The sequence below is a fragment of the Microtus oregoni genome, unplaced genomic scaffold (genome assembly GCF_018167655.1).
Source record: "Microtus oregoni isolate MIOR12 unplaced genomic scaffold, Mior012 000009F_ref0000495, whole genome shotgun sequence".
NCBI lineage: Eukaryota > Metazoa > Chordata > Mammalia > Rodentia > Cricetidae > Microtus > Microtus oregoni.
Window position 1 is genome coordinate 26,592,270 of NW_024543068.1, and position 121,896 is coordinate 26,714,165.

The 121,896-nt window shown below is 45.6% G+C and overlaps 1 protein-coding gene across 14 annotated transcripts; it reads left to right on the plus strand.

The window, feature by feature from the left end:
• Nucleotides 1-24,078: 24,078 nt before the first annotated feature.
• Nin (ninein) lies at nucleotides 24,079-121,621 on the plus strand. 14 transcript variants are annotated; one of them, XM_041658097.1, is made up of 32 exons: nucleotides 24,079-24,295; nucleotides 24,679-24,725; nucleotides 33,480-33,683; nucleotides 46,213-46,294; nucleotides 55,717-55,806; nucleotides 57,759-57,925; nucleotides 74,219-74,258; nucleotides 76,406-76,596; nucleotides 80,669-80,815; nucleotides 81,431-81,598; nucleotides 82,250-82,386; nucleotides 82,687-82,827; nucleotides 83,083-83,257; nucleotides 85,358-85,468; nucleotides 85,845-85,934; nucleotides 88,049-88,187; nucleotides 89,765-89,886; nucleotides 91,136-91,641; nucleotides 92,516-94,624; nucleotides 95,870-95,995; nucleotides 96,098-96,167; nucleotides 98,012-98,224; nucleotides 100,478-100,591; nucleotides 102,981-103,103; nucleotides 103,820-103,933; nucleotides 104,662-104,829; nucleotides 106,213-106,377; nucleotides 107,508-107,657; nucleotides 109,775-109,876; nucleotides 114,067-114,264; nucleotides 117,486-117,599; nucleotides 118,681-121,621. In XM_041658097.1, exons 3-32 carry the CDS (start codon nucleotides 33,501-33,503, stop codon nucleotides 118,888-118,890), a joined length of 6,465 nt encoding a protein of 2,154 aa, XP_041514031.1. In that variant the 5' UTR covers nucleotides 24,079-24,295; nucleotides 24,679-24,725; nucleotides 33,480-33,500; the 3' UTR covers nucleotides 118,891-121,621. The 14 variants fall into 14 exon arrangements, with proteins under 14 accessions (XP_041514031.1, XP_041514033.1, XP_041514032.1 ...); XM_041658099.1 differs by lacking the exon at nucleotides 24,679-24,725; XM_041658098.1 differs by lacking the exon at nucleotides 24,079-24,295 and having other exon boundaries at nucleotides 24,516-24,725.
• Nucleotides 121,622-121,896: the final 275 nt, after the last annotated feature.

Here is a 121,896-nt window from a genome sequence, read left to right on the forward strand (position 1 = left end):
TTCATAAATTAGCACCCAACTGCAGGATTGTGTGACCCTCCACCCCCTCCCCAGCAGTATAAAGACCAAGAAATCAGACCAACGACTGGATCCAAGACTGAGAATTTGTTGGTTGAGAAAGGACATAGTCTCTAATGACGAGAGTGTCCCGAGAGACAAGAGCATGTGGGGCTCTGGGACAAGAGCTGATGGCACTTTGGGAAGACTGGAGCCTGGCAAGGTGATGCACGGGAGAGGGGACGGATGTGAAGCTCAGGCCAGGGTGGAATTTCAAAGTTCAAGGTTTCAGAGGTGAGGGAGTTCTGAGCACAGACAATGCATTGTAATAGGATAGGAGAAATGGATAGCAAGTGAGCGGGGTCCAAGATGAGGTCTGGGAAAAGAGAACATTTGATAGCATGTGGTGGCACAGGCTCAATGTGTAGGTAGATCAACTCAAATGCAAACTCAAAGCCTTACCACCAAATGGTGTTTAAATACCCCCTTCTCAGCAGCCCACTTTCGGTCAAAAATGCTTTCTTTATGAAAATTCTAAAATAGTGGACCACTGAAAGCAGCAAACCAGAATATTGGCATCACCTTGGTCCGGGGTTCATAGAGGTCAGAGCTGCCAGTTTTACTTAACGGAGGTTCGACTCTGTTTTGAGAATAGTTTGCAATTAAACACTGTGTTAGTTAGCTTTTGTTTCATTGCTGCGATAGACCAGCTGGCGTAAACAAAGGAATGGAAGATTCATTTAATTCCTGGTTCCAGACTGTCTGTCCACCATGGTAGGGAGGGGAAATCATAGCAAACAGAATGCAGAGAGAATGAGAGACAAGGACTGGGGACCAGGTTTGTCCCTGGGGACCTACTTTCCCCTCCAGGCCCCAAGTCCCCACAGCTGGGGACTGAGTGTCCAGCACATAACCCTGGACATCATCTCACATTCAAAGCATAATCTCCTGCCTCTGGTCCCCGGAGACTCATCGCTGTCTTGCAATGCAAAATGCGTGTAGTCCATTTCCAAAAGACCACAAAATCAACAGTTTGAGCACTGCTTCAAAGTATAAGTCAAAACCTCTCTGAGACTCAAGGCCAAGTCCTCACTGTAAGCCTCTCTTCAAATCATAAAGTCTTGCACTTTTAACACGAAACAATACCAAACAAACATCCCCAGTCTGAGAGGGACACGTAGAGAAAGAAGGGGCTGACCAAGGCAAGGTTGCCAACAAAACCCTACAGCTCCATGTATGGCCTCTGGCCTACATCTGACATGGTGTGAGCTCAGACTAAGGCAGTCTCTCCTCGCTGCTCTCACGCATTGCAGTCCACATGGCCTCCTGCTCGGGCAGCCTTCACTAGGTGATGATAGCCTTTCTGGGCAGGTGTTCCAAGTGTTTGATGTCTCCAGCATCCCAAGATCTCCGTCACAGCCCAAGTTTCGCCTTCACCATTGCACACATCGCCTTATCATGTATTGCCTGATCTTCAGTGTTTCTTTGGAAGTCTGAGCGGAAGCCTCTACTAGCCGTAATTCTTGGCATTCTGCGTGACTGCAAAACCAACCACACACGGGCAATGCTCAGGCTCTGCCAGCTACTGGAGCGGTATCGGGGCTTCCTAGGATCACGGCCGCATTGGCCTCGGAGTGCCTGTACAGCTGAGCGTGGTGAAATGAAACGGGGGTGGAGGGAGTGGCAGGGACAAACAGCTTCCAAGGTGCTCCAGAGACATTCTCTTCTCAAGATAAAGTATGTCAAATTAGTTTACCCTTTCGTACTCTTGAGCCTGCCGTGGATGGGTGTTGGGAGCTAATGGGGGCTGTGGACCCCAGACCCTGATTTCCCTGTGAGCGGCTTGTTTTTCCTTTGTTTGCAGCTGCGCTGAGCACGAGATCTTGATGGCAGGCTGATGAGACCTACAGCTGAAAGATCCCGAGAGCTGGGCGTGGCTAAGGATCCCTATATAAGCTTCCCCTGAGCACAATAAACTGGGCATTGGCACTCTTGTATCAAGGATGAACTGTGTCCTCGTGTCTCTCTCTTTCTGTGTCTCTGTGTTTTTTAAGTCTCAGCTTAGTTCCTGACTCATACCGTCTTGTACTGGCACGGGCGTTGTATAGTCGTAGTAGTGGACCATTTCGGGTTTTTACAGATGGGGTCTGGTCAATTTCTGACATGCTCTGATGGCACCTTTCCTATTGGAATAATACAAAGCACTAAAAAGTGACACCAGTCTCTTCAGAAGCCACGCCTTCCTTAGTCTCAACACTTTTCTTAACAAGGACCAAGCTTCACTCTCAATGGAGAAGTCCACGTGACCTCTTTCCTCCAGCTAGGCCTTACCTCCTGAAGGTCCCGATAGCTTTCCAAATAGCACTACTAGGTGAGGGTCAAGCATTCAAGATGCTGTTGAGGGCATTTTATATTAAAACCATAACAAATGTACAACTTGTAATCCCAGTACCTGGGAGGTGGAGACAGGAGGATTGCAAGCTCAAAGTCTAGGCTACATAGTCAAAGTCTAGGCTACATAGTATGTCACAAAACCACAACAAGGCAGGCAAGATGGCTTAGTAGGCAAAAGCTCTTGCCATGCAAGCCTGACCTGATTCAGTCCCCTGAATCCATGGTGGAAAAAGAGAACCAACTCCTGCAATTTGCCCCGACCTCCGTATGTGCATCTTTGTGTGCGCGCACATAGACACGACACTTCATAGGTCCAGGCTAAAGTCTTTCTTGAGATGATACTAAAGCATCGCTATCCTTCTTCTGTGGTACATTCATTCTAAAAGATCTTTCATCTTTAGAAGTTCATATTCTTTTTTTTTTTTTTTTTTTTTTTTGATTTTTCAAGACAGGGTTTCTCTGTGGCTTTGGAGCCTGTCCTGGAACTAGCTCTGTAGACCAGGCTGGTCTCAGAAGTTCATATTCTAAGGCTACAAATACTCTACAAATACATAAATAAACATTAAACAGCGCTAGAATAGGGGGAAACACTTAGTTCTCCCAGATACCCCATCTATGAAATGGTCCAATTACAAACAGAATCAACAAATATCTCTCCTGGGAATTGTCTGGCAGCTTGAAAGGAAAGGATAACCAGGGCTTGGAACAGGATGTAAGGTCCGGTGTGAGGAGTGCGATTTCAGTTTCTTCCCCGTTGAGGAGCGGAGATAGGGAGAGAAAAACAGTATTTAATGTGCAGTCTTAAGAAAGGTATCAGAAATCCCAGGCTAACTATACCCTGCAGATGAACCGATTGTATTCTCCTTTAAGGAAATTTAGAAGGAAAGCACCCATCTGTGTGCTTCACCTGAAGGGCTAAAAACCAGGAGGTGATTAAGCAGTAACCCCCCCCCCACACACACACACACACACACACACTCCTTTGGAGGCAGGGCAGAAGCCTTCTGGAGCCAATGCAGCTGGCTTGGCAGATTGATAGGCACCTGGGCGGTGTTTGGAAGTCAGAAGTAAAGGAATCCGACCCCTCGATACTACGCATGAATTGATTTTTAGAGGTTTTCTAAATCAACAGAAGTCATCTTGCCCTTTTCATTTCCGCATCTCCGAGACAGATGGTGCACCCGCAACAAAGCCAGCCGAATGCAGAGGATGCAATCTGGGATATTAAAAATAAAATCTCTTCCAAATCTTCACGGGCTCTTTTAAAAACACTTCCACCCAAGTGTTAATGCATCCCGCTGCAGCGTCTAAAAATGGAAAGAGGATGAGGTGCCCTGAGGGCTCTCATTTCAAAAGCAGCCCAAATTAATATGTATTTCTCAGGAAGGGCCTTTTCCACAGTCAACAAATGTGACCAAATTTAGGCGCATATAGACTTGAAAATGAGTATGCCCCCAGAAGGCTTTCTGTTATGAATCTCTAAGTGTAAAAATGTTGACTCGAATCCAGAACTAAAACAAATAGGCGAGTGTTATCAATACTCAAGTTTAATATTAATATATGACTGGACTCCAGAGAAACATCTCATACCATTAAATATTTCAAAGCAATTCGTGAAAAAGGATTTGACATCTTAATCTCTATCCTCACTATTATACACTTTTTACTATAGAAACATTATAGCTTACATTTTATATTTTTATAATATTTAAAGTTTATTCTTTCATCATATTTAAAAATAGGGACCTAGCAATAATGGCTCTTGAGTTTTTAATTTTTCTGTGTGAAACTAATTTATTCTGAACCATATGTAATTTCAGCTTCTCAAGAGGTAGATTAGCCTTATAAGAGTAAGTTCAAATATCACTGTTTGGTTATTAGCATCCAAAGCATACATCAATAGTTGATTAAATGTAAATAAAATAAAAAAAAATTGAAGTATATTACTAAAGGAAATTAAACAGAAATGTCTGCTCTTTCTTCATTATGGATTTTCCTTGATCTGGGAGCTGAGCTGGGTGCAAGGCGCGGCAGGATGAATGAGGCCCATTAAAGGCAGCTAGGTACATTGGCTTTAAACCACAGCTCAGCCAGTGAACAAACAAGACACTTTCATTTTTAGATACTGGCAAGTGAAATGAAATTTGCTACTTGTACTGATGGTGGCCAGGAAGTGGATGGCAGAAGGCCTGGGGTTGAGGTGACAAAGTTAGAAAAGGCAGTATTTTGTTGAGGATCAGAGCCATGAGGATTGTGTAGGAGAGGAAACTCCTAAAACCCCTCCCCACCTCCACCCCCAGCAAAAAGCTCCCAATGATACCCATGGGAGCCTGGTGCATTCGTCCAATACAAAGGCCAGTAGGTGGTGGCACATGCCTTTAATCCCAGCACTTGGGAGGCAGAGGCAGGCGGATCTCTGTGAGTTCGAGACCAGCCTGGTCTACAGAGCTAGTTCCAGGACAGGCTCCAAAGCCACAGAGAAACCTTGTCTCGAAAAACCAAAAAAAAAAAAAAAAAAAAAAAAAGGCCAGTAGGAATCCCAGCACTCGGTAGGCAGAGGCAGGTGAGTCTCTGAGTTTGAGGCCAGCCTGGTCTACAGGGTGAGTTTCAGGACAGCCGAGGCTATACAGAGAAACCCTGTCTCAAATAAACAAAATCAAACCAACCAAACAAATAACAAAAACCGAACAAGACCAGTAGGATCACAGTGTCAGAGAAAGTGGACTGGAGTGTAGTGAGAAACACAACCCAGGAAGTTAGGCTGGACCTGGTTATGTGGTGAAAAGCAGGGGTTTGTCAAAAGAAATAACTGTGTTTTAGAAAAAAAAAATCTCCCTGTCTATATTGAGGGAGGAGATGGGCCATTATAACTTAATTAAAATAATTGTTTTTTTTTTCTGTTTCTGGATCCTAGCATGGGGTATATAGAACCTTTGTCTTTTAGCTTCTTCCTGTTGCTGTGATGAAACACCCTAACAAAAGCAGAGAGAGAGAGAGAGAGAGAGAGAGAGAGAGAGAGAGAATTATGCCAGCTCACACAGTCCAATCATGATGAGAATGAAAGCAGCTGGTCACTTCACATCCATAATCAAGAACAAAGCATAATGAAGGCGCACTGAGTCTAAGTTCCCACACTCTTAATTTAACACAACTCAGGAGCTCAGCTAGGAACAGCGCCACCTGCAGGGAGACAGGCTTCCCAGCTCAATGAACACAGTCAAGACAATCTCCCATAGGTGTGCTCTGAGGCCGTCTTCCAGGTGATCCTAGATTCTGTCAAGCTGAAACACTAATTGCCACAACTTTACCCTTTGTAAACACCCAACCATGTTGCTCTTAAGCCATAACCTTCCACCTCTTGTTCCCATGGGTTCGTGATGGTCTTACAATATAAAAATGCATTCTGTTCAGTTCTGAAAAACCCTATAAAATAAAAAATAAAGTTGCAGACTTCCAACACATAAGGGCAGAAAGTAAGGGCACTCGTAGACCAGAAAGGAAGAATCAGGAAATAGCAGGGAATAGTCAGACCTAAACCTCAGCAGGATGAATCTGAAGTCCCGCAGCTCATGCCCAGTTTCTGTAGCTCATAATATAACCAGCTGGGCACCACTGGGCTTGGTAGTGCCAATCTACCAGCCCTGTTGCCCGCAACACACACAGAGCCTCTCCTGGACAAGCTGCACCCCATGCCTGCAGCTCTCCTAAGTAGATGTTCCAAGATTTATAAATCTCCGATATCCTGACGTCCTCATAGCAATTCAGGTTTCAACTCTACAGCTTCGCTTAGTAGCCTCTCAGAGCCCCCACTTTTCAAAGACTCCACCATTGCCACACATTACCTGGCCTCAGCTGCTCTCTGAAACCATGGAACAAAACTTCATGACTTCCCCAACCTTGAAGCTTTCACGCCTGCAGAGCCAGGATGCCCTGGGAAATGACGCCAAGTTTGCTGCCAGCTCCAAATGGAGCCACAGTTGCATCAGTCTCTATGTGCTGGCCCCAGAGAAGCATTCTCCTAGGTGGTTGCTTTTGGGGGACAATAAGCCACCCTCTAGTTGTATTCTCAGTTAAGGCTGTCTCCCTTTCAAGAGAATTTGCACCTTCAGGAGTTCCAAACTCTTCCACATTCATCCCGCAAACCAGTTCCAAAGGCCTAAGAAGCACATGGTCAGGTTTATCACAGCAACAAATGGCTTCTTGGTAGCAATTCCCCCCCCCCCCCACCGCCCATTGCTGTGATAAAACACCCAAACAAAAGCAACCTAGGAAATGGCATTCTGGATCACAGTTCAAGGGCACAGTCCATCATGGCTGAGGATGTCAGAGCAGCTGGATTTTTGATACATTGTATCCATACATCAGAAGCAGAGGACGATAACTGCACACTGCTGCTCAGCACTCTTTGTCTACTCACACAGTCCAGGATCCCAGCTAGGGAATGGTGCTCCTAATGGGGGACTTCTGACCTCAGTCAACACGTTCAAGATGGTCCTCCGTAGGCATCCCCAGAATGCATTCCACAGGTGATTTTAGACTCTGCCCAGTCGGTAATCAACATGAACCAATATATTTTGTAATTCTAAGAGATGGACTCCAGGAACAGCTTCAGATCTCATATTTCGCCCCGGCCCTGGTCTCTGCAGCAACACCCCAAACCCTTTAGCATTGCTGCATGCAGGGAAGCACTCTGTGTTATAGGAAAGTGACTGAGTAGGCTCCTAGGTAGAGGCTAGTCAATAGAAACACAAAACCACAATCAGAAGCTTGGGCTTTTCAGCCCTAATCCTCCACCCTAAGAAGCAGAGAGGGTGTCGCTTAATCATCCATCGTGACTGTATGATGACCTCCATAAGCATATCTGGGTCATATATAACATGCAGAGAACATGCACAAATCTGCACTTGTACACAGTCTCCAGAGTTCTATGAGCCATGCCAACAAGCAACTGAACTTGAGAAAAAGGTCCCGGGAACCTGTCACATCAGACAGAAGTTGTATGTAAGCTGAGGAGTGCCAATTCGTGATTGATGTCTGAAGTGGAGTCTGGTCTTAAGGGGCTGAGCATTAAATGTGGGAGTGTGTACTGACACATTAAGGTTAGGAATGAATTAAGTGATAGGACACCCAGCTGGTGTTAGTGTGTTGTTGGTGACCAGAAGTTTTCTGTGATGAGTATGAAGATAGAGAAGGTTCATTTCATCCATGAAGGTACAGAACAGAATCGGTGAAATGGATGGGTGAACTAACAGCGGAGTCTAGGAGGGACACAACGCTGGCCTTGGACAAGGGTTAGCAGTGGAGAGCTATTCTGATTTGAAATACATTTTGATGAAACAGCCCACAGGACTGGTTGGAAAATTATTTCACACACACACACCCCCCACACACACATAATTCTGTTTTCCAAAGCAACTTTAGACCCAAGTCCTTGTTCTCATTTCTCTGCTCATATAACCACCAACACATTTTGTGCCTCAGAAAAAATGCCTCTAGCCCTCTCAAATTACACTTGGCCCAAACAGCCTATGGAGCCACCAGGCCTGCTCTTCCAGTGCCCCGTCCTTTAGCCCACCTTTTCTAGACAGGGCACTTGCTCCCATCCTATAGATTTGCCAAGAGCATCACTTCATATTCGCACGTGGCCCTTCACATGGCCAAGACTCCTATGTCCTCCGCAGGGATACAGCTGCTGTGGTGCAGTCCTCTTGTATGCTGTGAAGATGCATCAGTCTGGTTGGTTTAATAAAAACCTGAACAGCCAATAGCTAGGCAGGATTTACAGGCACAGAGGATGCTGGGAAGAAGAAGGTGGAGATGCCAGAGACACAGAACAAGCAGAATGGGAAGTACAGAGCTGAGGTATTAAAGCAGCAAGGCAGAAAGTGAATTAATAGAAGTAGGTTAATTTAAGTTATAAGAGCTAGTTAGAAACAAGCCTAAGTTATCAGTTGAGTTTTCATAATTAATAATGAGTCTCCGAGTCATTACTGGGAAGCCAACAGTCCCGATGAAAGGGTCTGCTACATGCAGTCATCCTAGGAATATTGGAAGGATGATTATCAAGGTCAGCTCAATCCTAGGGTCTGGGAATGACTCAACTGTTTCAATTGTTACAACTTCCAGGGAGCAGAACTGTCCTCCGGGGACAGCACTGGCTTCCGGGGGAGACAACGAGAATGTGGACACATTTTGCAAACTGTAAAATCATACCCAGAGAATTAAAGTAAGATGGCATTTCCCTCCCAATCTCTGTCTCCTGCTTCTCCGGAATTTCTGCAACAAGAACCACTCTCGGAACAGCCCCGCCCTGTAGGCAGAGACTACTCGTTCCTTTCCAGCCACCCAGACCCAAATAATCACACAGAAACCATATTAATTACATCACTGCTTGGCCTATTAGCTCTGGCTTCTTATTGGGTAGTGCGTATATCTTAACCCATTTCTGTTCATCTATGTATTGCCATGATACATGATTAGATGATACATGATACATGATTTACTGGTAAGGTTCTCTGGCGTCTGTCTCCTTCAGTAGCTATATGGCATCTCCCTGACTCCACCTTCTTTTCTTTTCTAGCTCTGCTTGGAATTCCTGTCTTGATCTATTCTGCCCGTCATAGGCCCAAGTAGCTTCTTTATTCCTTAACCAATAAAAGCAACACATATACAGAAGGACTTCCCACGCCCCGCCCCCTAAAGTTAAATGTCCCTGGTAGAGCACATCTCTGAAAGCTGAGATGGAAGCTAAGTGTCACCGTATTTTAGATGGTCAAGGTACCTAACTGCTGTGTGCCTACTTTCTCACCTGAAAAGACAATGAACGCTCTGCCTCTCGAGTGAAAAATGAGGGACTCTCTATACACAGAGTGTTAGAATGAGCCTGCCATAGAGTGAGCGCTATTTAAGCATTGCTTCTCAGCGTCATTCTTCCGTTCATACAGCCAGCACATCACACTCACACAGCAAAACATTGGCCATTGGACCACTGAGCCATGGTTAACCTCCCTGGTCGGGAGTAGGTTGCCAGGGAAGTACACAGCAAGGTCATTCAAAAAGCTGATGGGACAAGGTGATGAGGTGAGTGTCACATGCCAAAGAGACATTTAATAACTCGTGATTAATTTGCTCTGAATAATACATTGAAGTGAGGATTCACCAAAGGTTTATTTGGATCAAATTCCTGCCTGTTCCAAGGCTCATCTCACTGGTCAGGAAGTGTGTGGTTTGAGCAGTGGTGTTTTGCCCTCAACAGTAAGAGTCCAGTTATTAGCAGGTTCTGCCCCTTGCAGTTCCTTACTGTTGTGTGAACTTCCCCCCACAAAGAGGACAATAGATGTCTCCATCCTCAGATTAGGGCACCAAGAACAAACCAAAGTTTGATGCTATCAAAATACAACTTGGGAAAACAATGGGCATATTGGTCTTATTTATAGAGCACGACCGAGGGATTACTTCCATGAGCATGGTGACCCCAAAGTAGCTACATCACCGACAAGTCTCACCCCAACCTGGACAACAACTACCCTAGAGCTGCATAGGTAGAGTCCTCACTTCAGCTTAGTCTTTCAAAGGCTGTAAACTCCAGCATCTTCAGATACAATAAGGTCATGTGTAATTAGAGCGGGGTAACACACAGCCATCTGGGAAATTGCAGGTCCAATGACCTTCCCCACCTCTTAACCCTTCTGTGAGAGAATGTCTGCAGTCAGCAGCCCTCATCTTGAGGGTCTCTTCCAAGCAGTCACAGATGCTCTGCTGAAGGTAATGGCTGTCACGTCAGCCAAAGTTCTGCATCTCAAGCTTTCGACTGGGCTTCGTGATTGTTACACACTACAGAGTTTAAGACATCTACCAGTCAAATTAGGGTAGATTCCTCTGTGGCAACAAAAGCCAAAACTACATTTCAGCAGTTTGAAATGACTGTCACCTCTTGCCTGTGTTCTTGCCAGAGCCACGGAAGCGAAGGGAATGCCCCGTTCCTTAAGGCTCTGAGGAGCCAGGCTGGTGCCTCCAAAGGTGCCTCAGACATAGGGACAGAAGGAATAGAGTGGCACAAACCACACATTCGCTCTTAAAAGTTTTTGCCTGGAAATGTCTATCATGCAACTCTAATTTTGTTGGTCAGAAAAGTCACGCAGTCATGCCTGGGCTTCTTAAGTACCTATACTGTCCTAAAGGGAAGTGCCCCAGGAGTGAGGAAACAATGAGATAAGCTACCAGAACAAGGTCTCCATAGAAACTAGAAACTTATCTAATGGCATTGTAAACAGTAAAGGGATGGTTTTTCCTTCAACAAGAAGTCTAGAGGCAGATGAAGCCCAAGCTAGAGAGCTCGGTGTCTTTTTTTTTTCTTCTTTTTTTTTTGGGGGGGGGGGAGGAGGGGAGACAGGGTTTCTCTGTAGCTTTGGAGCCTGTCCTGGAACTAGCTCTTATAAACCAGGCTGGCCTTGAACTCACAAAGATTCTCCTACCTCTGCCTCACAAGTGCTGGGATTAAAGGTGTGCACCACCACTGTCCAGCTGAGAACTCAGTGTCTTAAAGATATTTTCGGTAATCCTTCTTATCTGTGAATTTCTGCTTTGCCATTTTTAGGCTACTAGCAATATCTCATTCATGGCCAGATATCACATGTACATCAAAACATCCCACAACATCAAATATTAATAAAAAGTGTCCCCCATGAGTTATATTAGTGATGAAATCTTTCCCAGAGTCCCAGCTTACTTTCCTTTGGATCCATAGGCCAGAAATAAGTTATATACCCATGACTGAGACAGTCACTGGTACGGGGAGTAAGGTCACCTTCTGGCATGAGAGAAGACGTATTTTCCGTATCTATACAAATAGTCCTGTCTTTCTAATCTTCCTTTTGTTTTTCTTTTGCAGATTAAGCCCACAGTCTGGTGCCTGCTACGTACACTCAGACTCTTGGCTTCATTGAGCCAGTGGCTCACTAAGTAGACCAGCCTGGTCTTGAACTTGATATCCGCATACCTCCACCTCCCAAGTGCCAGGAGTCCAGGTATTTACCACTACACCTGGTAGCAATTCTGGCTTCTCTAGGCAATAGGTCACTGAGCCATGCACAAGCCTGTGATTCTAACAGTAGGTTCTTCTATGGGAATACTGAAGGTTCAAGACCAGTCTAGGCCACATAGAGAATTTGAGGCTTGTCTATATAGAAAAGGAGTCTCAATAAGAAAGAATGGGAGGGAGACAGAAGGAGAGAGGGAAGGGAGAGAGGAGAAGAGAAGGCAGCATAGGAGGGGAATACAGATAATAGGAGTCGGGGAAATATAACCTGTTTTCACCACTTCTGGAAGCTCTTTTGTTGAGAGGACAAACAATGAGGACCCGCAGTGTCCCTTCAGGAAAGCTTATGCGGTTATTCATAGGGGACTAAGTGTGGTCAAATAAAGAGAGCAAAGCCGGCATTTAATAAGGGAGGATCGTTTACCTAAGGGTCAGGGAAATTAGAAACTGCTCTAGGCTGATATTACATCCATCTCAAAAGAGTTGACCAAAAGAATCCACCACTCCCTTCGAGGTGACCCCTCCATTATACCTAAATATTGGTGATCGTTTTGCTCTTTGTTGTCCCTATCTGTGTCCCTGTCTGTCTCCACCTCTAAGGCTGAAAATTTAGACCGTTTTGTGTTTTTAATCCTCTGCGTGATAGGCAATAGTAATAGCCGAGGGCCTTTGTCCACTCTATACACCCGAGCCTAGTGTAAGTTCTGAGGAAATTAACTCTTGTAAACCAACAACCTGTAAGGCATGTGTTGTTATCTGTGTTTGCTAGACCCAGAGGGTACAAAAGTTAAATCATTTGACCAATGTACACAGGGGTAAGCAGGATTTCAAGTGTAGGCAGCCTATGGAGATGCTTAGCGCTGGTGTGCCTGATACACTTTGTGCACAAGAAGGTGAAGGAGGATGGGCAGGAAAAGCAATCGATATCAGCTTTCTTTTACAGGCTTGTGTTACAGGGCGCGGCCACCCACGCGAGCATCCCTTAGTTCCGGTGTCTCTAACTCCTAGGACAGTTGTTCTCGGTGCCTTGTGAGGAAGGGAGGGACCGAGAGACAGGGAAAGAAGGGAAAACGCTAGCACCCTTTCCCCCCCATTTTCCCACCTCCTCTTCCTCCGCAGTGTGCAGGAGCAACTTTGTTTCTGCAACCTAAGTGTCACTTAAGATACTAAGTGTCACTTAAGATAGGAGGAACTGTCAGAGTTTCTCAGACCCAGGGGTTCTCAACCGGTAAAAGTTGAATTGTAACATTGTAACCCAGCAAAGCTTCTCTGCCCACCTTCTTAGTCAGTTGCATTTGGAAACAATGTGTCTCACAGAATTTTTTTTTTTTTTTTGCCCCTCTTTTTTTCTCTAATTGTGTACTGTTTGAAATGTCAGTGCAAGGAAGGGATGCCAGTTTCTTCTCCGGCATATTGATTTATTTTCTTAAAAGCAACTCAAGGTCATAAGTAAACGAATGGCAGTAATTAAGGGCCAGGCGGCCACTGTCAGTTGATGGGACTGTTGCTGCAACATCCTCTTTGCAAGCCGCATGTTACATTAGACAGATAATAGGCTATGAACATTAAGAGTCCTGCTTCCCTTCTTGCTTGCAGGACTATTATCACAGGACTCCGCTCTTCAGGGTTGTTCCAAAAGCCAGACAGATGTAAGATATCAGATCCAAGCTTCAGACTGTGTAGACCTGCTCCAGAGCTCGGCAAAACCATGGTGAAAAGGAAACACTGCTCTTTTGCTGGTGTGTTCTTTTTTTGTTTTGTTTTGTTTTGTTTTTGTTTTTTTTGTTTTTTGTTTTTTTTTTTGTTTTTCGAGACAGGGTTTCTCTGTGGCTTTGGAGCCTGTCCTAGAACTAGCTCTGTAGACCAGCCTGGTCTCAAACTCACAGAGATCCGCCTGCCTCTGCCTCCCAAATGCTGGGATTAAAGGTGTGCGCCACCATCGCCCAGCTTGCTGGTGTGTTCTTGTCCGTACTTGTTGTTGGGATTTTCTGTCTTTGATTCTGCTGTGCTGAATCCAATCTGGAGGGCTGTGCTGTATGTGCATATGCCCCCGGGGGTAAGAAGTATTAGTGTGTGTCCCTGCAGAGCCGGGAGGGTAGGAGGATAACCTTTGATGTCGTCCTGGGAACACCACCCACCTCCTTTGAGATAGGGTCTCTCTTTGCCCTGGAGATCACCTGATTGGCCTAGATTCGCCAGTGAGCCTCAGGATCACCCTGGTCCTGTTTCTACCTTTCTAGCGCTGGGGTGGTAAGTGTACACCATGGTATATGTAATGTTTACACGGGTTCTGGGTCCCAGTTCAGGTCCTCATGCCACTGAAATACGTTTTCTGACTGAGCTATTTCCCCAGGCAAGGGGATTTATATAAAAAAGATTGCATCTATTTATTTATGTTGGGGTGTTTATCTGGGCATCCATGTAGGGGTCAGAGGACAGCTTTTCAGAGCTGACTATCTCCTTCTACCATGGGGATCTCAGGAATTGAACTAATCTTGGTGACAAGTGCCTTTGTCTGCTGGGCCATCTCTCTGGCCCCTAAGCAGCTATGTTTGTATTCTTTTAAAGGCATTTGGTCTAATGTTGAACTAGAAATTTGTGAGTCTCTAAATATACCCAAATTCTCTTATTTTATTGTGTGGTGTGGTAATATTTTGTTTGTGCTCTAATAAAGAAAGCTTGCCTGAAGATTAGAGGTGGAGCTAGCCACTAGTTAACCATAGAAGCCAGGCACAAGATATACCTGTGATCCAGGCACATGCCTTTGATCCCAGCATTGGTGGAGTGTAGACAGGAAGTGATGAGGTTGGCCAGAAGGAAGACTATAAGTTGGGAGGAGACAGGAGCTTGGCCTTTTTGGTCTGAGAATTTTATAGAACTCTAGTGCCTGGCTGCTCTGCTTCTCTGATCTTTCAGCTTTCACCCGCTAATATCTGACTCTGGGTTTTTATAATTAAAATCAATTATAATTCATACTACAGATTGTTAGTCATTCTTGGGTTATTTTTATATTTTATTCAAATTTCTTTGAGCTTGGGGAAATTTTTTAGGTGTCTTCTTCAATTTCAACATGTATGAAAACGAGCTTCTGAACTTCCCTTCTGGCTTTCTCTTGGGTCCTATCTCCTGTCAACATCAGCCTCATACTCTCTCTGAGAGACTTCACGGTTTTGCCATTTGTGACAGCTTTCTTTCACCACCCACAACCACTGGATTCCCCAGTATTCAGTCTGAAGGACTGTTATTTCCTTTTTTATTTTCATATCCAGGATCCTGAATCAGTCTTTCACTATCTTTTCCTGCGACATTGTAATGATTTCCATAGAGCTAGCCCATCTTTTATAATTCCTATTTAAGAGAGACAGACAGACAGACAGAGACAGACAGAGACAGAGAAAGAGTGATCATATTTATCTCCTGCTCAGGTAGCTACAGTAGCTGCCTATTACTAATTTCTTTCTTTCTTCTTTCTTTCTTTTTTTTTTTTTGTTTTTTTTTTTTTTTTCAAGATAAGGTATCTCTGAATAGCCTTGACTACACTGGAACTTGCTCTGTAGACCAGACCAGGCTGGGCCTTTAACTCAAAGAGATCCTCCTGTCTCTGCCTCCTAAGTGCTGGGATCAAGGGCATGCACCACCACACCCCACTTTACTACTGATTTCTTAGGAGTTTATTCTCTTACTGATGTTCATATCTCTCTTCAGCAGCCCAGCCTGTCACTCCACAGATGCATTTTCCCCAGATTCATCGAGATGCTGCTTGGGCCCATCCGTCTGACAGAATCCAGAGGACCTTCTAAGGCTTTACTCCAGCACCCGCTCCTTCGTGGATCTCCAGGCAGAATTACTCACTTATTTCATTCAGACCTGTGTTCCTGTCTTAGGTCAAGGTTTCTAGAATCCCATTCTGAGAGGAGAATGTGCCGGGATAAAAATGCTCCCAGAAGAGGCCAGCAAGTGAATATAGGAGGTATGAGAAGGGAAAGAGACTAAATAAGGGGAAGAATTTAACTCCAAGTTCCCAGGGAGGATCAGCTTGCCCCTTCCCCACCAGCACTGACTGCTCTTATCTAGGTGTTCATTGGCTCATGAGTGTCCCCTGAAGGAGGGGGTAGATGCTGGCCTCTGAAAGCAGAAACATGCTGGAATTGCTGGTAAAACAATCTCAGGGCAATGTCAGCCCTGGGCGGTATTGTGTTCTGCCTGGGAACCATTGTATCCGGGTAAGGTGATTGTGGATGCTGAGGCATGGAGGAGCAAGGATTGCTTCTTAGTCATCTATATCCCTATCACAGCCAACAATTCTCTTGCAGCTGGTCAGGGCTTACATAGCATTGATTGGCTGGAGTCAAAAAGTCCTCATGCAACAATCTAGGGCTTATGACCATGGTGCTGAGACCCCTTCCCCTCACCCCAGTGGTTTTAGCTTAATTATAAAATTCATGGTTTATGGAGTTTCAGAACTGGAGGTCCAACTTCTCTTCCTGGTACAGCAACGCGTTCAGCACAGCTCTTCCAAAATTCCAAGACAGGCTGCTTGCTCTGTTCAGTCAAGATGCCAACCCGAGACTCATTTCTGAAAGATCACAGTCAGCATCATTGCCAAGAGAAGGAGTTCTTGGCACGCAAAGAACCTGTTTCAATCTGAGATGCCAGATGGTGATTTCAACTTCAGCTAAATTCCTGCTGAAAAGTGTTTGAACTGCAGATGAGAAAAAGCTTCTACGACAAATTTCCAAGCGTGAGAAGCTTCAGAGGAAAATGGCAAGTGTTGAGACTTCCCCAGCCCCCAACAGCCACATGCACACATACCTCAGAGTTACTACTGGCGTCTGTGGCCAAGATTCCCACAAAGATGCCTTTGCTTCTGAGTGCACTGTGGATCCCAATCGATGTTCCCCGAGGTTGACGGGGTCCACTGAAAGCAAATACCACTGCGCTCATAAGCAGTGCTTTGGTGAAGAGTGTCTCCGTGGCTTCAGAGACAGCCCTTCCTTCTCCACCGATGGCATCGTCCTCAGGCCCGTAGATCATAGGTGTCACTCCCCTCCTGAAACACCATCAAGCCACAGGGGACCTGGCATCCCTTTCACAGGTTCTTCTTGTCCACATCTGCACCAGAACTTTCATGATTGGTTCTTGCGACTGTGATCAAAGACAACTATTGGGATTTTATCTTTTTACAGACAAATGGAAACTTCTGGAAATTTCCCACAGTCTTGAGGTGCTAACCACCAGGGACTTACTCCTGCAGGAGAATGAACGTCACTCTCCTCTGACTTGATTCAGAGCCAAACGGAGATGAATTTATGCCCCAGAATGCCTGCCACTGTGAGGTTGAGACTGGTACTTTGCCCGAGCTAACACCCTCATGTAACTCCTTCTCCCTCTGTCTCTTGCTTCATCCCCCACACCACATTCCTTTGTCCCTTGCTTCTTGACGCACACACTAATTATCCTAATAAAACTCATGTACAGGAATTGCCGAGATGATTCTGGACAGTGGAAAAGTTCTGGGAGTCCCACAGTACCACTGAGGGGACAATGGTCTCTCCAGCAAGAGTGCATGCGTTTCCTACCTCGTCGATCCTGATCTCAGAAGGTGAGCTGGGAAAGTGGGTCAGTTAGTAAGAGGCTTGTTCCACAAGCATAAGGACCCGAATTCAGGTCCCCAGTGACCACACAAAGAACCCAGGGGGGGGAAGGAGAGAAGGAGGAACCTTCTACTTACTGGCCAGGAAACCAAGCTGAATCAATCAGTTTCAGGTTCAGAAAAAGATCCAGTCTCCAAATAAAAGTTGGAGAGCAGCTGAGGAAACTGCTTGACATTGATTTCTGACCTTTACATTCACGTATGTGTGAACATGTACATGCACACACATGCACGCACACACACAACACACACATGAACACATACATACACATCTACAGAGACAAAACTCTAACTGGGCATACACAGGCTAGTTAATAATAGGAGGTCTATTTGCAACAGCATTTGTAGAGGCAGACAAGCAAGGCAAGTGCAATCCTAGAACCTGGTCATAGCGGCCATTAACAGCCATTATTGACCCTGGGCATCAGGGCAAGAAGAGAGCCTGGCTTTGAGAGCTGGTGACAGAGCTGTGTGACAGACCCTAAAGGGAGGGAGCTGGAACCCCATCAGCTGAAGCTAATAGGAATCCAGGTTTGTTTTGGGGGAATCTGTTCATCAGCGATATCCTGGGGAACAGAACAGGTGGAGTAGGGCAGAGAGAGGATGTAGAGGGATAAATGGGAGTGACCCAGCATACCTACCTATCATAGACAGACAGACAGACAGACAGACAGACAGACAGACAGACAGATCTGCCTCAGGTCATGTGGAAGGTGAGGAACAACACACACACACACACACACACACACACACACACACACACATCTGTTCTTGATATTTGGGCCTTTTACCAGATGCACACAAACAGACCCCACCCTTTTTCTCTCTGTTGGTCTTTTGTCCTTCTGCCTTATTCACTTGCCCTTTGGGAGACCCAGAGATAGGCTACCTATTGTGGGAGAAAGGACCTTAACAGCCAAGAACCAGACAAAGTGCATTTCCTTCACAGTCTGGGTATGGCTTCTGGGTTCCTCGGCTCTGGCTCGAATACAGCAACCTCGGAGACAGAACTTGATGTAAATTGAACGTGACTCACAGAGCTCACTGCCATAAAGACGAACACCCCTTTAACCTTGGAACTTGGGTGTGCAGAGGTCTCAGCATAACCTTAGAAAGTCATGCCATCTCTGTCCCAGTAGAAAACGAAATGTAAATCAAAGGTTTCCATGTTGCTTTCCGTAATGCCACAGCTCATTGTACCCTCATCAATCCATTCAAAGAAGCCTTCGTTATTTCGATTACTTCCCATTGCCCTAATTACTGGGAGCAATGAACTCCTCTCATTGGTCCTGTTTCTCTCTTTTCATAAGGTCATTTCCCCTGTGTTTCGGATTTGGACAGATCACCTAGTTATCATCAAGGCCTTCGAGATTAATATTGGAAAGCAACATGGGTCTCCAGGATGCTGGCAGGGGCTGATGTGAGTGGGATGGAGGTGGATGGGGCCCAAGCATCCTCCCACGTTTCCTTGGAGGACCAGCATCTCACAGATGTCACTGCCTTCTTAGTCTCTGGTCGTCTCTGTCAGGCTCCCTGCAGATTGGAAGAACAGGTGAGGCAAACTTCAGCAGTTTTCTAGTTTGTCGCTTCTAGGTATTAAAATACTGTACAGTGGGTGCCTTCCTTCTGAAATTTTAGTTTAAGAAATACTTTTGGAGGGAACTGGAGAGATGGTTCAGTGGTTAAGGGTACTGGTTGCTCTTCCAAAGGACCTGGGTTCAAATCTCAGCACCCACATAGTAGTTCACAACTGTCTGTAAAGCCAGTTCCAGGGGATCTGACACCCTTATACCAATGCACAGAAAATAAAATTAAGTAAATTTAATTTAATGGAGATCTGAGGAGTTTAGAAGGTGGCAAATCTTGTTTTTTGTTTTTGTTTTTATTTTCAAGACAGGGTTTCTCTGTAGCTTTTGGTTCCTGTCCTGGAACTAGCTCTTGTAGACCAGGCTGGCCTCGAACTCACAGAGATCCACCTGCCTCTGCCTCCCGAGTGCTGGGATTAAAGGCGTGCACCACCACCGCCCGGCTAGAAGGTGACAAGTCTTAAATAGTAATATCATTCCTTTGACAACTTGTATCCTTTTAAAGTAGCTAATTGGGTCATCCATAAACAGTCCCAGGAAGCAGATGCTGTGGGACCAGGCTTGGGGTCAGATACATCTACTTTGTCATCTTTTGTTTAGTTGTTTGTTTGTTTTGTTTTCCAAGACAGGGTTTCTCTGTAGCTTTGGAGCCTGTCCTGGAACTAGCTCTTGTAGACCAGGCTGGCCTTGAACTCACAGAGATCCACCTACCTCTGCCTCCCAAGTGCTGGGATTAAAGGCGTGCGCCACCACCACCACCAGGCTTACTGTGTCATCCATCTTAAGCATAGCAGTCTCCATAGGTCTACCAGCATGAAGAGAGATGGGCTACAAGCAAAAATATACAGCAGAAGCCAAAAATTACACAAACACATGTGGAAAAATACTTCATTGGTTTTAATAGTGATTACATGTTGAAAAGATATTTGGGGACATATTGGGTTAAACATTTTTTTTCTTTTTTCTTTAAGATTTATTGTGTATACAATGTTCCTCCTGCATGTACTCCTCTATGCCAGAAGAGGGCACCAGAACCTCATTACAGATGGTTATGAGCCATCATGTGGTTGCTGAGAATTGAACTCAAGACCTCTGGAACAACAGTCAGTGTTCTTAACCTCTGAGCCATCTCTCCAGCCCCCGGGTTAAACATTTTAAACAATAATTTTATGTGTTTACCTTTTAAAATACTGCTAAAATGCCGCCACCGTTAAAAGCTTGAGCTACATATGTAACTTACATTTATTTCTATTGGCCAGAACTGCTTTAAGTGGGTCTCCAATTTTTGTACAAAAGCTCAAAGGTAGTCCCATTTGGAAAAAAAACATTATATTCTACTCAAAGATCTTTTAAGTGGAGCTTTCTTGTCGCATTGGTCAAGTGCTTAGGGCTTTTAAAACTAATTTTCCATTTCCTTCTTTGAATGAAGCTGCAGTGACCATCTATAGCACTTTGGGACAGTAGACCATTTCCAGATTCCAGATTCACAGAATAGGATGGCTCCCAGAATGATAGGCAGCCTAATGCCGCCAAGGGCGTGCACCGTCCTCTCTGCGAGGTGTGCCGCGCAGCTGGAATACACCTAACTGTTCAGCTCTAAAGATCCGCAAGCTCAAGGACAGATTCCTGCTGTGCTTTTAACTTCTGCACCAAAGACAGAACACGGGCACTAACTACGTCAAAGGACTGGTAGTCTGGTTAGAAAGAAAAGCTGTGGAAAGATTCAAAGGCGCATGCGTGGAACTGAGCTCCTGGAGGTCGGCTTCCAAGAGGATTGGCTTTTTCTCTACTGGGGTGGGTCTTAGGTGCCTAGAAAGGCACCGGGACAGCAAGTGACAGGCAGTAGTCTCAATGAGAATGGCAGCCATATTTTAGCGACATCCTTGCCCTCTGCTCTGCTGTGCTGAAATCCATATATGTTTGTCCAACAAAGTTCAGTGCCGCCTTTAAGGAATCCCTTACTCTATCACACACGGGTATTTTTTTCTTCTCTAAGGGCAGGGACTGAGAATGCCTCCTCAGAACACTAAGGCAGTCCTGGCTAACTTTAAAATTTGAGCCGAATCTATCTCTTCTTCTTTTATGTACCTCACAGAGGAGGGTGGAGAGTCGGAGTCCTAAAGAGGGTGGCCAGGGGTCAAGGCCAATCTTCCGACCACTCCCTTCTCTCTGTTTGTGTTCTTTCTTCCTGGTGGACGGTTGCTGCATCTCTGAAATACAGATTTTTTTTTTCTTTCTCTCTCTCCTCTTTTCACCATCGAATCTCCTCCGAGAGAAAGCATGGCATCTCTCTTTCACTTAGTTCCTGGGCTAGCCAGAAGGGTTTGGGAGCTATTCTGTGAATAGGAAAGAACACACAGAGCCTGGCGTGGTGGCACACACCTTTAGTTCCAGCACTCAGGATCAGAGGTAGGTAGGTGGGCTCTGTAAATTCAAGGCCACCCTGGTTAACAGAGCGAATTTCAGGACAACAGGGCCAGATTACACAGAGAAACCTTGACTCAGAAAGAAAGAAAGAAAGAAAGAAAGAAAGAAAGAAAAGCACGGCAACATGGGGGTGGGTAGGTTGAGTTGAGTCAGAACTGCAACCTTGCCCTTACTTGGGGCAGGGCATCATTCTTTAGGTAGCAGGAAGTTTGGAAGGCTACCTTCCAAAACCCTCTTCTCCCTTCTCCCCCATTTTATTTTTTCACCCCATGCCCATCTCCCCTCTCTACTTCACTCTTCTCTTTCTCTAATTTATCTTCATTGTCTGATTCTGATCATTTATAAAATTTCCTGCTGGTTGTGGAAGCAGGAAGGCCAGGCTCTCAAACCAGCCGGGGCGACGCGTTAAGCCTGGGTGTGGTGGTGCACACCTTTAATCCCAGCACTTTAATTGTAGCAGAAGCAGGCAGATCTCTTGTGAGTTCAAGGCTAGCCTAGTGAGGTCCAGGACAGCCAGGGCTCTGTAGAGAAACCCTGTCTCAAAACAAAACCTAAGACTAAAGTTTCTTAGGGAAGAAACAGAGTGACATCCTCTTCCAGGGCATGTGCTACAACCAACTTTTTGCAAGTTTGAAACACCTGACAACTCCAGCCCAATACTGCAGTATGCAACAAACAAATGCATACATGTAGCGAGCAGAAAACAAACCCCAAACAAGAGGGGCAAATACTTCAAGGTGCCAGGCTTCATTAACAAGGTTCTGCAAAATAAAGATCAAAATCAAAGGCAGATGAACTACGACAAATAAAAGTGCTCACAGGCTCACAGGCTCACAGGGGAGGTTTATTGGAAGGGGAAATAGAAGGGGCAGAGAAGAGGGCAGAGACCAGTCCCTGGGGACAAGAGGGGTAGAAAAGAAAGAGGGAGGGAGGGAGAGGGAGAGGGAGGAGAGGCAGAGGGAGAGGGAGAGAGAACAGGAGGTGGGCAGGGCCCTTTTAAAAGGGAATGGAGCTAATGTGCACAGGTGGTGCTCTAGGGGATGCAGCTGAGGACATATCCTGTCAGGACCCCACGGTCAGGCCTGTACAGATGCCTGAATACTAACAGTGGCCATTACCTCCATCCTGTCAGGACCCCCACGGGCAGGCCAGTACAGCGCCATTACCTCCAGGCAAACGTTCACATCACTTTTTTCTTATAAGTAGAATGAAAACTATTTAAGGCCAAGCGATAGGCTGGTTCTAAGTGAAGCTTTTGGTTTTTTCTAAGACTAATCACCCACCCTGGGCACAGGATCTTAAAGAATCTGCCTCACACGTGCTCTCAAGAACCCTGTACCACCCAGCAGCAACTGCCTGGCTCCATGCTGTCCCCTCCTCTGTGGCAAGGCTGGAGGCAATCCCAACACTGACTCCACCCTAGCGCATCCTTTCAAAAAACCAATCTTGTGTTTTTCTGGTTACACCATGCCTAGCAATCTGTGCTTCCTCCGCAAGGAGCGAACACCGCCTCTGAGAGCGCCTGCCCCAAGGACCCCTGCTTTGATCTAAGGCACTATCTCCTTCTCAAGGATTCTTGGTGGTGAAATAAGGAGAGATAACCAGCACTATGGATCTGCCCTGGCAGAGGTTGGTCGAAACAAGGAAGCTGCCTCTTCATCCTTCACTGCTGAGGCTGCTGGTTGTTTGAGTGTTCAGTGAGCTGATTCATTCTCTTGTTCATGACATCTCTGTAAGTATCTGGGTAGTAGGTTGATGAGTTGTGTTGACCAACTGAATAGCTGTGTTTGTAAGTTTCTGTATGCTAAAAGGGATGGCTACGAGGAGGAGCTCCCCTTTCCTATTCCCTAGATGCACTGTAGCAGAGATTTGGATTTTTCAGATAACTGGCTTTGTTATATGTGTCTCCTAAGTTTTGAGACAACTGTGGATTCATGTAAGAAATCATGGAGAGTCTCTAAACGCTTCATTCAATTTTCTTAACTCTGCAGAACTGTAGCACAATATAAGCAGAAAATAAGGAACTAGGCCATGCTCGGCCTGGGGCTCCACTAAAATCTCACCGGTTTCCCGGGTTCTGGGTTGTGAGCATTTAAGTTCTAGGCAGTTCTGCGGCAGATGAGCTGTTCTGAATCCTAGGTCTGTTAAGGGCTTTCTGTATGAAGCTCTGGTTTCCGGCACTTCCAGCTTCCTGCTTTGAAAAAAACGCTAAGGCATCTGTCTGCCTCCTTGGGGCTTCCAGCCTCCTGGCTTTTAAAAAGCTGTGTGTCTGTCTCCTCAGGGTGCTTGTCATGAGGAACAGGTCACATCTGTTTCCAGAAGCCTGAACTTGCCAGTTTCCTTTCTGTCCCCTAGAATTTGTCCCACATTCTTGTGGAAATAACTTGAGAGTGTAATAATTTGGGCAGATCCTTTCTTCCACAAGGGCCACTCTTGGATCCCGGGAAAGGTATTGCCTCCGCCTATAGCTCCCTCCACCTCTAACCTGGATTTGCCACCCTGTGACAAAGGATTGACTGCACCATCAGAGGTTAGACAAGGGACAGGGCACCTATGAGGATGAGGTGGGCAGCTACTGATGTATTTAGAAGTGGTTCTAAGAGGTCCAGAGGGTTCAGCGCTCTACAGGGTTCTTTGCTCTTTGGGACCCTTTCCCGTGACCTTCAAAAGACTCTCCAGGGTTGGGAATTCCAGGGTCGCCTGTAGGTTACAGAGGCACCCGAACTTCACTTTAGGTCAGGCTGGGGTCTTCACTCTCCAGAGTCATTGTGGGCCCTGCGCCAAGCCACCAGGTGCTAGCGGATGCCTTTGAGAGGAAAATGAGGCGACGGGCAAAGGACCGCGTGGTGGCAGTGCCAGCTGGTGCACCGAGGTGACCTCGGGACGCCGAACCCACACGCAGAGCCAGGGCGTTCTCAAGTTCAAATCTCCTAGGCGGGGGCTCGCTCCCGCCGGCTTACAACCGCCACCCGCTCCTCCCTCGGCCGGGGCAGGAGGAGGAGCCGCGCCCTGGCCGGCGTCCCCTTGACTCCTCCCTGCGCGGCCCGGCTCTTCCTCCCCCGCGGCCCGATCTCCCGGTGGCGGCAGCTGAGCCGGGAGCGAGCGCGCTGGGCGCGGCCGACCCGTGCCGCCCGGCGGAGCTCAAGAGCCCGGAGGTCATGGTCTGTGCTGTGACGCGGGGTGCCTGAGCCCCGGGACGCGGTGAGCGACAAGCTGGGGACCCCCGGGAATCTAGCGACCTGGGAGATCGCGAGGCCTTGGCAGCCCGTGCGCCGTCTGCTGGGGACCCCGAGCGTCCCGCGCCGCGCTGACCCGCAGACCCCGGGATCTAGCACGCGGTGGCGGTCCGGGAGGGGCGCTATCGCCGGAGGGTGGCGGCGGGGGCGGGGGAGGGGCCGCGGCGCCGGCGGGGGCGGGGGATGCGCCGGCGTGCTTTTGTGAGCGCTGGCCCCTTACAGATGGAAATGACGCCCGCGCGGGTCCCCAGTCGCGTCCTCTGGAAGGACGCGTGCCCGGCTCGGCGGCGCGGGCTGCTCGGTGTCGCGGCGCTAGCGGGGCTCTAACAAAGCGCCCTTTCCTTGCAGAGCTCCGGAGGCAGCTGGCGCGGGCGCTCCCCAGAGGCCGACGGAAGGTAGGCGAGGCCGGCGGCGCCGGACCACCGGTCTTGGCGTGTGAGCTCCGCGACCGTGGGTGGGCAGGTGGAGCGGGGACGCCGCGCGGGTTGCTAGGGACCTGGACTGGCCCGCCCTCCCGCCACACCTCCGCCTCCCAGACCTGAGGAGTCCGGAGCTGAAAGCTGTTACTGTGCCTCTCTCCAGCATCCGGCAGGACCGGGAGCAAGCAGAAAGGGTTCTTGTTCTGTGGGTCGAGGCCACCCAGGCAGCCCCGAGATCCAGAAGCCTGTGTGGGGAGCCCCTGGGTGTCGGCCTGCGCCTCCCGGGAACGCAGGGCTGTTTGGAGTCCTAAAAGTGGAGATTTCAGAAGGTGCGTGGGATCCGTGCAGGTAGAGACTTTTGGGTGCAGCTAGCCGGAAAGGGGGACAATACATTTTGACACTTGTTCTGAAAACTCGATCGCCAGAGCAGAGGAGTGTGGAATGGAGTGAGGAGTGGGTGTAGGTGCGGAAGAAGTATCCGAGGCTCGGGTCGGCACTGCAGTACCACCCCCACTTCCCCCGAAAAAGATAACTGTTGGAAAGCATCCTCCGCTAAAAGCTCTCGGTGAAACAGAGAGACTGCAAGGGGTGATGTTCCCAGCCTCAGCCCTGACAGACCCTAGGGTGCAAATGAAAGGGGACTAGTACTGGGAATAGTGACCTGCCAGAGATCGTGTTTCCATACAACTATTATGAGCCGGCCTCGACGTCCCTTACCGGGAAACCCCCCTCTCCAGTCGTTGAGGAAGTCTTGAGAAGGCTTTCCGTGCAGCTCAACCAGTACCGGCTGTGCCGTTGTCTACGTGCCGGCCACGGTAGCTTTTAGGGCGCCCCTCTCAACCTCACCTTAGCACCCGAGCTAAGCTCCTGAGACCACGAACTATTTCTCATTCGGCTTCTCTCAGATATATCATGTTGGCATAAATTTATCTGTTCGCATGCTTCCTGAGGCCTAACAAACCACAAGAAAATATTTGGGGGGTATCGGTGTGCCTAATTCTAATGTCTTCTCCAGTGGTAGCATAGGCTGTTGGAAGCTGGTCTGGAATATTAGTATGTCTCGCTGTGGAACTGAAAGTAGCTGTGAAATACCCCGACTGTTTGCCGGTGACATTACAGGCAGGCTGAGAGAGGAGTTTGTGTGGTCTCTTCGTCTGTGGTTGGTGTTCATAGGGAGGTGATGAGAACCTCTGGGGAGAGGAGCTATTGGCAGCCTGTTTATTTTCTCAGCTCTCTGGTGCTTTAGAGAGAGGCCTTCCGAACTGCAGCATTGAGAAAGCTAATGGATTGCCCTTAGCAAAGGCCAACACAGATACTGGGGCAAAGAAGAGGAGTCACCCTGTATGTGGTCCTCTCGTTGAAATGTCACAGTCATTTTAATAGGTGCTTGCTCAGAATGTCACAGTTCTTTTTTCATTTTAGATATGTAACAGTCCTTCACATCAAAAGATGTCAACTCACAGGACAAGAACAGGGCTCCACTGAATTCTGAACAGCCAATCTTCATTTAATAGGCAGTGTTCTTATCATGAGTCAAATGTTGTTCATATAAATTGTTTTAAATGTCACTGTAAATGACTTTCTAAACTAACGTTTCACTGGTCTTGAAACATCCATTTTATGTTGATAATGAAAATACATTTTCTGAGTCTTCCACTGCTAGAGGCTTGGCAGGTGTCACCAGAGCCGGACAGAAGGCTTACTTTTATAGATGCCATCTCATTTGTAAGCCATAAATAATGCAGTTTGAACTCTGGCTATTGATCTTGCATCTGTTGGCCAGAGGCTTGTGGGGTAGCTCACTGAACCTCGCAAAAAGATGTACTTATCCAATTATTTTTACAAAGAAGATAATTTAAAACATTATGGATTTATGCAAACGAGAAACTTCATCAGCAATTAGCTTGCTTCTTTACCGCAGTTTGCGTAAGCAATTAGACTCTCACTCTGCACGGAAAGGGCAAGAAGCATCTATATATTAATACCCCAGCCCAGCTGGTGAAATACCATGTGTAGGTGCATGGACAGCCCTTCTCCACACATGCCTTAGGGAGTTCATAGCTTCAGCCACCCTAAATGAACTTATGCGAATACAGCTCAAGAAATGAAAGCTGAGCTGGATGGTGGTGGTGGCGCACGCCTTTAATCCCAGCACTCAGGAGGCAGAGGCAGGCGGATCTCTGAGTTTGAGACCAGCCTGGTCTACAAGAGCGAGTTCCAGGGCAGGCTCCAAAGCTACAGAGAAACCCTATTTCAATAAACAAACAAAAACCCAAAAAAGCAAAACCAACTCCTCCAAAAAGAAAGAAAGAAAGAAAGAAAGAAAGAAAGAAAAAGGGAAAATTGAAATCTGTTTCAGGCTTTCATTTTTAGAAAAGAAAGTAACAAACAACTTTTTTTTGGCTCCTATAGTTTGCTGTAGTGGTTGATTGTAGGTTACAGGATCTGTGTTGTGCAAAGCTGTTTCTCCTTAACTGATTAGGTAATCCACCTGCTATTAGGTGTTACAAAAGCCTGGGTTCAGGACAGTAAAATGCTAAAGTGTGTTTAGGCTGAGAATAAATGCTAACAGGGTGCCCTTAGCACAATTGCATGTTAGGATATGGTTAGCAAAGCGAGCTTTCGAGTTCATTTGAATGTGAATTTCCTCTGTTCAGTGGCATGCTGTCATTTCTCTCTACCTCATTGTGTTCCTGGTGATGCTGTACTGCGTGTGGTTTCCACCTTTAAGGGAGGAGCCTTTGGCAGTTCGCGGCTGAGCAGCAAGCAGTGCTTTGAAGAAGTGATTTAGGTAAAAGTGGGAGCCGCTGCTTACCCTGGAGCTGGTCCCGCACTTGAGTATTCTCCTTATTATTTCCCTTTACACTAAAATTGGTACAGGATTAAACCTGGAAAATCTTTTCAGCTGGTAAAAAACGCTTGTGGAAGAGAGGAAAGAAAAAAGGAACACTTTAATTTGCTCATGGGCATTATTGGGGTCTAATAAAGGTGCACATGAAAAGCCTTAGCAGGCGGGGTTTGTCTGTGTTCATCATTGCAACCCCGAAGTAACGAAAAGAGTGACTTGGTGGTCACTGCCTGGGCTGTGGACCCCCAACAGCTGTGTCTGAACACAGGTCCGAAAGCATCTATTATGGTACTCTCGAAAGGAAAGAGGCTGAACCTAGAGGGGCGCGCAGACATTCCGCAGAGCCGTTCAGCTGCTGGCCATCTGGAAGGGAAATAAAAGGCCTGGGTTAGGGACTCTGGTTTTGTGCTTATTTATGATTTGGTTTTCACTCGCCAGATTTTATCCCCTTTTCACTCCTTCCAGCCCAGAATGGACACCCTCCTTGGCTGGGCATCCCTCTTACAAGCTCCTTGCTATAACCTGGTATGGGAAAGTTTATATGCTGACCTTCTGTGAGACACTTCATTACTTCAAACCCACCTCCACCTTTTTTTTTTTTTTTTGAAGTCCCGGTTGGCACCGTTGTCATCGGCAGGGTGGGGCGGCGGGGTGCCGAGTAGTGAGTGGCGTGTGGCACATATCTGCGATAGCTGTCTCTGCCAGAGTCTGTGGCCTGGCCATGTGACCCTCGCCTTGTTTTTTTTTTGTTTGTTTGTTTGTTTTTGTTTTTCTAGACAGGGTTTCTCTGTGGTTTTGGAGCCTGTCCTGGAACTAGCTCTGTAGACCAGGCTGGTCTTGAACTCACAGAGATCCTCCTGCCTCTGCCTCCCAACTGCTGGGATTAAAGGCGTGCGCCACCACCGCCCGGCATGGAACTAGCTCTTGTAGACCAGGCTGGTCCCTAACTCACAGAGATCTGCCTGCCTCTCCTCCCAAGTGCTGGGATTAAAGGCGTGCACCACCACCGCCCAGCCCTCGCCTTGTTTAGGGCTCTTTGTGAGTAGGATGCTCCCAGTCATTGTCAATGTGGATGGTTATTGGGTAATAAGTGTTTGGATTGCTCGCTCTATGCATCCACATTTTATTCAACTATCCCTAGTTAGAGCATCCGCATATTGCCCACCCTGGCCCCTTTATTCCTAAGAAGACATAAAGGCTTCTGGCTGGCTGATTGGGAGGGTCCTCGGTGAAGCTTTACCAAGGTTTATGGCTGTCTTCATTGAACTAGAGCTGTTCTTTGCAACTTCGGGGAGTATTTACTATTCTAAACTTACTTTGTAAGTTTCCTGCTGCAGCAGGAAACGCTGCTGCTGACGTGTGTCTGCTGGGCCTGGAAAGCACTGACTTCCCAGATTAGACACTGAGTATTCATTTTAGGGAAAGTCCCAGAATGATGTGTGAGTCCCGAGCTGTATCCATTACTGAAGGTCACGGTCACCTTAACATAAGAATGTATTTCTTCTCAGCTTCAAAGCCAGCACTGCTTCAGAAAAAGAGAGAGTGCCTATGGTATCTGTGCATTCCTAGGGATATATAGGCTGTACTCATTTGATCAGTAGATGGAGGTGGGCGGGGATTCCCCCACCTCTGCCCATTCCAGTTTGGAAGAGTGTGGCCTAAGACTATCCAAGGCTCTCTCAGTTCTGTCCTGCCTGCCGCCACATAAAGGGATGCCATTCAGTCATTCCTTCACTGTTGCTTCCGCTGTGCAGGTATCAGATTGAGGGGTAATAATGGTCACGCTCTAAGTCAAAACATAGCTCCTCCTCCACTGTAGAGGCATTTCATTTGTATTTTAGTCAATAAAGCTTGCCTGAGGATCAGAGAGTAAAACAGCCCCACTGGTCAGCCTTACAGACCAGGCAGGCAGTGGTGACACACACCTTTAATCCCAGTAGCCACACTAGTTTGCCACAGAAACAGGGCGGTGCATGCCTTTAATCCCAGCCCTAGAGAAGAATATAAAACGGAAGGAGACAGCTCACCATCTCATTCTGAGATTCCTGGAGGCAGGATCGCCATTTCAGACTGAGGTTGAGGTAAGAGCCGGTGACTAGCTGTTTTGCTTTTCTGACCTTCAGGTTGAACCCCAATATCTGCCTTTGAGTTTTTATTAATTGTGCTTCACTCCAGTGTAATGCTGTGGCCTTGAACAGGTTGCCTAATTTTGCCAAGGCCCAGTTTGCACATTTGAAATGCGGAAGTGATACTACTCTCTGTGTTCCTGAACTAGGAGGATTAAATTATATGAATCGCAAAGTACTCGGCATAGGCCATGCTCACTGTAAATGCTGGCCACAACTTACTAGTGATGCCTTCTGAGGTCCCATCTCTGCCTTGGCCTTTCTGCAGTTACATGATGTTAAATTTGTCAGTAATCTGCCGTTTTAGGCTCAGGGAGCCAAGCATTGTCTATTACTGTCATCACTTACTAATATAGTGATGTTCCTGTGGGTGACATCGATGGCCCATTCTTAGCCACTGCTCACTGGCATTCCAAGTTTGGCTGCTCTGAAGACAGACGTCTTTCTGACTGACTTGAGTTACTCTCCTGAGCTCACACTTCCTTTCCAGGCCTCAGGTATTTTCTTGCCTGATTTTCAGTTGCCTCTCCTGGACCGGTTTCTCTGAACCTAGCCACTTCCACTAGCTTGCCCTACTTAGTTCTAGAATAACCCTTCCAGATGGCTGTTGTTATTCTCATTGTCTAAACGAGGGGACTTGAGAAGTGTTTCAGCACAGATCCTCCTCCCAAGTTCTGTCTCTTCACCACAAAATGCAGCTGTAGTTTGTGACTCCTTTGGCATCATCTCCAATGCACCAAATTTTACTTTTGGTGACGTCGCTGCGGTTTGGTAGTATTTCTTCTTGGTTGTGCCTAACACTGAAAGTGCCCTGGGGAAGGGGGAGATGGAGATAACGTGTGTGAAAGAAGGCAGTGCAGAAACAGTCCGTGCTGATTTTGGCATCTCCCGCAGGGGGTAAGTTTCCTTCCCTGGAATCTCCATAACATGAGGTCAGCCCATTTACTGAGTCCCTCAGCCAAAAGGATGGATTGTTATTTTGCGGGGGAAGGAAAGACAATGATGAAGTAGAAATCGTGGCCCCTACGCTTGCGTTCTTCTTGACAAGTGGGGAGGGGAAAAATTCTTGCACGGGAAATTACAGATGAACATTTGGAGGATTGTATCACCAGCAAAAATGCATTTGGTGCCAGATGAGAACTGACAGCTTGTCACCGTGTATGACATCTCCTGGATGCTGCAGCTGGAGCACTTGTCCCACTGGGGTGGAGCCTCCCTTCTCCCACATCACCTCACCCCCATGCACACATACCCTTTACCTCCCACCCCACCCTCACATACCCCTCACCTTCCGCCCCACCCTCACATCCCAACCCACCCCCATTCACCCCTCACCTCCCACCCCCACCCCCATTCACCCCTTACTTCCCACACCCACCCTCAATTTCAGTCGGAAGAACGTTCTCCTAAGCTTTATGCTCGCTGTCTGGGGAACCTGGGAGCTGAAGTTCAGGGATAAGAAAGAAAAGCTTCTTTCAAATGAAGGAAGTTTGATCTAGTGAAAATCCAATGGCCTCCTGAAATCAGACATGCTTGCTAACCAGGCTCAAAGCAGCAGGTAGGGCTGGGCCTTGTCTGCACATGGTGAGTTTCGCTCCCTTCCATTGGCAGATTGACAGACAGATCACTAACCCTTGAAGATGATGTTGAAGAGGGGACTGTTGGGAGGCTTTCAATTTTGAGTTTATACACACGCCTGCAGAAATCACGTGAAAGTCGACTTGGCTGGCTTTTCTAAAGTCGGTCAGATTACAACCCAGAGGACTGATGAGAATGAGCCTTCGGGCTGTGAAAATCCCAGAGCCTGTGGGGGTTCCCAGCAGGTCTTAGTTGACAATTAACTGGCCCGCTTTGGTGAATTGCATTAGCCAGAGCGCCTTCCTTTTGTGGCTTGGTTTAACACCTTCCTGTTTCTTTTCTGAAGCTCTGCTGTTTATGTAGCACTCCCAACATATTTTGAAAACATTTACATACTGATTAGTTAACCCAGCAGACCAACCCTGGGAAGGCAGCCAGAGCCCGCTGCACCTCAGGAGTAAGCTGCTGTTGGGGGAGACCTTCCCAAGCCCAGGAGCCCGGACCCACACCCTGCCATGCTGCTTTCGGAAATGGCCCTCTTTAACAGTGAGCTAGCTGTGTGGCAGCGTCATTCCAGCCCATCTGAGGTCACCTAGCTGTGGAGGTCATGGCTTTGTCCGACCTTGTCATATTTTGGACAGTTGTCTGTGGAAAGAAAGCTAACATCCCAGAGCACCGCTGAATTGCTTCAGAAAGCTCCATTGCCTTGGGTCCTAGCTATGTGTAGCAGCTTAAATTACCCGGTCTCTGTGTTACTGAGAGCCGCCCTTTGAGTTCTGACTCAGGGCTTTGTTGAGTTAAAGGTGCTGCTGTTACTATCAGTGCTCTTTGGGGATTGAACTCAGGGCCTTGCGCACATGCATACATGGTGTACTACGGAGCTGCACCCCTAGGCCCTGGTGGAAGGTGCTGTGTTCTGTAGTAAAGGGGCTGGCTGAAAGCCTGATTGCAAATGGCTGAGGTCACCCTCCCAAGGGGATGTCTTATGTCTGACACCCACTGATTGCATCATGAAGTTTCTTCCAGGTGCGCAGGATTTGGGCCGGATCCAGCACACTAAAAAATTGATTATAGTATGCGAAGGGAAAGAAACATCTTATCCTCCCCCACCTCAACCCCCCCCCCCCCCCGGTTTATTGAAACAGGGTTTCTCTGTGTAGCCCTGGCTATCCTGGCGTCTGTAAACTAGGCCTTGAATCCAACCATCCCCCAGCCCCTGCCTCCCAAGTGCTGGGTTTAAAGACATGCACCACCACATCTGGCCTATGAAACATCTTATGATTAAAGTAAAATACCTGGAATTGTGTGGTTTTAGTTTTAGCAGAAGATGACTCTGAGTTTTTGATGGCTTCAGGTTTTTACTGCTCCTAGGGATGGTGGAAGCCCGGGAACTAGTCTGAGGGCAGGGGGATCAGAGCTGTAGGAACAGGGCTGCCAGGAATGAAGCCCAGTTGCTGGAAGTGGTGGAGTTCAGGGATGCTGTTCAATTCTCAGAAACAGCTGGTGGCTCCTCAGGACCTCTCCACGGGAAAGGTTGGAGTGGTGTTTTGCTCTTTCTCTTGGCAACGAAGATTTACCTAGAGCACCCTGGGATTACAGAGAGCCTCGGGGAATACTTCCTGTCATACTGCATGTAATTGCACCAGCAAGGCTAATTGAGTTGCTTTTTGAGTAAAAGGCTCTGGTCCCCTGTAAATCGGGGTGGCTAAGCCAGTGCCTCTGTTGTCGCTGTGATGTGGGAGAACCTCGGCTGAATGAGGTGGAAATAGTCAGCTGGCTCACCCCTCAGGTCCCAGCATGGGGCAGGTTGTCTGGAGCTTGCTGACTTGTCTGGCAGCTCTGACCTTGCAGTGACTTGGTACTGACAATGATCTCACCTGACCTGACTGTCAGGTAGAAGTAGCCTTTCACTTTCTTGAGTCCTCCGGGCTGATAGGGGAGAAACCCTCCTGGGTCCGAGTTTGATAGGCAGGCCGTGATCTGACAGCAGCTGAGATTCTCCGTGCCTAACTCCTTCTGTTGTAACATTGCAGATTTGCCCCTGGTGCTAATGTGTGTGGGAGTACCATTGGCCAGGAGGGCCCTGCTGCAGTGTCCCGAGTGGCTGATGGGGATGGAAGAGATGCATGTGTCCAGAAGTGACCTGCCCCAACCTGTACTCCTTTCTGTCCCGCACAGGTGAGCGCTGTGGGCTATGGGATGGATGAGGTGGAGCAGGACCAGCACGAGGCCCGACTCAAGGAGCTGTTTGACAGTTTTGACACCCTGGGAACTGGGTCTCTGGGTCAAGAGGAGCTCACTGACCTCTGCCATGTCCTGAGCTTGGAGGATGTGGCCCCGGTGCTGCAACAGACACTACTTCAGGACAACCTCTTGGGCAGGGTAAGACCTGGGGGACAGCAGTTTGTGGGAAGTGGGACGTGGTTTTCTGTCAGGGTGCTGGGGCTGGTGACAAGCCACAGGTGTGTTGCAACTTGTCTCTTGCAGCCTGGCCGTTAACCAGGGACATGCAGTTTGTTCCTGTGATAAGGGTCTGTGCTGAGCATTATGGGTAGATTTTTTCATGTTCTTTGTGGGTCATTTCGTTGAATCCACATTTATCATCGGGACAGAGAAGGGAGGGGCAAGGTTGCCATGGAAAGGAAGAAAAAGGGAGGAAGAAAAGCTGTCCTTCACAGGAAAAGCAGGTCTCTAGCCTGACTTTTAAAAACCTGTTTCTTGTGAGGGCCATTTTGAGGCGGAGACTAAACCTTCCATCCAGGAAGACAGGAAAGTAGACACAGCGCAGGCTGGCATGCGTGTGTGTGAAAGCCAATATTAACTTCCACATCTGACAACAAATGCTCATATTTTCCCCCTAGATCACGTCACAGGCAAGAGAAAGAGGAGAGAGGTTCCCCTTCCTCCCACCCCTTAGCAGCGAGACAGACATTTGGTCTGTTCCAATCTAAGAACGCCTTCAGTTCTCCCAGTCATGATCAGTAGCCTCACTTAGGACACTCTGTGTAGAGTCTTTCACTGTTGCTTCTGGACCCAGCAAAATGAAAGAGGCGGGACTTCTGAGCTGTGCTGATAATTGTGACACTCTGTTCACGGGATTTGTCCTGTGCTATAACTTGAGGAAGCAGTCATGACCTTGATTCAAGCAGCTGGACTTCCTCTCTTTATTTCCTGTTCACCGTCTTTCAACTGACAAGGCCACTAAGTGACCCAAGGTGTAGTAGAAGATCTTGGCTATGTGTCGTGTGAAGGAGACAGGTATAGCACTAACCCTGAAATTAATGTTAAAAAAAAAATGACATTGGGGGCTTGACGTCATGGATGTGAGATCAAACAGCTCATATCGCGCTTAACGAAAAAGAAGTTGAATTCATTGCAGAAAGTTGGGCCACTCTTGGTCACTTGAGGAAGATTAGATGTCTGTGACTATGTGTAGTTCCTAGAAAATGTTAAAAAGACTCATTGCAAAGGCAGTAAGAATAGCGGTGTGGAAGATTGAACCATTTACTCCATGTGTGTTATTTCGTGCACTCCAGGGTTTTGAGTACTGCCTGGGATTTAGGCGTGGTGGAAAACAGTACCGTCTCCCAATGTGGTCCTCGGAGGTTTTAGGCTTTTTGGTGATAAAGGAGTTTGTTTCAGGAAGCACACTTGTCTTTGACTGATGGTCTCCCCAAGAGCCTCTCTTAGAGGAAGAGGGGATCCCCGCTGCACCCAGATTCCACCGCAACAGCTGGCTAATAATTTGCTCTGCAGATGTTAGGCCAAAACCAGGGGACAGTTATCGATTGATTTGTTAATGGCTTGACACCACCAGCCTGCTTTTTACATTTGCTATTTGCCTGAGTAACGCTCACCTAAGTGGTCTAGAGTGTGATATTTACTCAGTGAGCCGGTGATAAAGTTAAATAGATGTCTGCATATTGATTTCATGTGGGAGGTCCCTGATGACTGTCTGGAGAGACAGAGTGGGCACGAATTAATGCACTACTGTTAGATTTGCATTTTTATGAAACTGAATTATTCTCCTGGGGTGATCATATAAACTTGGCCATATGCTGTGAAGACGTCTCATGGTTTGTAATTTTAAGTTGTAAAGCAATACATTTCTCAGAGTTTACTGGAGCCTTTCTGTGTATCACCTCCATGATACACTGAGTAGGGATCAGACATTGTTAAGGTGTAAGTGTTAAAGATTCAGTAGACATGACACGTGGTAGCTGTGTGTACTGATGGGACAGAATGTGGAATTTCGATACACGTGCGCTATACATCATGATCAGGTCCAATGACTGACGTGTCCTGTGTTAGGAACATTACAAATCCTTTCCATTATCTTTTTTGAAATATTCTGTTATCGTTGTTAACTGTAGTTATTCTACTTCTTTTGCATTTTTATTTATTCTGTGTGTGTGTGTGTGTGTGTGTGTGTGTGTGTGTGTGAGAGAGAGAGAGAGAGAGAGAGAGAGAGAGAGAGAGAGAGAGTCAGTAGACAACTCATGGTAGCAGGTTCTTTCTACCATTTTGGACCTGGGGATCAAACTCAGATTATTAGGCCTGGGCAGCAAAACTTTTTACAGGTTTTTGTTGTCATTGTTTTTAGTTCGTTTGGTTTTTTTTTGTTTGTTGTTTATTTTTTTGAGACAGAATCTCCGTCTGTAGCCCTGGCTGGCCCAGAACTGGTTATATAGACCAGGCTGGCCTCAAACTCACAAAGATCTTCCTGCTTCTGTCTCCCAAATACTGGGATGAAAGGGATGAGCCACCATACCTGTCCTAAGTTGATTTTTTTTTAAAAAAATGTCAACTGTCTTTCTTATTAGAAGTCTATAGAGAAAGTTACAGACTGGGGATATAACTCGGATGGTAGCATGCTTGCCTGGTATATGTGAGGCCCCAGGGCCAGTCTCTGGGACCACCGCCATCTGAGGGTGAGGGATTATAAGGACTAGAAGCTTGATAATAAATAGAAAAAGTAACATGATAAATCGTAATACTTTCATCAGTTCATTAATTTAGCAAATACATATTGTGTGTCATGTGACAGTCATTCTCCTTGTCTCATTGTACTGGTGCAACTTATTCATGTTTATTGTAAACTATAGTAGTTCACAAAATTAGTTTTTGGATACATTAGGATCCATTGTCTTCCTCATATTTACAGTGTGCAAAGATTGTTCCACAGCAAGATGCTTTAATTTACCTTTTGAATACAAATAAACACCTTAAGTGGACATAACTTTTATTATATGTGTGTGCATTCTCATGCATTTACTTATAGAACATTTCCTTTTAGATTAGATTTAGTTGATCTGTCTGGATTTATAACTTAAAGTTTGTACTACCCTGAGCCTGTTGATTACTGTTCGGAGATATGAAAGGCGTTACTCATGGACCCTTGATTTAAGGGAAAGTGTAGCATGAATAATAAAAACCCAGAGACAGAAGTTGAGGTTCAACCTGAAAACCAGAAAAGCAAAGCAGCCACTAGAGAAGTCTTACCTCTACCACTGCTGAGTGACTGCAGACTAAGCAGACCAAGCCTCTCTTTCCTCCCTTTTTACGTCCCCTCTAGTGCTGGAATTAAAGGTGTGTGACTCCCTAGGGCTGGGATTAAAGGTGTGAGCCACCATCACCTGGATTTGTTTCTGTATTTATCTTGTGTAACCCAGGGTGGCCTGGGAAATCCATCTGACTCTCCCAGATCCTGGGACTGAAGGTGTGTGCCACCACTACCTGACCTCTAGTGACTGTAGCTTTGCCTCTGATCTTCAGGCAAGATTTATTTATCAAAATACAAATGATATACCACTATAGGAAGGTTCTGGTGTGTGTGTCCAGTACACGCCATCAGCTAAACACACATGACTCCCCAACAACACTAGGGCCTCCTCAAGACACTGAAGTATTGGTGGTCTCGTTGGGTGACGCACTTGGCAGGTGCGCAGTGAAGGCATGGGGCACTCACACAAGGAGGGGTGCTGTGTTTACTCTTTGCCGGACCAGGCGAGTAACCCGGGATTAACGTGCTGCTTCCTGTTTCCTGTGTCCTCATTTTTTAAATTAATTTTTTTATCAGTTTTAAAAGTCAGCATACAAAGCGGTGGATTTCATGATGACACGAGCAGAAACACTTTGTGTCTTGTGTCTGTTATGTTAGCCGAGGTGTTTCCCCAAGCCTTTTTTTCTTTTATCAGCAGCTGGGTCAGAAAGGAGAGAGCACTTGCTTTGGTTTGATAGATAGTTTCAATTTAGTTCAGGTTTGATGGCTGGCTTAGGTTGAGTTTAGATAGATAGCTGAGGCTTAGTTGGCCTGTCTGGAAACCTTCAGACTATAGTCACATCACACAGTGCATTTCCCTTTCCGTATCCACGGGGACAACTTTGAGACAAGTTCCCTGGCGTTTTGGAGGCTTCCATCGCTGTGTTCCTTGATACAGATCTAAAACACCCTGTGTTCTTGGCGCACCTGCTTGAATGAAAACAAGCTACCTGGCAGCAGAACTCGCCACTGCCTCCCAGAGTCCCAGGGGTTTGTGGCCTTTGGAAGTTTTATTATTCAGCCAAGAGGTGGTAGCACACACCTTTCTTTAATCCCGGCACTCAGGAGACAGACGCAGGTAGATCCTTGAGTTTAAGGCCAGCCTGGTCGACACAGAGAGTTCCAGGACAGTCAGGGCTACACAGGGAAACCCTGTCTTGAAAAAAAAAAAGTTTTAATATTAAAATTTGATAGCTGTGCAAACATTATAATTTAGCTCTACTCTCTACCTTCCATTTCAACGTGCTTGGGGTTCTTTTCAGAATGTCACGATTAAGTTTGGATGGTAGATTTGCCCCTTTTTCCAGGTCATTAAAAGCTTCTTCTGGTTTCTTTGTCTTGCACATATTTAATTATTTGAAGAGTAAATCTGAAATTGAGAAGGGCTTTGGCGGTGCTTATTTGGACTTGTTCTCAGTGTATGCAATTACACTTGATCGTCAGCTCCTGCCTATTTATAACCCACTGCAATCACACTCCTGTGGATATTGCTGAGCTGAAGCCCTTCAGACTGCCTGCAGCGGGGTGGGAGCGCTCTCTCTCTCTCTCTCTCTCTCTCTCCCTCCTATTTAAGCTGTAGTAGTGAGAACTGTTATTCTTTATGCTGGTTTTGTGACTCTCTGTAAACCCCCTCCTCTACAAGGGTCTCCTTTGGGATTGACTGAAATTCCACTGTGCCTGTGTTCAACCTGATCTGGGAGCTGCTGGACTTGCTATTATGTTAAACTCCCCACACAATGAACTCAGACGTTTCCAATTCTGTGATTCAAGTCTCACAGTATTTAGTGTGACAGGGAGGAAGAGTAGAGGGGTGACCCTGGACTCTGGAAAGGGAGGCAGGACACACGCTTGATGGCCACTCTCTTCTGCCTGCATCACTTCAATAATGCCTGAGTTCTCAGCCAGAGATGATGGAGTCAGGAAGACTCATTACAATTTGCCAATGTTTTCTGGTCCTTTTCATGGGTAGCTTCCTGTCTGCCAGTGGGTATCTCATGTCCTTCGGTGTCCATCACAGCTCTTAGTCATCAGGGCTCGTCTGTGTGACTGAGAATCCTAGTACCTTCTAAGGTTCGTTCAAGGTCAGATGTGTGCTAGCTTGGGGTGTGCCAGCCCTTGCATTTAAATGCAGGTCTCCACAGGGCCTTCTACAGTAACTACACCTTTAATCTCAGCACTTGGGAGGCAGAGGCGGAAGGATCTCTGAGTTCAAGGCCAGGACAGCTAAAGACACACCGAGAAACCCAGTCTCAAAAAAACCAAACCAAACAAACAAAACAACAATAAAGTGAATGTCATTCTCCACATCCGTCTAAACACCACCTTCACTGCCACCGCCACTGCCACAGCCACAAGTCCGTAGAGACAATGTGCTGTCACAGGGCAGTTCTTGATGCCAGACCTCAACTCAGATATGGGCTCCTGCCACCACTCAGCCGTGTCACCTTCAATGCTCCAAACCTTGGGTTCTTCATCCAGAGCCTGAGCAATGCAACGGCTTCCTTCCAGGACTGATGGGAGCGCCAAGTGTGTGATGCAAAGGGCTATCAGAACCAGAGATACAGCCCTTGGCTAAACCTTACTGTGCGGCTGTCTTCCTTCTGCAAGCATGAGTCTTTGATATGACTACCTATGATGATTTTTCTACAAAAGCCTGTTAGTGTTGAGAGCAGATGTGCTAGGAGCTCTTGTGTAGGGTGGTGGTTTTGCAGTTTCCCCGTCATTAGCAGGACTCCTGGAACCTGTCTGGAAGCAAATAGTTGCCTGTTGTTTAAAACTTGTCACCTGCTTAGAGGTCTTTGCCTCTCCACTGTCTGCAGTAAATGGCTGCTAAGTCATAGTGGCCCCCAGCGTTCTAATGAGAACAAAACATTTCATAACCTGGTCTTTTGTGGCACAGCACACCTGTTCTGAGGCTTCTCCTTGCGTAGACTATTTTCGAATAGGTCCATACTTCTTTGCCCATCTCAATTAACAATGCCCTGTAGTTTCTGTCCCTGGTTTCCTTGTGGATTGGTAGATACAAACCAATAGCATTTAATGACAGTTCTGTAGCACCTGTCTTTAGTTAGCTCACCCTGTTTTAAACACTGGTTATGATTCTCTAAGTTTGGGTCTGTTTGAATATTACCTGTGGACCTGTGGAAGCTGTAGGCATTTGGTCTCTATGACTGCACAGAGTGATTGTGTGCAATATCGGATTTGTTTTCTGGGAGGGAGAAGAGGTTGGGTTGTTGTTTTGTTTTGTTTTGTTTTTCCAAGACAGGGGCAAATTGTTGTCCTAAAGCAGCCTTCTTTCAAGGGGTGGTGACTGAGAGAGAGACCGAGAGAAAGAGACTCTTGACTAGTCTTCCTATTAATTGAGTTTAAATGTCATGTGTGTTTTTAGTCAAGCATGTAATTTCGGCATTGCTATAAACTGCCCTTTGAGGCCCAGAGAGCTGCTTATGAAATGAATGGCACCAATTCTTATTCAAATGAGGAAGTCCCAGCCAGAGCCCCTGCAACCTGGAAACTCATTACCTTGTGAGACTGGGTTTCCTTGGATGTTTGTATATTTCTAAATCCGAACATGATAGTCAAGCTCCCTTGGACAAGGGCACTAAAAACGTCTTAGTTACTGCACGCGCTCACTTTTGATGTGAGTCTTAACAATAGGGGCCATTTCCCAGCATTTGCGATTCTGGGTTGAACCCTGAGGGGCTTTTTGCCACATCAGTATTCATGAGCATTGATGGAAAAAAATGCAGTCACCTACCCCCGTTAGAGAATGGTCTCCTGGAATCTAAGATGTGGCATTTACTGCTGTTTAAATCCCGGGACCCCTTGTCTGCCTGCCCTTGCAAGAAGGAAATAAAGATGGAAAAGAGGCTCGAAGCTGTGCTAATTGTTCAGCTCGGCTGCTAAGTGCTGTCTGAGGTTTTTTGAAGAAAGGGACCAACTAGATAGGTGACATTAGGTCAAATTTTGTATTTATCTGCCACAATGAGATTGATTTACCACTCTCTATGTCAATTTTGGAAAGCTTTAATTCTGACTGTCTGAGAAGTCAAAGTCACAAACGGGTCACTATTTCCCTTCCCGCTGGCCAACTAGGACATAGTGACTGACCAGGTGACCCTGCCAGCTTTCCAGGTACTCGCCAGATTCTATCGTCTTGTCTCCTGTCTTCCCCATATCATTCTCCTGCTCCCTAGACTGTGGCTGATAAACTCCTTGAGAGCAGAGGTCGGGTGTCTTGAGGCACCTGGTGGCTCGTCATGAAGCCCAAGGTTTGACTTGCAGTGGTGGGGCTCTCTTGAGAGGTCAAGTCAGAGGTGAAATGGGCCCAAGTCAGGCAGATTGCGGGCTCTGGTAGAGCCACATCAGAAGGCCTGGTTCCCCACGTAATGCCACATCTAAGACTCGTGGCCAGGAGCACGGCACATGCCTTCTCTCAGCAATCATCTTCTAGACTTAGAGGTGGGCTCTCAGGTGGATGTTGTGAAATTCAAAGACCAGCTGCCTAGAGAAAACCATCAATGGTTCTACTCACCTGGGATTATTGGAGACGTTCATGGATAACACTTTCCAACTGAATTCTTTATCCCAGGTACTAACACAGGGGGAGGTAGATTGACCATTGGAGAGTGAAAGAAATTGGTGTAAGTTTTATTTGATCAAAGAGTATATATACACATAATTATACTGTACTTAATCATTTTTGCCCTATTAGCTTTTTCAATATAGTAGAAAAGAGATACCTCAGGCTTCATTTAGCAGCGTGTTTAGTTTTGCCCAAAACTAAACAACTCCAGCCTATTAGTTTTGGAGTGCATATACTTCATCTTTTAAAAAATAGGCTACAAAAAAAATAGGCTACATAGAATTATTAAAAGAGCTTTTTAAAAAAATTATAGAAACATCATCCATTGTGAGGAAGGCTGGTTAATGTCAGTAGTTACTTTATGTCCTTGGCGGTGTCTGTCTTTTGCTTGCTGTTTCTGGGCTGTAATCCTGGGTCACAGCAGGATGATGTTGTGTGAAAGCAGTAGGGCCAGGTGTGGTGGAAAACACCTTTAATCCTAGCACTCTGGAGGCGAAAGCCAGGGGATCTCTGTAAGTTGGAGGTCAATAGTAAGATGCTGTCTTAATAACAACCAAAAATGTGTGTGTGTTTGTGTGCACATGCATGCGAGTGTGTGCACGTGCATGTGTGTATGCATGTATGTGTATGTGGTATGTGTGTGTAGGGGGTAGGTACTGGAGAGATTGCTCAGTAGCTAAGAACACACGCTCTTGCAGAGAACCAGGCTTAGAATCCTAGCACATACACAGTGACTCACAAGCACAACTCTAGTTCCATGGGACCCAGCATTCTTTTCTGACTTCAACTTCCGAGGGCACCAAGCACATATGTGTTATATATACATACATATACATATAAAGTATGTATACATACACGCATACTTATAAAGTAACTAAATCTTTTTTTAAGGTTTTTTTTTTCTCTGTAGCTTTGGAGCCTGACCTGGAACTAGCTCTCGTAGGCCAGGCTGGCCTTGAACTCACAGAGATCCACCTGCCTCTGCCTCCAGAGTGCTGGGATTAAAGGTGTGCGCCACCACCGCCCAATATAACTAAATCTTAAAACAACAAGCTAGAGTAGAGGGTTCCTACACTGGCCCTATCTATCCTGTGTTTCTCATGACAGATGTACTTTAAGCTGGAACCACACACGGCTCCTTTGCTTTCCTCTCCGCCAGGCCATATGGTAGATAATTAGATAATCGGGGTTGTGAGATTAGGGACCTACCATCCCAAATGCTTCTACTTGTTGCGCTGTAGTCAGGGAGACTTGAGCCCCACACAGGACCTTTGGCGTTGATTTGAAGTAATTCCAGAGTATAGAGATGCCTGTGCCTTGTGTTAGGGGAGGTTTGTAGACCCCAGGGCGACCTTAGCTTCTACTTTACTGAACTGAAGAGTCAGCACCAAACAGCAATGAAGGCTGAATTTTCTTTGGTCAGCAGGGGTGTGTGTGTGTGTGGAAGACAGAGGGGGATAGGGTATTGAAGCAACATTTCTCTGGGTAACCTTGGCTGTCCTGGAACTCCTTCTGTATACTAGGCTAGCCTCAAACTCACAGAGATCCACCTGCCTAGGCAGAGTCTCATTTGACTCTTGGCTGGCCTGAAACTGCCTCCCCGAAGTTTGAGGCGACCTTGAACTCTCAAGCCTCCACCTCCCAGGCATTCATCACCATGCCCAGTTCCCAGAAAGACTCATCTATAACTATCAAAACACAGACCTTTAGAAACCCCACAGAGACCTGCAGAGTCCCATAGAAAGGGCTTGAATTTCTCAGGACAAATGCCCCCCTTTCAAGTAGGTCTCCTGTTTAGGTCATCACTGCAGGTAGGGGAGAGAGAGGCTTCCTTCCGGGCCCTCTATGAAGGAATGAAGCCAGGAAACTCAAAGTTAGGGGTCTCCACGTACGACAGACCAGCTCAATTTTTCTAATTCCGAGCAACTCTACGGCTCTCTGGAGTGGACTGGCCCCAGGATCTCCCCACTGCCTTCCTACCCTCTTGGAACTTGACTACGTCACTCAGGCAGCCCTCTGCTGTGCTTCAAATAGGACCCTGTTTCTCTGTGTTGGGAGCAGTCAACCCAGGATTATATACGTTAGTATTAACTACCACTTATGGGGACTGACTGAGTCCCAGAATGTTCTAGACATTTCATGTAATTTTTTTATTTTACCTCCCTAGCACTGCTTCGGGAAGTAGTGTTATAAAATCATAAATGCATGAAGCGTTCTTCAGTACCTGCCTGACATTTCCTAGGAATCTGAATTTCTTGAAGACAGCAGATTGTGTCTCATCTTTGCTGTGTTCCTAAGGTTTAGTGTCTGGCACATAGCGGCTGCTCAATACATACTTGCCAGATGAATCATACGAGATGTTTGGTAGAGAGCCCCAGTGTTGCAGATCAGAATAAAGCTCAGAGCAGCAAGCTAGCCAGGGCACAGAGGGCAGTGAGCAGCAGACCCTCTCCGATTCGGAGACCCCTGTCAGCTGGACTGAGCGCCCGGATGTGTGATGCTGTAAACTGGCTGTTGGGGTGAACTCCAGTTCACCCGGGTGGCACTGTGCCTACCTGAGTCTATTTCTGAAGCCAGGACTGTGTGCTTCTTTCTTCCTGAGGTTTGAAGATGATTTGTCAGCAGCAAACCTCAAATTAGCACAGCTTACACTCCTGCAATTGATTCACTATTTCATGGACCAACCTATTGCTTTAGCAGATGCTCTGCTTCCCTGGGCAGACTTCTGTTCATGGTTTCTTTAGTATGTTGACTTCAAAAGTCCATAATTACAGGAAATTTGCTGGAGGGTAACACACATACACACACATGCACACACACATGCTAAAACATGTAACTGAGGTGATGAAGACATTGCATCACTTGATGTGGTAATTATCCCAATCTATACATGTATCAAACCATCAAGTTATACTCCTTAACAACAATAGGATATTAAGTAAAGCCCACGTGATCTAAAAGGAACATAGGGGCTGAAGTGATGTCCCCATAGCTAGCACTTGCTGCTCCTGCAGAAGGCCTGGGTTTGGCTCCTAGTACCTATACCCAGTAGCTTACAGCCACCTGTAACTCCAGTTCCAGAAGCTCCAGTGCCCTCTTCTAGCCATGATGGGCACCTGCATCCACATACAAGCAAGTAGGCACACACGTTTATATATACACATAAATATAAGTAATTTAAAAAAAAATTTAAAGCTCTAAAAGAAATATAATTTGGGGGAAGTTTTAATGAATCAAAATGTAGTAGAATTCCTATCAACATTGGGAGAATTACCAAATTATATTTATAATTATAAATACAGTCTATCCCCCCCAAGACAGGGTTGGTGTTGCCCTGGCTGTCCTGGAACTAGATTTGTAGACCAGGTCAGCTTAGAACTAACTCACAAGATCTGCCTGCCTGTATCCCTGAGTGTTGGGATTAAAGGTACGCACCACAATTGATGTGTTTGTTATTCAGGCTGGCCTGGAACTTACTCTGTCACTTTGGAAAACTTCAAATTTGTGGCCTCTTTAGTAGTTGAGTTACCGGCTGCAGCCACTAAACCTGACTCCTAATTCAGTCTCAAAATGGACTCCTGCTCTCCTGTGCTGTGTGCAGATGCGACAGTCCTTGAACTTTGCCAGTGTTTAGATAACTGATATGATTTGTTGAGTTCCAAAATTTAATTTGGAACCGTTTTTTCAATTTATTTATCTTCTATATTGAAATGTCTATCCATGCATAGCCCAACACAAAAATCATAAACTTACTTAAAACATTTCTGGGATTTTTTTTCCCATTAAAAAAAAAAACAAAAACAACTCCATTGTTGTTCTCAAGCATGAGCCTTGTGGATGAAAACACTGTGTCCCAGTGTCAAAAGCCAGGCACACCTGCCAGTGCTGAGAAATGGCATTCACAGGATCCCATAGTGGTACAAATTTCACACTTAACCAGCTTTCATCTTGTCTTATACTGTATAGAATTCTGGGAAAGGAAGCGCCACACATTTAGACTAGAATTATGTTGACTAGAAATATCACCTGTCCCTGCTGTCCCAGGCCAAGGTCACAGAAACTGAAGGTGTAGTAGAACTTTTACCCTTGTAAGCACTTCTGACGGGTATTCCCCTAAGTCAGGCTGGGTTCCTCATCAAGGCAATTATAGATTTATTATAGATTTATGAACTGATGAAAGGTGTCTCGGGCTTCTTGCTTCCTGTGTGTTTAACATTGAATTTTGCTTGTTTATATACTCATGGGGATCTGGGAGATAAATATTATATACCTGCCCTAGGCAAAACTGTATTAAGTTTTTCCTCAAAAGTGTTTATTCCCTTCTACTCTGTCTCGAGATCAAAGTATCTATGGCCAACATGACAAGGGGTCATTTACTTGGGGAGTTTTTCCTGACGTTGAACCTAACGCCTTTCTCTTCTGATCTTGTTTAAAAGGTAAAAGGAGTTGAAAGTTGAAAACGTATCTTTTCCTGAGTGTACAGAGGGTTTGTAGCTTCGCTTTCTCCCCGGGAGCTATAGATAATCGTATTTGTATAAACACAGGAGTGTTCATGGTATTAGACACTAGTAAGGACCAGCCCATCCTTCTTCTTAGACATCAGTAAGGACCAGCCCGTCTTTCCTCCCATGCTTTAGAGAGAAAGGGAAAAGAGAACAGACGTGGGTGATGATTTGCTTCAAGGCTGTCAGGTTGGGAACAGACGGTTCAGATGCCTTGCAGATGGATTTGCATTCTTGGGGCTGTGGGAGATGATCTTAAATTTATTTTTAATTGCTTTTTAGGTACATTTTGACCAATTTAAAGAAGCGCTAATACTTATCTTGTCTAGAACTCTGTCCGGAGAAGAGCACTTTCAGGAGTCAGGTAAGAGCACTGACGTTTCTTCTCTGTAATCCCCTTTAAAAGCTATCCAGGCGTGGGCTGGGAATATAGCTCAGTGGTAGAGTGCTCACCCGGTATGCACAGGACCTTGAGTTCAATCCCCAGCTCTTCCCTCCTCCCCAAAAAAGTTTGAAAATTTTTCTGGAGGAAAAACTGTGAGGACCTGAAGTATGCATGTGGAGGATTTGGGAGGTCCGATCTTCATAGACGGGGCCATTATTTCCAGAGACTTCTCTTTCGCTATCATCTTGAAAGCCTTGCAGCTGTTAAATGCTAAAATGAGACTTCTCTACCACAGCTGCACATTGTGGCAGAGACCATTGGATTATTCCCAGGCAAGTGTCAGAGGGTATAACAGGAACTCATTGTTGGCTCTAGCAGAATGAAGCTGAGTGATAGCTCCTCCAACCTTACTTCCTGTGTCTGTGTGAGCAATGATCTGGAGAAAAGTTTCCTGAAAGAAGAAATGTGGCCATCAAGAGAGAATTCTATATGGTCCCACTGAGCAGAAAATCCTCTGCTTATAGACATGGCCACATGATGGTTTAATGATGTCTGTGTGACTCCCTCCCATTCTCAATATATACATATAAAAGAAATACAGAGTATCAATATTTCTAGCACCTGGAAGAACACTTAGCCTTAGTAAATATTAAGAAGAATAAATGTTGTACCTCATTGTTTTTTTAAAGACTTCCATATATTGTAATATATATAGTTACACATCTCAAAAGAGAAAAGTGTTGTCAAATATAACCTAAAATGTTATCGATGGTTAAATGTATTCTAATTTAAGTGTTCAAATCTGGCACCGGTGTATATATGCTTTAAAATCAAAGAAATGTGATAAATATTTGAGGGAAATTCTATAGTGTAGAAACTCATTTTTAAGTATAGAGAACTATGATGTCATTTGATTGATATGGGCTAGGGACAAGGTTCCAGCTGAAATGGAGCATCGGGAAATATTAAGGGTGACTTCTGTCTCTTGTAATGGGAATACTGTGATCATACTTGCTTTCCCCACCCATACAGGGGTAAAATGTACTAGAAGAATTACACCTCTGTAAACCTGACTTTAGATAAAGAAAACAAACAAAAAACTGTAGTCTAGTCTGAGCAGAGATCATTAGCATTTCATGGAGTCCTTTAGTGTGACCTGTTTACGTGGAACATAGATGGGAACTCATTTCTTCTCGTCACCAGGAGTCTGGGTCTCCACTGTACTTTGTAAAATGCTCCAGATTTGGGTCACGCGTCTGGGCTTTACCTTTAACCTTGTTATCTACCCTTAGTAAGGCTGTTCCTGGACCCAGGGCTTGACACAACTTCCTGGAAGTTCCTACTGAGCCTGGGGAAAAATTTTTGCATTCTTTTAGGCTAATAGCAGGATGTTCGTAGGTGATCACTGCCGGAATATGGATGGACTTCCGTTACTTGTGGGATCTCATGTCTTCTTGGTATTACTGATTTTTAAAAGTTTGTTACCTTGATAGCAATTATGCAAGATCTGGGAGCCCCGGATAGAGTGGTAGATTTGGGCTAATATGAGGATAGGCAATGTAAACTATTTCGTGTCCTGTGCTGTCACGTGGTTTGGGAGGGGCAGCCGTGGCATTAAGCCACATGACACTTTCACCATTCTTTCCTGAAAACCCATACTGTCTTCTGATAGAAAATTGTCACTGTCAAAATACAGGTTTGTGGTGACCACACATGGGGAGGCTGACCCCAGGGCTGTGCTGTGTTGGAGCCCAGCAATAGCAAAAGCTGCAGGATGACCATGAGCTTGGGAACTGCCCGAAAGTCAGGCTGACAGTGCTAGCTGCAGAGGGTGGCTTCAGTACTCCAGGTGGGCTCCACACTGCACAGACAATGGCCATCCCTTGGGCCAGTCTTTCAAGATCAAGCAGAGAAGGCTTTTTTTTTTTTTAATCATTTCACCATGTGACAGAACTGTTTCCGAACCAGTGTGATCCAACAGTTAGAGCCCTGTTGACAGGACAACATTTCAGCCAGTGTTTCAGTGATGCTGTTAACCCCTGTTAATCCTAGCAGGATACAAATCCAGAATGGAGCCAGCGCCTTGAGTGCTTTATCTACTAGGAAGCTTGGGTCCTGGCCCATGATTCTCACACCCCCTGCTTTGTTCTGTGCATTGCTGCTTTGTCTGTCACTGGCTTCTGTCTTCCTAGTCCCGCCAGTCGCTCATGGCTATCAGGGTGTTCTTTGCACCGAAACGTACCCCCACCCATTTGGAATCTGATTCTTCTACCACCCAGACTGACTGGTTTGCATAGCAGACTCTCTGAGTTCATCCCTGCCTCCCCCTTCATGGTAATTATCATCCCTTCTTAAATGATAGGCTGCAGCATTTAGGACTGGTAGAGCCCTGCCCTTGTATAAAAAGCCAAATGGGGGCATAAAGGAGGGCAGAGCCTAAGTGAAATCTTATGAATAAATGGCAGGGCAAGGGTTAATACAGTCTCATCAACACATGTACAGAACCTAGTTTTAAGTATTTTTGTGTGTGTGTGTGTGTGTGCCTGGGTGTTTGTATGTGCACCCTGTGTGTAACTAGCACTCAAAGAGGCCAGCAGAAGGCATGTGATCCCCTGGAGTTAGAGTTACAGGCCATTGTGAGCCATCAGGCGGGTGCTGACAACCAAACTCCAGTCCTCTGCAGGAGCAGTAAGTGCTCTTAACTGCTGAGCTATCTATCTCTCCAGCCCTTAGTTTAAAGAATTTGAACCTTCAGATGGATGAGCAGGTCCTCAGTCTGTGCACCCCATCTCAGAGTCTGCCAAGGAGGGAGTGGCCTGTAATTAGTCAAGCCTGACTGTCAGGACAGAGCTGTGTCCTTGCACCACTGGGAGTTCAGAACTTAATTCCTGTCTTACCACACGGACCCACGTGTGTTGTTCATCATGCCTTTTGAGATGCAGTTGGTCTTGGAGAGAAAAGACAAAACTGTGGAGGAGACTAAAAAGACAGGGCTATGGTGTACAGGCTGAGAAACCCAGAGAGTCATGAACTGACAGCAGCAATAGTCCTAGAAGACAAAACGTCCTGTGTCTGTATTAGACAGGTGTTCTAGAGAAATGGGACCACAGGGATGTGCATATGCGTGTGCAGATAGAAATACTGCTTATAAAACAGAGTCTCCTAGGTGGTCTTATACTGTGGTGCCTGGACAATCCAACAGTGGCTGTCTATGTACTAGAGAGGCAAGAATCAGGGAGCCCAGGCATCCCGAGTTAGCATGAAAACCCAGAAGTGCCCACCCCTGGAGAGACAGTGTTATTAGGTTCCCGTGAAAGACCGAACACGCTAGAGACATCTATGGAGGAGAGCAAACACAGCCATAGAGCCACTTGCTCACAAAGAAGGGAAGACAGGGGTCACACACATTTTCAGCTCATTCATTTGACTTCTTTTCATCCTGGCCACTCTTGGAAGGGATGTCACAGCCCACACGGAGGGCGAGGGCCATTCCCCATCCCATGTTCCCATTTCTTCCATGTCAATCCTCTCTAGCAACGTTTTTGCAGACACACACGTGTGTTTAGTCAGTTACACACGTTCCCTAATCCACTCAAGTTAACAACCCCATCAACCCTTGTAGTACCCGACCAGGCGACAGTCTCAAACAGCCTTCTTGATTTGATGTGAAGAACCTGGAACCAAAAAAATGCTGGCTCAGCCTGTTCAATGGTGTGACCTCATACATCACACCTTTATGGTCTTAGATCAGCTGGTATCTAAAAGTGGTTAGACCTTGTTCAGCTTTAAGGGCCACTTATGTTGTCTCCTAATGCCTGAATGGCGTTATTTCAATCTGTGGAGAAAGCCACACACGCTAGCTTTCTCATTCTTTAAGATTTTACTTAACATAAGTTGACATGGAAGAGTTCTTCTGAAGGGCAGATGCTCAGTGTTTCACGCTTCTGTCTCCTAATAAAAGGCAGTTGCACATAAATAATACAAAGCCAAGCTCTCGGGATTTGAAGAGCTATGGAATTAACTCGTTATTTTTAACTTCATAGTCTTGGGCTCTGCCCTTTATAACTTCTCTTGCGCAGTTTTTAGCATCTTCATAACTCTGGCTTTTGTAATTCGAAGACTGTAGTAGTTTTTTCCTGTAAAAAGAACAGTGACAATGGAGACAATGAAACTTAGACAAGGGCAGGAGAGAAAACTGTCTATGCTCGAGTGTCCTCTGTAGCTTCCAGGCTGATTGGCAGTGACAGTGGAGGGACTCCCTCATAGCTGTGTGTGCTGTTTAATCTTTAAGTCATGCTTCTGGAATAAGAGGGGGCAACAACCTATTAACTAGTTATTCAGTTTGTAATGGCTTTGGGTTATGGGAGGGGGGGCGGTTGTAGTGGAAATACTAGCCTGGCACTATGTTGCATGGCACCAACACACTCCTGGCTTCAGTCTCTAGAGATCTTGGCTTTTTGTTTGTTTCTTTTTTTTTTTTTAATGCATCTTCCACTAGGTTTCTGATGTGAAGTAAATATTAGCATAATGCAAGAAGCCCCCTGAAATGCCTCTCCTTTGTTGGCGGGAGGGGGAGAGCTCAGCCTGGAAGAGCCCGCTCACCAGGAAAACAGGATGAGGCACTGTTCTGGCAGGTGGTAGTTTCTGTTACAGAACTTTTATGTTCCGGGTGCCATTCCATTTAATTGCAGTTGTTTTCCCTAGTTGTCAAAAAGCCATAAATGCAGCCAACGCGCCCTTTTATTTGCTTAGCAACTACACAGCAAGTGGGTTTCTTGGGCATCGGGCGAGATCCTGATGTACAGTGATCAGAGATGTGTTTGCGCCTGCGTGCAGGTGTGCTGGGCCAAGCTCTGGAGTCTAGCCGCAGAGTTGGTAAGCCATCATACATATAGCTCAGAGGTTTGTCTCTGTCTGCTCTTTGCCTAAGATAAGAACATAGGCTCTCTTCTTCTGATTGTAAGGATCAGAAGTTTTCTCATCAAAGTCACCATAGAAGTGGGTGATAGACTGTTTGTATCTGGGCATGGTGGTGCATGCCCGTCATCTTAACGTGACAGCTGAGGAACCTGAGGTGGGAGGAACACAAGTGCAAGGCCAACCTGGGCTCTACAGCGAGCCCCCTCCCACCTTAAACACAAAAGAGGGTCTCTGCATGGTGTGAAGCTGGACACACGCGTGCCTACTGGCAGGTAAGATGCTAGAGCCTTCGCTGTGAGCTGTAGGATGCTCTTCGTTAATCAATGCTTTCTCTCAGATTTCATGATACACAAATAATCATGGATGCGCATAAAGTGTGTATAAACGGATGCTCACTTTGGATAGTGTGTGTGTGGTCGAGTAAGAAAATGTTGGCAGTGTGTCAGTAGGCAAATTGTGGCTTATGTGTATAATCAGGGTCTAAGCAGTTATTAAAATGCCATAGAAGGTTGCTTATTGTTCAGATGATTTTACTAAGGATAAAAGGCAATCTTTTAAAAAAAAATCCATGCAGTGTCCTACAAATACATATGTTACTTGAGGTTAGTAAATAGGGTGCTGAGAATCTTGATAATGAAATAACGTACTTGGTACCAGTGTGTTTCATTTCAATTGCAGTGTGTGGAAGGAGGCTTCTGCACAGGGGACCTGAAGGACACGGGAGTCTTGGAAAGTTGGCTCATCCGCTCCTAGCAGCCTGTCCACAAAGCGAGAAATAGCTAACAGGGAAGAGAAAGTTAGGATCAGGTCAAGATCAGGGCTCCGGTTTCTGAGCTGAACTGTCTTATTGGACATCTGCCTCAAATCTGACGTGTTGGAAGAAAGTGGGGCTGAGGAGGTCTGCTGTGATTTGAAGGTTGGGATGTTCTTCCTGACTCTGCTCAGCCAGGTGCCCACCGCTGGGTACCTCTTCCTACGCTAATGGCTTCGGGCTGCCAGCAGTTCCACAGCAGCCTTGGCGGGAAGGGCTAGAATTCGGGGAGGAGCTCCCGTGACAGGAGCCGGCGGACAGGACCGTGACCTTGCTCCACAGACACCCGGACACTCGTATTTTCTGTCTTTTAGGAAATGAAGCCTTCATGAAGTTAACGACTCCTAACCCCCAAGATCCTGGTGGTAGTATCTCACCCCAGGTTTATTTGGTTCTAATGCCCATGTTCTTCCCATAAAACACAGATGCCCCAGAAAGTGTTACAGTCTAAGCAGACAGGGAATCCTAACACACAAAGGTGCTTGTAGAGAAACGTGACTGGCCATGGTTAAATTGGAAGCTGCAGTCAGTATGAGTTATGTGAGAGCATAGGAGGAAAGACATCGTGAAAGTTGTGCCAAGAAGTGCCTTGAATAAAAAGCTTTCCGCTGAGCCTTAAGCATCAGGGAAGATCCGGCCAGGGAAACTTGGCAACAGCTGTGGAGCCTCCTCACGTAGGTCATGCTGTCAGTCCTCCCAGCAAACCCTGGGAAGCAGTGTAATTGCTATTGGTGCAGATCTTTTCATGGTCACAGATCCTTGGCTGAGCTAGACTGTAGAACTGGCCCACTTGGCCCAGGGCATTACCACACTGCACTTCACTCCTCCGCTGCTTTTGGCCAGCTTCAAAGCCTTCCAGATCCGGCAGAACCAATCAGAGCCTCACGTGCTTTTGTCCCTCCTCCTGCAAGGAGCATCTCCCAGCTGGCTAAGGACTAGGATGGAGGCTGCTCCTAGAATTCGGTCCCTGCATCTAGGGAAAGCCTGAGCAAGACCAGTGCATTGAGACTCCAGAGACGGCGAGTGTTCCAGCAGCACACGGAGGTGGTGATCCAGTTTTAGGAGGGAGAGAAAGTGAGCCAGACACAGGATTGTTCCTCATGCTTCTGGGAGGTGCGGAGGAGTCAAGGCTATGAGTCTTGTTCTCTTCCTGACACGGGCGCATCCACTCGGGGTACCATTGTCGGAGGCGCTGTACCTCAATTTTAGTTTTTCCGATAAGTGCTGGGCCTTCTGGTCACACGCCATCCGTGCCTCTGCCACCTCTCTGTAGCGTCTCCTCTTAGGATGAGCTGTAGAATAAAGATGAGGCATGTGTGCTTTGTCGGCCTCCTAGGTGGAGAAGAAATGAGTGGGTGTTATTTTTCTCTACCCTCTGAATTCCCCACTCAGCCTCTTTTTTTCTTGCCTGCTTTGTAGAACCTGTGAGTTTCTCCACCTTACTTAAGGATCTTTAGAGATGTGAATCTCTTTGTTTACCTACTTCTAACCGGGTGCTTGGTTTATGGAACAAACAGACATCCAAACTAGGCCAGGTGGGACTGCCTCAAAGCCAGGACCCTTCTCTAAGCTTTTCTAGGATGGAAGAGACCCCTCAAGAGGGATCAGGCTTTTCTAATCCCGAATATTATTTTATTGTCTTATTTTATGATTTATTTATTTCATATGTAGTGTGTGCATGCTCATAGGTGTGTGTACACGCACGTGGAAGCCAGAGGTTGTCGTTGAGTGTCTTCCTTTATCACTCCTCACCTTCTTATTCTTTTCCCCCTTTGGTTTGGTTTTTCGAGACAAGGTTTCTCTGTGAGGCCCTGGCTGTCCTGGGACTTGCCCTGTAGACCAGACTGGCCTCCAACTCCTAAAGATAACGCATGTTAAGATATTTAGCAATGCAGTAAGAAGGAATGTGTGTGGCACACCATAAGTGATCACTGTTTGTATCAGCAATGATGATAACATTTGTTGTGATTATTTTATCACTTAGAGGGTCCCTTTTTCTCATGGATTAAAGGGGTATATCACCAATGCCCGGCCGCACCTGATTTTTTTTAGACAGGGTTTCTTGCACTCTTACTTACCTGGTGCAGCTCCTTCAGAGGGGTGTAGCTCTGAGAAACTGGACTGACAGGCCAGCGAAGCTGTAGGACCCTCTGCTGCCACCCTACCCAGAGTGGGGGGTTGTAGGCCCAGCTTTGATGTGGGCTCTGGTGGTCCAAGCTCAGGTCCTTCTGCTTGTGCAGCGGGTTCTTTGCCAGCTGAGCCTCCAGAGAAGAACTGTCCTTCACACCTTCCCCTGGAGGTCTGGCCTATGCTGAAGGAAGCCCTGAGGTAAAAACAGTTTCTTTTCTCCATAAACCAAAGAACCCCCGCATTATCTGGCATCAAGAAAATCATTCCCAAATGAAACCCCAAGAAACTGTCACTTCTGGGTACACTCCCAAAATAAATCAGCTTTGCCCCAGGGCGGCATCTCTCATGAGAAGTGCTATGCTGGCAGACCCTGCGCTTTTCAGCTTGAGCGTCTGAGGATACCTTGAAGTCCCATAATGGCCTCCTGTTTGGATTGCTGCTGTTACCTTGGGACGCCCAGTTGACTTCGCTGGAGGGATTCGTAGTTCTCAAAGGCTCCCCGCAGCCAAGGCTGTTGACCTTGCAGGGTCTCTCCTTCCCTCATGTAAGCCAAATGATGCTGATGTTCTCAGAAGAGGGGTGTGTGAGTGCGTGATGCCGAGGGGTAACCATTGCTAACTGCTGTAGTGGCCTGGTTTGTATTAGCCATGTGGGGTTTGAGAAACTCTGACAAGTAATCTGTAATAATCCACCTTTTTATGTGCATGCTAACATCTTCATTCTAGTAAAGTTTGCTTAGGGACTGGAAACACACACACATGAGCTGATTAGATATGTGTGTAGGTGTATATACACATATAGATTCTCTCTATATACATATATAGAAGTAATCTTAAAATTTTCTTGCAATTGGCTGTTACAATAAAATATAATTTAAGGGGTTTTAAAGTTCCTGAAATTAAAAAAGAATAAGTAAATAAGTAAACCCCCAAATTGACATCATTTCCCAGCAGTTCACAATTGGCCCACATTTTTTTTGTTTTGTTTTGTTTTGTTTAGAAGGAGAGGTGTTTAGGCCCCATCAATGTTCCCTACCATCACAGATGGGAGAGTTAATAGCCAGGGGGCCACCTTACCCACAGGTAAGCTTAGGAACCCCATCCCTGGTGGAGTCTGCAGAGGCTGTCACTTCCCATACTTTTCATTTTAGAAGCAGTGCACCTCACAATAAGAACTCTGGCCGGGCGGTAGTGGCGCACGCCTTTAATCCCAGCACTCAGGAGGCAGAGGCAGGCCGATCTCTGTGAGTTCGAGACCAGCCTGGTCTACAAGAGCTAGTTCCAGGACAGGCTCCAAAGCCACAGAGAAACCCTGTCTCGAAAAACCAAAAACCAAAAAAAAAAAAAAAAAAACCTCCACTGCCTCTTCTATCCCCAGCTACAACCTAATTCTCATTCTTGGAACGCCCTGGGTTATACATTTCCCTATTAATCCTTTCTAAGCCCTCATAGTCACTAATGGTGTATCCTGTGTCTGCCACAAAAATTTAAGACCACCTAATAAATTAAGGATGCCTCTGCATTGCTTCCTGTCTGACCAGCACCTGTGGGTGTCCGCTGCCAACCGGGAGCTCCGGTGTCTGTGCCACTCCTGAACACACACAGGCTGACACACTCACTTCTGACGACAGGTACCTTCAAGTGTGCATGCCGTTTTCAATACAAATTGTGTATACTTAAACACTTCCTGGAAGAGAATCGCTCCATCCAATGGAATGTCTTGGCTGGGACTTATAAAGAGCTGTATATTAATATTGCTGGAAATTGCATAGCTATCATAAATACTTCACTCTTAGCTTTCCTGAACATTTCAGAATGCTCCTGGTTGCATCTGTGAGCACCAAGGAAGGACACAGGGGGAAGGTGGACAGGTAAACAGGGATCTGCCTTCCCAGGGATGCTGAAGTCAGAGTCCACCACCCCAACCATGCTTCCATTGTGAGTTAAAGAAGGGTTTTTATTCTTTCAGCTCATATCTGATTACACACGCTTGCCCTGATGATATATGTACACATGTCATTTAAAGCACTTGTGTCTGAGTTCTGGAGTGTGCCCAGACTGTCATGTTCAAACAGGACCTAGAGTGTGTCCTCCCGAAAGTCAGTGTGTCTGTAGAGACAGACAGTAAGGCAATAGATCATTGCCAGTCTTTTGTATTTTAATAGAATATTTTATTTATTTCCCCTAAAACTACGCAAAGCACTTGCAAATCTTGAGGATGGCATTTGAGCGGAGTGAAGTATTTATCTTTATTGCTTTAAAGCTTCAGAGTAGAGTGTGAGGGGCTGGCTGGTGGAGGTGGTCGCGGATGACTTGGCGCCTGTGGCGGCAGTAGAGGTGGTGGTTGTAGACGGGGTGCTTGGTGGGAGGGCTGGCGTGGCGAAAGTGAAAAGTGGTAGTTGTTGAACTTGAGAAGTGGTACTCCAGAACACCAGGGTTCTTCAGAGACCGAGATAACTCCCTTGGGTGTGGCTCTTTTTATTTACAGGTCATTGACATTGAAAACAAAAGAAGCAGGATACCATTTTCCTTTCTTTTCTTTGTGTTTTTTTTTTTTTTTTTTTTTTTTTTTTTTTTTTTTTTTTTAGACAGGATTTCTCCTTGTAATAGTCCCTGCTGTCCAGGAATTCACTCTGTAGACCAGGCTGACCTTGAATTCAGAGACTTCCGCCTGCCTCTGCCTGAGGGCTGGGATTAAAGGCTTGCACCACCGCTGCCCAGCAATAGCATTTTTTCTTAATGTGGCCTTCCACTTACTATTTTATTCCACAGCTTTCAATTTTATAATATTATAATGAAATCTTGATGCCAGGTTTCACAGCAGTGAGGAGCTGTCAATAATTGATTAGATTTCTCAGTGTCAGTTTGGTTTTTGTGCTGCTCTGCTTATCTGGTAGATCAGAAAGTAGAACATTTGATAAAGGGATCCCTAAAGTGGGAGGGAGGATGTTTTGTATTAATTGGTGTGGACACTAATTTCTCAAACTGTGCAAGGTCCAGGACTTACTAGAAGCTGTCTTTTGATTAGATATTTTTTTCTCTTTTTCTACTTCTTTTGCCTTCCCATGCTTAAAGCCACCAGCTTAAGAAACAGAAAATCAAATGTCATCAACTCCTGTATCCCCTTTTTGATAGGGAGTTCCCTGTAGCCCCAGCTGGTTCCGAACTCACTGTGTAACTGAGGACACCGAGGTTCGGGACTTCCTGCCTCTACTTTCTGAGGGCAGGATTACTGGAAGACCACCATACCCAGTTCACAGGGTGCTGGGGATCGAACCCAGGACCCTGTGATTGCTAGATAAGCACTCTACCAATACATGCCCAGCCCTCCTGACCTTAGTATGAGCTTCTCAACCCATTTCTTTCTGCTATCATCGCTTCTGTAACTCACAGATGCATGGATGCAGGTACTGCGGACCATCAGAAGTAGAAACCTCACTGCATCCAACCTGAGGACTCACACACGCCTCTGGCCACCGCGGCTGGCCCACAGGGCTGGATTATTTCTGGGCTGTATCCCACAAGCGTCAGCTTGTAGCTACTTCTCATGTAACGTGGCCTTAACTCTTGTCTCCTTGTCCAGACTGCTTAGAGGCTCAGCCCAAATATGTTAGAGGTGGCAAGCGTTATGGACGAAGATCTCTACCCGAGTTTCAAGAGTCTGTGGAAGAGTTTGCAGAGGTGACAGTGCTCGAGCCACTAGATGAAGAAGCAAAGCCGTCACACCTCCCGGCTGATGCCTGCAGTGAGGTGAGGAGTTTGTCATAGTCACGGGTCTCGGGCAGAGTCATCCATCGTGGGTACGAGCACTTGGGCATGAGACGAAGTTAGGCGTTGATTGTGCAATCGGCTCTGCTCAAATATGGCTCCTTGCTTGTTTTCCCTCCTGTGCCTCTCAGGCATAGATGCTAATCTTCCAATTTGAGTGTTTTCACTCATGTCTTAGGTTTTGAAAAGTTGCTGTGTCTGTCCCTTGTTATGTGTATATACCTCGATTTCAGTTATTTTTATATTGTCTGCTATTCTCCTAGCTTTCCTTAGAATTGTATCTTTCCCCCTTCTGCTCCCAACCCCACTGCCTATTATGGTGACTTATAAAACTGACCAATGCTGGGGAGGTAGCTCACTGGGTAAGGGCACTTGCTGCATAAACTTGACGAGCTGAGTTCAAATCCCCAGAACCCATTAAGAAGCTAGGTGGGATCACACATATGCCGCTGGGCTTGGGAGTACAGTGGAGGCAAGAAGATCCATGGTGGGGTGGTAGAAGGATAGGAAGGAAGTTATAGATGAAAACGGTAGGATTGCTGGGGGCTTGCTAGTGGTCAGCGTAGTTCCGAGTGGAGAGAGTGACCCTGCCTCGAGGGAATAAGATGGAAAATGCTAAGACAGGACACCCAATGTCCTCTTCCGGACTCACGACAGGCGTGGACGCAAGTATCCATGCACACACATGGGCACGTATACCACCCATCCAAGCATACACCTCACGTACATACATGTACACAAATTCAAGCATACACCTCACGTACATACATGTACACAAATTAAAAAAAAAAACTAAAGTTTTCACTGTCTTCACCCTCAAACCATGAAGCAGCTTCCATGATAGAAGAATGGAAATCATACATTCCAATTTTTCAGTATTTCTTAAGATTCATTTATGTGTATGAATATAAGTACACGCTGTACATGCCTGTAGCCTGGGGTGGGGGTGGGGTCAGAGATGGCATCAAATACTCCAGAACTGGGTTTACAGATGGGTATAAGCTGCCACGTGGGTGCCGGGGCTTGAACCTGGGTCCTCAGTAAGAACAGCTAGTCCTCTTAACTGTAGAACCATCCCTCTAGCCCCATGTTTTGATGTTTGTAAAAGTGCCTGCATCTTAGCTTTTGAGATGTGGTAGAGTAGTTCAAGTACTTGGGTTCTTGCTTTGAAGCATGGGCTAGGGCTCTTTCCCAGGGATTGACATCTGACAGAGCTTTTCCTCTTCCCTGGGCCTGTCACACCCGAGTGCAACCTGGCTCACACACTGATTCTCCTGTTACATCCCCGTGCAGCTCTGGTCACACGCAGGTACCCCTATCAGACCTGTGTGCTGCTCCGTTCACACGCTACTAGTAACCCTGGTTCCCCCATCACACCCGGGTGCAGCTCGGCTCACATGCTGGCTCCCCTGTAAGACCCAGGTGCAGCTCGGCTCACACACTGGCTCCTCGTCACACGCAGGTGCAGCTCGGCTCACACATTGGCTCCCCTGTCACACGCAGGTGCAGCTCGGCTCACACGCTGGCTCCCCTGTCACACGCAGGTGCAGCTCAGATCACACGCTGGCTCCCCTGTCACACGCAGGTGCAGCTCGGCTCACACACTGGCTCCCCTGTCACATGCAGGTGCAGCTCAGATCACACACTGGCTCCCCTGTCACTCGCAGGTGCAGCTCAGATCACACACTGGCTCCCCTGTCACTCGCAGGTGCAGCTCGGTTCACACGCTGGCTCTCCTGTGTTCTTGGTACCCTTCTTTCCATCCTGCACACCGCTAGTAAGGGAGACGCAGTAACATTTTCTTTAGTCTTTCTTTATGGCGCCTTTGCCATCATCCCATTTATAGAGCATGATCAAGAATGCCTTGCTGAGCAAGTACTAAATATTTCTTGCAAATCTCAACTCAGATTGGAGCTGTAAATATTCCATACACGAATATGAGCTGGAAAAGAGACAAGGTAGCTCCACTTTCCGGAAGTTTCTGCAGACTGACTGGGTGTGTGCATGTGTCTGTGTATTCATGTATATTCATGGACTTTTGGAATCTACGTTACTAAGATCAATAGACTTGCTCCTAAGGATGTCCTTAGCAACCAAACATCCATCCTCAACATCCTAAGAAACCTACAAACCTAAAGGAAGCTAGAACAAGCCTAGGTATGGGGAAAGAAATGAAGCTGACAACAAATATTAAAAAGTACAAGGGCACACATAATCTGTTAAACACCTTTGCCTCTCAGAGGGAAAAAAAAAGGATGCTTATCTGCACCCTAGGAATGAAGGTTTAGTGGCAGAAACATAAGGAACAAAAACAGCTAGAAGAGAGAAAGAGCTTACAAAAGTGGGGTAAGAACAGTGTGGGTGGCATGTGCCCAATAAGAATGCAGAGAAGGAACGCGTGGCCTAGGACCTGCCGGTGCCCCAGGCAGGTCAGCCCAGGACAGACCTGCTGGCCATCTCAAACACTCAGTTCAGCAGTCCCTTCCTTTCTTGGTCCCTTTGAAACATTCAGACAGGGACTTTTGCCTAGGAAAACACACATGCTCACATGCACAGGCGTTTTGCATACAGTTTTAAGAGGGCAAGAATCTGTACATGCCGTGCAGTTGAATATTCATAACACTGTGTTTTCCTTGCTGTTGGAGAGGGTGTCCTCTTACTATGTAAAAAAATCTGTCTTATTGTGAGTCTGGGTGATATGAAATTTAATTGAGATATACATCTTGAAAAAGAGTCGACACACTAAGAGGTAAGCATAATTATCTGGAAACCCTTTTTAAGTCTAGTACCTTATCTCTTGGACTAGTGTCAAGATATTAATACTTGGTGCTAAGAAACCCAATGATTGTTTATTTTTTCACACAGTAGTTTCTGCTTACTCCCCAGGGATACCCAGACGGCCTCAGCAGAGTCAGTGTTCCTGGTGGTCTATTTCTTGCATCTTTGTTAGCTCAGTTACCGACTTATTGGGTAACTTCTTACTCTGCTGGGTTGCTATTTTAAAAGGTGAGCCTTAGGTTTCAGATGTGAGTAAGCAAGAGTTGAAGCCGGAGGCAGAAGAAACCTTGCTGTTTGTGAGGTGTGACATGGAGAGATCCCCTCACCCCAGTGTGCTACAGCTTCCTGCAAATCCTCCAGAAACCTCAGTGGGGACCTTCTGATGCTACAGTCAGAGTCTGTCCTGTTCACCACTCTCTAAAAGAGCTGCAGCAGAGGCTGGAAAGGGTCCTTTCTCTGCATCTCTGCTTCCAGCAAAGACTTCCCACTGTCATAGTCTGCTGCATCCCACACCAAAGCATCTACAAGGGTGCCGGGTACCACTCTCTTGCCTTGCCTGTTGAGGTTGTCACAATTGCTTCTTGTCTAAAAAAAAATAGGTTCAATTGACCCTGCCTTTTTTTTGTTTTGTTTTGTTTTGTTTTTAATGTAGATTGAACCCAAGCTTTGGTCATACTAAGCAAGTGATCTCCCACTCAGTCCCCAACCCTATCATTTTCAAATCAATTTATCCCTTCAAGTTTTGAATTTTCCTGTTGGGGTTCAAAGGACAAATCCCACTTTGTGTGGCTGTGACCTGTATGTAGCAGACTTCCTTTTGGGCCATTAAACAGCTTCTGAATCATGATATAGAGACTTATTAGTTACGAATGCTTGGCCTTATATTAAGCCGTTTCTTGCTAGCTCTTATAACTTATTTTAACCCGTTTCTCTTCATCACTTTTTACCTTTCTTTCATTCTGTATATTTTCCTCTGTGTCTGTCTGGCTAGCTACTGCCTGGAAGCTGGTACCAGGCATCTCCTTCTCATTCTTTCTCAAGCCTAGATTCCTCCTCCTGCTTATTCTCTCTCCCCGCCAGCCCTGCCTATCCCTCTACTGCCTAGCTTTTTATTTTATTTCTATTTTTTAAGTTTTAACTAGGGTTCCTATTGCTGTGAAGAGGCACCATGACCGTGGTAACTCTTATAAAGGAAAACATTTAATTGGGGCTGGCTCACAGTCCAGAGGATTAGTCCATTGTCATCATGGTGGGACACAGCAGCATATAGGCAGACATGGTGCTGGAGAGATAGCTGAGAGGTTTTTTTGTTGTTGTTGTTGGTTTTTTTTGTTGTTATTTGTTCAGCTTTTTATTAGCCCAGTCAAGTGCCTTAGGCAGGCAAGGTGAAACAGCAACACATCTTTACATAATAAACAAATGTAGCATAAACAAATGTAACACACATTTATATAGTTAAAGTAATGTTCCACACCAGCGACCCTGGCTGAGGCCTCACTCTTACTAGCTGCCTTCTACAATGTAAACAAATGTAACAACACATCTATACATAGTTAATGTTCCTCCTCACCAGCGACCCTGGCTGAGGCCCCACTCTTACTGGCTGCCTTCTACAATGTAAACAAATGTAACAACACATCTATACATAGTTAATGTTCCTCCTCACCAGCGACTCTGGCTGAGGCCTCACTCTTACTGGCTGCTTCTCTGAGGCAGACAGTCCTGTGGCATTAGTTTTGTGAGCATGCCACCCTCATGTCCCCGGATGTGTCACGTCTTTGGAGGTGTCGAGAATCTATTCTTTGGGGTCATACCTCAACTCAGAGATCTCAGGCAGTATAGAGGGGGTGGGCCTGGCCTTCCCTGGTGTGAATGTCAGGTGGGGATCTGGAGACAGACTTCTTATGTTCGCAAGATGGGATGCTTAGCTGAGTTTATAGGTCTGCCAGTTCCCCTGCTCACAATGAGTCTGTTCACTGCCTCCCCCCAGCTCCAAAAGTAGCTTTAGATTTTCTCCATGAAGACAATAAAAAAAGATCAGAAACCTGTTATCAGGAGTTGAGCAGAGGGAGGTCTGGCTGTGCTCCCTGGCGGGAAACTAATTTTAGCTCCAGGTTGAGTTCAATCATGCTTTTCCTGAGGTCCTGCCGAGGGAGGCGTGCGTGGGTGGTCGGATAAAACAGTGTTCCACTTGCCTATCAAAGCCATCCCCGGGTACCTCACTTCCCACCAGGAACCCATCCTGTCAGGATGCACAAGCAAGCTGTATCTGAACCGGTAGAGTAGGAAGCTCATCTTTTCCCCCTGGGGCTATTCAAAGGGGAGGCTGCTGCAGGCAGAAGCTTCCACACTAAGGCTGTCATTTCTAGGCTCTGGGGTGGTAGTTCACCGTGTCTTTTTTGTATCATTGTTTGAGAGCCTTTTTCTTGTAAGCATAGCCATAATTATTGGTATTTCTCCATAGTAATTCTCTGCAATTGACCCGTAGCTCCACCTTTCCTCATACTCTTGGAAATGTCCACAAATGAAGATAAGTGTGAGCAAGGCTGTCACAGAGACTGCGCTAAAGCAGCTAAATTTATATTTAATGTAAGCCCGTGTGATGCCTCAGGCTTCGTTAGGCACCAAAAGCTTGAAGCACACGTAGGCACTGTTCACAGTACGCCTTTGTTGGGAGTCGTGGGTGAGGGCCACATGGTCACAGGCCATAGCTACCACGTCTCCCTTTTACAGAATGTATGAAAATAAGCTATGTTGGGGCTGGAGAGATACCTCAGTGTTTAAAAGAACTGGCTGCCCTTCTAGGGGACCCAAGTTCAATTCCCAGCACACACATAGCAGATCACAGCTGTCTATAATTCCAGTTCTGGGGCCTCTGATGTCCTTACACAGACATACATGCAGACAAAACACCAATGCACATGAAATAACATTTAAGAAAAGGAGGGAGAAAGGGAGGGAGGGAGGGAGGGAGGGAGAGAGAGAGAGAGAGAGAAGGAAACAAAGAAGAAAATAAACTTGGCCATGAGACAATTTGGTGATGCTTGGCTTTTGTTTCTGTTCGTCAGTGTTCAAACCCAATATGAATTGTAAACATATTCATCATCTCTGGCCCTTCCCCATCCCCTGGGCTTCTACCAGGCAATTTGATTCTTTCCTTCTGAAAGCAAAAATGTCTAAACTAGCTAATTAAGCATGTCTCTCCTACCAAGTGTAGTTTGCAAGGCAATAAAGCCATTCTGTAGGAAGATTTCTGGGAAGTCTGCAGCACTGAATGTGGTCCTTCGGAAATTTCATTTGGAAAGCAGGATAGAGGATGTGCTAATTCACAGGGCAGGTAGAGCCCACCAGCAGCCGCGATGGGCCTGGTCTCCGATTTAGTGTGTTTATCTGCCGATGGATCCCTTGGGAGTCTGACCTCTCATCTCGGCTGGGATTGAAAGGAAAGTGGCGATTTTTCTTTTAACAGGATCATTTTCACCCAAGTCAATTCAAGAGGACATTCTACTCCGAGTGAATCCCGGCCAACAAAGGGCACATTCTTGGTCCCCGCCTAAGGTGTGACTGATGAGATGGCTTGGTTGACACTGTTTGTGCTTTACTTCATTAAGAAACCAAAGTAAGATTTTAGGTTTCTAAGAGTATATTTTTATCCCCTTTGATAAATAGGTATCAAAGAACCTTGGGCTTTGGGCCCATGTTTCCTCATAGGTAGCTAGCAGGGGAAAGAAAACACACCTGCGCGCACATGCGCACTTGCAAACACAGTTTAATCCTGTTCTCCATTCTTCAGGCTCGGTAGGAAAGACTGTGTAATTAATACAACTGGGGCAGGGACACTTTGCTTTCTGCCCTAGTTGAAAAACAGGGAACACCTTGTTAACTGTTTTCCTCCACAGGGAATGAATTGGGTCTAGTAAGATCTATATCAAGAACAAGGGGTTTTAAACAATTATTTCTCCAACTGCAGACAATAAGGATGTAAGTCAAAACCATTGGCTCACACACTGCAGTTAAGTGAGAACCTGGGAGAAGGGTTCAGTCCGACGGCCACGTTGGCCTGAGGATGTTCACGAAGTCCAGGCTTTGCGTTGCATCTGTGCAGGTCAGCGGTGAAGGTGGTGCTTGGTTAACTAACCCCCCACCAAAAACCCTAAAACAAAAAACTGATTTTGCTGTCTGCATCAATTCAAACTGTTTCAAAAAGTCTGAAAATGACTATCTTTCTCTTGTGTCCATTTTCATATATGTATAACTTGGTGGTGAAACTGTAAATTATTTCCATTATCTGGATAAGTTTTTAATTGTGGGACACACTTTTTTAGTAGCTGAGAGAAGCTCTACTCAGAGGTCTTAGAGTTGAAACACACACATTATTTTTTCATTATCCCTGTTATGTCCCTTGTCCTTCTTTGACAAAGAAAACAGTCTCCTCATTGATGCCGTTTATTCCCGACTCCAGGGATGATGTGCCCAGGACTGACGTTTTATCAATGTTGACGTTTTATTAATGTTATTCCAGCCTTCCCCTTTATGATTGTCGGTCTCATTAGATCACTTGACTCCTCCCATATGGGATCGTCGATCCCTTGAATGTGACCTAATACCTCAGAAGCCTCTTCGAAGCTAACAAGACAACATTTGTTCTTACAAGACCCCAGTCGGTCTTTCCAAGTTACACCGAGAGGGTATCCCTTAAAGTCTGTCTCTGCTCCACCCCCTTCTAGACCAGTAATCTCTGATACTCAATTTTTAACAAGAAACTTAAGACAGACAGCAAGTCAAAACTGAACTAATGATGATAGTCACCCCTGCCAACAAACCATTAAGTATCTTTTATAGACAGAAATTTGTTTACACCCCCCCCCCATTCAGCAGCCGTAAGGAGTAGAAGAGTAGAGACTGCCTGTTCTACTCAGCGAGACCCTGCATCGTTGGTAGTGTTTGTCTAAACTTAGGTTCAATCCTCAGTGCCTCCAGACTTTAAAATCCACTCGCTCCCAGCCTTGCTAAGGGAAGAGGCTTCACTCGGCATTTCTTTGCGTTGGCAGCCCTTGGAGGCTTTTTGGCAGTGCACTAGGACTTGGGTGGATGCGTGTGCATTTAAAAGCCATACATTAATTCCCGTTATCCCCGACTCTTACTTGCAGCGTTTAATTGCCTTCTGAGATGAAGGCACCAATTTGCATTCCAGTCCAGTAGCTCCTCCCTGAGTTCAAAACAGAGAGACTGGAAGCTGGGCTGCCAGGCTCTCCACTGCCTTAGCCTTCAGAGGTGGCAGAGTGGGAAATGAGCCCCAGTCCCAGGAAGTGCACGCCGCAGAAACAAAAGCCAGACCCCCAGGCACATTCAGCTTCCCATATCCAGCTCAGAGTGCAGCTTTCTAGACATTTAAGATGAACCAAACACGCCACTGTGCTTTCAATCATGCGTACACTCCCTAAACAGATCCTGGTTCTCTTCAGAGACACCCTGCACTGTGACTCTCGGTCTCAGCCTTCTGTGAGTTTGTCTGTCTAGGAAATTGTATTGTGCTTCCTCTGGGCTTTTACAAGGCATTCCCTTTTCAAAATTAATGTGCTTCAGTCTCCTGAGCTGCAAAGATCATCTCAGCAACCTCTGTCTCGGAAGAGTAGCCCTGTGTATGCCCGTAATTATTTTAATTAGCCATACATTCTGTAGGGCGCAAAGGTCTTAGCTGGAGCAGATGGCTAGTTCGGGCAGTGGCTGGCCTATTGTGGGGGCGGGCATGTAGTCCGAAGGCAGTGACTGGCCTATTGTGGGGGGGGGGCATGCGGTCTGAAGGCGGTGGCTGGCCTATTGTGGGGGGGGCATGCCGTCTGAAGGCGGTGGCTGGCCTATTGTGGGGGGGGACATGTGGTCTTAAGGCGGTGGCTGGCCTATTGTAGGTTGGGGGGGGCACACGGTCCGAAGGCTGCAGATGGTGGCTCCACTTTGGGGCTAGAAGCCAGGGATCCAAGAGACTTTGGCCATCTGCTCTGTAGTCCCCCAAAGCAGGTGTCCCTCTGAAGAAAGCATTCCTGAAATTGGTACATTGTGGCTGATGTGTCCAGGGTACCTCAGCCAGCTGTAAAACAATCCAGCTGGCCACAATGGCCAGTGTGACATTAAGATGTGTGACCCTTGGGTTGGGTGCAAGGGCATCCTTTGTCTAACCGAGAAGGGTGAGGACCGCTTTCTGTAGCAGCCATTTGGGGACCAGGAAACCTCTGACCCCATCTCCTGCATCTTCCCTGTAAATAAGGAATCGCAGGGTAGCCCAGGCCAGCTGTACTGATCCAGGAGCCTCTGTGGAAACGAAGGTCAGGGGGCAGGGAGGCTTCTCACAAGTTGAGTCCCAGTTGATTGCTCCAGCACAATTACCATGCCAAAATTTAGCTCCTCCCACCCCCAGTCTTCCTAAGGCATAATTGACCATTGTATTGTTTATGGTTACGAAGATGTTTTGTATCCGAAGGTATCTTTGTTAGGCTTAGACAATGTGAACTGAGAATGGAGCCACTTTACCTGTTAGAGCTGTGGTTGCTTGTTCCCCTCATTCCTAAAGCTGACGTTGGGCCGTCTGCTGTGTCTTCTGTCCTCCTCCTGTTCCGAGCATCAAGGAGCAAGGAGAGTGGCTGCTAGCTCCTTACTCTATTTAGTAAGTAGACCTCCTAAGCATCACGTAGACCCTGGCACTGTCCAGTGCTTTCCAGTGTGAAGCATGCCTTCACAGGGAAGAGCTGCTATGCATTTACCCATGGGGAGACTGAGGCACGAGAAGGGTAAGTGATTTGGCCAAAGTACCCATGCCACTAAAGGGCAACGAGCCTCGGCGGTCCAGCTTTGGAGTTCAACCTCCCGACCTCATCATTGTTCTGATGGAAAGATAGCAGTAGTTTGGCCATCTCTAAGACACACCTCCATGTCCTGCTCGTGGGGTGGAGCACATCCCCACTTTGTGAGTGAGCAGTAGCAGGAGGTCCCTAAACAGAGAACAGTCTTTGCCCAGCCCTGTGTGACTTTGCCTCCCTGGGTCCTGAGTACCCAAGGTGTGTGGAGTGATGTTTACATGTTCTGACACCCACCCCTCACCCAGTGCTCACATGCACCCACCCACTCAGAGGACCCCCCCCCCCCCCATGGCTTTACAGGACTGAATGGCAAAGTCTCTTCTGGTGGATTCAGCACCCTAGCCTTGGGCCTCCCTGCTCCTGCCCTTCAGGGCCCTTCCTGATTACCCTCCAGTACTCTGGATGGACCTGTGCCTAGAGGCCTCCTGCCAGCCCTCACTTCACTGGGGTGACCATCAGCAATTAAAGGACCCTGTTCCACAATGATGCCTCCTTTTATTGGTGCTGTTTCTGTAACTGAATGATCTAATCTCCCCCCCCCCCAGCTTTTTAATTGGACTCACTGGCTCCAGGCAGTAAGAATGAAAATAAATGAAGCGTGAATGAATCGGCTCTTCCCTTACCCACCCCATCCCCTCAAATCGCAATTTAATAACAAACATTCAGCTTTTATGAGCCTCCCTCCCTCTTAAAGGAACAGACCCTTCCTTTGGACTAAGGAGAGGCAGACTTTGGTCATGTCAGGGTGAGGAACTCTGGTCTCTGGCAGAGGTGATCTTGGAATGCGATAGAGCCGTTAGGGTGAATTCACTGCCTCCCACAGGGTGGCTCCGGGTCCATCAGTGCTTCTTGCCAAAGGCCATTGGAGGATGCTGGGGAAACTGTCACCCAGAGTTCAGTTCAGCTTGTTATCCCTCACCCTGGGACCCATCATCTTCAGGTTTTTTGAGAAACCATTGCTGCTAAGTGATGCCTGGACTTTGGAAGCTGGGGCTGGGCTGGGCTGGGCTACCCTTTCATCCTCTGCTAGCATATATGGTATGTAATGATGGGTTCCGTTCAGACATTTGCATGCACGTACGCCATGTGCTTTGATTATATTCACCGCTGATCCCTTACCCTGACCAGCCCCCATTCTGCTGTCATGTCTTTGTTGGTGATTCCCTGTGTTTAATTCAGGTTGCTTATGGAAGGAGTTATTTATGGGAACATGGACACTGATCAGTGGCTGGCTATGCCACTGAAAAAAACGTCTTTCCTACCCCCAGGCACCATTAACTGCCTACAAAGTCTCAGGCAGGGGTGGGGCCCTGTGATTCCTCCCCACTCCATGACGGAATGTTGGAGGTCTTATGAAGGTGGTCAGATGTGCTATGAACTCCAGGGCAGTGCCCATGGCATGCCTAGTGTTGGGCTTTCTCAGGACTGAACTTTGGGACGGTTGCTGTCCCCACGGCAAGGCTTCGCTGAGGGTCTCCGATGGACCCATGCTCTGCTGAGCTCAGGAGACATTGGTAGTGTTCACCTGCCTCAGCAACCCTGGCTTCCCTCCAACCTGCAGCCACCAGTCTGTCGCAGAAGGTGACTCCCAGAGGGGGAGAACCCCGAGTCGCTACAGTTAAGTTAGCGAGGGTACTGAGAGCTACGCTTGTTAATGCTGCAGAAAATCCTTTAGGACAATGGAGAGAATAAGAGTTTATCCTATAGTCCCTCAACTAAAATGAGTCCTGTTTTTAATTACCTATTTCCTTCTGGTCTTTGTCTGGTGATATAAATATTTGCTGCCAGCAATAATCATAGCACAGATCGTATTTTTGTTATGTTCTTTCATATCATTTAGTAAAATGTTTCCCCATGTTCCTACATGGTTTTTTAATTGCTTTTAGTGACTACATTATGTAGTACCATTATGCTTTATTCCCTATTGTTGAATATTTAAGTAGTTTTAAATACTTTGTTGTTACAAAAGTACCTCAGTATACATATTTGTGCACATGGCTTTCTCCTTTTTTTTTTTGAAATTTTCTTTAGATAACTAATGAGATTATTGGGTTGAAGAGTGTGAATATTTTTATTTTGATACATAAAGCCATTTTCATTATGAAAGTAGTAATATCCATGCACATGGCTGCCAGCCATACATGAACAGGGCTGCTTCAGACTTGGTGGGAATGGGGGCTGTAGCTTAAATACTTAGACAATTCAATCATAGCGGTTCAGTAATGACGGTTATGAGCCCGGTTTTAGCTCCTATGACCTTGTGTGGTGTTGAGTGAACCACACCGCTGTGAGATGCTGCTGAGGTGAGCTGCCATCTGTACCCCATGCATCTCTGCTGGCACTCAGTGGTTAGGGTACCGTTCCGGCAGAGGATGCCCCCCACCCCGCTGTCAGTTCAGTTCCCAGCATCATGTCAGGCTGCTCACCACTGCCTGGAAGTCTAACTCCAGGAGATCTGACACCTTCTGGTCTCACCTGTGTGTATCCGACACAGACACACTTGAACATGATTAAATAAAATCCTTTTTAAAGAATGCACAGATACTTCCAGAGACATAGCCGAATTGAAATATTTAATTTTGAATATAGGGGTGAAAAGAATTCCACAAATACAAATTTCATATGTATTGCCTACAGAGGAGCCCCCACAAAAATAGCAAGGCTATAGTGTGTATGTGCCAGGCACAGTGCTAAGCACTTGGCTCATACTTCAGTAAATTCACACTGCTTTGTTCCCATATACCTGTGTTATATGTATTAGCAGTGATTAAAATATGGTGTGTAAGAGAGCTGTCAACCTTGTTCTCATGAGGCTTACTAGTAAAGTAGTGTAGGATATTAAGGAGATAGAAAATAAAGTAGTGTACAACAGATTTACTCTAAGGACTCATGAGAACATTTAAGTTTCAATTTGAAGCTCATTTAGAGACACTAAAATATTAGCTGTACTTTATTTTGGCATGCATGTGGGTGCATTTTCATGATTTGTTAGTAGTTTTGAGTTTCATTTTATTTGCCCCCTTTGTTATAAGTATTTTATTATTTTTAAATTAATACGCTTTTTTTTTTTTTTTGGATTTTTGAGACAGGGTTTCTCCGTAGCTTTTTTGGTTTCTGTCCTGGAACTAGCTCTTGTAGACCAGGCTGGCCTCGAACTCACAGAGATCCGCCTGCCTCTGCCTCCCGAGTGCTGGGATTAAAGGCGTGCGCCACCACCGCTCGGCCTTTGTTCCCATTTTATAGAGAGATAAACTAAGGCCAGAGAGGTCAAGCAACTTACATAAGATTAACTCCATAAGTAAGTTGGAATTCAATACCAGGCAGTCTAGTTCCAAATCTAGCATAGTCTCTATTCTGGGCCTTCCAGTGGGCAGAGGTGAGAAAGAAATGGGCAGGCAGGGGCTATCCTGGACGGTGGTGGGCCAGTGGTGGGGGTGGGCATGCCTACCCTGACTGTAGACGTGTGAGACACTGGAAACTCTGCTTCCGCTCTCTATTTTAACACGCACGGGGAAGTTCATGAGGAAATGTGAGAAACCACACCAACCCCGTCACTTCAGGAATTGTTACCAAAGACTTTTTGAAGCTGGCTGTTGCTCTTTCATTTTTGTTCCCAGATGCTATATCCCTGCAGAGGCTCTTTATGCTTTGAGCCCAATGAAAACGTTTTCCTCCCGTGTCCCCCATCACTGTCTACCATTTTAAAAAAAAAATGGTCATGAACAACTTGTAGCTTAATAGTTTCATTTGGACCAATGGTTCAGAAGTCATATTTAATATATTATTTGTGGATTTAGTCGGTTCGATTTTAGGGTACTCAGATGTTGAATAATGAATTGCATAATTTCAGGAGCCAAGGTAGGGTGGGCATTTGACTCAGTCTGTTAGCAGGCAGGATGCTTTCGTTAGTGAGCCTCTATGGGTTTGAAGTTTTATGTATTCCAGCAGTCTAATCCTGGTCAGACCCAGTAACTGAGGAAATCCAGGGAGGTCTTTTGCCTGCTCCTCCCTCCCTGCTTCCAGGCTGCACACACCTATCAGCGTAGACCTCCATCTTTCTCTAGAAGCATCGGCAATTGAGGCCATGAAATTATAACCCCAAGAAGACAAGGAGGACTCACTGGGCATTGCTGGTTCACCCCAGCAGTGCCTTGTCCGTCGGTCACTTTTAGCTGTGATCTGAGCAGCTGCAGGTGACTTGGTTATCCTGAGAACACGGCCTTTGGCGAGCTTCAGTTTAGCAAGAATTTTCTGTTCCAGGATTTCACTTTGAGTTTTCAGCTTAGCTGAGTCCGTGGCATCTTTAGGGTCCCTGTGGAATAAGGAGCTGTGACTCTCAGACATTGAAGAGGTCTCCACCGTGAGTGTAATGGCTAATATTGTTAATTTGATGGGATCTAGAGTCACTTGGAGACAAGCCTCTGGGCTTACCAGTGAGGGGTTAGCTAGATTAGCTTAGTTAAACTGGGGGGATCCGCATTAACTGTGGGCAGTACCGTTCCGTGAGCTGGGGTCCTAGACTGAACAAAAAGGAGAAAAAGTAGCATGAACAGAGGCCTCCATGGCCCTCTGCTTCCTGACTGGGGACACAGTGTGTCTAGCTGTCTCCTGTATCATGCACCCCCTTCCATGATGGTCTGTGTCTCCTGGAGCTGTACGTTGAGACAAACCCCTCCACATCCTAAGGTTGTTTCTGCCGGGTAGCTAAGACAATGCGTGAGTCTGAGGAATGGCTAGACCTGCTGAGGCTGCCGGAAAGACCGCTAAGTCGTGTCAACTCGAACTACCGAAAGACAGTGTTTGATGGAGGCGTCTTTGCACGACGCACCATCTGCCGTGAGGAATCCAGGAGTTAATTAGGCCCATCTTCCTGCTGTGTTTATTTCAGGAGTCTAAGAAATCAACCAGCGTTATGCAGTTCAACCATCTCAGAGAACAGGTTTCTCTGAGTATATTCTCAGTATATTCTCAATATTTAGGATAAAAGGCAACCTTATTCATCAAATTTTTATTTGGTTTCCTTCCCTTTTTAATTAATTAATTTATTTATTTATTTTGCCTGTGTGCAAAGAAACAAGTTTCATTCACATACATCATTGTGCTTTGTTCTGATCTGCCCCTCTCACTGTCCTCCCAAATAGTCCAGTCTCCCTGTGGCTGTGACGAAGCCCACACTTACACAAAGCTAGCTCCCAGGCCCCTTACTTCTGCCTCCTGAGTGCTGGTATTTATGGGCATGGGCCAGCACATCTGCGGATTACAGTTGTTTGCTATGTTAGCAGCCTAGATTCTGGTAAGAGGAGGCCTCTTTTCTCAGTGTGGAACCTCGCTGTGGGATGGGAGCAATAGGCATCTTGCTCGGGAAGCCCAGACCATTTGCAGAACAACCAAAGCCGCTAAGGAACTACATGTTATAACTGGTCCATGGAAGATTGGCACAGAACTTGGCCAATGGAGCAGGGGCTGGATTTGTTCCTGATTTGGGATGAGTGGGTATTTAGCAGTACAAAATCCATATGCTCTGACCTCGGAGGAGACGCACCGGAACCTCAGTCTGATAAGGGTCTGTGGGTGGACTAGTTCACTTCCCTCAAGCTCGGTGTCATTTACTTCCAGCATGGAGTGTGTTTAGTTTCCTCTAAACAGATGTTTAGACCACATCTGTGTCTGAGCTCAGTGGCAAGCACACCTTCAGCAAATATGAATGACTCCACCTGTTGGCTTTGCTCTTTGTGGTGCAGATGGCCCTCAGGGCTCAGTTTAGCCGTTGCTGCTTTTAGGACGTCCACCCTCACCTTCCAAGCCTGACATTTCTTACCCAGGAACCATCACATCTTCCTCTCTTTCTGGCCCCCATGTCTTCATTAGCATCGGTACTTTTTGAGATTACAATATAATTACAGCTCTCCCTTCCCTTTTCTCACGCCTAGCCCTCCCACTATACCACACCTCCTTGTTCTGTAAATTCATGTGTGGTCTCTTTCTTTCATTAATTCTTACATGCATATGTTGATGTCTATTCATAGATATTCCTAAATATATCCTGCTCAGTCTATACACTGTTACTCATATGTAGGTCTTCAGGGCTTGGTGTGCTCTTCCCGAGGGAAGACTATTTCTTCTACTCTAAGCATTCCACAGTTGTCCGCCCTTCTTTGTGTGAGGTTGAGGCTCCGCCCACTTTGGCATGCGCATCAGTGCTCTCCTTGCTCTGCTGTTGTTTAGGTAGTTGTGTTGGTGAGACTCAATGGGCATAGCTGATACTCTGGCTCCTGCAATCTTTCTGCCCCTCCTTCACGTATGTACCTTTTCAGACAAAAGATATGTGTGTTCTGCTCTTGGTTGAGGTCCCAAGACATAGCATGAAGGTGAACACTCAGTCTGCACTTACTGAAAAACAAACTTGGGAATTTGGATGGACATTTGCTGGTTGGCAAACTCCGGACGTTTGTTTGGGGCTGGTGTAAGAGGTTGTAACAGGATTTGTCACTGAAGAAGTAACCTTGAAAATGACAAGTTCTTAGTGGCGTGCAAAGGCAGCACCTTGTGCTGGTGCTGGCGAGGCCTGCAAAGAACAGTCTATTTCAAGAGGTTTCAACCTGTTGGGTTTAAATGTGCACTAATCTTCTGTTGCCTTTTCTAGCACTGGAAGACACAGCACAGTGAGGAGTATGAAGCAGAAGGTAAGAGAGAGCGTTGGGGTGGGAGGGGACTGCTGAGGAGGTGGGAGGGGACTGCTGAGAAGGTGGCAGTGGGTGGGGACTGCTAAGGTGGTGGACAGTGGGTGGGGACTACTGAGGAGGTGGGCGGGGACTCATGAGGAGGTGGACAGTGGGTGGGGACTGCCGAGGAGGTGGGCGGGGACTGCTGAGGAGGTAGGAGGGAACTGCTGAGGAGGTGGACAGTGGGTGAGGACTGCTAAGGCGGTAGACAGTGGGTGGAGACTACTGAGGAGGTAGGCGGGAACTGCTGAGGAGGTGTACAGTGGGTGGGGACTGCCGAGGAGGTGGGCGGGAACTGCTGAGGAGGTGTACAGTGGGTGGGGACTGCTGAGGAGGTGGACAGTGGGTGGGGACTGCCGAGGAGGTGGGCGGGAACTGCTGAGGAGGTGTACAGTGGGTGGGGACTGCTGAGGAGGTGGACAGTGGGTGGGGACTGCCGAGGAGGTGGGCGGGGACTGCTGAGGAGGGACTGCCCTTGGCTATTATGGCTGAGGCAGGCACTCTGTACCCACTTGCTTGCTCCTTCCCTGGAAGCTAGCTGGGCATTGACATTAGGACCAACAGCACCAGAAAAAAAGCAAACAACATTTCCAAGTGATACTTCATCTTCAAGTCCTAGCTATTAATATGACCTGAAAGACGGCTTCTCAGGGTTCTTATTGCTGTGAAGAGACTCCATGACCCTGGCAACTCTTACAAAGGAAAACATTCCATTGGGACTGGCTTACAGTTCATAGGTTTAGTCCGTTATCATGTTAGGAAGCATGGAGGCATGCAGGGAGACTTTGTGCTGGAGAGGTAGCTGCTAGTTCTCCATCTGAATCGGCAGGCAGCAAGAAGTGGCAATGATACTGGCCAGGCTTGAGCTTCTGAGACTTTAAAGCCCGCCCCCAAGTGACACACCTCCAACAAGGCCACACCTCCTAATAGTGCCACTCCCTTTGGGCCTATAGGGGAACCATTTTCATTCAAACCACCATAACTTCTAATATGTAGCAGCCCACTTGCAGACCAGTTAGTCTCTGTTCAGACTCTCAAAGGAATGTGAATGTCCTGGTAAGTGCATCCTTTCCAAGTGTCCGGTACTGATCATACACTTGAAGCAGAACACATTGATCTTCTGGCCACCAGATGGCACTGTGGTTCAGCAGCAGGAGCCCTCCGCTTTCTCTTCTGCTAACCCCAGATGAGCTGTGGTTAAGTATAATTAAAACAATGTGTTCTCTGGCTCTCCAGCCTGGACTAACAGGATAGTGATGGGTTTAATTTCTGTCAATAAATGGCATGAATGACACCAATTAGTCCTTTCCGTCGTCAGTGGTTCTTCCAGGTACAGAAAATAGGTCCGATAGTTATCCCATGATGACTTCGTGGGCTCTCACATTTACAGCTTCAATTTAGAAGCAAGATGGTTAATACCAGATAAATAGTCTTGTGTTTCAATAAGTAGCCGGGCCCTCTCTTCAAACATTGTATCCTTCAGCTTGCCACGTCTTCTTTTAAGTTGCATTCTTGGGTTTCTGTGGGTCAGGGAGATTTGGAGACTAGCTGAACCTTGAAAGGCTCATTATGGTTGTTTCCTTCCCAGGAAAAGAGGCTGTGATGCTTAGACCAGAAAGAAAACAGAAATAAAAAATTCTGGGAAGGCCTCAGTTGAGGCCTTTGACCTGTGTCTCCTCAGTGTGAGATAATGTTCCTTTCTTGTGGGCGGCCGTCCCAGAGCAAAAAATGCCTCCTTACAATGGGACGTCAGCACCAAATCAAATCAATTTACAATGGGACGTCAGCACCAAATCAAAGCAGGGGCAATATTTATAGTTGTCTCATACAATATGTATTTGAGGATAGAGAGATGGTTTTGTAGTTAAGAGTACTAGTTGTTCCTTTCAGAGGACCCAGGTTCGAGTCCCAGTAGCACCTCTGTAACTGTAGTTCCTCCATGGACACTATATGCATGTGGTGCACAGACATACATGCAAGCAAAACACTCATGCATGCAAAAGTACAAAAACAATTGAAAGATCTACTCTCCAAAGGTATGTTTTCTGTTACAGCCACCATCCCTGTGGGAATCCTTTGAACACAACACAGTCTATGCTCGATTTTAGGTCAGCTAAGGTTTTGGAACCCGGATGACCTGAATGCTTCACACAGTGGGTCTTGCCCTCCCCAAGACTGGATAGAAGAGAAACTGCAAGAGGTTTGCGAAGATCTGGGGATCACTCGAGATGGTCACCTGAACCGGAAGAAGCTGGTTTCCATCTGTGAACAGTACGGCTTACAGAACGTGGATGGAGCGGTAACCGGGTGCTTTGTTCTCATTTGGGGCTGATACTGTGGCTACCCTGTGAGAGACATGCATTCTTTCTCCCTAGAAAGACAGCCTAGGGGAAAGTCATGCTGTGTGGTAGAAATCAAAGCTGATGTGACTGAGCTTCCTGAATATATAATACGGTCCCCTACTGTGCTATGTTACCTCATATGAGATAACCAGACGAGCTCAGCACTGCCAGCATATCGCTGTAGAAGCATCACCCAAAAGAGGAAAATGTGGGGAAACATGGAAGAATTAAGGAACGCCAGAGACTGAAATTAGAGTGTTTTGAAGGCCGGGCTGCTGGGTTTGCAGTTCTGGAAAGATCTCAGTGTCATCGCTTGTCACTTGGAGACACTGAAGTGGTGAATGGGACAGGCAGCTTCAGCAACCTCGGTCTGAAGTTTGCAGACTGGTGTTCGGGGAGCCTTGCTGTGAGGAACAGCCAGATTCAGGCCCATGAGGTAACGGGGTCAGGTAGGCTGGTGACTTTGAAGGCGTAAAGGGTCTTGAGAATCTGCTTTATGCTTTATGAGGAATCGAGAGATCTTCAGAATTAGTGTGTGAATAGCCGGGAAGCACCGGAAAATGCATGAGACAAGTCTTTCAAAAAGCTACAAAAAGGTTAGGGAAAGTTGGAGGTTAGGAGACAGCCATTGCTCCGGGATCCTTGAGTCTAATGATATCTGACACCACGCTGGCTGCCTCGGGGGTGGGGGGGATGGGGGGGACGGGGTGGGGGGGACCTACATGTGGTGGCATGTTCCTAACCAAGAGACTGGTCTTTAACGGCTGCCAAGTAGCCTGACTTGCAGGAAAGCTTGATTTTTCTCATCCGACGTGAGCATTATATAAACCCTCTGACAACCTTTGTAATACCCCAGGGCTCATTTCTTTTCAACAGTGGTTGTTGAGTCATAGAATTAATTGTCCCAATTTCTGAACCAATGTGGTCCAAAGAGCCTTAGGTTTTTGTTTTGTTTTTTAACCCAATAACATTTCACAAACTTGAATTGCTGATTTGGGAACAATCCTTGGGTTATAAACCGCAGCCACTCATGGGGAGCCGGCTTCCTTTTTTTCTGCTGGAGCTCCTGAATCCTGAGATGGCAAGGGACACTTTCAGTTCTTTCCCGGTGTTGCACCAATTAGGAAGGCATTGCTCATGGAACTTGCTCCTGCTCAGTGTTTCCACCCCCTCCCACCGAGAGAAATCAGGAGATGTCCTGCACTTTGTGTCCTTAGCTCTGAACCAAAGCTGAGTGCAAGCTGGTGTTATTGGCATCGGACTTGGGATCCTGGAACTTTACACCTGGAAGCAGTTTGAACTCTGTCAGCCTTTTGCAGAGGAAGCCAGTGAGATCGCTGCCGCCCTGCTTTTTGGAGGGAGAGCTAGATTTGTTCTCTGGCTGTCACTCAAACCACACTTTCTGTAAGAGAGGCCAGCAAAGGGGGCAGGGCTGGCAGACTACCTCCCTCGAGGCCACATCAAACCCAAGGATGACTTTGTTTGACCTGTCCAGTATTTTAAAAGCTGATCTTTGAGACACACTCTTTGAAACTGGAAGTTTCCCCTAAATATTTGCAATAGCAAGCCACAGCCAGTGTCTCTGGAGACCGCAGGCAGCCATGTACTCAGCTAGAATTGACCTCACCACTTGCTCTCTGATGTTGGAAGCCTTCATGCCTCAGTGACTCCTGTCACCTCCCAGACCCCTGTGGGTGTCCGGTCCCTGGGCCTTCTTCTGGTGCACGTTTCCCATCCTACACAGGGAGAAGTCAGCCACCCACAGACCTGGCCAGTGTGGGAAATGAAAATGACCTTGTTCTAGATGGGACCCCTGTTTCCAATGAGGGCAGGTACCCCAGTTGCTTATGTGCCCAGCATTCTCTTGAGCCCAGTCATGACCATCCAGCCCTTTCTAAATTCACATCCTTTTACTCACCACTTCTCATCCTGAGCTCTGCCTTAAAATAACTGGCAAGAGTCTATTACTCCAGCGGGTTTGGATCGATTAAGTGACGGGTGTTCAGGCCACCTAGAAACTGCACGGATTTGGCCAAGTATGGATGTATAATCCATTGGTATGTCTGGATTTCATGGATATTTCTGCTTGGATGATCCTCAAAGCTTCGTCCCTTAGGACGTAGTTCTTTAGATTGGCGAGAAAGAGACAGAAAAGCTGAAGGCGTTCGGCAGGCTAAGCATCTTGTCTCAAATGCCACTGATCACAAGATCCAGTTAGAACCTGTTATTTCTTCCACAGATTTTTTTTTTCTTCTAGGAGAGTTTCCTTGTCTCAGAATCCTCTCTCAAATGAAACATATGTCTCCTCTGACTTGGGAAAAAGCGTTTGAGATAAAATTCGTTAGCATACTGTCTTCTTGCTTCTTGAGTCTTGGACATCATATGGGAACTTGTCACCAGTACAGTCTTAAGTCCCTCCCTTAGCGCACGACAGCAGCCATATTGTAAGATCTCTGAGTGGTTTCTGTTTTGTTCTTGGAGGCCTGTTCCGTAAGGAACTTTTACCACACAGTGAAGGCCTGTGTCTTTCCCTCTGCCTGTGGCTTCATGGATTCATGCCACTCTTTCCCCTGTTCCATTCCTGTTAGGAGTAAGGAACAAACCGCCCCTCGACAAGCCTCCACACCGGTTGTGGTCCAGTCTCCCTGTTCTTTATTGTATGATAAAAATTATACAGTGGCCACCAGAGAATACAGAGTGGAGAGGCAAAATTCCTTCCTCTTCCAATGTATGAGATCCTCCTTTTGCACACACACAAACAAGACCAGTCTCACCCAGCCTTGGTCTTTCCTGGGCTAACACATTAAAACGCGACTTCAGCATGTTCCAAGGAGCATCACTGCGGTCTGTGCCAGAGCAAATTTGTCATGTGAGCAGGCTGCTTGAGTTCCTTTTCCTGTTTCTGTAATAAAACATCCTGGAGGGGGGCAGCATAGGGGAAAGGGCTTTGTCTTAGTCACCATCCCAGTGCCATGACAAACACCATGGCCAACACAACTGATAGAAGAAGCATTTAATCGGCGCCTTGGTTATAGCTTAGAGGGTGAGTCCATGGTCATCATGGCAGGAAGCGTGGTGGCTGGCAGGCAGGCATAGGATAGCGCAGTAGCTGAGAGCTTCTGTCCTAATCTGCAGGCAGCAGACACAGAGAGAGGAAGACTGCACCTAAGGTGGACTTTTGCAACCCCAGTGACACACTCGTCCAACAAGAGCACACCTCCAAATCCTTCCTAAACATTTCCACTGTGAATCAAGCGTTCCAATATATGTGCCCACGGGGGTCATTCTCATTCAAACCAGTGCAGGTTTATTCTGCTTCACCATGTAAGGTGCACAGTCTACCGCAGCACAGACGTTAGAGCAGCAGGGATTTGAATCATATCTGGTCATATCCCATTCATAATCAGGAGCAGGTGATGAACAAATGCTTGCTCCAGCTCAGCCCACTTTCTCCACTTGGGGAGTCCAGGATCCCAGCCTCCATGGGCAGAGCTTCCCATTTTAGTTGATGCAACCAAGATAAGCCCCCATAAACAAGCCCAGGGGCCCCTCAAGTTATTTCAAATCCTGCCAAGTTAGCAGTTGACACTAAACATCACACATGCCAATCTGAAAACTTCAGTATAAGCCAGATATCAATTGCTTAGAACCACCACATTTTGAAGGCATAACGAATGTCCAATTAACATAGGGTTATGAGCTAACTGTATGTATGAAGTGATTTTTAAAATTTATAAAAATAATAATACCTGAGACATTTAAGGCTGCCTGTCTTGGAAGGATGAATGAATGAAAGAAAAGTTGATTGCTAGATTATATAATATTATGGAGATACTGAAAATGGACTTTTGTTTGAGGGAGAGGGGAGGACATCATTTCTAAAGAGGGGAACTCTTTTAAATGAGACTAGAGACAGCAGTATATGCCTGAAGTCCTAGAGTCGACAGGGGGGTGGATTTCTGTTGACCAGAAGTATGTTGTGCATGTGCTATTTGTGCGTGTTTAAAACACGGGATTGCTCTTTCCTAGACGTTGGAGGAAGTCTTTCTCAGCCTTGATCCCGATGGTACAATGAGTGTCGAAGATTTTTTCTATAGTCTGTTTAAAACTGGGAAGTCCCTCACAACATCGGCATCTACTCCCTACAGACAACTAAAGCGGCATCTCTCTATGCAGGTAAGAGGTCAGCACACAGAGCTAGCTGCGTGTGTTGGTGCACACCTGTGATCCCAGTCCTAGGGAGGTAGAGGCCAGACAGCCATGCAAGGTGGAGGTTAGCGTGGACTACTTAGTGAGACCTGTCTTAGGAAAGAAAAGAAGAATCAATGGAATATTTTCTTTCAGAATAAGTGTTAAGAAAAAACCCATTTAGTAATTCTGAATGGCTTAATTTGTTGTCTAAAGGAAAATACAAAGATGAAAAGGTATTCTAGAGAATGAGAAAGACTAAGCCATTCGAAAGGAAAGGATGGTTCGAGTAATGGCCATAAATTACAGAGTGTGAAGGCCACAAATTATGCCTCATGATGACAGCGTGGGGTCGAAGAAACCTGGTATCAAGTAGCCATGCATCTCATCTTCAGCCAACTCTCCCAGAACAGTTCTTTCTGATAAGCTTGTAGGCTTGGCTCCCTGGGAACCACAGATCAAAGGCACAGCAAGGCTTCCCTACCTCCACCCCAGGCTGTGCCAATTGAATTCTGCCCAGCCTGGCGGTCCCAGTCTTAGCTGGTATCCAGCTGATTTTTCTGGGGCTCACCTTGGTTTGCTCAGGACTCTTTCTTCTTCCAGTCTTTTGATGAGAGTGGACGGAGGACCACGACCTCGGCAGCCATGACAAGTACCATCGGCTTCCGGGTCTTCTCCTGCTTGGATGACGGGATGGGCCATGCATCTGTGGAGAGGATTCTGGACACCTGGCAGGAAGAAGGCATTGAGAACAGCCAGGAGATCCTGAAGGTGTGGCGGAAACTGGCAATCCCAGAAAGGGGGTGTCGGTTTATCTTTTGAAACAAATTTTTTTTTAAAAACTTTTGATGATTTATTTAACTTTATTTTATGTACATTGGTGTGAAGGTGTCAGATCTTGTGGAACTGCATTTTCAGACAGTTGTGAGCTGCCATGTGGATGCTGGGAATTGAACCCGGGTCCTCTGGAAGAACAATCAGTGCTCTTAACCGCTGAGCCATATCTCCAGCCCCATGAAACAAATTTTTGACTTGATTTTTCCTGAATGACTTAATGGTTCTGAGACCTCAGAGATAAGAGATAACTTTTCATGCACACTTTAACCAGAAGCCTATGGCTGAGTAGTTCCATAGTTTTTTTTTTAAATCTCAAATTATTGAAGATAATTTCAATATCTAAGTTCATCTTCACTTGACAGAGTTTGAAATACACCTACTGTGTTTGCTTACAATGTCAGGTGGGCTGTCATGAGGTTGGTTTCCTTAAGAAAATGGTGTTCTAACTGAAAGCTGCCCTCTGAGACACCCTCCTGGTCTCTCGGCTGGCTTCCGTCTCCTCTCCGTTCATACAGCTTCCGCGCTCTCTGCTTCTGGGAGCTGGGCTTGTCGTTTGTTTTGACTCCGTGTTGTTCTGATTCCCAGGCCTTGGATTTCAGCCTGGATGGAAATGTCAACCTGACAGAACTGACGCTGGCTCTCGAGAATGAACTCTTGGTTACCAAGAACGGCATACACCAGGCAGCTCTGGCCAGCTTCAAGGCCGAGATCCGGCACCTGTTGTAAGTCGAGCAGGTTTGCCTGGTCCATTCCCTTGTCGCCCGTGTCACCGGCCCCTGGAGCCTTTTCTTGCCCACAGCCTAGCGTGGCTGCTCTTCCCATCTGTTGAAGGGAAGCGAGCTGGGGCTCCGATTGGCAGGAGCTTCTAAAGGGAACTGTGGACGGCATTTTCGTTTGGGAAAGGTTTTGGTTGTCTTGGCTTTGTGTTTGTTTTGAAGCGAGTCAGATGAGAGGGGGGTTTTTGGAGTCTCCTGGTTGCTTAGAAACAGCTTCCTACTAATTCACTTTCTTTCTAATTCTAGGGAACGAGTTGACCAAGTGGTCAGAGAGAAAGAGAAGCTACGGTCGGACCTGGACAAGGCGGAAAAGCTGAAGTCTCTAATGGCTTCAGAGGTCGACGATCACCATGCGGCCATTGAGCGGAGGAATGAGTACAACCTCAGGTGTGGCCAGAAGGGCGAGGTCAGGGTCCTTCCCTGACTTTCCCAACCCTCCGTTATCCCTCTACCCCAACTCAGGGCAGGTTGGGAACAGAGCTAGGGACCATATCTGACTGGAGAGGTACAGCCCAGCCTCCGGGAAGGAAGGCAGAGCACTTTTAGGCCTTGTCACGGTGTGCCTCTGTCTCCAGTTTGGGAATCGTCACATACTGTCCTCCAGGGAGTCTAAAGACCACATTGATCTGTCCTCTGTCACAGGAAGCTGGATGAAGAATACAAGGAGCGCATAACAACCTTGAAGAACGAACTCCGCCAAGAGAGGGAGCAGATCCTGCAGCAGATGGGCAAGCAGCGGGTGGAGCTCGAGCGGGAAATTGAAAAGGCCAAAACGGAAGAGAACTATGTCCGGGACCGCCTTGCCCTCTCCATGAAGGTAGCCTTCCTGTTAGCCCTGCAGCCTGGATCCAGGCTGGGTACCCACACAATGCTCCTGCGCTCTTAAAGCCTAAGTCTGCATAGGGCTAAACGCAAGGATCCTCACTGCCCTGGCCAGGACATGGTGGTGGCTTTGCTGGCATTTGGGACTGCAGGGGGGCCTAGGGTCTGGTAAGAGCTCTCTGCTCCTCCTTTATGCTCCTTTTGCCATATCCCCAACATCGCAGGCCGTATTAACTTCCCATTCCCATCACACCCCCTTTCTTGTTGTCAGTAGTAGGTTGTGCCTCTATGATTGTAGCTGTACCCCCTGCCTTCCTCCTATTGTCCCATATTGTCCTTCATGCTCAGTATATGATTTGGTATCCAGAGCAGCAGCCAGGGTCTGGAGTGCAGGGTTTGCTCTGTCAGTTCAGCATCTAAGTGTGGCTATTCTTTGAGAGACTGAAATAATAGAGTTCGCGCTTTAGGAGAAGGTAGAGTTTTGTTGTTGTTTTTGTTTATTTGGTTGGTTTTTCAAGACAGGGTTTCTTTGTGTAGCCCTGGCTGATCCTGTAGACCAAGTTGGCCTGAACTCGCAGAGATCCACCTGCCTCTGCCGGGATTAAAGGTGTGCACCACTACCCGCCTCCCCCACCGCCCGCTAGGTTTTTTTTTAATGCGTTAAGTACATTTTTTAAACTCCATATTGCCATGTGAGAGTGTGAACTAGAATACATTAAAAATATACTGGCTCTCTATTCTTTTGGCAAAATGTACTTGGAAAAAAAGCATTCTTCCAATCAGCCCTTAACACTGGAGATGAAAATATGTCAAATGGCAAGTCTGTATTCCTGGGTTGTTTTTTTTTTTTTTAAACAAATGTGGGTGAAATCTTTCTAAAATGTACTGTGAAAAATCTTTTTTTTTTTAATGGAAAGTTTGTGAGTTTCAGTTGGTATGTTATTTTATTATAATTTGCTTTTGCATATAAGTTATGAGCCATTTATGTGTAACTTCTATATCCTTACACCAAAATTATCTATAAATTAGCTGCAAACTGCAATGCCCATTAATTAAGATTGATTTTGGATTTACTCTTCTTAGTTCTTCTGAGCCTCCTGTTATAGCTAGACAAGGTGTTTCTCTTTAACATGAATCAGTTTAGTGGGGACACAGTGACATGAGCACGTGGCGGTCAGGGGATAACTTTCAGGAAGTCACTTCTCTTCTCCGTGTGGGCCTTGGGGTGTTGGCTCAGTTGGTCAGGCTTGGTGGCGCGTGCCTTTGCCCAGTGAGCCAGCTCGTGCCGCCGGCCCTAGGAAGGGACTTTATAACCGGTTTCTTACAACAATTCATTGAGAATCTGTCACTTAAAGCACTCCATTGTGATGCCGCATAGAAATAAAATAAAGCCATCTATGTTCTTCTTTTTTTTAAAGCAAGCATGTATTGCTGTCCATTATTAGAAAATAGTGTCCACATTAAGAAATGGAGTTAACGCCGGGCGGTGGTGGCGCACGCCTTTAATCCCAGCACTCGGGAGGCAGAGGCAGGCGGATCTCTGTGAGTTCGAGACCAGCCTGAGCTAGTTCCAGGACAGGCTCCAAAGCCACAGAGAAACCCTGTCTTGAAAAACCAAAAAAAGAAAAAAAAAAAAAAAAGAAAGAAAGAAAAAGAAATGGAGTTAACTTCAAGCCATTTAATGTGGTATCTACACGGCACTGTCATTTTGGGACGGAACCAGTGAGCAGAAACCACACTGAGCCGTCTTCTGCATTTGTAGCTTGCCGTGCGGATCCCGTGTGGATTCTCCTCTGACAGTGTATGTCCCAGTTGGTCCCGGATGTATTTCCAACGCTCGATACCCACATGGGCCTGTTAGTGGCTAAGGCGTGGAGGAGCACAATTTTATAAGGTCCTCTTTAAAGCCAGACTTTCAGATCGTGCCCTAGGTATCGGCCCTTTTAATAACTGTTTTGTTTCTAGTTTTCTCTAGCTTTAATGATAGATGGCTTTCCTTAATCTCTAGTCCTCGTTTCTATTTCATGTAAAAGTGATAAGACTCCAGTGTTCTGATTTCTGACTTGTGTCGTGTTTATTTTACCAAATTTTTAAGGAAAACCATCGCCTGGAGAACGAGCTTCTGGAAAACGCGGAGAAGTTGGCAGAGTATGAGGCCCTGACCAACAAACTTCAGCACAATCTGGAAAATGTGTTAGCAGAAAAGGTAGTCCATCTCCTTCCGATTTCCTTGACAAGTTGCCCAAAATGTCACTCACCCAAAAGAGCAGGGGCAATGCCAAGAACATTTTTATTAGGGAACTGTTTGGACTCCTGCAGGAAGCCGTAACTTCTCAGGATAGAATTTGGAGTAGTGGCCGTGAGGAAAAGCATTGCTTGGCATGGAGGTGGGCTCCCGACCCAGGCGGAAGACATGGCTCTTGGGTGTTCTCCTGTTCTGGTTGGTGGTGTCTCTGCTCAAATGCCACATTCCTGTCATATCTGGGAGCTCGGGTGACACCAGAAACTGGGATCTTTGGAATGTGATAGGTCAAAGAAGGGCCCTTGGGAAAAATGACAGCCTTGTTTTTTGTCCTTTCTAGTTTGGTGACCTCGATCCCAGCAGTGCTGAATTCTTCCTTCAAGAAGAGAGGTTGGCGCAGATGCGAAATGAGTATGAGCAACAGTGCAGGGTGCGTGGCTGATGGGAACTTAGCAGTGCAAGGGGGCCGGGGTTCAAGTCCCAGCCTCGGCACTTCCTGATCTCGTCTACTGCAATCTATGGGTGCCTCGGCTTCCTTTGTGCACGGTGGCAAAATGAGTGCCCACCCTAAGGGCAGCTGTGGAAGCTCAGAGAGAATCTGTGCAACGTGCTTGGAGCAGAGCCAGCCACACACGAAACACATCCATGAACGCTAGCTACTCATTGTATCCATATCCTGGGCTGTCAGTAGTCTATCTTGTCTTGTGACTGTATAGAGGAATGTCCAGTTTTATGCTGAGTGAAGACATGCGTGGCTATATTGATGTGTTTATTCCAAAATTAGCTTCCCCTAGCTGCTGTTGTAAACTTGATGTGACTGGAGTTAGTGTTGTCCTGGTTCCTACCCCTTTTTCCAAATATTTGAAATTCTAAATATTTCTAAATTATTTGGAAAAGGCAAAACCTCGGAGCAGAAAGCACTCAGGCTTTGGTTGTTAGCCATCCCAGGGTCTACCAGACGCAGTTGTTCTTAGGACTGTTTCTTAACTTCTCTAAGCGTAGGAATTTGATCTTTTTTTCTTAAGTCAAAAATACTTATTAACGAGGTAGGTTGAACTGAGTTCTTGTTTTAGATACAACTTGTCCTTGTGAAGAGATGAGGAAATCCATCCATCCATTCCCCCCCTCCCCCCCGTGAGATTGCTGCTGGCCTGCCTCCTCAGGAGCTGAGCTGCACATCTAGGAAGTGACAGGCACTTCTGCTGCCTTCACCATCCACCCATGTTATTATAGTTGTCTCTAAAGTGAATGAATCGTCAGTAAACCCGTTACTGATGCCCTCAGAATTCTCCTGTTTCATCACTTTGGAACCACTTTGTATGCCCCGCATTCCTTGCGTTCAATGTATGCATACAATTCCGTGTCTTTAATTATATTCAAACAGCTGAGCCATCCTGACCACACTCAGTGTGAGAATGTTGTCATCTCTCCAGGGACACCCCCCACCCAGTTCCACTTTAGCTGGCTTCTCTTGTTTATTGTCAACCCCCCCGTCCCACCTCCCACCACAAGCAGCTATGGGTCTATTTTCTGTCTCTGAAGAGCTAATCTTCACCTTTCATAGAAATGGAATCATGTAGCATGGTTCTTTGTAAACGGCTTCCTTCAGCTGGTGATATGGACCATGTTTATCATGTTGATGTATGTGTCTGTGTTCTCTTCCTTCCAGTGGCTGAATAAAATCCCGTTGTATAGATATGTAACATTTTGTTAGTCAGTTAGTAGAAATTTGGGTTTTTAGGGATGTATACTTTGATATAGATTTTTGCCTGGGCATATATATATATATATATATATATATATATGTTATTTCTTTTGAGGTTTATACCTCAAGTGTTCAACTGAGACACAAGATAAATCAATGTTTGACTTTGGGGAACTGGCAGACCTCCTCTGAGGTGCTGACACCATGTTCCTTCGAACCGTAGGAGAGTCCCAGCTTCCCCACGTCTTTCTCTACCATTGTTGTCATACAGCAACCTGGTACCTAACAGTGTCGCAAGTCTTCTGATGTATTTATTGGCTGTTTGTGTGTCTTCTTTATTGAGCTATCTGTTATCGCATTTGCCCATTTTTTAAGTTGAATTCCTTGTCTTTGAGTTCTAATAATATTTATAAACTTGAGTTATAAGTTCCTACCTGATAGTTAACAAAACTTTCCTCCAATTACATGTATTATCTTTTTACTCATCTTAAAAATATGTTTTTATTTCCATTATGTGTATATGTGTTTGTGTTGTTTTGGCATTTGAGTGCAGTACCCCCAGAGGCCAGAAGAGGGAATCAGACTCCCCTGGAGTGGGAGTCAGGTGATTGTAGACCCCCTGGTGTGGGAGCTGGGCACCAAATTCAGGTCCTGTGCATAGCAAGACAGGTTCCTGACCTCCGAGTTCGCTCTTCAGCCACCTTCTCTTTTTTACTTTCTTGGTGTCTTTTGAAGCATAGAAGTTTATGTTTTGCAATTATCCATTTTATCTGTTTTTCTTGTTGCTTGCGCTCTTGGTGCCCCATGTAAGACTGGTGTTGTTGGTTTTTAAACTCCAGCTTTTACAAGACCAAGTGGATGAACTTCATTCAGAGCTAGAAGAATATCGTGCACAAGGAAAAATATTAAGGCTCCCCTTGAAGAACTCGCTGTCAGAAGAACTTGACCTTCACAGTGGTGGCATTGATCCCGACCAAGGTAAACACAGTTGCACACAATCTTTCTGGTATCTGCATTTGACCTGGTTTCTAGAACCATGGCTACATGCAGCATTGCTGAACACTGGCATCCTGGAATCCAGGGAGGGAGAGACTTTGGCAGTCTCATTTTTTGAGCTGTCTCACTTGTGGCTGGGTTTCTCATTTGTCCTTGAGGTCTCTGTAAAAAAATATTTCTGATTTTGATATTGCTGACTCTTCCCTCCCCGCCAGTGTCTGCCTGGTATGAAGATGGTTTGGAAGAGTGAGCCAGCCACACACCACAGAACCCATAACTGGTTTTCAAAGGCTGGCTAAGCTAAATGCCTTATTTGCCTCTGCAGAACAGCAAATGAGTTAATAGCTACTGTCTGTGGCTGGGGGGAGGCAGTGAGTGGCGAGGGTGGCAGGCCTGTTTGGGAGCCACAGTACAGCCCTGCTCAGCTCTTTGCCTAATGCCTGCCTCTTTGCTCGGTGCGTTGTGTTTTCGTTTCAGCAAGGCTCACGTGAATTCTGCTGCTCTTGTAGCTTCTTCTCCCCTTTGGTTCTTAGGAAGGTGGTTTATTGCTTCTCTCACCTCTACCGTAGGACCATCAGGTGGTTGGGAGGTGGTGGAAGAAGTCATGAGTTTTTTTCTTCTGATCCGTGACTCACTTGCTGTAGCTTATCCACCCCAATGTTGGGGGTTAGTGCCAAGGAACTCCGCCACCTTGGCATGGGGATGTGTTAAAATATATGAAGAGAAAGCTCAAGGCAAGATTGTCGATCCCAGCTGCTAGAAGTCTGCCCTAGAACGTTGTCCGTCTGCCTTCAGGTCTTCCAAAGGAAAAAACTATTTGAGTCTCACTGCCCTGAGACTTCTCTACCTGGTAGTAGATGTATTTGACCTTGTGCTAGCTCAGTCCTCAACTTCTGTCCAATTTCCCTGTGGTTCTTCTTGTGACCAATGGAAAAGGTAAACTCCCTGGAAGCCGTTGAGACTCTCCTCCCCAGATGTCCACACCCACTCCTCTGAGCCACGCCCTATTTATAGCTGATTGTTTTAAGGCGAAAAAGCCTAGACACCAGGACATTCACGACAGTAAAACAATTGTATGCGATATTGAGGGATGGATCAGACCTCTTGGCCCATGAAGTTAGTCCCATAAGCCTCAGCAGCAAGGGTATCAGCCATACAGTCCCCCGCCACATCACCTTCTGAATTTGTCACTGGGCAGTTTCTGGATTGACAGAAGGCTGGTTCATTTGAACAAACTCTACCTATACTATCTCCCTGCCACATAGCATTTTACAGAGAGCTCACATTCAACCAACATATTCCATACATGCCCATAAATCATTAAAAAAGATGTTCCGCGGAGGCAAAGGCGTGGTTTGGCACACCGCCTATATTCAGGAGAATATATCCACCTTCCTCTTGTTACCCTAATGCCTGGAGAGCAGAGAAGCTGTTCACAGCTTTACACATGGGCACATCTGGCTGAGAAGGATCCCTTAGTCAAGCCATACCGCTCACCAGATGCCAGTGTGTGCCAATGACAACCTGAGGCAGCGTCCGTGGTTTCCGTGTGTTTCCAGGGCTCGGTTCTGAAGAATGCAATCCCTTGAATATGAGCATCGAGGCAGAGCTGGTCATCGAGCAGATGAAAGAACAGCATCATAGGGACCTGTGCCACCTCAGACTGGAGCTGGAAGAGAAGGTAAGCCTTGCTTCCCAGTCTCATCCTCTGGTGGCGGGGAGCCCTGTCAGCATGCCAAGTTTCCTGCTGCTCCTTCCTCACAGGCCCGTTCTGTGATGTCATTTTTTTCCCCTGGTCCTTGGTGTCGGCAGTGAGAAAGTTGTCCAGCGTGTGGTGTGCTCAGCCTCTCATATTGTAATATACTAATTATAGTGTTTTTAACTCAAAACTATCCCAGTTAACAAACAAACCAACCAACCCTTTCTCTGATGTAGTACCACTTACTAGATTAGATACAGCTTCTTACCCCTGGCCTCTCAGTCCTTCACTGTGTGGCCGCTCACCTTCACCATGTTTTGAGTTTTGGGTTTTTTTTTTTTCCCTTTCTTGCATGTGGTATTTATTAGGCATCTTTACACATGTAGTCATGCTAGCATTCAAGAGCATATGAGTGTGTCAAGGCTGGAGATTGACATCCAGTGTCTTCCTTGATTGGTCTCTCACTGAACCCAGAGCTCGGCCATCCGTCTAGTCCAGCTAGCCCAGGGGACCCTCTGTCTCTGCTTCCACGGTGCTGGGGTCACATGCATCTTGGACATATACACGTCACCACGCCCAGCTGTCTTTATGTGGGTTTCAGGGATCAAGCGGAAGTCCCCGTTACCGAGTGCCACCTCCTCCGCCTCTGCTTTCATGCATTCACTTGAGTTTTGCTGGTCTCCAAATAGCTCTACCGAGCTCTGTGTGGCGCCTCAGAGGTGCTCCCCCCCCCATCTCCCCACCTCTGCTTCCCCACTGCAAACTTAGGGTCGAAAACACTTAGTCTGTAAGGTACTCCGCAGGCCACACCAAACACAAACTTGGGGAAGACATTGTTAATTCAATGAGAGACCCTGCAGCTCCCTGGTCCGCCAGCCTGTTCAATGAGTTCCAAGCCCATGAAAGACCTGTCTGTGAAAAAGAATGTGGATAGTGGCTAAAGACTGACATTGTGGTTGTCCTCCTGTCCCCACGCATGTGCATACACACCTGCATGTGCATCTCCTTCTACACATACAAGCACACACATGCACAAACCCATATACCTAAAGAAATATAAGCGGACCTTGCTTGCTTTAGTATTTTACTTCAGGTGCTTTTGAACCTTCGCTGCTTTCAATCAGGGTGAGAAATCACGAGAGTCCTGTGGGACAGAGGTGCTTGTTGCCGCCACGCTCCCTTTGCATAGCCTAGAACCCAGTCACCCCGTGTGTTCACTGTCCGGTTCTAGGTGCGCCATTATGAGAGGCAGCTGGATGAAACCAGGGGGACCTGTGAAAAGGAGCAGGTGGCCATGAAGCAAAAATATGAACATGGAATGCTCACCTTGGAGACCCAGATAAGTGACCTTCGAGGTGAGATTGCCGATCTCCAAGGGCAGGCAGTGGTGCTGAAGGAGGCCCACCACCAGGCCAGCTGCCGGCACGAAGAAGAAAAGAAGCAGCTGCAACTGGTGTTTGAGGAGGAGAAGACTCAGCTTCAGGAGGAGCTGCGGCTGGAGCATGAGCGGGAACTCAAGGCCAGGCTGCAGCAGGCCGAGGAAAGTTTTCAGCGGGAGAGAGAGGAGCTCGCTCAGGGGGCTGCCTGGGCCGAAGAGAAGGTGAGGGACTTGACGCAAAACCTGGAGCAGTCTTACCAGGATCAGCTGCTGAGCCTGGAGGAGAAGCACGCGCTAGAGAAAGAGGAGCTGAGGAAAGAGCTCTTGGAATGCCACCAAAGGGAACTTCAAGAGGAAAGGTAAGAAAGTGAGGGGAACGGAGCCATCTGGCCACTGCTTCTTTTCTTGGGAGTTCCTGCCAGTCAGAGAAGACTAAGGGGCAGAGAAACCCATATATCAAAATCGTTCTTTAAAAGCTAATCCAGCCAGTTTTGCCTTGTTGACTGGGAGCCTCCCTTGGGGTTCCTGGAACTATTGTGATGCATGCACACGGGAGGGCGGACAGTCAGAGGAACTGCTCCTGTATGATACTTACCGCCTCTCTGTGCTCCAGTTGAGGGCCAGGTCCTTCCTGCTTCGATGCTGTTGCTTTCGGAGAGACGCTGTTTATAAGCTAGGTTCTGGACACGCTTATGAAAGCCATTATGAAAGGCCACTTTGTGTTTGCCTTCCTTGTGTGAAATCCCAGGTGTAACCGAGAGATTTTGTTTCCCACCTTGCTTAATATAGTGTTGTTTTAGTAAATGAGAAGCAAACGCAGAAGATAGTTATTATTAATGTCTGATTTATGCACCTGAAATCCCACAATGCCTTCTTCACCCAAGCAAAGAAGTGTTTGCTAGATGAGGGTGAGGTCACTGTGTCTTTGGGCATTTTGTGTGAAAGGGGCCAGTTTAAGGCATTGGGTTAAGCCACAGAAGTACATCCGGGAATATATAAAAGGATTTGGTTTTGTAAATTTCCCCCTGCTTCAGAGAAAGGTAAGTTTTCAGATTTATCGCCACCAGCCATGACTCCCAGAGGAGAGGACCCCTTTCTGGTACACCTGAATCAGATCGTTGTAGAAAGCGGTCCCGTTGTTGGCTCAATGACCTCCCTTGTGCCTGGGAAAATGTTGGTTTGCTTCCGGAGTTGGCAGCAGTTTCAATAATGCTGTCTGTTGACCACATTTAGGGAAAAAATGGAGACAGAGTGTACTAGAAGAGTCTCTCAGATAGAAGCCAAGTCTCAGGCTGACTGTGAGGAAGTCACTGAGCGCTGTGAGCAAAGTCTGCAAAGCCTGGAGGGGCGCTACCGCCAGGAGCTAAAGGACCTCCTGGACCAGCACCTGGAGGAGAGAGTGCAGTGGGAGTTTGAGAAGGATGAGCTCGCTCAAGAGTTCACGGATGCCCAGGAGCAGCTGAAGGAGGCGCTCCAGAGGGAGAAGGAGCGAGAGATGATGGAGAAGACGTACAAGGAACGTTGGACCAGCCTGAGCATGGAAAGAGATCAGCTGCTACAAGACCTGGAAGACCTACGGAACACTTCCGAGAGCCAGCACCGCCTCTTGTCTGACCAGATTCTTGAGTTAAAGAGAAGTCAGGAGAGAGAGCTGAGGGAACAACAGGAGCTCTGCCAAACAGGGTCCTTTGAGCAGCTGGCCAGCCAGCAGCTTGAAAGGCTACAGGTAGAACGAGAGAAAGAGAGGCGGGAAATGCTAGGCAAGCTTGCGGCCCTGGAGAGCGCCCAAAGAGTGAGTCGTGAGCAAGCAGATCTAGAGAAGGCAGAGCTGAGTGCAGAAATCCACAGGCTTCAAAATGCAGTCAAGGACATGCAACAGGCGACATCTCTCTCCGTCTTTCAGAGTGCTCATTCCCTGGGAATGGCAGGGGAGGAGGCAGAAGGAAATGGGGCCATGTCCCTGCTCCAGCAAGGCGAGCAGCTGTTGGAAGAAAATGGAGACGTCCTCCTCAGCCTGCAGAGAGCCCATGAGCATGCAGTGAAGGAAAATGCAAAAATGGCTACTGAAATTTCCCGATTGCAACAGAGACTGAAAAAGTTGGAGCCAGGGTCAGTGGTGTCGTCCTGTTTGGAGGAGCAAATGGCCGAGATTTCTGGAAGTTCCAGGGAGCAGGCAGAGCCATTTTTATCACAAATAAAGCAAGGAGAAAGTGCAGCCGCTAAGCACGTTCTCAGTGACCTAAGAGCGTGCGAGGCCCAGGACCTGGGAAGTACAGGGACAAGCTCTGTACGGAGGCAGGAGGGCAAAAGCGAGGAGTCGGAAATTTCCCTGGAGTGCCTCTCTGAGCTTGGAAACAGTGAAGACACCAGGATGGAATCCTGGGACCTGAAGAGCCAGATCATTCAGCTTCAGGAGCAACTAACGGTCTTGCGTGCAGACTGCGATCGGGCTTCAGAAAGGAAACAGGACCTACTCTTTGATATCTCCGTGCTGAAGAAGAAACTAAAGATGCTCGAGAGAATCCCCGAGGCATCTTCCAGATATAAGTTGTTATATGAAGATGCCACTAGAGAGAACGTCTGCCTCCAGGAGGAGTTGAGACTCATGGAGACACGCTACGATGAGTCGCTGGACAGCAACAAAGAGCTCACTACTGAAGTCTTCAGGCTGCAGGAGGAGATGAAGAAAATGGAGGAGGTGATGGAAACGTTCCTTAGCCTGGAGAAGAGTTACGATGAGGTCAAAATGGAAAATGAGGAGCTCAGTGCTCTGGTGTTGAGACTTCAAGGGAAGATGGAGAAGTTGCTGGGAGGAGCCCCTCTGCACTATGACAGCTACCCCTTGTGGGACACCCCTTCAGAAAACCTGGAGGTCATCTCTGATGAAAATGTGCTTGAACTCCATCCGACCCCAGAAGCGTGCACACCCAAGGTCACGAGCATGCACGTCATCGAAGAGCACAGAGAGGAAACCAAATGCTGTGAGCAGGGAAGCATGCGGCTCCTGGCTCGAATAAAAGCGCATGAAGTTGCCTGGTCCCACGGGACAACTCAGACCCATCACGAGAAGCCCAGTGTGCAGAATCAAGTCACCCTGGAGGAGAGGGCTGCTCTCCCTGGTCTCCAAGGCACACAGCGTCACCATCAGGTCACAATCGCAGAACTAGGACTGGAGAAGCAGAAGCTACAGGAGCTGACTAGAAAGTTGAGGGAGCGAGTCAGTACATTGATTAAACAAAAAGACTCGCCTTCTCAAGGAGAGAAGGAGGAGGAGCTGAAGGCAATGATGCAGGACTTGCAGATCACGTGCAGTGAGATGCAGCGGAAAGTTGAGCTTCTGAGGTAATGTATGTGCCTTCTAGACCTCCCGGAAGCCTGCAGAGCACCTGGGCAAATCTAACCATCGCCGCTTGCTGTGCCTAGAGACACTAACCCGTTAGTCTCAAGAAGAGCAGTGTTCTGGCCTTCTTCTGCTTCTGTGTGCATTAACACCTAGTGTAACCTTGTCTAGGAGGCGTCCCCTTCCACATAGTAAATCCGTGTTGTCCCTCTGGAGCGTGGGAACTCAACATGGTGAATGTCTGCTATTTAACCACGTGCGTCACGGGTGTCCGTCCTTAGCCCTGTCCTAGCACTGACCTTTGGATCGACAGATACCATCAGTTCCTGTCTTCATTTCAATGAAGCATGGTGTATGTGTAGTATTAACTCACTCCGTAGCTAGCAATGCTCGACTTACACTAATATGGGAAATGTGTTGTCTGGGCTATATATACTTTTTTCCTTCCGTACTTGAAGTGTATGCTAGCATCCTGCAAATAGTACATTTTTTTATTTTAGAACACATCACTTTACCAGGGAGTTACCAGAATCTAGTACATAGTCTTGAGGGACAAAGAGTTTCTTTGAACAAGTATCAACCTGACTTTATGAAATACGATCACACTTTAGTGTTCTAGCATTGCTGGGTTTTTCTTTCACTGTAAACTATTACATTGTGTCTGAAGTATCTTAATGGTATAAAACAAAAACTAATCCAGTTGTGAGTGTTGTTTCCTTTTTCTCACATTTCTGGTACTTCAGAGCCTAAAATACAGTGAGAAGAATAAACTGTATATTTCCGTGTGCCCCTTGGTTTATGTAGGATGTTTTCTTTCTTAATGTCTCTGGGGGCCTAAACTAACGCTCACACATCTTAGTAGTGTGGCTTTTGTCTGTTCAGAGCAGGGAGGACTTGAGGCTGAGGTAAATGAAGCCAGCTGTTCAAAGCAGCCTGCCCGCCCCTGAGAAGACAACACCCAGCATTGGCTTTGAGTCATGATGCCCGTCTCCAGGCTCCAGGGCTTCCAGCCACACTTCCCTCCCCACTTCACCCCCCCCCCATGTCTTTTAGCAAGATTCTTTCATCCCAAAAGTAGTGACTCAATATGTTACAATTTGATTTCCAAGTACCAAGAGCCGACTAATTTAGACTTCTACTTTAACTGGCATGAAAAGCTTTTTTTATTGGAAGTTACTAGAAAATATTTCCCAAAGATGCCAGATGACTGCCATGCCCTAACATTCTTTTTCCTCTCCACACTTCAGATATGAGTCTGAAAAGCTACAGGAGGAAAATTCTATTTTGAGAAACGAGATTACTACTTTAAATGAAGAAGACACCATCTCTAACGAGAAATCAGAGGCGTTCAATGGATCTCAGGAGGAACTGTGGTAAGGCACAGAGAGCGTCCTTGAATTTTCCAAGGACTGAGCACTATTGACCTTCAGTGTTAAAAGCTTCACTCCTGAGTTGTGTTCTCCTTGCCCCTGTAGGCAGAAAATAGAAACTGTAGAACAGGAAAAAGCTTCGATTCAGAAGATGGTAGGAAAATTGAAGAAACAGGTAAGGAAACACTTCAAATTTCCCAGTGATCTTGACTCTGGAATTTCCTTTTTTTAGAAAAAATTTGAAATTTACAAAAATGAACAAATAGATTAGAAGAATAATATATTGTGTGTGATGGTGAGGTTGGCAGGGGAAACTCACCTCAGGGTGGCTCTAAACTAGGCTGCTGCCTTTGGAAAGTCATGTGTAGAATATGTGCAGACCCTAAATGCTAAATGCAAGCTTTATATCTAAAACACATGGGAAGGTAATGCCTTTAACCCACAAATACTGGTTTTAGCCTTTATTAATTTCGATTAATGTCAGCTCCTTTATTTTTCTGATTAAAAGCAGAAAGTTTCAGACAGAATTTCACAGATATAGAATGCCAGCAAATCTGCATATCATTTTACAGACTTATAGCTCATTCAGATGGCTTCTGCCATTCCATGCTCATTTGCTATAATCTTACAACATGTACTGCAGTATGGGAGGCCTATTTAAGAACATAGTCTGAAATAGTCACAAGACAGGGACATACTTGGGAAAGGAATACTTTAGTCTCTGAAATAGCCAAGGTAACATCTAGAAATATATCTTGTACTATTTCAAATAAATGGCTGAGCTCAGTTGAAAAATGGGCTATAGATATAAAGGATCAATCCATAGAAGATGTAAACAAGCGTACAGGTTGGCCAGCTTCAGAAATTTAGATAGTTTAGTTTTCTCACCTTCTAAACTAACAAAAACTAATCTTTGATACCATCCAAGAGTATGAGGAAATAAAAACTACATTGTTAAGAGTAAGCTGATAGCACCAATAGGAAGACTTTTGGGGTCTTCTGTCAAGGCATTAATGTATTTGCTTTCTTTCTAACCCAGCAAGGCCATTTCTAAAGAAACCCAATGAAACAAACCCAGATATGCCACCATTTAGTTGTTAATAATAAAAAGAAATGATAATGACAAACATATTTCTATCTATCTATCTATCTATCTATCTATCGTTTATCTATCACCTACCTATGCAGGAATGGATAATGACAATATGGGAGATCTTTTTGCATAAAATATTCTGCATTCATTAAAGGGTTTACCATATGGTGGTATCTAGATACACTAAGTTGGAAAGATAACATCTATATGCAATCATAAGTGGAACAGGCCGTCTGTTCAAACATGCAATGATTCTTTTTATCTTTATTTTTATTTTTTATTTTTTGGCAAAAGTAAGGCGGTATTGTGAATGCATAGAAAATGACCCTAGTGGTATGTGTATCCAACTACAAAGAATCAGGAATCCTGTGACCTGAAATTAACCTATGTCTAACTTTTTCATATACTTCTGAATAGATTGAATTTGTAATAATGAGCATATATTATTTTTACTATCGTTGTAGTTAAGGAAGCACACAAAGGAAAATTAAACTTATTACAGGAAAGACATACAGTAGGCTCATTCCCCACAGCAGCAGTTCTCAACCTGGGGGTCTCCACCCCTTTAGGGGGGTGAGGTCCAATGACTCTTTCACACGATTGCCTAAGACCACTGGAAAACACAGGTATTTACATTATGACTCATAACAATAGCAAAATTACAGTTATGAAGTAGCAAGGCAGATAATTTTATGGTTGGAGTCGCTACAACGTGAGGAACTGTGTTAACAGGCTGCAGCATTAGGAAGGCTGAGAACCACTGCTCCACAGGCAGAGCAGCCGGGGCAAGAAGCAGGGCTGCCCTGTGGCAAACAGCCTTGTACAGAGATCTTTATAAACTTTACATTGCGGGGGAGAAAAGTCTCTTTTATAGCAAAAGTAGGGCAGCAATTTAAAAAAAAAAAACTTATTTCAATTTTAATTAGGTTTCAGATTTAAAAATCAAAAACCAACAGTTGGATTCAGAAAATACAGAACTCAGCCAAAAGAACTCCCAAAACAAGGAAGAGCTGCAAAAACTCCATCAACGTCTGGCAGAGATGCTATGCCAGAAGGAGGGCTCAGGAGCTTGCTCCTTGGAGAGATGGGAACAAGAAAACACAGCTCTGAGGGAAGAGCTGGACCACTACAAACTGCAGGTAGGGTCTCCAGCCACGCGCAGCTTCGCTCTCTCGGGCCAGAGAAATAAAAGGCAGTTTTTACACATAAGACCTAACGATTAAACCAGTATGGTACTGGCGCGTTAATATGCACTCCAGATAAATCAGGTATATGAGGGGGCTAGAATGTCCCCCGACAAATGAAAAGTGAGTTTCGTGAAGCATCTGTAAGCTAGGAATAACACATTTGTGAATTCATCTCAGCTGTGATCAAAAAGTTTTTTTTACAAAAAAAAAAAAGATTTATGCTTGTGCCAGATCTGCACAGATTTCCCTTTTGTTGTTGTTCTTCTGCAAAGAACACAGGTAACAAATATTTACTTAGGTTTACATTGTACTACTGGAGATGAGCTGAGTCTACAAGTGAACATAAACAAGGGTTCTGTGCAAATACTGCAAATTCTGAGCCAATTTGTAAAGGACTTTTGAGCACTGAGGATTTGCAGGGAAACGGGGTGGGGGGAGGAACACTCCTTGGTCTGATTCCCCATGGATATCAAGAGTAAGTATGTGTAATTAAAGTGTTTTCTCAAACCACTGGGGTCAAGATGGAAGGGTGTTTGTTTGTTTGTTTGTTTGTTTTAAAGCACCTGAGCAAATTGGGTAGATATTTAGGAATAGATTCAGACTTCCTAGAGATAAACCCTAATGGAAGTAGAATGTAACATATAATAGATAAAACCATCCAAACACCAGGAAAACTCATGGGTGAAGTTGTCTTTAGTCACAGAAAGAAGAGATGCTGTCTCTCGGTAAAGAAAGGGGACAGGCCTGGAGAGATGGCCGGTGGTTATGAGCACTTTTGATTCTTCAGAGAATCTTTGTTTCTCAGAATGCCTGTGGTAACTCACAAACTGTCTATAACTCCAGTTCTAGCAAATCTGATGCCTCTTCTGACCCTCCTCAATGACTCCTGCACGCTAGGGGTGCACACACATATGCACACAAGACATATAAATTTAAAATAATTTTTAAAGAAGAAAAAATATAAGGACATGAGAAAAATTTGATAGCAAATTGGAGAAAAAAACAGAAACAAAGTTTTTTTAAGCTTAAAATGACCCTCAAAGTTCCAAAAAGATATTCAAAATCACTCGTAATTAGAGAAATGTACAATAAACAGTACTGGCATGTAATTCCTCACTTGAAAGATCAGTATCTATTTAAAACTACAGCAGTATGTTCTGTTGGCAAGACCGTGCTGGCAGACATTTCCATATATTGTGGTATTCATGCACTGGTACCATTCGCATGGAGACAGGTTTGGCACTACCCACCACTTACCTTTTGTCCAGCAATCTCACTTCTGGGAATTTAACCTTGAAATATCTCTGCAGCAGTATGAGAAATCATACACATGTGACTATTTATTCCAGCTTAGTTCATATCTGCAAAGTTGTACAAGCAATTGAGATGCCATGAACACAGGAGTGATTGGATTAAGTGTTGAGACTATGTCCATATTTTGGGTAGTCTTATATAACATTCAAAAGATAGGAACATCTTTTTGCCTCCATAATAGTATTCCATTGCTTTAACAAGTCTCTTTCTCCCAGAGGGGAAATTTTCTGAGGTCTCAGTTCTCAGGTCCTTTATTTCAACAGCAGATTTAACATAATACTGGCAAAAATGAGTTCTGTATCTTAAGATATAGTATGGATAAACTGCCAAACATTCAGTTAGCATTCTTGGGCCAGCTCCAAAATAAGACATGAGTACATATTAGCATTGATTGAATAAACAAACAGGGGAGAAGCAACTGCTCTTTCTTATAGTATTCTTAAAAAACATGGAGAAATAAAGGAAGAAAACAGAAAGTCATCCTTAGGAAAACCCCAAGTGATAATTATTGCAGCCTGAATGTACTGGTAGACACTGAAATGAATAACCAGAAATCCAATGAAAGATTTCAACCACATAGTACCTCTCCCGGAATAAGGTGGCTTTGCAGTAGAGGAACAAGCAAAGACATGGATCAGTCATTATTCCCATGCTATATACATGGATAGCCTTGGAAGATAATTTAATTCATTGAATAAAAAGATAAATACCATTGAGCTGATGTTACTGTTTCCTTGGATTGCCTTCTGGTGAAGTTTCCCCAGCCAATGACTATGTCTGTTATATGCCTGGGTGAAGTTTCGCCAGCCAATGACTATGTCTGTTATATGCCTGAGGTGAAGTTTCCCCAGCCAGTGAATATATCTGTTATATGCCTGATATTTTTCTTAGACTTCCACTTTAGTGGCTTCTCTGGAGGCAGAGCTTTCTGAAGTTAAGCTGCAGACTCACATTGTGGAACAGGAAAACCTCCTTCTCAAAGACGAACTGGAGCAACTGAAGCAGGTAAGCATGTGCTTCCCGAGTAGAGTGAGGAACGACATGTACTTTGGTGGTCTCCAGCCACCAAAGGCCCTTTGCACTGTGGTTGCTCAACCAGCTTACTGCTTCAAACTGAGGACCAGAGTGCAAGCGTGTCTATAAGGACTCCGGTTGCTAATTCTCTAGTAAAACAGCGTAGACTCCAAAAATTTTCTTACTATGAATCCCAACTATTTCAGTTTCAAAATTTTGTTGCTCTTATTTTCTCCCAGACAGATGAAAAAGTAACGTTAGTTCGTCTTATAAGATGGGGACTTTCTGGCTGCTGACTTCCAAAACTCTTCTTTGATTTCTGAATACCCAAAGGAAGCTGGTCCTACCTGTGTCCTTTCCCTGTGGCAGGCGTGAGTTGCCTGGCTAGGAGGATAAGATCTCCAGTGTCTTCAGAGTACACGCTCTCCCACTTAAAGTTTGACTTGTAGAGTTTGGTTTGATGTTGCCTGCTTGTAACTCCAGTACTCAGGAAACTGAGGCAGGAGGATTGTGAATTCAAGATCAGTACAGGCTACATGGCGAGGCCCTGTCTCAAAAAATGATTGTGGTTTTAGAAGGTTATTTCAGAGTTTCAAAGACTTAATTTTAAATATAGAAAAGGGTGTGCCTCAAAAAAAAACTACAAATGAAATATTGTCCAATTTTCTTTATTTTTATTATATCTAAGAATGTTTCCATTATACGAATCTTGTTTTATAATAGAATTTAGTTCTATTTATTTGTCCCACCCTCAGGTGCCATCAGATTATAAAATGCACCTTCCTACGTCTGTTCACTCTGTAAGCATAAAGTGTTTTCCCCTAAATGCCATAGCAGTCTTAACCAGGTTCACACTCCACCTGTACCGTGTGTGTTATTTGAGCCGATTGCTAGTTGATTCCCTTACCTAGTAACTGAGTAAGACCCGCAGAGCACTGGTGTCTTTGGTAACACTCCTCACAGAACTGGCACCAAACAAGTGTCTTAGAAGAATCTTTCTATGCCAGGTACAATAGGGCAGAATCTGTCTTTCCCGCCACAAATAGAAACTACATTTCCTCCCTATAAACATGCTGAAAGCTAAGGTTCACAGTCTTTCTGTGAGGTGAGAGTATCCCAGAGCCATTGCTACCAGGTTTGCTAGAATTAACTCTAGTACTCCTTCTCCCTTGTACCTTTGAAAGCATTGCCAGCTTACCCTTTCAGTGATAATGACCATGCTGTGTGGGATATATGCCGACCAGTGCTTGTGCATACCATGTGGATAAAGCCGGAGATGCTGTGAAGCATCCTACAATGGACAGAAAGACCCCTGCAGCACAGTATTCGGCCCAGAGGGTCACTAGTACCAACTTGGGTAAAACAGCCTGGATTGCATCAGCTCCGTGGAGTGGAGAGAAGGAAGCCAGCATGGTCCATTCTAATGGCAAGCTACTGGGAAATCATTGGGCTTCTCCCAGGGCAAGAATACATCGTTAGCTCATCCACATGCTGATACTCTTGTGTGATAAATACCAACCCCCTAGTTTGTTTTTGTTTTTGAAACAAGATCTTGAGGTGTAGCCTAGGCTTGCCTCAAACTTCCAGTCTTCCAGCCTCAGCCTCCCACGTTCTGAGGATTATAGGCATCTACAACCATGCCATGTACTTTGGTTTTTCTCTTCTTTCTTTTCTTTTGGAGGCAGGGTCTCATAAAGCCCTTGTTGGACTAAAAACAACTGTATGTGTAACCCTTGACCCTCTAGAGCAGGGGTTCTCAACCTGCAATACAGTTCCTCATGCTGTGGTGATCCCTGCACATAAAGTTATTTCATTGCTACCTCATATCTGTAATTTTGCTACTGTTATGAATAATAATATTTTTAGAGATAGAGGTTTGCCAAAGGGGTTTCAACGTACGGGGTGAGAATCACTACTCTGAATCCATCTCTCCTTCCAGTGCTGGAATCACCATGCTCAGCTAATTCCATGGTCCTGACTAAAATGGTTTGGAAAACATACTTTGAGTGCCTTTTAAAAAGCATGATAAAAAGAAGTGCACCGTGTCCCATGAACAGAAGTTAAGCGGATGGCAGGAGAGCAGGGTGTTACTTATCTGTGACAGTAAAATTGAAACTTAGCACCATTATTTCTCAGTATCCACTGCATCTCCCTAAGCAGACACTTCAGTAGTCAGCTAGGGACCGGTGAGAAGCTAGTTGGGAACAGTTAGTTCAAGTTAATTATAGGCTGCTAGAGTTTATACGTCCCTTGAGATACGTCCAGATAGGAAGGTTTCAGGGCTGCGCAAGCGCCCTGTTTACAAATCGCCCTCTTCAAGTTTATCGTTTAAACATAGCTGGGAGGTGATGGCAGGGCTCATTTGTTTCCTGTCTTTCAGCAGCACAGATGTCCTGACCTCTCCGACTTCCAGCAAAAAATGGCTAGCATTCTAAGCTACAACGAAAAGCTGCTGAAGGAGAAAGAAGTTCTAAGCGAGGAATTAAACAGCTGCACTGATAAGGTAATAAGAACAATAGGTGTTCTCGGCATTGTGGAGTGCACAAGCACGGCCCATAGATAGGGATGTGGCCGCTGGGCTTCCTGTGTTAGTCCACAGTTATAGAGGGAGTTCTGTGACCCTAGGCCTAGTGGAGTCGAGATCATGGTGTTGTCTCACTTAATATATCGTGATGCTCTTTGGCATATAATATATAAAGCATTGTGCTACATAATAGAAATACGGCTTTGCTCCTCTGAGATTTAATTCATAGACAAACACTATTTTTTTTTTCTATATTTCACCAGCGTTACAAAGATGTGGCTTTCCTTGCTCTGCCTGCCTCACGGGCCTTCTTTATTTTCCTGTTACAATACACTCTTGAGATTTCCAATTGCCTTCGGCCCACTTCCTGCCCCAAAATAGAGACGCTGGGGGGGGGGGAGGGGTAGAAAACGGAAACCCCAACAAGGAAGAGAAGCATGACATTAAGTTGGACAGAACCAGGAAAACCCCACCCCTCACACCCTCCTGGGTCTGCTCCTTGAGGCAGATAGGCTGGTCCTTGATGGTTGTGGTGGACCCTCCCATCCCCCACCCCATTCCCTACCCCACCCCTGCCTACCCTGTTCCTCGAGGCAGAGAGGCTGGCTCTTGATGGTTGCGGTGGGAACTGGGACCTGGGTCTGGATTTGCTTACAAAAATGTTCTCCCGCCCCTTTCTTCCCTTCCTGAGACAGTTGGCAAAGTCAAGCCTTTTAGAGCACAGAATCGCTACAATGAAGCAGGAACAGAAGTCCTGGGAGCAGCAGAGTGAGACCTTGAAGTCACAGCTGGTGACCTCCCAGGAAAAGGTGTGTAGACAGTTCTCGCTGCATCTCCATGATCAGTATTGTCTGGTAGTTCTAGTACAGTCACCTTCCACAGAAAGGCCCAGAATGTTCCAGAGGACACTGGCCCAAGCGGCCTGAGAATGATCCCTTGGGACCTCACCTGCTTTACACTGTGCTAAAATAATTTAAACAGTGTGTCCCTCAAAGCCCAGGGACTGAAAACTTGCTTGCTAGGAAGGTTTAAGGGGAGGACTAGGAGAGACCAACTACTGGCTGGTAACTTAGGACCGGACTTCTAAAGCAAGTCCGTGTCCCCTTACACTGGAAGTCCCAGACTGCTACCTGCCTTTTACAAATTTATAATGAATTGAAATGAAATACATTTGAGATACTAGAGTAAAGCAGAATTCTCCAAGTAGAAATGATTATTTCCAACCAAAAGGTCCTCTACAATCCATCACCTCAGACTCAAATGTAATTTCTCAAGACTCACCGCAAGCTTGCTTGGCAATGGCAGCTGGCATCCTCGGTTCTGGCCCCAGACCCTGGCAGTTGATTAGATAACAAATCAGCAGTATCTGCTTTATCTTTTTCATAAGTGTAACTGAGCATCCTGTACATATATGCAACATCTTGAGTTTCCACTGAATCACTGGACTGAGAACTTGGATGTAGCAAGGGGCCTTGGCCTATTGTTTATCTTCCTGGACATTCGAGAGGTGAGACCTTGAATGTCTGTGTCACCACAGACAATTGTTCTTACCATGCAGGTTCAGAATTTAGAAGATATCCTGCAAAATGTAAACCTTCAGATGTCCCAGATTAAATCAGACCTCCAGGTGACTCAGCAGGAGAAGGAGGCTTTGAAGCAAGAAGTGATGTCTTTACGCGCACAACTTCAGAACGCTTGTGACAAGGTCATTTCTTTTTTTTTAATTATGCTATAAATTATTTTAGTATATAACTTGATTGCTTTTCTATATATGTATGATAATGTTTTTTAACACATAGGTTTTTTTTTTGTGTTTGTGTAGCCACTACCAGGAATAACTAGTAAAATATTTGTGTCTGTACCCTTTTGTCCCCCTCCAGTTGATAACCCCAGGGACCCAGTTTTGTATTATCTGCCACCGTAGGTCAGGGGTGTTTGCTTCTGAACCTCATATAAATGGAATTATCGTGGTATAAAAGAGGGTATTTTTTTTTTAGACCAAAGAAGCTAAAAGACCATAGCTAAGTTGAGTTTTATAATAGTAAAGCCAAAGCATTTTCAAGAGCATGCATGGGAACCTGCAAAACCAGCCAAGAAAAACATTAAGAGAAATTAAGCAAGGAACACCCATCTCCGGGGGGTGGGGGCGTTAAAACTACAGAAAAGGAAACCTAGCCTAAGACAATGGTGCTGACTTAGAAGGCGAGTCCCCACTGCCAAATGGTTTGCCTCTGTGGTAACAGAAAGTCTAGGAAAAGCTGTTTAAAAATAGCCTTCCTGGTGTTGTTCGAAACACACCTCATTTGAAATATCACAGAGTTCCTAATGTGCACACACATCATTAGAACATTCCAAAGGCTCGTAGATGTTAAGATTTTGTTCTATAATAAAAATAGGCCCCAGTTCAGTTATTTTTTTTCTCTTGATTGATCGTACTTTTAAAAAAAAGATTAAGTAGTTTTCAATTTTTAAAATTCCTAGGGACTGACCTTTAAACTTGGTTTTCTCTTTCATGTTTGACTTAAAATGTGGAAAGTATTTCCAGCTGTGTGACCTTTTTAACTTTTCTGAACCTACTTTTAGGATTAAAAAAGTCACCTTGATGACTTAAAGCGTATTTCTGAATTCAGGCCTCAGTCGCTAGGACAATATGTACTCTTGGAGCCTGTGCGAAAGCGGGGTGCCATTAGCCTGTGGAAGCTCGCAGGGTGCAGTGCCTCTGAGGGCCCTGTCCTCTGTTATCTAACAGTCGTGTCTGGGTGCAAAGAGGGCTTCCCAAGAAGGAGGCGACTTCAGAACCACTGACTTCTAGACCCTTGAGTCCTTTGTAGACTAGGTCAGAATCCTTCCCTCACCTTTTCTATTTAGGTTGACTGAACTGTTCTGCCAGTGACCACATTGAACCTTTATTTAAAAAAAAAAAAATCAAAATCCAAGAGTATCATTTTCTTCATATCTGTATCTATATACACATAAGCTGAAAAAGTATTCACTAAGGATTGTCATTAGGTAAACAGGAACGCCGTCTCAAGACAGAAGCGACTGTCCATTTGCTTGTAAGTTTTTAACGCTGCAATTCTCTCTTAAGGACTGGGTCTCAGAAACAGCCACCCATGGCCAGCAGCAAAGGCTGTCCTGGGACAAGCTGGATCATCTGATGAATGAGGAACCGCAGCTGCTTTGTCAAGAGAGCAAGAGACTCCAGACAGCGGTGCAGAACACCAAAGCAGACCTCACACACTCCCGGGAGAAGGTAACTCAAAAGCCGCACACTGTTCAAAGTGACTGGCTAGATATGAAAACGAACTGCTTGATGGGGCCCAAACAGTTCTTAGGTATAGATTCAGTATCCTGTGGAGCCAGACGTCTTTTAAGGATGAATAAGTTTTCATTTGAGTTTATCTTTATATATTTAAACTATTTTCAATTTATAATAGGCAGTTCTATACTAAAATAAAACTGTTACTTTAAACCTCATATTGAAAGTCCAGACTCATGGCAATTATGACATCCGTATATACCCTGTTCAAACTGGTTAGCTGCCCGGACCAATAATAACAAAATGGCAAAATCAGACTCAGATCTTATGGATCTAGCTAACCCTTTATAAGAGAAAACATGGCGCCCCTTCTTAGAGACTGAGCATTTCAAGGTCAGAACAGTGTTTTAAAGTTTTTGGTAACCACCCAGCTGACACTTGTTTACTGTGCTTGTGTTAACCACTTAACCTTCATCAGCGCCTCTGCTGTGAAATTCCCTCAAGAATGGTGAATTTTCCTATCGATTACCTATTATGTGCAGAAATTCTGCTGTTACTGAAGCTACAGCAGGAATAGGGCAGCCACAGTCCCCATGCTCCTGGAACTTAACAGATGCAGGTACATGGGTCCAGCAGGAGCAGTCTCAAACAGTCAACAGCACTCCCCTAAAGTTCTGCCCATGACAGAGCTAAGGAACCCAGGACTGCTGCCCCCATTGCTCAACCGTTCTAGCATGCTCACTCTTGGCTCCCAGAGACTTGGCTGACCCAGAAGTCTCCTCTCATCTGTCTTGCCCTTGCCATGTTGAGTTTGTAAGCTCAACCAGATTTATCTAGAAAGGATATGTAGAAATAATTAAAAAGGAAGGAAGGAAGGAAAAGTAGGCTTTAAGAATGAAAGAGCCCTGTCTTGCTATGTTACCCAGGCTGATTTGAACATTTGATCCCCTACTCAGTCTCCTTGGTAGCTGGAACCACAGCCCTCTATCACCTTGCTCAGCTGAAAAAGTGTTTTTAATACCATGGACCCCAAGTAGTAAATAAAAGCATTCCTCATCTCCTGTTTGTTTTCCTGACTGTGTGATTATATAAGCATTTCTTCCTTTTACATTTGTTCTTACTAGGTTCGCCAACTGGAATCCAACCTCCTTCCCAGCAAACCTCAGAAACAACTCCACCAGTCATGTACTGTGAAACCCATAGAACAAGAAAAATTGACGTTAAAGAGAGAGTGTGAACAGTCTCAGAAAGAACAATCTTCTACTAGTAAGAAGGTGGGTTTTTCAAGTGTAACCATGTACCTATGTTCTGACAAGTGTGGCCCCAATGTCTGCTTCTTGCCTTGAGTGTCAGGCTTTGAACCTTCTTTACATCCCTTGATACTGCCGTAATCTTGTCAAAACAATATCATCTTTTTTAATTGAGTAAAAACCTAATCTAAGACCAAGCTTTCATAATTAATAATAAGTCTCCATGTTATTATTTGTGAGCTCGCAGCCAAAACAAAAGTCTGACTACATTTGGCACCCAACATGGGGTTGTGTAGCATCCCTTATGAAAGAATTTTTCACTGATATATTTAACAGGCTGGGAATTATTATAGGTAGGCACTGTGAAGGCAGATTTTTCCCTATTCTGTTTTTGTAAAGGTATAGTTAAAAAAAATATCTTTTAAATCAATCACTATAATAGATCATACTTTAAGTAATAAAGAAGGCAAGGCAATTCCAGGCTGTAAAGAGCCCATTGGTTGAATCACCTTATTTATGGCTCTCAAATCTGTTAACATTCTCCATTTCCCAGATTACAAATTTAGAGAATTCCAAGGACTGGTTGATTCTTCAATATGTTGAGCATTTAGCTGCTCCTAAATGTTCAAGTGTTCAGCTGTTCTAGTGCCCGTAATTTTTCTGATGTCAAAGGCCATTGTTTCACCCACACAGGTTTGTCGGTTAATCATTTTAAAGGTAGGGCTGTTGATACCTTTGAAAGACCAACAGCTGTTTTGCCTGCTTATGTACAACCTGAATGGTCTGTAACCATTCTTGCTAATACCTTGCAATATTTTTCTCAGAAGGTTTTTTTATTTTATGGTTTGTTTCTGAGGTTCAAGGAATGTTAATCTGTGTTTTCCATTTCTGCAACAAATCACATCCCCATAAATGTTTTGCTTTGTTGGCCACATATAAATTTAGTTTTCCTGTCTGTCCTTCTGGTCCTGTTCATTCAACCCATCTTGCACTTTATTTTACCTAAAAGTAAAGTTCCAGTCCCTAGAAGTTGAATATTTGCCTCCTGAAGAGGTCAATCTGGATGCCAAGATTTTGATGAAATTGTGCACCTAGATTCATGCCAAGTTCCTCTCTCTGCCTGGAAGTCCTGCCTATTCTCTCCTGCCTGGCTATTGGCCATTCGGTTCTTTATTAAACCAATCACAGTGACACATCTTCACACAGTGTTAAACAAATATTCTACAACAGTGAGTCATGGGAGTGCTAATGTGATTTTACAAAGCTTCTCTGAGGGAATTAAGAAGCTGGAAAATTCCTTATCTCCCAGTTAATGTTTGATAAATGTTTGAAAACAAATATGCATCTAAACTAGAAAGAATTTACTTAGAAAGTCACAAGGAATAAGTTTTTATTTTTATTTTCCACTCTTAATTAAGAAATCAAATGGGTAAGAGCAAAGATGATATTTCTGAAAAAGATTGTTTATAAAGCCTTAAAGATTAAATATTAGTAGTGATAGACAATATAAGATTGTGTGAGTAGAAAGCTGGGGTCATGCTGACTCAGGGGGAGGGGAAGAGCTGTATATTCTTAGGTGTTTTTCCAACTAAGAATGCACTTAGAACTGATTGCACACATGCACTTGTGGGCATGGCTACTGTGTTTTGGGGTAATGTGTGTTTCTTGCAGTGGGTGGTAGAGAAGTTTAAAGCCAGCTGCCTCAGAAAAATCTGGTCTTTGTGAGACCTGACTGTTAAATCCAGATTGCTTAAAGGCCAGCTGTGCACCAATTGTTGTTTGCTGGTTTTCCTTGCTGAATTATCTTGGCTTTCTTCCAAAATTAGAGATTTCTTAACACAAATTTATCAAAATAAAAGACAGCAACTCGGGGGCTGGAGAGATGGCTCAGAGGATAAGAGCACTGGCTGCTCTTCCAGAGGTCCTGAGTTCAATTCCCAGCAACCACATGGTGGCTCACAACCATCTGCAATGAGATCTGTCACCCTCTTCTGGCGTGCAGGTATACATGGAGGCAGAATGTTGTATACATAATAAATAAATAAATCTTAAAAAAAAAAAAGACAGCAACTCATATGTTTTTGTCTTTTTAAAGCGTTTTGTTTTTTTTGTTTGTTTGTTTGTTTTTGTTTTTGTAATAGGTTGGTCAGATGAGTTCTCTTGAGCGAGAATTAGAAACAATCCACTTGGAAAATGAGGGTCTGAAGAAGAAACAGGTGAGACTGGACGAGAAGCTAATGGAGGTGAGTTGAGTAAATGACCACAACCAGAGAAGCCTGAGGGCCATTTGTTAGGACGGACTCGACGTGGCATTGAATTCCTGTCATGAAAGTCTAATTGCCAGACTTAACTCTTGGGTCTCTCTTCCCAAAATGAACAGACATGTTTGCTTCATTACAGTTACAGATATCTGTACTGTTTTGCAGAATAAAGGATGACTTCAGCCTCAAATATACATCAATATTCACACATCAATATACATATACACATACATCAATATACAATATACAAACATACATCAATAGCCCCAGTATACATCAATAAATGTGGACCACAGGAACCCTGCCTGACACTGTCTGAGGGGCCCCAGCTCTCTTGTCATTGGTGTCTATGCGACAGTTCCCTGACATAGTCTGTCTTGCAGTGTTTTATGACATAATCTCCCTCTCTCCACCTGTTCAGATGTATGTGGAGATCCGAGGACCTCGGTATTTAGGTTTCTTTTCGGTAACCACCGTCTCGGCGTAGAGAACCCAGTGGTAGAGTGCTTGCCTTGCATCGCTGGGTTGAATTCCCAGGGTCCATGGCTTCTGGCTACACTCGTAACCCAGTTCTGCCTTGTGAAAGACCCACCTGACAAACGTGAAGCTGATTTAGAAAAGTCACCCCTGTGTGTCTGCTGGGCCCAGGAACCACAGCTCGCTTTCATGTGCTATTTTAAAGGAACTCATTGAGCTGCTTTGCTGTAGATGAAAAATGAATCTCATATGAAATGAACTATAAAATCTGTATAAGGAAGTGTTCATAGAATTTATCTTGCTATGTTCTTAAAATACCGTGTGCACACATTTTGGTTTTTCAAGGCAGAATTGGTGGAAGGAAGGAAGGAAGGAAGGAAGGAAGGAAGGAAGGAAGGAATTGCAGCATTTTTTATATTTATTTATTTATTTATTATTTTGTTTTTTTCAAGACAGGATTTCTCTGTGCAGCCCTGGCTGTCTTGAAAATCACTCTGTAGACCAGGTTACCCTCAAACTCTGACATCTGCCTGCCTCTGCCTCCCAAGCACTCAGTGCACCACCAGACCTGGCAAAGTATTTTCTTTATAAAGCTAGATATATGGCAAAGTGGCTTTAATGCTTAGCTTTAAAACAATGTGAAAGGGTGGGAAAACATGTCACATTGACATTTAAATGGCCACTGAGGTGTCTTACAATTTTATGTTCTCTAGTTTATCCACTAGTTGGGGGCATTGGTGAAACCGTAAATAGTGACATCTAAACTGTTTTCTGACAGCATATAATAAGTATATTAAGACTGAGTTCAGCCTGCGCGTTGATGTAGATATGCTTTTCTGATGAAATAATTGTGGACTTTAATGAATCTATCTGAAGCCGAGCTCCGTGTGTCTGGTGAGAAACTGAAGGGTGACAGGGTATGTGTACTTCCTCACTGCTGGGCTCTTGCAAATGCTCAGCCAGTAAGCTGGTTCTTCTCCTCTTTGCCGTAGCCTGGGAAGCCCCCTTCTGCCGGGCCCCAGTTTCTATTATTAATTGTCATCAGCCATTTCCTGCCATTCTTTTTCCATAGTGGCAAATATTTGCTGGTAAGGAAAACAAGTGTTCCTGGCACCGGAACGGAATAAGGAAAAAGCCTGAATTTAAACACTGAAAAGAACATTTTACACACTCTTCTAATGAAACTCTGATTAGGAAGCAAGAAGCAAGACTGGGCTACTAACCCTACAGTTAGATGGACTGGATTTTTTTTTTCTGCTTTACTTTTCTGAGATGGGATCTAGCCCCGCAGCTCAGGCTGGTCTTGAACTTACAGCCCCTCTGCCTGAGCTTCTCAATGTTGGTACTTGAGGCACACACCAGCACAGCTAGTTCCAGGGGGGATTTTTAACAGCTCTTTGGAGGTAACTCACAGGCTGCACAATTCTTACATTAAATTATACAGTTGCACTTGAGGTATATTTTTACTTCTTAAACTTTGGGGACATGGATGTAACAACTTTGCAGCTTCAACCATTTTTAAGTTTCCAATCCAATGGCTTTAATGAAATTTGCTGTTTCTAAAGCCTTTCATAGCTCCCAACTCTAATTCTTCAGCACTAACCGTTCCTCCCACCAGCCTGTTGGGTGGGATTGCAGTACGGTTGTATGGGGGTGGTGGACAGTGGCTTTCAGGCTGCCTCTTGTCTCCTCCCGAGGGATCTATGTATCCCTTCCTCGCTGGCAATGCTCCCTCTGGGCAGGGTTGAGGGGTGATGAGCAGACATGGAGGTGTTCCTGTAACAGTCCTTGGGGCCAGGGACTTTGAGAAAGGCTTTCTAAATGGTTCTTATTTGATACACTTACTTCATCGGGAGAAGTTTCCCTCATCTCTGCAGACTAGTTTTAAGGGTCCAGTGTAATTAAAGATTGCAAGTTACTAGACTGGCAAATGGAAGGATTTTGACCTGAAACTGACTCCCGTTCCTGGACTTCTTCAGCAACACTGTAGTTGAATATTCAGTGAGCACTTTATTTTGAGCATTCAAAGAAAGCTTCGGAGACTGCCTTTGCTGGCCTTTGTCTGCCATGTCACTTGGCAGACTTGAACAAAAAAGATGCTTTCCTTCTGCGTGCCCATGGGACAAGGGACTTCACCAGAGATCCTGTGCTTCCTGGATCTGGGGATGGGGAAAGCTGGCAGGTTCCCAACCAACCAGATGCCAGCAGGTGAGAGTGCAGCTGCAGAGTTCCGGGTGTAAGGTCCTTTACTGTAAAACTGACACACAGCAAAAAGTGACTTTGGTTGCTTGTACACTCTTATGTGTGTGCACAATCTGCCCGTTCTTTCTTTTGGTGACTTGCACTTTTCTTCTTCCTCCTGTAACCCTAGTAATTTTCTTCTCTTTTTGTTTTGTCTGTGGCTAACCTCTACCTAGAACTCAGTGGTTGGAAGTAGCAGAGAAGGGTGCAGTTCTATGCCCGAGCTAGTGTGCGAAGGTAGAGCATTCTCTTCCGGTGAACCGTCATAGCATGGGACCATCTCGACATTGTGTCCACCCTCATCTCTGTTGATTATGACCATTGATATGTACTTGGGCAAGAGCCAGTATCCGTTTTTCATTTTACTTTAATTGGAATATTACTTAAGGATTTTCTTTTTCTACTTACTTAAGGATTTTCCTCAATACTTAAAGCGTTATGAAGAAAACTGTCCCGCTGACAAAAACTCGTGGGATCATAGTCCCTCATAGCCTTTATTCGTAAATCGTGTTCTATCGTCTACAACTAACTATAATATTTCAAAGTGGCAAATGACCCAACTCAGAGATTTAGAGTTAAGCAAATGGATATTGGCTCTGAAACCTCACAACATTTAATTAGGATTGAATGTGGAAGGTCCTTTCCCTTCCCACAAGCCTGGTGCTCCCTCCCCAGGTTACTTTCTGCTCATGCGTGTTGCATGCCTCCCATTGGGCCCTGTGCCTGCCGAATGTGTGATGGATGAAAGTAGCATGTTCCATTGGCCAAAATGCGTCCTTTCCGACTTCTTAAACTTGATTGGCATGTTGATACACTGTTTCCTTGTTGTTTCCAACAAATACTTTGAGTCTGGTTCTGGGGTGTTCTGGGTTATGACCTTCTGTCCCACGCTTGCCTATCCTGTTGCTGTTGAAGGGAATAACCATAACAACACGTAGATAAAACTAAGAGCCTGAAATTTAGGTATGATATTCTTTTTAAAGTGTTGATTTGGGGTCAGAAGATAGGTAGCCAGTGACTAGTCACCTTTAAGAAACTTCATGGTAAGGGAAATAGGGAAAGCTTAAAACCACGCCACCCTCTCCATCTTCCCTGCTCCCATCTCACTTTGAACAGAAGGAAAAAGGCAGTTCTAGAATGTTCTAGAATCAAAAACTTAGATGTAATTTAAATGTGCTATGTATATCACGTACCTCATGCCCTTATGGTCACTTGGGAGTGATGGATGTCTATTCTTTCAAGTTTAAAAAATTGTTTAAAAAGCCTGGTCACATAGTGTATTATCTCCAAAAGGCAGCGAAAGGGCTCTACCCACGCACTTCCCCTGGGCTTTGTCCTGTTTCTAAGTGATCAGGCACTAGGAGGCCATGAAGGGGCTCTGGACTCTGCTCCCTGCTTGTCACGTTCCTTGGCAGAAGGCCCTGCACTGACCAAGCTTTGTCCTTGCCCTTCAGATGCAGCCCCTGAAGTCCACTGTGACGCTTAGCCCACCCTCTCACTGGGATCTGCAGCTGCTTCAGCAGCAAGCCTGTCCGATGGTGCCCAGGGAGCAGTTTCTGCAGCTTCAACAGCAGCTGCTACAGGCAGAAAGGAGAAGCCAGCACCTGCAGGAGGAGCTTGACAATAGGACCTTGGAAACCAACACACCGCAGGTACAGAGCGCTTCTCCTCCACGGAGAAACCAAATCAGCCGCTTTGCTTTACCTTCATTAGAAAAAACAGTGCGGAGGTGGGGATGCGGAGCTACATCTTCCATCGCTCTTCTGCCTTCTCTGAGCTGCAGAGTCACAGAACCACAGCCTGGCATTCGCTTTGGTTTGACGGTTTCCTTTCAAGCTCTCTGCTTGTGACTCCTTTGCACATTGGTACTTGACAAAGGATCAAGGGTACTTGTACATAGTACACAGTTGTCCTAATGTTCTTGCCTGATGCCTAAAATGTCACAAACTCAGTCCTCGGGTAGGAATCTCTGCTGACACACATCCTCAGTCTTCCTGTACAGTGTCACCCGCCAAGGTCTGTGAAACTCACAAGCAGGGACTTTTATAGAATGTGTAGTTGTTAGTGTCTGCTCTTAGTTATCCAGTTCATGTCACTCAACATTGGAAAGAATCAAGTGTGAAAAACCACTTAAGTTCCAAATAGTTTTTTCTCTTTAGGGCTTTTATACATAATCTTCATTTTTCAGAAATTTCCTTTTTTTATTCTTACCCATTAAATTAAGTTGTAATTAAGGGTGAGGAAAAAATCTCGTCTTTATATATCTAAGTCGATTATTTCTAGTTTAGAAATACCTATGTCCCAGTTAGTGTTTGATAAGGAATTTTCCAGTTTCTTGGTTCCCCCAGGGGAGCAAGTCACATTAGAACTCCCCGTGGGCCCCTCGGCTTCTTCTTCTTAGTAGATAGCCGTGTGTGCTGTGCTTGTGTGCTGTGCTGTGCTGTCCACTTCTGTCACTCATTCTTCTTAACAAAACCTTCAAAAAGTCTTTTTATTAATGTGCTGGGAGCTTTCTATATACCATTTCCCCTCCAATGTTAGAGTCAGCTTCATAAATTAAGTCTGCTGGGCTGGGCTGGGCTGTGCTGTTAAAGAGACGTTCCAGCTCTCCACGGAACGCTTCAGCTTCTCAGCATTAAAGTGAAATTTTAGAGCAGAAACTGCAGTGGTTGAGTATGGAAGCGAAGTCACAGTTTCTCATCGGGTAGCTGAAATCTGAAACCCTGGCCTCTGCTTTTGAAAAGACCTTCTAGTTATTTGGCAAAGATGTGCTCTTGCCTTCCCATACACCCTGGTTTTAAAGTCTGCTTTTCCTAATCTGCCCATCAGTCTTAGAGAATTTTAAAAAAATGTCTTGTACCAATAGCTCCAGTATTAGACAGAAGCTATTAAGGAAAAAAAATGGTAATCCTTCAGCCAGAGGAAAGAGTGGACTATTTATTACTCGAAGTGGAATGGCCTCCAGGCTGCTCCTTTTCCAGTTGCTGAGCTGACTCTAATTTTAAGAACCCTCCACATTACACAGATCTGGGCAGTGCCTGTGGATGGGAGGGAGGGTTTTCATCTGTCCTTGTGTTAATTTGCTTGCACGCGTACTGTGACTGTGTGTGCTTCTGAGGATGTGTTTGCATTTTAAGCTTGTGAACTTAGACTCCCCTAAATATAAGCCCTACTCTTACCCCAGGGTGAAGTGTACCCCTTGCCTTCTTTCTCTAGGCCTTGCTACCGGAGCAGCGAGCAGTGCATGCAGATTCCTACAGAAGGATTGGGCACCTCTGAAAACTGGGCTGCTATTGATGCCATTTGTTACCATGACAGAGCCTCAAATGCACACACACGCGCACACACACCCCACACAGACATGAGCTGGGGCATGTTGGAACCAAGGGCTCTTTTGAATTATTCTGCTGTTATTCCCACTGTTACAAGCTCACAGTACTGTCTCCTATTTATGTAGATCTGGGAGACTCTGTGAGTCAATCACAAGCTTCAGCTGGTTACAAACTGGTTGATTTAAGATTCTTAGGAAGGATATAGTCAATATATTTTCTCATTCCATATGTTGTAATTTTTTAAAAGAAGGTACTACTTTTATATATGGAATTTGAAGAAAATCAGGGTTATTTATACTGTTTTGTATAAGATGTATCATACTTTTTGACAGAAAAAAATTTTTTTGATGCAACAATAAAGTAAAATTTAAATATATGACTGTCTTCTTTGTTTTTCTTCTGCCTTCCTCTTTGCAATACTCAGTGTTCTTTGACTTATCTGATACTGTGGTTTTCTATTTTGCTTTTTTGAAATAAGCATTATTCATTATGCATAAATATTAAAAGGCCAATATAACTTTTTTAAAAGCCAGACACCCAAGGCCCTATTTATTGAAATTTACTATTAAGCTTTGAATTTGTCTTCAAATTGACTATGTGATTTAGTGCTATTATTTAAATCCAAGCAAATAATGGGTTTCAACTCATGCTTGAGCATCCTACATTCTTTTCAAACTATGCCTTTTAAGAAACTGTTAGCTGTCACCCAACTGTTAACACCTGAATCACAATAATAATAATTAGTAATAATAATCTTAAGGATCTGAAGTACCTTGTGAAATATGAAATTTCTGGTGTGGACATTTTTGTAAGGGAGGGTATGGGCAGTCTCCTCTCTCGCGCGATCTCTTTGCTTCCTAAACTCAGGTTCTCCTTATCCCATCCTTGTTGCATGAGAAGGAGAGGAAAGGCCAGTCCTGTCCTGTGGTTTTATCTGGGTTGGATGTCTGTGAGATTTTTCATTTTGACTTTGCATTGATGATAAATGCATCCTCTAGTGAGATGTTTGCTTCCCAGCCACAAGTCATTGGGATGAGGAGGGGAACTGGCAGGAAGAATCTAATTACTCTGAAGAAAAAGCTAACCTTGGCCGGTCACCAGTCATGCCAAAGGGAAAATGAGAGGCATGTGTTGCAGGCTGACTGGAAACATTGGGCAACCAGAAACAAACCCAGTGTTTGCGATGCTCAGAGGCCCACAGTATTGCAGAGACCCATGGCACAGTGGGAGGTCGGCCACTGTGGTTTGGTTTGCCTTGTATACTCACTGTATTAAGAGTACACATGGATATCCATTATGGGTTTTAGGGAACAGTAGTACGACAGGTAAGAGTCTTTGCTTTTTCTTTGACTCCTCTGTGATAGGACTCCTTTTCTAGCATGGTCAACCCATGCAATGCCCAGAATCCCCATTTCACTAGAAATCTGTCCTGGTTACGAACATCAGCCGTGGTTTCTCTAGATCCCTATGGGGAGAGGAACTCCCTCAAGTTAGGGGTGACTTTCAAATGATGATACACTCTTTCTCCCTCTTCTCCTTAGGGAAGCCAGGAGCACCTTGTCAATCTCATGGAGGGACGAATGATAGAAGTGGAGCAGAAGCTGAAGCTGGTCAAAAGGCTTCTTCAGGAGAAAGTGAATCAGCTCAAAGAACAGGTCAGCCCCCTTGTCACCTCTGCCTGTCTTACAGTCCAGTTTTTTGGGGTGTGTAGGGTGTGTGTGTGTGTCTGTGCATGAGTGTGTATGTGTGCATCTGTGACTGTGTGGGCGTGCATATATGTGTGTGTGTCTGAGTGTATGCATGCATGCGTGTGTGTGAGTGTGTATTTATGCATGTGTGTGTTTGTGCGCACCTGTGTGTGAGTGTGTGTGTGTGCATGTGCACCAGAGACCAACCTCAAGTGTTAATTCTTCGGGAGCTTTTCCACCTTGTTTCTGAGAAGACCTGGGTCTCTCTAATTAGGCTAGGCCTGTGTTGTCCTCAGCACAGGGGTTACCACTGTGCACACTCACTGTGCCCAGCTTTTTTTGTGGGTGCTAGGGATCAAAGTCCCCATGCTTACTCTACCAGCTGAGTTGTCTCTCCAGTCCCAACATTCCAGACCTAACTCCAGATTTTGTATCCTCCTTTTTTGTTGGCCTTGAACACACAGAGATCCATCTGCCTCTGCCTCCCAAGTGCTAGAATTAAAGGCTTGTATCCTTCTATTGCTGTTAAGTTGTGTTGTTAATGAAAGTTGATTCTGCTGAAAATGTCTAGAGAGCTTAGGAATCACTTTCTTTTAAGCCTCAAAATATGAAATCTGCATTCTACATTTTTTTACTAAAACTCTTTTGAGGCCTGTTTGTCCACAATTTTTTAAACGTAAATTTGTGTACGGTGGCTCATATCCAAAGTGCACCTAACAAAGTTCAGTGGCTCAAACCAGATACTTACAGTTTTTTCCAAGATATGAAATACACATCTCTAAATAAATAGAAAGTGATCCATTCACTTTTTAAAATGGGGTAATAATGGAACGCTGGCTTTCCTGTTCCCAAAAGCTTGTGGCAACCTCAAAAGGTACCTTAGGGCTGATAAAATGGCTTGGAAGGTAAAGCTGTTAACCACCATGCCCGGCACCTGAGCTCAATACCTGGAACGCATGTGGTTCTCAGAAGTTACCCTCTGACTTCCCTCCTGTTAGCCCCGAGACCTTAGCACAGATGGAATGAGATCCTTCTGGTTCTGTCCTAGCTCTGCAGGAACACGAAAGCCGACGCCATGGTGAAGGACTTGTATGTTGAAAATGCCCATCTGTTGAAAGCTCTGGAAATGACCGAGCAGCGGCAGAAAACGGCAGAGAAGAAGAATTACCTCCTAGAGGAGAAGATCGCCAGCCTCAGTACCATCGTCAGGAACCTGGCGCCAGCGCCCCTGGCTTCTACGCCTCCTTTGAGGTCATAGCCGTACCAAAGGATGCACCTGCGTTTGTCTACTGTCCTGACATCCTTGGAACACTTCAGTTCGTTCCCCGAACCCTCTGAAAACTTTCAATGGCTTCTTGTCAAGCCTACCCGAAGTCTGCTCTGCCAGCAATGGAATCTGAGTCTCCGAATGAATGCTTAGAGGAACTCCATAAATGACATATTTCACTATTTAAATTACCCACGAGCATTAAACTTTTAAAGTATGCTCTGGAGAGCTACCAAGAATGAAAATAATTTTAAGTACTTAAAACGCCAGTTTTTAATGGGTTTTAATTGCTATTAGCTGTATATACAATCCAGATTCCCTTTAAGTTTGAGATCTAGCTAGAGTGGTTATTATATTATTATAATCTTTATTTTTGGAAACATTTAAGTACTGTAATAATTATGCTTATACTAGTTTTGTTTCTTCGAATTAATTGGTGACTGCAGTTCTGCTTAAAGAAGGCTTGGCCAGTAGCTAGACACTGAGGTCAGAAAAGCCCCAGTTTTGTAAGATTCTGGCTTCTGGCGCCTGTTCTCACCGCTCCTGCTATGTAATAGATTCAGAACTGACTTGCTCAGCTGTACTCTTTACTGAGGATAAAGTCTTACTTTATTTATTAGCCATTTCTCCTCCTCTTAAAGCTTTTTGTTTGGGACCTTGTGTTCTTAAAAATGGATAAAACTGCATTTTTAAAACATTTGAACTATGGGAAGACCACTGAACAGCCCACTTTGGAGTAAAGCGCCACTCTTGGAAGACAATTACCTGGGTGTGGGTGTGGTTTCCTCTCTCCCAAGCCTTGGAGTTCACAGAACTTTGAGTTTGCGTCAAGAGCTCAGGGAACAATTTCTAAGCTGTCTTCCTGAACTTCTTACTGCCCAGCCTCTCTAAGAATTGGAGTTGTATAAACCACGTGACCTTATTTGTACTATATATCAACAGCCATAGAATTCTTATTTCTCTATTTTAGTGCACTTAATTATCTGGAAAGGCCTTGACTTCAGAGTTAATAACCTATCCAAGTTATAGAAGAGTTTTTACTGTTTGTTTAATCCAGGTCAGGAGTCTCCTGCTTCTGGCCCCTTTGATACCTCACTTCTGAACATCTGAATTTCATACTGTGGAGAACAGTGGCATGCCATCCGAGGTGGAGGAGCAATAATGGGACTTTGCATTTGTTCTCAAGGTCTAGGCTTAAAGAACAATAAACCTTTTTAAGTACACACACACACACACACACACACACACACAGTGGTTGGTGGAGGACTTACTAGTTGCAGGACACTACCAAAGCGTTTTTCAACTACCTTCCTGTTTCCAAGGGGAGAGAAATGAGAATTTCATGTTATTAGAGGTACAAGAGAAAAGTAAACCATCACACATGGGCAGGAACACAGGATAAGTCAAATAGGCTGAGACGTCAGGTGATGTGAGGCAATCTCAAGTCATTTCCATTGCGACTCTTTAGGATTCCTTGGGGCCCAACCACCTAGTCTACCAGCTCAGGGCTGCTCTCCAGGGCTCTGGCGTGGCACACACTGTCTGTGGTCCAATAGTTCACACTGGTTTTGCACTATTGCTACTATCAGGAAGTTCCAATTTTCCACAGGGAAAGAATCCTTCCCTGTTAAACATCTAAATATTTGGCATCTGGTATTAACGCTCCTCTACATCCTTCTTCTCAACTACTTGTATGGCCTTAGCTTTATTTAGTTAAAAAAACAAAAAACCTCACTTGCCTAGGCTAGGATCAGAGGCAAACTAGAACCTTGTGAAGTGACCTTCAGGTTCTCAAGGTCAATGCCACTGAACCGAACAGCAAGCATATTTCTCCAACGCTGGCTTGCCATGGGGTCATGTTTGTTGTGCTTTTTTATTTTTATATTATGAAAGTGTAGATTAGCGTTTCTTATAAATTTGTATTTATGTGTACATAAGGTGATGTACAATGACTGTAAATAGGACATTTAGAATTATTTTACCCAACATCAAAATGCTACTCCAGTCAAATGTTAATTTCTTGCTTTACCCTGCTTATGAAATGGGGGATAAATATAAAAACACCCTACAGAGGCCTAAGTTTATACATTTGTGCAGCAGTTTATTTTTGAGAAACCGTTTGGAGCGGGAGTTTAGCTGGCTGCTTAGAATGGCTTCAAGGTTTAAAGGCGGCAGACGGAAAATACTAGAATTCCATGTAGTTGGACTCTCAGACTTTGCAGTTGCTCTCGCCAAAATCCCAAGTTGTGTGTTTTATGGTCATTCATATGCTTGTCTTTTTCATTTTTAAACTGTATCTGAGGACAGTTCTCTAGTAGTGGTGGGACAATGCTGGACTTGCTCAGAAGATCTCCATTGTTATGCTTGCTGCTACCTTTAAAGGCCTCCTCTTTCCTTCCCCGCCTGCCCAAAGGAGAAAGGATTTATTTTATCTAAAGGCCTTTACTCTTAAAGTCAATTTGTGAAGGAAGTGAAAGAAATAGGAGCTGTGGTTTAGAATGAACCTCACTGTTTTCATTTGTTTCTCTAAAACTCTAATTCCAGCTAAGCCATGTTTAATGAGAATCCCTCCTTGAAGCTTACCTGTGCTCTTTGTGTACTTGGCCATCAGCATGCTTTTTCAAATAGATCATGAAATCATAGACTTTAAGGAAGATATCTTACAGGTTTAGTGTTTTAGCAATATCAATATTCAGGGCAGGTATTATTTTGGGGAAACTTTTTTTTAAAAAAAATACACGGAAAAATTTGTGGTTTCTCTTTTTACTTTCCTGGTAAAGGACAAGAAAACACGCTGCTGTGATCAGCATCTTTTAAAGGTATTCTGGCTGTTCTCAAGTACAGTATAAAGCAAGTGCTGTTCTAAATAGATTACTTGTTATTGAATAGCACTCCAGTGAGCCAGAAGCCAGGTCTAGGCCTAACAACCAAAGCACTCACACAGGGAAGGAAGTCAGTAGATCATGACTGGTCCTGTTTGAACATCTCTGTACTGTG

Coding starts and splice junctions, on each gene's coding strand:
- Nin (XM_041658097.1), top strand. CDS start 33,501: ATGGATGAGGTGGAGCAGGACCAGCACGAGGCCCGACTCAAGGAGCTG. Junction 82,828..83,082: donor AGGAATGAGTACAACCTCAG/GTGTGGCCAGAA, acceptor CCTCTGTCACAG/GAAGCTGGATGAAGAATACA. Junction 103,934..104,661: donor TGGTGACCTCCCAGGAAAAG/GTGTGTAGACAG, acceptor GTGTCACCACAG/ACAATTGTTCTTACCATGCA.